The following is a 144,179-nucleotide window of genomic DNA, read 5'->3' on the forward strand; positions in this document are numbered from 1 at the left end:
TAAAATCATTGTTACAAAAATGAAGGTGACACAGATTGCAAAAAAAAAAGAAAAGAAAAAGGCAAAATACATAACTGACAAAGAACCTGTATCTAGAATATACAATGTTGCTCAGTCACTAATTCGTGCCTGACTTTTTGAGACCCCATAGACTACAGCTCACCAGGCCTCCCTGTCCTTCACTATCTCCTGGAGTCCACACAATAAAATGAATCTATACATTCATATATAATGAATATATGATGAAGTCTTACAATTTGATAAGAAGACAACCCAAGTTTTTAAATGAACAAAAGATCTAAACAGATAGTTCATCAAAGAAGATGTAAAGATAGGAAATAAGCACATGAAAAGATGCTCAACATTGCTCATTATTAGAGAAATGCATATCAAAACTACAATGAGATATCACCTCACACCGGTCAGAATAGCCATCATCAAAAAGTTTGCAAACAAAAAGTGCTGGAGAAGGTACAGAGAAAAGGAAAAGCTCTTGCACTGTTGGTGGGAATGTAAATTGATACAGCCACTGTGGAGGACGGTATGGAGATTCCTTAAAAAGCTAGGAATAAAACCACCATATGACCTAGCAACCCCACTCCTACGCATATACTCAGATCAATTCAGTTCAGTCAGTTCAGTAGCTCAGTCGTGTCCAACTCTTTGCAACCCAATGGACTGCAGCACACCAGGCCTCCCTGTCCATCACCAACTCCCAGAGCCTACTCAAACTCATGCCCATTGAGTCGTGATGCCATCCAACCATCTCATCCTCTGTCATCCCCTTCTCCTCCTGCCTTCAATCTTTCCCAGCATCAAGGTCTTTTCAAATGAGTCAGTTCTTTGCATCAAGTGGCCAAAGTATTGGAGTCTGAGCTTCAGCATCCGTCCTTCCAATGAATATTCAGGACTGATTTCCTTTAGGATGGACTGATTGGATGTCCTTCCTGTCCAAGGGACTCTCAAGAGTCTTCTCCAACACCACAGTTCAAAAGCATCAATTGTTTGGTGCTCAGCTTTCCTTAACCCGCTCCAGTGTTCTTGCCTGGAGAATCCCAGGGATGGAGGAGCCTGGTGGGTTGCCGTCTATGGGGTTGCACAGAGTTGGACATGACTGAAGTGACTTAGCAGCAGCAGCATCTTTCTTTATAGTCTGATCCTCACATCCATATATGACTACTGGAAAAGCCATAGCTTTGACTAGACAGACCTTTGTTAACAAAGTAATATCTTTGCTTTTTAACAAGCTGTCTAGGTTGGTCATAACTTTTCTTCCAAGGAGCAAGCATCTTTTAATTTCATGGCTGCAGCCACCATCTGCAGTGATTTTGGAGCCACCCAAAATAAAGTCTATCACTGTTTCCACTGTTTGCCCATCTATTTGCCATGAAGTGATGGGACCAGATGCCATGATCTTAGTTTTCTGAATGTTGAGTTTTAAGCCAACTTTTTCACTCTCCTCTTTCACTTTCATCAAGAGGCTCTTTAGTTCTTCGTCACTTTCTGCCATAAGGGTAGTGTCATCTGCATATCTGAGGTTATTGATATTTCTCCTGGCAATCTTGATTTTAGCTTGTGCTTCATCCAGTCCAGCATTTCTCATGATGTACTCTGCACATAAGTTAAATAAGCAGGGTAACAATATACAGCCTTGATGCACTCCTTTCTCGATTCGGAACCAGTCCACTGTTCGATGTTTTGTTCTAACTGTTGCTTCTTGACCTGAATACAGATTTCTTAGGAGGCAGGTCAGCTGGTCTGGTATTCCCATCTCTTGAAGAATTTTCCACAATTTGTTGTGATCCACACAGTCAAAGGCTTTGGCATAGTCAATAAAGGCGAAGTAGATGTTTTTCTGAAACTCTCTCGCTTTTTTGATGATCCAATGGATGTTGGCAATTTGATCTCTGGTTCTTCTGCCTTTTCTTAAACCGGCTTGAACATCTGGAAATTCACGGTTCCATACTGTTGAATCCTGGCTTGGAGAATTTTGAGCATTACTTTACTAGCATGTGAGATGAGTGCAATTGTGTGGTAGTTTGAGCATTCTTTGGCATTGCCTTTTTTTGGGATTGGAATAAAGACTGACATTTTCCAGTGCTGTGGCAACTGCTGAGTTTTCCAAATTTGCTGGCATATTGAGTGCAGCCCTTTCACAGCATTATCTTTTAGGATTTGAAATAGCTCAAGTGGAATTCCATCACCTCCACTAGCTTTGTTTGTAGTGATGCTTCCTAAGGCCCATTTGACTTCACATTCCAGGATATCTGGCTCTAGGTGAGTGATCACAACATCGTGATTATCTGGGTCATGAAGATCTTTTTTTTATAGTTCTTTTGTGTATTCTTGCCACCTCTTCTTAATATCTTCTGCTTCTGTTAGGTCCATACCATTTCTGTCCCTTATTGTGCCCATCCTAGGATGAAAAATTGCCTTGGTATCTCAAATTTTCTTGAAGAGACCTCAAGTCTTTCCCATTCTATTGTTTTTCTCTATTTATTTGCACTGATCACTGAGGAAGGCTTTCTTATCTCTCCTTGTTATTCTTTGGAGCTCTGCATTCAAATGGAAAAAAAAAAGAACATGGTGAAGACCATACTTTAGTAAATACCCACGAAAAACTAAAATAAAAGAACCTACAATAAAGGAGAAAAAATAAAAGAAACTCAACACCATTAAACATTAGGGACATGCCAACTAAACTACAATGGGATAATAGTAGATAACCACTGAATTGAATAAAATTGAGAAGGCTGTCCATATTCATATCTTTCCGCATATACCCTAAGGAAACCAAAATTGAAAAAGATACATGTATCCCATTGTTCATTGTAGCACTATTTACAATAGCTAGAACATGGAAGCAACCTAGATGTGGATCGACATGAATGGATAAAGAAGTTGTCATACATATACACAGTTCAGTTCAGTTCAGTTCAGTCTCAGTTGTGTCTGACTCTTTGTGACCCCATGAATTGCAGCACGCCAGGCCTCCATGTCCATCACCAACTTCTGGAGTTCACTCAGACTCATGTCCATCGAATCGGTGATGCCATCCAGCCATCTCATCCTCTGTCGTCCCCTTCTCCTCTTGCCCCCAATCCCTCCCAGCATCAGAGTCTTTTCCAATGAGTCAACTCTTCACATGAGGTGGCCAAAGTACTGGAGTTTCAGCTTTAGCATCATTCCTTCCAAAGAAATCCCAGGGCTGATCTCCTTTAGCATGGACTGGTTGGATCTCCTTGCAGTCCAAGGGACTCTCAGGAGTCTTCTCCAACACCACAGTTCAAAAGCATCAATTCTTCGGCACTCAGCCTTCTTCACAGTCCAACTCTCACATCCATACATGACCACAGGAAAAAACATAGCCTTGACTAGACGGACCTTTGTTGGCAAAGGAATGTCTCTGCTTTTCAATATGCTATCTAGGTTGCTCATAACTTTCCTTCCAAGGAGTAAGCGTCTTTTAATTTCATGGCTGCAGTCACCATCTTCAGTGATTTTGGAGCCCAGAAAAATAAAGTCTGCCACTGGTTCCACTGTTTCCCCATCTATTTCCCATGAAGTGATGGGACCAGATGCCATGATCTTCATTTTCTGAATGTTGAGCTTTAAGCCAACTTTTTCTCTCTCCACTTTAACTTTCATCAAGAGGCTTTTGAGTTCCTCTTCACTTTCTGCCATAAGGGTGGTGTCATCTGCATATCTGAGGTTATTGATATTTCTCCTGGCAATCTTGATTCCAGCTTGTGCTTCTTTCAGCCCAGCGTTTCTCATGATGTACTCTGCATATAAGTTAAATAACACATACACAATGGAATATTAAAGAAAGTTAAAATGAAGTTGTTCAGTCATGTCCTACTCTTTGCGACCCCATGGACTGTACCCTACCATGCTCTTCCATCCATAGAATTTCCCAGGCAAGCATACTGGAGTGAGTTGCCATTTCCTTCTCCAGAGGATCTTGCTTACCCAGGGATTTAACCCTGGTCTCCCACATTGTAGGCAGCCGCTTTACTGTCTGAGCCACCAGGGAAGTCCTAATGGAATATTACTCAGTCATAAAAAGGAATGCATTTGAGTCAGTTCTAATGAGGTGGATGAACCTAGAACCTATGATACAGAGTGAAATGAGTCAGATAAATATCATATTCTAACGTATATATACAAAATCTAGAAAAATGGTACTGAATAATTTATTTACAGGACAGCAATGGCGGAGCAGACATAGAGAATAGACTTACAGACATGGGGAGAGGGGAGGAGTGGGTGAGATGTATGGAAAGAGTAAGATGGAAACTTACATTCTCATATGTAAAATAGATAGCCAAGGGGAATTTGCTGTTTGGCTCAGGAAATTCAAACAGGGGTTTTGTATCAATCTAGAGGAATGGGATGGGGCAGGAGATAGGAAGGAGGTTCAAATGGGAGCAGATATATGTATACCCATGGCTGATTCATGTTGAGGTTTGACAGAGAGCAACAAAATTCTATAAAGCAATTATCCTTCAATTAAAAAATAAATTTAAAAAATGGTAAAAGAAAAAAAAAAGAACATGGTGAAGACCATACTTTAGTAAATACCCGTGAAAAACTAAAATAAAAGAACCTACAATAAAGGAGAAAAAATAAAAGATGCTCAACACTATTAATCATTAGGGACAAGCCAACTAAACTACAATGGGATAATAGTAGATAACCACTGAATTGAATAAAATTGAGAAGGCTGTCCATATTCAAGTGCTGGTGGGGATGCAGAGCAAGTGAAATTCTTATGCACTGCTGGAAAACATGTAAAATGGTACAACTACTCTGAAAAAACAGTTTCCACAGTTTCTTAAAAAGTTGAATATATACCTGCAGTGTATTCAACCATTCCACTCCTAGGTACTACTGACCCAATAGATATAAAAAATGACTTGTACATGAATCTTCATAGCAGCTTTATTTGTAATAGCAAAGATCAGGAATCACCCCAAAGTTCATCAGCAGGGGAATGGATAAACAAGTTGTGTTATTAGTATACAAAGAAATACAACGAAAGGCATGAACAATTTATATACACAGCAGCATAAATTAATTTAAAATAACCATGCTCAGTGAAACAAACCAGGCACAAAACCACGTATTTCATATTTCCATTTTCATAAAATTTGTGAAAATATAAACTGTAGTGACATAAATCAGACCAGTGGTTGCCTAGGGACAGACAGTAGAAAACAAATAGGGAGGGAAGTCATTAGGAAATTCTTGACAGTAATGCAAATGTCCTTTATCTTGATGTGTAATGGTATCGTGGGTGTATAAATATGTAAAAACTCATCAAATTGTACTCTTTAAATAGTAGTTTATTGTACACCAATAATACTTTAATTTCAGTTAAAGCTGGAAAACAAAATAGGACAAATAAAAAAATATAAAGTTATCAGGCAATAGCATTTATAAAACTAAGGTTCTTTTTTTTCCTCAGGGCATTTGCTAGTTTGATTTACAAATATTTTTTCCCAGTCTGTGCTGTGTGTTTTTATTCTCCTAAGAGTGCCTTTCAGAACATAGAAGTTCTTAATTTCAGTTGGCTCCAATTCACTAATTTGTTTTCTTTTATGAAATATACTTTTGGTTTCATGCCTAAGAACCCTTTGCCTAAACCAAGGTTGCAAACTTTTTTTACCCAAAATTTTCTTCAAGAAGTTTTATAGTTTTAGGTTTTACACATGGGTCTATGATTCATTTTTAGTTTTTTTTATATTTGGTTTGAGATTGGATCAAAGTACATGTTTTTGTATATGTGATCAATTTCCTAGAACAATTTATTGAAAAGACCGTTGTCTTTTGAGTTTGCATCTTTGTAAAAAATCAACTGACAACATATATGTAGTTCTATTTCTGGAGTCTAATCTGAGGGACCTATCTGATACATAGAGACTAAACAGATAGTAGCAGTCTTGGAGCTTGCATCAGTTAGCCTCTGTAGGTTAGAAAGAGAAAAATTAGCTTCTAAGGTAATCAAATCGAGAGGTCAAGATCCCAAGAGGCTAAAAGCCCACTCAGAGATTTTTGCCATCTTAAAGAATTAAGAAAAAAACAAACAAACAGCAACAAAAAATGTTGAGTTCTCTTTCACCACCCAAGAGAGAAAGAGTGCTGGAAAACACTGAGGCTGTCACTGAGATCCTTGAAGGGCTTCATGCAGGTAAGAAAAAACCAGAAATAAGGCAACTTCAGTTTCAAACTCAAACCCAGAAAATTATATTAAAGCCCCTCTAGAGGAAGAAAACATCGTCCAGACTCTTCACAAGTTTTCATACATAAAATCTACTTTTAATAAAATTACCAGACAAGCCAAGAAAAATGAGCAAATAGCCAAAAGACAAAGAGTAAAGCTAGCCTATAGAAACAGATTCAAAGTAGATAGAAATTTCGGGATCATCAGGCATAAAATTTAAAATAATTATGGTTAAACACTCAGGAAACTAGATTACGAGTTGTAGAATTTCAGTTGAAAGTAGAATCCTAAAAATCTAATGGAAATGGTAGAATACAATAAATAAAACAATACTTCTGCCAAAAAATTTATACAAGCATTTGGGGAGTTTATTAATTGTATTTTATAAAAATAAGTGATTGAGAAAAGAGTGGTCTTTTATAATTTTCAGAAAAGAGTACCTTTCCAGAATTTTAAATTCCTCTCTCATTCCAAACTATCCCACACCTACTTCCAGCTGCTGCTGCTAAGTCACTTCAGTCGTGTCTGACTCTGTGTGACCCCATAGATGGCAGCCCACCAGGCTCCCCTGTCCCTGGGATTCTCCAGGCAAGAACACCAGAGTGGGTTGCCATTTCCTTCTCCAATGCGTGAAAGTGGAAAGTGAAAGTGAAGTTGCTTAGTTGTGTCCGACTCTTCGAGACCCCATGGACTGCAGCCCACCAGGCCCCTCCGTCCATGGGATTTTCCAGGCAAGAGTACTGCAGTGAGGTGCCATTGCCTTCTCTGACACCTACCTCCAGAGCAGCAGTTAAATCCTTCCCCTTTATTTGAGTGAAGGAGTTCCAAAGGGCCACAGACTCCGGGAGTCCCAGTTTCTCTCACAAGAGAAATCATGTTGAATTCCTTTTTCTTAGATTTGCTTCAAAGAGGAATCCCATGTGACATGAATCTTTCTTTACATTATTGACTGTCTCTGATAAACACAAGGTATAGACCGTACTAAACACTTAGAAATGGTTATTAAAGAATAAGTGATTCAATAAATTAAAAAGTCAAGAGTATTTTTCATTAATAGAATTGACTCAAATTTGTTTTTAAATTTTTAATGTTACTATTCTCACAAAATGAGGTTGGAAAATACCTTTCAACTATTACATAAAAGCCACCTCTTTTGTTTTCATTGTAAATGAAAAAATGTAATGATACTTCATAAATTTCAATGTGTAAACCAATGGGAAATCCTTGTATCTGCTTTGTAATTTTTATACTTTCAAAACTGAAGAATAATACACATACATAAACCTGTAAAAATCTTACATGCACAATTCAATAACAATCACAAAGTGAACTCACTACTGGGACCACCACCAACATGAAGAAACAGAATACGTCTAGCATTTTCAAAGATCCCATCATCCTCTCTCCCAGACACTATAACTCCCTCCTTCAAAAATACTCTATAACTCCCAGTTCCATATATTGGTTTTCCCTCTTTTTAGACTTACATAAATGGAATTGTACAACTACATATATCTTTGAAAGTTGTTCTCTATAATGGATTCGTATAAGTTTTTTTTTCTAAAATATTTTGTGAAAAGTCTTTTACTGATGTTGCATAGATAAATATAAATTGATATAGATTGAGCTATATATAGATTTCAGTCCAGTTCAATCACTAAGACATGTCTGACTCTTTGTGACCCTATGGACTGCAGCATGCCAGGGTCCCTGTCCATCACCAACTCTCGGAGCCCACTCAAACTCACATCCATCAAGTCGGTGATGCCATCCAACTATCTCATCCTCTGTCGTCCCCTTCTCCTGCCTTCAATCTTTCCCAGCATCAGGGTCTTTTCAAATGAGTCAGTTCTTTGTATCACGTGGCCAAAGTATTGGTGTTTCAGCTTCAGCATCAATCCTTCCAATGAATGTTCGGGACCGATTTCCTTTAAGAGGGACTGGTTGGATTTCCTGCTGTCCAAGGGACTCTTAAGACTATCCTCCAACACCACAGTTCAAAAGCATAAATTCTTACTCACTCTGTTTTCTTTATGGTCCAACTCACATCCATACATGACTACTGGAAAAACCATCGCTTTGACTATATGGATCTTGGTCAGTAAAGTAATGTCTCTGCTTTTTAATATGCTGTCTAGGTTGGTCATAGCTTTTATTCCAAAGAGCAAGTATCTTTTAATTTCATGTCTGTAGTCACTATCTGCAGTGATTTTGGAGCCCAAAGAAAATAAAAGTCTGTCAATGTTTCCATTGCTTCCCCATCTATTTGCCATGAAGTGATTGGGACCAGAGGCCATGATCTTCATTTTTTTAGTTTTAAGACAGCTTTTTCACTCTCCTCTTTCATCATCATCAAAAGGATCTTTATTTCCTCTTCACTTTCTGCCATAAGAGTGGTGCCATCTGCATATCTGAGGTTATTGCTGTTTCTCCTGAAAACCTGGATTCCAGCTTGTGTGTCATCAGTCTGGCATATCACATGATGTACTCTGCGTATGAGTTAAATAAGCAGGGTGACAATATACATCCTTGACGTACTCCTTTCCCAAATTGGAACCAGTCCATTTTGGTTCTAATTGTTGCTTCTTGACCTACATACAGATTTCTCAGGAGACAGGTAAGGTGGTCTGATATTCCCATTTTTTTAAGAATTTTTCAGTTTGTTGTGATCCATGTAGTCAAAGGCTTTAGTGTAGTCAATGAAGCAGAAGTGGATGTTTTTCTGGAATTCTCTTGCTTTTTCTGTTATCCAACAGATATTGGCAACTTGATCTCTGATTCCTCTGCCTTTTCTAAATCCAGCTTGAACATCTGGAAGTTCTTGGTTCATGTACTGTTGAGGCCTAGCTTGCAGAATTTTGAGCATTACTTTGCTAGAGTATGATATGAGTGCAATTGTGCTGTAGTTTGAACATTCTTTGGCAATGCCTTTCTTTGGGATTGGAATGAAAACTGACCTTTTCCTGTCCTGTGGCCACTGCTGAGTTTTCCAAATTTGCTGGCATATTGAGTGCAGCACTTACTTACAAATTCAGTTCAGTTCAGTTCAGTCGCTCAGTCGTGTCTGACTCTTTGCGACCCCATGAATCGCAGCACGCCAGGCCTCCATGTCCATCACCAACTCCTGGAGTGCACCCAGGCGCACGTCCATCGAGTCAGTGATGCCATCCAGCCATCTCATCCTCTGTCGTCCCCTTCTCCTCCTGCCCCCAATCCCTCCCAGCATCAGGGTCTTTTCCAATGAGTCAACTCTTCGCATGGGGTGGCCAAAGTACTGGAGTTTCAGCTTTAGCAGCATTCCTTCCAAAGAAATCCCAGGGCTGATCTCCAGAATGGACTGGTTGGATCTCCTTGCAGTCCAACGGACTCTCAAGAGTCTTCTCCAACACCACGGTTCAAAAGCATCAATTCTTCAGCGTTCAGCTTTCTTCACAGTCCAACTCTCACATCCATACATGACCACAGGAAAAACCATAGCCTTGACTAGACGGACCTTTGTTGGCAAAGTAATGTCTCTGCTTTTGAATAAGCTATCTAGGTTGGTCATAACTTTCCTTTCAAGGACAACTTTCTAGAGAGACAAAACCTACCAAAACTGACTCAAGAAAACTAAAAAATTCAAATAGAGTCATGACAAGTAAGAGAGACTGAATTAACAACAACAGCAACAAAAATCCCACATAAGAAAGCCCAGTCCCAGATGGCTTCATTGGTAAAGATATCAAACAGAGGAGTATTAAGTAAAAATTAATATTGTTCAGAAATGATCCCCTTCAAAAATCGAAAAGAACACTTCTCAACTCATTTTGTGAGGCCAATATTATCCTGATAATAGGTTTACCTTGCCTACACTCAATACTTCTGCCCAAACTACCATCTGTGAACTTACAGAATGCCTTATCCACTGTCATGGTTTTCCACACAAGATTGATTCTGATTAAGGATCTTAGTTCACAGCAAAAGCTACCTGTTCATGGAACTCACTAGTCTTACCACATTCCTCATCTGGTTTGATAGTGCAATGGAATCACCTGTTGAATACTCAGTTACAGCACCAATCAAGTAGTAATACCTAATAGGGCTGGGGTAAAGTTCTCCAATGGAGAAGGCAATGGCACGGCACTCCAGGACTCTTGCCTGGAAAATCCCATGGGTGGAGGAGCCTGGTGGGCTGCAGTCCATGGGGTCACATAGAGTCGGACACGACTGAAGTGACTTAGCAGCAGCAGCAAAGTTCTCCAAACAGCAGTAGTCTCAGTCATCTACCAGTATAAGATGGTATTTCTCCCATAAGCAAAATTCATGAGTCCAGAAATTAAAAGATGGAGAGAGAGAGAGAGATCTACTTACATACCTCTTTCATAAATTTCCTAGTCACCAATTTTCCTAATTATGTTCCTACCAAGTCCCTGCCCACCCAGCCAAACAGTTGGGCCACAATCCATAAATCAGTGTAAAATTCCACATCTGGCCATTTCTCCTTCCAGGTAATGAGTAATTGAGTGTGCTACTTGAAGTTCTGCCCACTGGGGAAGATTTCACTGTCTTTCAGGGTGTTACAGAAAGGGGCAAACTGTATGGCTGTCTGCTCTTGGGTGGTATCTGCTTAGTGCATGGAACCACCTGTAAACTAGGCCCAAGTCATCTCTTCCTCTGTCAACTGATCATAGGGAACTCCCCATGAGGCCATATATACTGGCCAGTAGAGAGAAGGTATTATAGGAGGAGTGGGGACCATGGGTATTTGAGTCACTTATTGATGTAACTTGCTTATGCCATCAAGGCCTGCTCAGGTTCGATCATATATATACCACTTCCGTTTAATGATGTAATACTGCTGCATACCCAACTATATGACTTGGTGGGTCAGATAACATCCAGTTCCTCATAGGTAATTTAGCTGACATGGTAACTCTGTGGTCCATGGCTAAGCATCCAGTCTGTACTAAGGCCAAGTAGTGGCCAGGAGCCACTTCTCAAAAGGAGAGCTTATCTGCAGAGGATGGTAGGGCTTTGTTAAAAAATGCTAAAGCCCCTACTTCAGTTCACCCATTGCTGTTGCTGTTGTGGTTCACTTGCTAAGTCATGTCCGACTCTTTTGACCCCATGGACTGCAACACACCAGGTCTCCCCGTCCCTCACCATCTCCCAGAATTCACCCAAGTTCACATCCATTACATCATTGATGCTATCCAACCAACTCATCTTTTGTCGCCCTCTTCTCCTTTTGCCTTCAGCCTTTCCCAGCATCAGGTCCTGCCAAAGTCTCCAAACTGCATCTCTGTCTGTCAATGGCATTTCAAGCACCATTGGGCCTCACAAATATGACCTAAGTGGCAGAGCAGCCTGGACTGATTACAAAGTCTTCTGTTCTGTATCTTAGACCTCCAGTCTCTAGAACTGTGAAGGAATACATTTATATTGTTCAAGATACTAAGTCTATGGTATTTTGTTATGGAAGCCTGAGTTAACAAAGATAAATTTTTGTACCAGGATTTAGGTGCTGCTATAACAGATACTTGAAATTGTGGAAGTGGTTTTGAAACTGGATAATAGGTAGAGAATAGAAAAATTTTGAGATGCATGGTAGAAATATGGATGTTCCAAGTGATTCCAGTGAGGACTCAGATGGAAATGAGGAATGTGTTATTAGAAACTGAAGAAAATGACAAATCACAGCAAGATCCTCTATGACTGACTTCCTGGAGTAAAGGAAATAAAGACAAAAATAAACAAATGGGACCTAATTAAGTTAAACTTAAAAGCTTTTGCACAGTAAAGGGAACTATAAACAAAGTGAAAAGACAACCTTCAGAATGGGAAAAAGTAATAGCAAATGAAACAACTGACAAAGGATTAATCTCCAAAATACACAAGCAGCTCCTGCAGTTCAATACCAGAAAAGCGGACAACCCAATCAATAAGTGGGCAGAAGACCTCAAAAGACATTTCTCAAAGAAGACATACAAATGGCTGATAAACACATGAAGATATGCTCAACATTGCTTCATTATTAGAGAAATGCAAATCAAAACTACAATGAGGTATCACCTTACACTGGTCAGAATGGCCATCATCAAAAAATCTGCAAGCAATAAATGCTGGAGAGGCTGTGGAGAAAAGGGAGCCTTCTTATAAACTGATACAGTCATTGTGGAGAACAGTATGGAAATTCCTTTAAAAACTAGGTATAAAACTACCATATGACCCAACAGTCCCACTATTGGGCATATACTCTGAAGAAACCACAATTGAAAAGACATATCATTCATTGAAGTACTATTTACAATGGCTAGGACATGGACGCAACCTAGATGCCCATTGTAAATGAACAGATAAAGAAGTTGTGGTACATATATACAATGCAGTATTACTCAGCCATAAAATGGAACATGCTATGAGTCAGTTCTAATGAGGTGGATGAACCTAGAGCCTATTATACAGAGTGAAGTAAGTCAGAAGGAGAAAAGCACATATTGTATATTAACACGTGGCTGCCCTGGTAAAGAATCTGCCTGCAATGCAGGAGATTTGGGTTTGATCCCTGGGTTGGGAAGATTCCTTAGAGGAGGGCATGGCTACCTACTCCAGTACTCTTGCTTGGAGAATCCCATGGGCAGAGGAGCCTGGCAGGCTACAGTCCATAGGGTCACACAGAGTCAGACACGACTGATGCGACTAAGCAGCAGCAGCATGGAATCTAGAAAGATGGTACTGAGGAACCTGTTTGCAGGGCAGCAATAGAGATGCAGACATAGAGAACAGATCAGTGGACACAGTGGGGGAAGGAGAGTGTGGGACAAATAGAGAGACCAGCATTGAAATATATACATTACTATATGTAGAATAGATAGCTAGTGGGAATTTACTATATGATCCAGGGAGCTCGAACCTGGTGCTCTGAGACAACCTAGAGGGGTGGGATGGGGTGGGAGGTGGGAGGGAAGTTTAAGAGGGAGGGGACATATGTATGCCTATGGCTGATTCATGTTGACAGAAATCAACATAATATTGTAAAGCAATTATCCTCCAATTAAAAATTTAAAAAAAAGAAACTGAAGGAAAGGTGGTTCTTGTTATAAAGTGGCAAAGATTTGGCTGAACAGTGTTCTAATGTCTTGTGGAAGGTAGCACTTGAGAGTGATAAAACTGAATATTTAGCTGAAGATTTGTTATTTAGTTGCTAAGCAGTGTCTGACTCTCTGCTACCCCATGGGCTACGCCCACCTGGCTCCTCTGTCTGTGGGATTTCCCAAGCAAGAATACTGGAGTGGGTTGCCATTTCCTTTTCTAGGGGATCTTTTCAACCCACAGATTTGAACCTGTGTACCCTGAGATGGCAGGCAAATTCTTTAACAGTGAGCCACCAGGGAAGCCCCTTAGCTGAGAATATTTATAAGCTAAATATTAAAGGAGTGGCTTGGTTCTTCCTGTTCATAGTAAAATGTGACAAGAAAGAGGTGAATTTCTCTTTCTTCCTCCACGTAAGGACACAGTGGGATGACGACCATTGCAAGCTAGGAAGAGAAACCTTACCAGAACTTGGCCATGCTTGCTTGCATCCTCATTTCATACTTCCAGAACTGTGAGAAAATACATTTGTATTGTTTAAGTCACCCAGTCTATGGTATTTCATTATGACAGCCTGAGCTAATGAGTACAATGACCAATTGAGATTTATCCCACAAGTGCAAGATTGACTTCATATTAAAAAATCAGTTAATGTATTATATCACATCAATAGAACAAAGGAGGAAAACCACATGAGGATCTCAATCAGTTCAGCTCAGTTCAGTCACTCAGTCATGTTCGACTCTTTGCGACCCCATGAACTGCAACATGCCAGGCCTCCCGATCCATCACCAACTCCCGGAGTTCACTCACACTCACGTCCATCGAGTCGGTGATGCCATGCAGCCATCTCATCCTCTGTCATCCCCTTCTCATCCTCTGTCATCCCCTTCTCCTCCTGCCCCCAATCCCTCCCAGTATCAGAGTCTTTTCCAATGAGTCAACTCTTCGCGTGAGGTGGCCCAAGTATTGGAGTTTCAGCTTTAGCATCGTTCCTTCCAAAGAACACCCAGGACTGATCTCCTTTAGAATGGACTGGTTGGATCTCCTTGCAGTCCAAGGGACTCTCAAGAGTCTCCTCCAACACCACAGTTCAAAAGCATCAATTCTTCGGCGCTCAGCTTTCTTCACAGTCCAACTCTCACATCCATACATGACTACTGGAAAAACCATAGCCTTGACTAGATGGACCTTTGTTGGCAAAATAATGTCTCTGCTTTTGAATAAGCTATCTAGGTTGGTCATAACTTTCCTTCCAAGGAGTAAGTGTCTTTTAATTTCATGGCTGCAATCACCATCTGCAGTGATTTTGGAGCCCAAAAAAAATAAAGTCTGACACTGTTTCCACTGTTTCCCCATCTATTTCCCATGAAGTGATGGGACCAGATGCCATGATCTTAGTTTTCTGAATGTTGAGCTTTAAAGCCAACTTCTTCACTCTCTTCTTTCACTTTCATCAAGAGGCTTTTTAGTTCTTCATTTTCTGCCATAAGGGTGGTATCATCTGCATATCTGAGGTTATTGATATTTCAATAGGTGAGGAAAAAGTACTTGACAAAATCAACACACTTTCATGATGAAAACATTTAACACCTAGGAATAGGAAGAAACTTCCTTCACCCGATAACATCTATGAACCTCCTATAGCTAGTTTTACACTTAATGTTGAAAGACTGTATGCTTTGCCAAGAGAAAGATGTTCACTCTCCCCACTTATATTCAGCATTGTACTGAAGGTCCTAGCCAGGACAATATTAGGCAAGGAAATGAGATAAAAGTTACCAATGTTGGGAGAGAGTAAAACTACTTTGGTTTGTGGATGACATAAGCATGTATATAGAAAACCTTAATGCAGAATTAAGAATTCATCAAAAAATTATTAGAACAAACAAATTTAGCAAGTTTGCAAGGCATAAGATCTATATTCAAAAATTGATTGTATCTCTGTGTAATAGCAATGAGTATAACAAATGTAATTAAGGAAACAATTGCTTTTATAATCATCAAATACTTAGGGATAAGTGTAAAAAAGAAGTATGAACATGTATTATGAAAAAGATAAAACATCATTGAAAGAAATTTTGAAAGACCTGGGTAAATGAAAAGGCATACCATATTCCTGGATTGGAAGGCTCAATATTATTCATATGTCCGTGTTCTCCAAACTGATCTATAGATTCAATTAAATCTCTATTAAAATCCTACCTGCCTTTTTGGAAAAGATTGACAAATTGATCCTAAAATTCACATGGAAGTGCAGGAGTCTAGATAGCCAAACAACCTTGAAAAAGAAAAATAAATCAAAAAAACCCGCACTTTCTTATTTTGAACTTGTTACAAAGTTACAATATTCAAGGCAGTGTGTTTCTTCTATAAGGTTAGATATATAGGTCAGTGGAATAGAACTGAGAGTCCAGCCCATACATATATGGTCAATTGATCTTCTTAGGATGCCAGAATCATTCAATGGGGAAAGATAGTCTTTTCTACAGATGTTGCTGTGACAATTGTATATTCATATGCAAAAGGATAAAGCTGGACTCCTGCCTCACATCATATACAATAATTAACTCAAAATCAATTAAGACTTAAATGTCAGTGTTAAAACAATAAAATTCTTAAATAAAACACAGAGTAAATATTCATGACATTGGATTTGGCAATGTTTTCTTAGTTATAACATCAAAACCATAGCAATCAAAGAAAATATAGATATACTGGACTTTATCAAAACTGACAAGTTTTGTGTGTCAGAGGATGCTACCAATAAAGTATTAAGACTGCCCATAAAGATTCAGAAAATATTTGTAAAACATATACCTGACCAGTATTTATTATCCAAAACATGCAAAGAATTGTCGTAATTCAAGAAAATAAGATAAACAGCTCAATTTAAAAATGGGAAAAGCATTTGAATAGATATTTCTCTAAAGAAAATATGTAAATGCTCAATAAGAACATAAAATGATACTCAGCATCATTAGTCATTAGAGAAATGCAAATCAAAACCACTATCAGATACCACTTCACACCCACTAGAGTAGCTATAATGAAAGAAGTGGAAAATAACAAGTGTTGGGAGGATGTGGAGAAATTGGAACCCTCAAATGTTACTGATGAAAATGTAAAATGGTAGAGCCATTTTAGAAAAGACTTCAGCGTTTCTTCAAGAAGTTAAATCATAGAGTTATCATATGACCCAACATTGCATTTCTAGCTATATACCCAAGAAAATTGAAAATATATATTCACATAAAATTTGTACATCAGTGTTCATAGCAGTGTTATTCATAATAACCAAAAAGTGGAAACAACCCAGACATCCAGCAACTGATGAATGTAGTAACAGAATGTGGTATGCCCATACCATGGAATATTATTATACAATAAAAAAGAATGAACTATTGATTCATGTCACAATATGGATGAATCTTGAAGACATGCTTAGTGAAAGAAGCCAGACACAAAATGCAATGTATTTTATGATTCTGTTTATATGAAATATCCAGAATAGGCATAACCATAGTGACAAAAAATTGCTTAGTGGTTGCTAAGGGCTGAGGGGAGGAGGGCATAAGGAGTGACTACTAATGGGGAGGAGATCCCTTTGTCGGGTGATGAAAATGTTGTACAATTAAATAATGCTGATGACTGCATAACCTTGTGAATGTACTTTTAAAACCCCACTCAGCTATACACTTACAAGTATGTTTTATTGTACATGAACTATATCTCTATTTTAAAAACATACTACTCTCTATATTGGTATAACCACATTATATGACTTAATTATCCGACGTAGGACACATGAGTGGACTCTGGTCTTGTGGTGCTTTTTCTTGGCGCTCTGTTATTAATTAATTGGGTGAAACTGTTCCTGTTGTATTCAAGCGATCTCCTCAGAGACAAAGCCTCCACTCCATCCAAGTTGTTACTACCCCACCACTCTTCTCTCCCATATCTCAGCAGGGCTCTAAGGCTTAGGAGTATGGTAACTCCCTTGTCCTTTCGTACCAGGGTCTTCGGAGCGTGCCCATTGTGGTGACTGAAAGGAGAGAGACTCCTCCCACAGGTGGTGATGAACTATCTCATTTTTGTGGGACAGCAAGGGGCCTCCCCTGAGCCTGGGATCAGCTGACTCCTGAAGGAAACTGAGTATGTGCTACATTCTCATTTTTACCACACATACCCCAGAATGATATCCATCTGACCTAAATCCATCTCAGACAGGCTAAATCTTTCCACCCATAGTGGATCAGGGCCACAGGAAAGCTCTGTTACTGATGGCGATGTTTAGTACCCTCATGTATGGTTGTGTGGAAAGAACAAAGGGTGTCCACATGGGTCCCAGATCACTGTGCAGATGCTTATCATTTTTTTTTTTTTTTTGCTTCTGAGACAACCTCTGAAATGAATAATCCTGCATATCCCGGCAATATTTTAAGCTTCTAATAAAAGACAAAACAATTTTCTCTATATTTGGGAAATCAGAATTGGAGTAATACCCTGAGTTCTTTAAAAGTATTTCTTTCCAGGCACTAACCTGAATTATAAAGCAGAATAAAAGATTCAGAGCATCATCAGAACTTACAGGTTTTACTTCCTGCTGAAACAAATCTATCTATTCCCTGTTTGTGATGTTTACTTACACTATCTTTTCTTCCATAGACCTTCATCTTCTCCAGATTCTTCCTATTCAAATTTTTTCTTCCTTCTCATCTCTAAACAAAAAAGAACCAAGAAGTCTTAAATGACTTACTTGCTCTTGTTGTTGACCTCTAGTCTCTTCCCTCTTTCAGCATTGTAGTTTGAAGAGTGAATCTGTGAAATTAACTTTAGTTTCAGTGACTAATCATACTTAACCCTCCTTTCAAAAATGATGTAAACATGAACACCTTATGAGTAATGCTTATAGGGAAAGAGTAAGTTGCCTAGATATTAAGTGATCATTTAGGCAAAATATTGTTACTCAACATGCCTTCATTTGCACTGAATTATTTATCTAGATGTCATTACACTGTCTTAGAAAGAACTTCATTACAAAGTTCCCCAACATTTATCAGCCAAAGCTTTTCAGAATATCTTGGCTCAACCGAGACTCCATGGGTCACTTTCATAGTAAGTAAGTAAACAATTGAGTCAGAAATAATTGGCCTTGAAGAATATGTTTTCTAATTCAAACTAATTAAAATATGTAAACTATGATTCAGTTGCCTTCAGGATTGTTTTTAATAAATGAGGTGTACTCCACCCAGCTATTTTTACTTTTAACTTCTCTTTTTTTGGGTCAAGATGCATGATTGTACAACCAGTGTTTAAGTTCCAGGTCTAAGTCATTGTTTGCCTCCTGTAGTAGTTCTCATTTCTCACCGTACATTAGAGAGTAGCTTCTTTCTTGTGTTACAAGAGGAAACATGGTTTTCACCTGTTGTTTTGTGTTTTATGAAAATTCCCCACTTTTCTCTACTTGCACCAGAGCAATTTCCTATAGTTTAGTGCATGCATGCTCAGTCATGTCTGACTCTTTGTGACCCCATGGATTGTAGCCCACCAGGCTCCTCTGTCTATGGGATTCTCCTGACAAGGATACTGGAGTGGGTTGCCATTCCGTCCTCCAAAGGGTCTTCCTGACCCAAGGATGGAACAGCGTCTCCTGCATTGGCAGGCGGATTCTTTATTGCACCACCAGGTTAGTTAAGTGTGGTCCAATCATAAGAAAATGAATAGATATTTCTATATATCTAGCACTGGCAGTTGGCTTAGTAGGCAACACTTTGTTGTTAAAATTAATATCTATTCAAACAGTTTTATTTCCCTAATTAAAGGCCAACACTTTTACATTTGAAATGACAATCCAATTTACAAGAAAATATTTTGCTTGGCAAAACTGCATCTGGACCACAACTCATCTCAATTTCTGAAGCTTTGCCTACTTCACGGTTTTCTCTTTTTGAGTTCTTTAAAGGTCTGGTTAACAATGCCTCCACCCCTTAAACTGTTTTGCATCAACTAACGAACAATGAATCATCCTTGTTAACAAGTATTAACGGTCGAGTTGAATTCTGGTTTTATCCCAGGGTCAGTTCTAAATGGAACTGCATGTATATAATGCCAAAATCATCAATTAAAGAGTTCAGGAAGCAGTTAATCCTTTGTTTATGTTGTCTGGATTTTTTTCTTTCTATAAAATTAAATGACTGAGTCATATAAATTGTTCATTTCAGCACTAGGAGAGTCTCATTAGTCCTAATCATTTAATTAAATATTTTTGGAAGATAATTAATGATGTTTAAGAAAGTAGTGTGCTATTCTTGCTGATTCAAGAATGGCTACTCTATTAAATTGAAATGCCAGTAAATGGTGACAAAAATACAGTGTGAAAGCTATGTTTTTCAGATGTTACCAAGTAAGAGTAATGGAATCTAGTCACAGTTTTCTACTCCCAGTTTTGCTTATCTAAGTTCACATCCCCCTCCTTCTAGCCGCAGCACCATCATTTTTTCATTTACTTTTGGGCTTTTGAATGTGATAGTAGGATGGCTTTTGCAAAATTCTTAGGTCAATTTTTTAGCTCTAAAAATAAATATAATACATAGAAGCAATGATTGAGGTGTCAGCATCTATAATGTTTCTTAAGGTCTGCAGATGTTGATGTTGTAACAGTATAATATGAATTATTATTGAGAACTCCCATATGCTCAGAATCAGATGTAAAGAGGTTTCAATCTTTTTTTTTTTTTTTTTTTGTGGACACAGAATATTTTTTTTTTTAATTCTCAAGAGAATACTACTCAGCCATTAAAAAAAAAAAAGAATAAAGTCTAGCCATTTGCAACAGCATGGATGGACTTGGAAGGTATGCTAAGTGAAATCAGTCAGATAGAGAAAGGCATATACTGTATGATATCACATTATGTGGAGCCTGAAAAATAAAACAAGCTAATAACTGTAACAAAAAAGAAACTCACAGACATAGAAAATATACTAGTGGTTACCAGTGGGGAGAGGAAAGGCAGGAGGAACAAGATAGGGGTAGAGGATTAAGAGGTACAAACTACCATGTATAAAGTAAATAAGCTACAAGGATACATTGTACAACACAGGAATTATAGCCGGTATATTATAATAACTATAAATGGAATATAGCCTTTAAAAATTGTGAGTCCCTGTGTGGTACACGTGAAACAAACATCATATATCAACTAGACCTCAATTTTTTAAAAAGACCAAAAAACAAAACCTATAATATATATTGAAAGACTTTTGAGATGTTATCTTTTTTGCTGGCATTTGTGATCTTTCTCATTTAAATTGTTGTGCTTAGTCACTAAGTCAACAAATGAATACAAATATATTGAAATTTAAATACAGTCCTCAAAAGAGCCCTCTAAACAAAATACAATTGTTCTTTTTTAAAAATAATTTAAAAAATTAATGTTTAAAAAATTCTCAAAAGAAAACTAGCTCCTTTAGTTATTTGTTTAAAAAATGTAAAGCGCAGAATGCCTGAATATATTTATCCAAAAGTAGTCAGGAAAGCTGAGTTTTTGCTCTGTTTTCTTTTGCAAAGGATTAGAAATGGAATTCAGACTCCAAAATAGAAATGTTTCAATATTCCAGAGAAGAACGATTGGTACATTGAAAGCGTGGATTTGAGAAATGGCAGGATATCAAGGTTGGAATGAAAACTGACCTTTTCCAGTCCCGCGGCCACTGCGGAGTTTTCCAAATTTGCTGGCATATTGAATGCAACGCTTTCACAGCATCATCTTTTACTGTTTGAAATAGCTCAACTGGAATTCCATCTCCACCACTAGTTTTGTTCATAGTGATGCTTCTAAGGTCCACTTGGCTTTGCATTCCAGGATGTCTAGCTCTAGGTGAGTGACCATACCATCATGATTATCTGGGTCATGAAGATCTTTTCTGTATAGTTCTTCTGTATATTCTTGCCACCTCTTCTGCTTCTGTTAGGTCCATACCATTTCTGTCCTTTAATGAGCCTGTCTTTGCATGAAATGTTCCCTTGGTATCTCTCATTTTCTTGAAGAGATCTCTAGTCTTTCCCATTCTATTGTTTTCCTCTATTTTTTGCACTGATCACTGAGAAAGGCTTTCTTATCTCTTCTTGCTATTCTTTGGAACTCTGCATTCAGATGCTTTTATCTTTCCTTTTCTCCTTTGCTTTTCACCTCTCTTCTTTTCACAGCTATTTGTAAGGCCTCCTCAGACAGCCATTTTGCTTTTTTGCATTTCTTTTTCTTGGGGATGGTCTTGATCTCTGTCTCCTCTACAATGTCATGAACCTCTGTCCATAGTTCAGCAGTGGTCACAGGACTGGAAGAGGTAAGTCTTCATTCCAATCCCAAAGAAAGGCAATGCCAGAGAATGCTCAAACTACCGCACAATTGCACTCATCTCACACGCTAGCAAAGTAATGCTCAAAATTCTGTAAGCCAGGCTTCAACAGTATGTGAACTGTGAACTTTCAGATGTTCAAGCTGGTTTTAGAAAAGCCAGAGGAACCAGAGATCAAATTGCCAACATCCATTGGATCATCAAAAAAGCAAGAAAGTTCCAGAAAAACATCTACTTCACCTTTATTGACTATGCCAAAACCTTTGACTGTGTGGAGCACAACAAACTCTGGAAAATTCTCAAAGGAATGGGAATACCAGACCACCTGACCTGTCTCTTGAGAAATCCGTATTCAGGTTAGGAAGCAACAGTTAGAACTGGACTTGGAACAACAGACTGGTTCCAACTAGGAAAGGAGTATGTCAAGGCTGTATATTGTCACCCTGCTTATTTAACTTATATGCAGGGTACATCATGAGAAATGCTGGGCCGGATGAAGCACAAGCTGGAATCAAGATTGTTGGGAGAAATCTCAATAACCTCAGATATGCAGATGCCACCACCCTTATGGCAGAAAGTGAAGAGGAACTAAAGAGCCTCTTGATGAAGGTGAAAGAGGAGAGTGAAAAAGTTGGCTTAAAGCTCAACATTCAGAAAACGAAGATCATGGCATCTGGTCCCATCACTTCATGACAGATGGGGAAACAGTGGAAACAGTGACAGACTTTATTTTGGGGGGATGCAAAATTGCTGCAAATAGTGACTTCAGCCATGAAATTAAAAGACGCTTACTCCTTAGAAGAAAAGTTATGACCAACCTAGATTGCATATTAAAAAGCAAAGACATTACTTTGCCAGCAAAGGTCCATCTAGTCAAGGCTATGGTTTTTCCAGTGGACATGTATGGATGTAAGAGTTGGACTATAAAGAAAGCTGAGCACCAAAGAATTGATGCTTTTGAACTGTAGTGTTGGCGAAGACTCTTGAGAATCCCTTGGATAGCAATGAGATCCAACCAGTCCAGCCTAAAGGAAATCAATCCTGAATATTCATTGGAATGACTGATGTTGAAGCTGAAACTCCAATACATTGGTCACCTGATGCAAAGAACTGACTTATTGGAAAAGACCCTGATGCTGGGAAAGTTTGAAGACGAGAGGAGAAGGGGACAACAGAGGATGAGATGGTTGGATGGCATCAGCGACTCAATGGACATGAGTTTGAGTAAACTCTGGGAGTTGGTGATGGACAGGGAGGCCTGGAGTGCTGCAGTCCATGGGGTCGCAAAGAGTCGGACACGACTGAACGACTGAACTGAGGATATCAAGTTTAATAATGGGAAAATAAAATTAGAATAATTATATTATGTAGTGTTTATATACAAGTTTTTAAAGTTTATAAAGTATTTTTATATATTAACTCAGTCAATTTTCACAGTATCTCTGTGGGAAAAGTGGGGGGAAATCTATGTTTTACATTTGAAAAAACTAATACGGGGCGAGCTAAGTAATTTGCCCAAGACTGTATTGCTGGTATTGTATTGATGCAGGACTTCAATGTGTGTCTTTATGATCTTTCTTGGGAGTGATAGTTCTGTGCTTTGGAAAGGATATCAGAGCTTTAGGATTTCTGCTTTGCCATTAGCTGATTTCAGCAGAATCAGAAGATAAGAAAGAAAGGCAACCATTTCCTTTAAGATGAATTACTATCTTTTATACCTTGACATGAACATTCAGAGGCACTGGGTCAATGAAGATACTTTTGTCCACACATCTGACTACTCCAGTCACCTGCGTCCTTTGCATTAATTTTAGTCGGGTGAAGACCACATCCCTGAGAGCAGAGAGATCTGATTGCAGAGCCTCATTAGATGATCCTAAGTCGCCTGAGGGTATCACTTCTGTCTTTTCTTATGTAGTGATTTCTCTTCATGTGGAGAGGATGGGCCTAGATAGCAAATGGAAGGGGTAAAGAAGCAGATGTTAGTGAAAACAAAAAGTAGTTTGAAAACTTATCCCAGGGGAGATATCCCTTTCCAGGCCATATGAAACTTTCAGAGACACCATGTACAGTTTGGGGAGAAAAAAGTAATACACCAAACGTTTTCATTGTACAAACTAGAGAAAATGAAGTTTTACCAAATCTTTTTAGCTGAGGGAGACCTTGATAAAACCATAAGAAATCATCCAGGCAGGAGGCTTTAATTAGAGAAGTTTCAGAAACCTTAATAAAAAGGAACCAGCCATTCCTAGAAGGAAAATGGTTTTATAGGGAGCAGGGCTTATCTCAACTCAAATGCTCATGAAAACTGATAGCTCAAGTGGCTTCTGTTTGACAAGGAGGCTGTCATTGTTGACAGGGATGACTGGCAGGGTGGAAAAAGGAGGGGGATAAAGCTTTGCAAAAAGGCTTCAGAGGAAATTTGACACCTTGCAAACCACAGGTGTGAAGGTAAGTGAAACTTGTAAGTAAAAGTTAGTGTTGTTTTTCAGGGTCTGACACACTGCATACTTGTAGTTCAGAATTTAGAAATTTGAGTGGACAATGTGAAAAACTTTGGGACATGGACTGCCCAGAATTGGGACATCAGAGGATTGTTTCTGACCCTGAAGAGATTCCTGATACCGTTCTCGTATTGTGCTCCACAGTACTCACCAGAGATCTGGGAAGATAGGCTAGCTTCCTTCTCTACCCACCCTGCCTGTTTCAAATTCCAGCCTGAGATAGGCTTTCTAACCCGGCTCTCTCTCAGGGGTCCTTTATCGAGTGCCTGAGCTTTCTGGGTTTGGAGATATTAAGATATTTTAATATAGAATCTTTGCCTTCAAGGATTACATATAATCAATGAAAAAAATGGGGCATAGTGAATTCAGCCTGAAGATGGATTATTCTCCACCAGAACTAATTGTAAGAAATAAAACACAAATGGCAAGTAACTGGTATAAATAGTTTTATAGGAGTTCAAAGGTGGGAGCTAAAAGTAGTTAGAGAAGCCTTCTGGGGAGAGGAGGAAGTTGAGTTACATCTTTGAGACTGAGTAGAATTCAGACAGCCTGGGTAAGGATGAGCTGAGATGAGGGCATGTGAAGAAATTAGGGGAAGTGTGAGAGAAATGCTTCCCAAGAGACAAAGAAACTACTGGAGCAAAGGGACAAGTGATTGAATTCAATAATCCTGAGAGGCACCATCAGAGAAAACAAAAGTGTATTTTAACAGTTATTTTTGTTTGACTTTTGGAGCTAAGCATTTGGGTTTGCTGAGGATATAAACAGTTCACTGTTTTTAAGGGGCATGGACTGACCTGACATGGATAATAGAATGGGCTCTGGGGCATTGGGCTTACAACTGAACTCGGTTTTGCCATTCTGTAGCAGTTATGATCTCTGAGTTCACCTCTTCGTGCCTCAGGCTCCTAATTTTTAATTGGGAATAGTCTTAGTATCTCATGTAGCTGGTAGTTGTGAGGTTCAAAGGAGATAAAATATTTAAATGCTTATCATAGTACTTGGCACAATAAATCTTAGCTATTATTTTATTATTACTGTAATTATAAATAATACTAACAACAGCAATGATGATATCTCAAAGCCAAGGAACACCATGAAATTATTAATGTGCTTATGAGCACAGCAGAGGTCATGTGTAAAGAGTGGACCTTCAGAAACTGCTAATGTTTTTTCCTGACCTCCAGGATAGATGGAGAAAAGAAAACAAGAGCTTTAGTTTTCTCTGACCCATTCCCCAAGTCCTGAAGTCCAGGCATGCTCCCGGGGATCCTGGCTTCTGCATGGATCCACGTCGCTTGTTCTGGTGCTAATTTCTCAGGGGTATGGCTCCCAACTCAGGTCAAGATAGAGCAGAATGCTTTCCTGAGTTTTCATCAGACTATGGTACAGGCAGGCTCAATAACCTGTGCCCTCTATTTATAATTCACATGAAGTTGTTTATTTCTTGCTTCTCATTTTAGCCGGATAAGCAAGTCAAGGCAGGCCACTTTCTAGTAGATTGTGAGAAGATAGATCTCAGCATTAGCTTGACTTGTGGGTCTGATGTGGAGAGAAGAGAGTCAAAAGGAAATATTCTTGTGGCTTTCTGTATGACTGCAAGGCAGCAGGGCTGTTGTTTGCTAGAGCAGCCGATTAAGAAGAGTGACATTCTGGCCACTGAATGTTAGTAGGCCCAAGTGGAAGTGTGGTGACCAACGTTGAGTCATAGCTTGAGAGGAAACCAGTTTTACCCATGTTTTTTTGTTCTTTAGTGGAGACCCTTAGTAAGCTCTTCGAAGACAGTGGCTTTCTACAGAGGAGAGCGATAGTAACCGTTGGCCACAGCAAATGGCTCTTCTCACTCTTGTGTTGGAACAAGAACCAATTATGAGAAGCCTGGGTTTGGCTTGCTTTTGGTGTGGTTAATGTTGGTGGGAAGGTTAGTTACAGATCTCTTCATTTATTAATGCATTTGGTCTAAGACAGGCTCTCAGGACTTCCTATTGTTCTTGAATGCATTGGTCTAGTTTACTCTGTCCAGGCTAACAGAATTCAAGTCACCCTGAACCCCGAAGAGTGTCTCACCAAGTTCCCCTTTGTCTGGTTGGGGGGCGGGCCGGTGAGGCATCCTTGGATGGTTATTTGAATGTGAAGTCTAGCTGATCTTGCACCATCCTTGTGCAGCGACCTGAGACTTGGGATATTTTGTGATTGCTCTAGGCGCTTTACCAGACAACAGGAATGTAGATGGCCTCTGTTTCAATGCTAGAACCTGCTTTCTCTCAGGTTTATTCTTGAGGATGACTAGTAATATGAACGGAGAAGGCGATGGCACCCCACTCCAGTACTCTTGCCTGGAAAATCCCGTGGACGGAGGAGCCCAGTAGGCTGCAGTCCATGGGGTCGCTCAGAGTCAGACAGGACTGAGCGACTTCACTTTCACTTTTCACCTTCATGCATTGGAGAAGGAAATGGCAACCCACTCTAGTATTCTTGCCTGGAGAATCCCAGGGACAGAGGAGCCTGGTGGGCTGCCGTCTATGGGGTCGCACAGAGTTGGACACGACTGAAGCAACTTAGCAGCAGCAGCAGTAGCAGTAATCTGAACTCTTTAAACTTAAGGGAGAGCCCAGTGTCTATGCAAGAATAAATACACAGTTTGGACCAAGTCTACTACAGAGGAAATCGAGTTTTATCAGACCTGACATACACAATCTCTCACTCTCCTCCATCCTAAAGTAAATAAAACAGTGCTCATACTGTCCTGTTAGCAGTGGGCTGGCCTCATTTTTGTGTGTGTGATGTTGCTTATCTGCTTTGCAAATATTCTCAGGTTGAAATTTTCCATGCCCAGTTACCTTTCTCATGCAAATAAATCTCACCCAGTGTTCTATACCAATTAATTTACTGAATGAAGTGTCACTTAAAGTATCTATTGTGACTTTCCTGTTAGGAACTTGCTTCAAAAGCAAGTTCGGGGTATAGACTGAGACCTAAGTAATTCTTTCCCAGTTCTGGGGAACTCCCCGCCCTGGGAGGCTTGCAGGATAGAAACTGATACCTGCCCTTCACAAAGGGGCCTCCTCCAGTGTGGCAGTGCCAGCACACGGGTAAGTTGTTATTTCTAGGAATACTTGCACATCTCTCCTGTTGCCAGATGGCAAACTAACTTCTCCAGGAGAAACACTGGAAAACAATACCACTCTGTACTGCTTCTGTGTTTTCTATTGTGAGAAGGCTGCTACATAAGCCGGCCTCCAGGGATTTTCGAGCTGCTCTCTGTATACCAAGTGGCAGCTGATTGATCATTCTTTACATGAATCAAATATTCATTTTCAGCAGCTAAAGTCCCTAACACCAGCAAAACCCAACTGGTATTCTGCTTTCCCATTAGGAGACAGTTGCAGACCACTCTGCACCTCGGAAGAAAAATCTATGTAAACGGTTGGGTTGCACAGTTTAAAAAATAAAACTTAAAAAAAGTAAGACAAACAGGTGGGCTTTCTCATTCTTTTATCTAAGTCAAGTCAGCAAAGACAAGAAGGCCAATAGCGAAGCCTAGAGATTTTGAAAGGGAAACCACATACTTTGTAGATTCTGTCCCACATTCAGGAAGGATGGCAGGAAGTACCTCCCCAAGCAGGTACTTCATATTCTAGAGTATAATGAGGGCTGCTTTACTGCTGCTGCTATGCATGAATAAGACCTCCATGGTAAATCATTTCTCAAGTAGGCTTTGTTTCTCCATTTTAAATAAAAATAGTTTTAAAAATCCTTCCTCAGAGTGATAAACAACTCTCTGAAGTGTGTCATCTAGATTATCTGGTAATCTCTGCAAAAGACCTTCTCCACTTGATTGAGCTCTGATTCTGATGAAATAATGCATCAAAGTTAGAAGGAAAAAGTCTTGACTCAAGTTTACACTCAAGTGTAATGGGGGGTGGTGGAGAATGGAGAAGTACAATGTCAAGTGTAAGACCCACCATCAGAATTCCACTTAGAATTCCACTTCTGGTCAATACTTTCTTTTTTTTTTTTTTAAGGTATGAAGCTATTGTCTCATGGAGAAGGCAATGGCACCCCACTCCAGTACTCTCGCCTGGAAAATCCCATGGACGGAGGAGCCTGGTAGGCTGCAGTCCATGGGGTCGCGAAGAGTCGGACACGATTGAGCGACTTCACTTTGACTTTTCACTTTCATGCATTGGAGAAGGAAATGGCAAGCCACTCCAGTGTTCTTGCCTGGAGAATCCCAGGGACAGAGAAGCCAGGTGGGCTGCCATCTATGGCGTCACACAGAGTCAGACACGACTGAAGTGACTTAGCAGCAGCAGCAGCAGCAGCAATTATCTCTAAGCACCAAACTCATCCTTCTACTTGTATACTTTGCTTTGGGATGCTAGATCTCCTCAAAACACATTTATTTCTCTGTTGCTAGCTCTTGATTAGGTTCTACCTACCCTGGAGGAGAAAATGGTAACCCACTCCAGTATTCTTGCCTGGAGAAATCTCATGGACAGAAGAGCCTGGCAGGCTACAGTCCCTGGGGTTGCAAAGAGTCAGACACCAATGTGCACCCACATAGGGAATGATAGAGGGAAGCTGCAGGCCTGGAGGAGGAGACAGTTTCTTTTTCTTCCTGTTACCTCTGAGGCCAGTTTTGCTGGTTGTTCCTTTCTGTATCTCCCATCAACACTTCTTCAGCTAGTTGGTTCCAGTCACAAAACTTCATACCAGTTGGCGATGTTTCCCAAACTTGCAGAACCAGTCTCACAGTAGCCCCTCAGAGACATTGTCTCAGCTGGCAGCATCACTTTCTTAGATGCCTAAGTCAACCCCAGAGGCCCTTGCACTACCCTTAGATATACCATCATCTGCCAGCTGCCACCTCCCTGTGGAAGGTACCTCCACAGGGCCCACCCTCCAAGGCCTGAGGTCTAGCACCCTTAAAGCTGTGCTCCTGCCTCAGATGTCTGAGTGAAGGATCCATTGAGGCTTTCCTCTAAGCATTTGGTTTAAAATTTTTTCCATCTCTTCCTTTTCTTCTCCAATTCTACAGCTGATAACTGTATCCTATTTCCATGACAACTTGGTGTTTCCTTTGTGTGACTTAACTCAGTACCTAGTAAATAATTCCTTGTATTCTTATATTAAATTCTCTCTGTTGGTATAGTTTGTCTCTTGGCTAGTCCTAGACTGTAATAAATTCGGGGTTCTTTTCTCTACCTCACATTTCTTTCACTTGAACATTAACTAGATCTTACAAGGCCTACCTGGAGCTGACCTAAGAATGGTGCTCTTTGAGGGGAATGTCTTGTTATTCTTACTACCTGGGCCTAAAAGACAGTGTTTAGTATGAGTTCTTATCCTGTGCTCCAGAAATATGTGAGAGGTCTGCTTACTAGTTGAGTTAGCCTTTGATAAGATGGAATGAGGAAAGACTTTTCATTTTTTAATTGATAGGGACTTACAGATGTTCCATTTTCTCATTCTAGGTCTCTATGGAAAATTAAAGGATCAGAAGAGTTCTTTTCACTCCATACATCAAATGCTATAGAAATAAGAGATCCAAAAGATTTATAGTATTAGGCAAGGGAAAAAGATCGATGGGTTTAAGTGACATAATTGAAGTTTTCATTGTTAGAAACCTCTAACAATGTTAGAGGTTGTTAGAAACCAGCTTTTATAAGCTGGTACACCTAAAGGCTTGGGAAATATCCATACCTGTTAGCCATCTGCATCACCACTGACTGTGTGTATATCTTGAAGGATTTAGTGAATCATAGACATATGATCACTGCGTGGAAAAAAACGTGTTGTGCCCAGCACACTCTTTTCCATAAAGAAAGCATCACTGGGAAATACAACATGTGGAAACAGGCCACAAAAATGCAGCAAATTAGTCTTTATTATCCACTCATCCATGCAGGAAAATTTTAAAAGGTAATAAAATCCTAGGTTCTTAAAATCGGCACTTTAGCCTCACTGTTTTTAAAGTAAAATACACAGTGCTAGATAACCACTGTGCATCTAAGCATTTAGTCTAGTTTTTAATTACCTTTCAATTTAAGAGGCATTTCGAATCATGCCGTCACCTGTTCCTTAGTTTTCCACTGCAGGTTACCATCCCAAACTACCTCATTAAAATAAATGAAAACAAATAGGATTATCCAAGTAAATTGTCACTAATGCTATTATAAAATAAGAATGGTTTGGCACCGTTCAATAAAGCTACAATTCTGAGCTGTAAACGTAACACATGGAAATTCGGATGACATCTCAACTCATTAGTTAGTCTGTTCCATATTTGTGCTTGCACTTGGAATAAATGATAATGTCATTCTGTACCTGCACAGTATCATAGGGTCATTGTTTTCCCTAATGAACAATGATCCAATTCTATAATTCCATGATCCTTGTCAAGTATCCTGTTTATTGTAATTTCTGAGCACAGTGGATAATCTTGTAACTGAAATATATGTATGCCCACACCAAAAAATCAAACCTATATACCTTTCAAAATAGTTTTAACAAGCTTCTTTCTAAATATTCCAGTGTTTACTGCAAGGGAGTGGAGTTGTGATTTAAAAAAAAGTCTAGTGCAATATGTGCAAACTTTTCTAGAATTTTTAACCATAGGCATTTGTTTTAAGCTCAGTGTGTCTCTTACAGATATAGTCTAACTGAAAGAGATTGAAAGAGAGAGAGAGATGTGGACCAAAAGTGGAGTCGAACTATCAGAAGCAGAGATGATGAACTACCAGGAACAAAACACAGGAACTTCTCAGCCTGACTTAGGGGCAGTCCAAATTCAACCCCCATGAGGTGATCCTGTGTGAAGTCATCTTCAGAATACAGTTTAAAAATCTGGTATATAATCCAGCATGCTGCAGCCACTGTGTACCATGGCCTGGTGAACAACTGCATCTCCCCCACCCCAAGTTTCCATCCGGCCATTCTTCAGCCAGATGTACAGGAAACTGAGAATCAAAGCAACTAATGTGGTCATATGTAAATAGCACATCTGACACTAGGGGAGCATAGGCTTTTTAAGCACAGGACTCACCACCAGGGTGACAGAGACTCTCAGGAGTGAGCAGAAACATGATGATTTCTGAGAACTCGGAACATATGCTGAAGCCACAGTACTGAAAAGTTTGTTGTCAGTGTAGAAAACTTACATTTTGTAAGTTTTTCCTTAAGCAGTTTCTTTCCTTTAAATGACCAAGATGGTGTTTCTGCTTTTCTAGCACTGGGAGATTTAGCATTTTCCTTTTCACTGATTGTGCCTCCAATAGCTGTGTCTTAAAGGATACTTCCATTATTATCACTTGGAACATTAAGTAGAATGAAGCCAATAACAAAATGAAGAAACTCAGATGGAAGTAGGAGAGCACTGGGTAATTAATATTCTTTTAGCTGATTCTTTAGAGCTGTGTGATATTAGGCAAATTATCATTTTGAGGCTTAATATTTCCATCTTAAAAATGAGTATAGGACACCTATCACAGAGTTCCTGGGATGATTGACATGAGACAATCTTTAGAATGCATGAAACCCAGTGTAGGCATATTCTGGGTGCTCAGAAAATGTTAATTCCCCACTTGCTCCGTTCCCTTCTTCATTATGTGTCCAGGCATCTTACCAGCTTTGAAATGTCTTGGTCTGAAAATGATAGAATCACGTAACACATTTAGAAAATTTAATGTGTTACTATATTTTTAACCAGGACAACTGAAGTCATGATGAAATTGTTTGGTTCTGGAAAATGCTAGCTTTCTAGTCTTTTGGGGAAGGCTACAAAGATATCAGCAATACATGAACTGTGAACTTCCGGATGTTCAAGCTGATTTTAGAAAAGGCAGAGGAACCAGAGATCAAATTGCCAACATCCACTGGATCATTGAAAAAGCAAGAGAGTTCCAGAAAAACATCTATTTCTGCTTTATTGACTATGCCAAAGCCTTTGACTGTGTGGATCACAATAAACTGTGGAAAATTCTTCAAGAGATGGGAATACCAGACCACCTGAGCTGCCTCTTGAGAAACCTGTATGCAGGTCAGGAAGCAACAGTTAGAACTGGACATGGAACAAGAGACTGGTTCCAAATAGGAAAAGGAGTAAGTCAAGGTTGTGTATTGTCACCCTGCTTATTTAACTTATATGCAGAGTACATCATGAGAAACGCTGGACTGGAAGAAGCACAAGCTGGAATCAAGATTGCCAGGAGAAATATCAATAACCTCAGATATTCAAATGACACCACCCTTATGGCAGAAAGTGAAGAAGAACTAAAGAGCCTCTTGATGAAAATGAAAGAGGAGAGTGAAAAAGTTGGCTTGAAGCTCAACATTCAGAAAACGAAGATCATGGCATCTGGTCCCATCACTTCATGGGAAATAGATGGGGAAACAGTGGCTGACTTTACTTTTCTGGGCTCCAAAATCACTGCAGATGGTGATTGCAGCCATGAAATTAAAAGACACTTACTCCTTGGAAGGAACATTATGACCAACCTAGACAGCATATTAAAAAGCAGAGACATTACTTTGCCAACAAAGGTCCGTCTTGACAAGGCTATGGTTTTCCCGTGGTCATGTATGGATGTGAGGGTTGGACTATAAAGAAAGCTGAGCACCAAAGAATCGATGCTTTTGAACTGTGGTGTTGGAGTAGACTCTTGAGAGTCCCTTGGACTGCAAGGAGATCCAACTAGTCCATCCTAAAGGAGATCAGTCCTGGGTGTTCATTGGAAGGACTGATGTTGAAGCTGAAACTCCAATACCTTGGCCACCTGATGTGAAGAGCTAACTCATTGGAAAAGACCCTGATTCTGGGAAAGATTGAGGGCAGGAGGAGAAGGGGACAACAGAGGATGAGATGGCTGGATAGCATCACCGACTCAATGGACATGGATTTGGGTGAACTCCGGGAGTTGGTGATGGGCAGGGAGGCCTGGTGTGCTGCGGTTCATGGGGTTGCAAAGAGTCGGACACAACTGAGCAACTGAACTGAACTGAACTGAACAAAGATAGCAAGAGTTCATCTTCCTACCTAGGAAATGCACTCCAGTTGCTGCTACCTGTGTATCAGAATCCAAAACTGAAAGAACTTAAAAGATAGCAGAGTATGGAGGGAAAGAAAAGAATGATGTGATTCTGGAACAAATACTTTCACATTCTCTGGGCCAAAACAGAAAGTACAGACTCATCCAAAGCTAGGTCTAGACCATTGGGGGCAACTTTGGAAATTATAAGTGCTCCCAAGGGTGTTAGAATTCATATGAAGTCCCTGGAATATATATGAGCATGAATTTGATGACTGTATACCCTGAGTTTCCCAGGAAGGTCCAGAATTATATGTTCTCTCATGATAATTAATAATAAGGCCTCTTTTGTTTTCCAGGGTGGCACAGTTTGAATGATACTTTACATGCTTTTTCTTTGTCATAGGATACTCAGAAGGCTCTCAGTATTCAAGTGTAGGTCACCAATCAAAAGAATCTATATTGGTCACATTTTTCTGCCATTGTTTTTGGTGCTCCTGATATCACTTCTAATGAACACATGTTTATTATCTTTGAATATCACCTGAGTGTACAGTAAAGAATTATTCGGGGTAGTTATATCCATCAATGGTTTTAGTTTTCTGATTATCCACTTCTTTTGGAGACATTGTTTACATAACATTCATTTTCTCAAACTGTAATTTTTTTTCATTTACTTCTGAGTTCTCCACTTAACTGGTTTATCTTTTTGTTCCTGAGCACTTACACACATTTAATTACCATAGCCTTATAATATGTCTCAATATCTGATGGGACTTGTTTCCCCCTCATCCAAATTGATTCTTGTTTGTTAAAAATGGCTTAACCATACTTGCAAAATTATGTCAAGTGGTGGACTTTTATTTACACTTTACAAAATAGAAATATCAAAAGCCTGTAAAACTTCCTTCTACCAGTCTAACCTGTTCCATCTGAGGATCTCAGGTTTACCAGTACACCTGGACTTGATTTTTCATATGTTTATACATGTTATGGATGGGTGGTGAGATGTGCTTGTCTTTGGTGACAAGTGTTATGAAATAAAATTTCCTCCTAATTCAGAGCAGACTATTAACATGATGGTACAATCAAGACATTCATGGAAACTTAATGACAAAAACATTCCAAGAACTGCAGAAGGGCACTTCCCTCATCATTTCATGTCACACCCATTAAAATGAAAATTCCTTTTGGCACAGCTTGGGAGAATCAAGGTAGAAGGATTAGTTGGGTTGTGCCAGCCTATAAAGAGCCTTTACTCTAAATTAGTACAAACTGAGCTATTAAATACATATGAAAATTAATGGCATTTACAGCCATTGTTATGGCCATGATGTTAATACCAAAACTTTTACATCAATAAGGAAGAGTGTTTATGTTTAACAAGTTCACATTGGTTGCTTTCCAACATCTTTGAAATGTTTTGAAAATTGGGAGAACCTTAAAATTGCTAAAATATCAAGGATAAGCTGAAAATGGGACTGCTGGGGCACTGAGTTGTACCCAGAATCAGACCTTCTCCTAAGCCCATAGGAGTTTTCATGTCAAACTTCCCAAGTCGAATTTATTGGGTATGATGGTGCTCTTAAGAAGAGATCTACATATCTGTGGATTTCCCTATGAAATCTGCAGATCTCAATATAAATAAATGGGCTTGGATGGACTACAGATGTACGCTAAGAGTCTGCAGATGCAGGTTGAATGTGCATATGATATTAATCAAAACACATGTGTAACTAAGTCCTTCTTCTGTCACCATGGGTATAATACTGGCTAGGACATAGATTTTTGTAGGAAGGAGATAGGTGTTTCCATTTGGGTTATCCACCCAACTTATAACACACTCATTATTTAAACTGGTTGCTCCAGATCTCCATGTTTCCAGCAAAGCAGGAATCTTACCACTCTACTCACTGATTGTGAACCTCTATCTCCTGCAAAGAAATCTTGAAAGTGGAGTAAGTTAAGAAACTTCTCCTGTACTCCTTGACTTCATCTCCAGAAGGAAGAATAAGATACTGTATGGCAGCCTTGATTGTCTATTCAGCAAGTCAATTAATACACAAAGCCTTCATTTTTATATCTTTCCTTCCCACCATGTGGCCATATGTCTTATCCTAAGGACTTTCCAGGATAGGCCTGTGCACAAAAGCACAGAACTCTCAGTGGTTTCTCCTCCAGTATCTCCTTTGCTAAGTGAGGGCTGGAAGCCCCAGGCTAGCTTTCATGGTCTCTCTTTTAATATGTGCTATTTATGGTGCACATCTAAAAATTTAACCCCAAAATACAGAGCACTGACTATGTGCCAATCTCTACTCTATATTCTTGGGACACATCATTGAACAACACAAAAAGCTTTCCCATGGTGGGCCTGTCCTTCTAGCTGCTTCCCCAGGATCCCTGCCTATCCATGGCAAACAGGTTGAGGAAGCTGAAGTCTGAGTTAGCATTCTGTCAAAGGCAGGTTTGTATCCCTTAGTGCAAAATTTGATTGAAGAAAAATTGGAATTCAGGCATATTGATATATTAACTAAAATTATATTCATTTTGAGGAAAATGACATGAGTCTGTTTCAGCTTTTATTTATCATTTTATTTTCATATCTATTTATGCTATTTCCCTTTGGTGATTTGGACAATAGTCATCAATGTGAGGAACATGTTTTCTGTACTTTAGTACAATAGTTAGTGATAGCTGCTGCAAAACTTGGATTTAATCCCTTTTATGAATTGTAACAGGATAGAAATCATATCACAGTCTCAACTGATATAAAGGGAAACTGAAACTGTTAGTTGCTCAGCTGTGTCTGACTCTTTGCAACCCCATGGACTGTAGCCCTCCAGGCTCCTCTGTCCAAGGAATTCTCTAGGCAAGAATACTGGCATGGGTAGCCATTCACTTTTCCAGGGAATCTTCCCAATCCAGGGATCAAACCTGGGTCTCTTGCATTGCAGGTGGATTCTTTACTGTCTGAACCACTAGGGATTTAAGGGAGATAATATTTAATCCTCTCAAGCTCTTAACTTTAACGTTAATGTGGTGATGTATTTGTGGAGAGGATGGTTGTTAGCCTGAAAAATACCTTTATTTCACCTTTCCTCTCAAAGAACAGTTTCATTAGCTACTCAATTCTAGGTTGACAGTTATTTTTTTTCTTTCTCAATCAACATTTCACATTAATTTCTTAATAGAGATCCAATTTCCATTTGATATACATATTTTCCCAATTCCTAAAAAAGATCTTTATATAGTTGGTTTATTTGGATTAGGTTCTACACAAGTTTCACAGGTTGCATTTCATCATTAACTCTCATAAACCCCTTTTAAACTTTACCACTATTCTTTTTCTTACTGCCAATTTTTTTCTTCTGTTAAAGAAAACAGACCTTTCATCATGTAGAATACCCACATGATTCTGAATTTGGTAGATTGCTTCCTGGTAATGTCTTGCAGCTTGTTTCTCTTATTCCTGTATTTCCTATAAACTGGCAATTAGATCTTGAGGCTTGAATTATTCAAAGTTTGTGTGTGTGTGTGTGTGTGTGTGTGTGTGTGTGTGTGTGTGTGTCAGGGGTTGGGGGTAAAAGGCAAGGACGGGTGACAGAATATTTCTTGGGTAGATGCTGTTTAGTTGTGAAAAGAAGAGAAGCGAAAGCAAAGGAGAAAAGGAAAGATATAAGCATCTGAATGCAGAGTTCCAAAGAATAGCAAGAAGAGATAAGAAAACCTTCTTCAGCGATCAGTGCAAAGAAATAGAGGAAAACAACAGAATGGGAAAGACTAGAGATCTCTTCAAGATTATTAGAGATACCAAGGGAACATTTCATGCAAAGATGGGTTCGATAAAGGACAGAAATGGTATGGACCTAACAGAAGTAGAAGATATTAAGAAGAGGTGGCAAGAATACAGAGAAGAACTGTACAAAAAAGATCTTCACAACCCAGATAACCAAGATGGTGTGATCACTGACCTAGAGCCAGACATCCTGGAATGTGAAGTCAAGTGGGCCTTAGAAAGCATCACTATGAACAAAGCTAGTGGAGGTGATGGGATTCCAGTTGAGCTATTTCAAATCCTGAAAGATGACCCTGTGAAAGTGCTGCACTCAATATGCCAGCAAATTTGGAAAACTCAGCAGTGGCCACAGGACTGGAAAAGGTCAGTTTTCATTCTAATCTCAAAGAAAGGCAATGCCAAAGAATGCTCAAACTACTGCACAATTGCACTCATCTCACATGCTAGTAAAGGAATGCTCAAAATTCTCCAAGCCAGGCTTCAGCAATATGTGAACCATGAACTTCCAGATGTTCAAGCTGGTTTTAGAAAAGGCAGAGGAACAAGAGATCAAATTGCCAACATCTGCTGGATCATGGAAAAAGCAAGAGAGTTCCAGAAAAACATCTACTTCTGCTTTATTGACTATGCCAAAGCCTTTGACTGTGTGGATCACAATAAACTGTGGAAAATTCTTCAAGAGATGGGAATACCAGACCACCTGACCTGCCTCTTGAGAAACCTGTATGTAGGTCAGGAAGCAACAGTTAGAACTGGACATGGAACAACAGACTGGTTCCAAATAGGAAAAGGAGTAAGTCAAGGCTGTATATTGTCACCCTGCTTATTTAACTTATATGCAGAGTACATCATGAGAAACGCTGGACTGGAAGAAACACAAGCTGGGATCAAGATTGCCGGGAGAAATATCAATAACCTCAGAGATGCAGATGACACCACCCTTATGGCAGAAAGTGAAGAGGAACTCAAAAGCCTCTTGATGAACTCAAAAGCCTCTTGATGAAAGTGAAAGTGGAGAGTGAAAAAGTTGGCTTAAAGCTCAACATTCAGAAAACGAAGATCATGGCATCCGGTCCCATCACTTCATGGGAAATAGATGGGGAAACAGTGGAAACAGTGTCAGACTTTATTTTGGGGGGCTCCAAAATCACTGAAGATAGTGACTGCAGCCATGAAATTAAAAGACGCTTACTCCTTGGAAGGAAATTTATGACCAACCTAGATAGCACATTGAAAAGCAGAGACGTTACTTTGCCAACAAAGGTTTGTCTTGTCAAGGCTATGGTTTTTCCTGTGGTCATGTATGGATGTGAGATTTGGACTGTGAAGAAGGCTGAGCGCCAAAGAATTGATGCTTTTGAACTGTGGTGTTGGAGAAGACTCTTGAGAGTCCCTTGGACTGCAAGGAGATCCAACCAGTCCATTCTGAAGGAGATCAGCCCTGGGATTTCTTTGGAAGGAATGATGCTAAAGCTGAAACTCCAGTACTTTGGCCACCTCATGCAAAGAGTTGACTCATTGGAAAAGACTCTGATGCTGGGAGGGATTGGGGGCAGGAGGAGAAGGGGCTGACAGAAGATGAGATGGCTGGATGGCATCACTGACTTGATGGACGTGCGTCTGAGTGAACTCCGGGAGTTGGTGATGGACAGGGAGGCCTGGCATGCTGCGATTCATGGGGTCACAAAGAGTTGGACACGACTGAGCGACTGAACTGAACTGAACTTGTTGTATGATCTATCCTCGTACCTTATTAATTTTATACATATTGGTTTATACTGTTTGATCCCTTTAACTACTTTCATTGAGCTTCTCTTTAAAGTTATGCTTATGGTTTTAACATTTTAAAAATGTAAGAGACTGAAAGATGTGCATGTCATGTGCACATTGCTTGTGATTTTTTTTTATTTTGGTAAAGTGTTGCCAAGGATACTATCTACAGGACACTCCATATATGGCTACACTCAAAAAATGGTCTTTGGGGTTGAGATCCAGGATAAATAAAAAGACTTTTCTTACGAAACTGGCAGACTTTCTCCTTCCTAGTAAGTAGAGTATATTAGCCTAAGCAGCTATGACAAAGATACCCCAAACCACTGGCTTTTAAACGGATTGGATGCTTGTTATTATTCTGTGTGAAAGTCCAGACATAGGTGATCTAGAGCTGGTGGGAATCTCTGCCATTACTGACACACAGCTTATATGTTTGGGTTCAAAGTGATTGTCCCAAGGAACAAAGTGCAAGGGAACCAGAAGTGGTTTACAGTATTTCCGCTCACTAATTTCTCTCACTGGTCAGAAATTAGTCTCATGGCCATGCCTGTTTTTGAGGGAGAATAAGAAAAGCTTGACTATCAAAGAGGAAAGAGGCATACATATGATGGACAAACTCAGTATCTGGCAAAATTGGCTCCTCTGGCTATCCAAATATCCATGCACACCTTTCCTTTCCCAAACATAACATTCTCCCTCAGGTTTCAAGTTCAGAATCTCTGCATAATGTACCATCCTCTCTATCAAGTCTAGCTCTTACTCTGTAATCTGGTGACCTAGAAACTACAAGAAAAGTTATCTTTAGCCCCACCTTCCCCCCCAAATACCACAATAAACAAAGCTTTATGACCATTTTATTGTGGATAACCACAATAACAACTCCCATTCAGAAAAGTGAAAAATGATGAACACACAGCAGCTACTCATCCATCGCAGTTGTCACACCCCACCAGATGGAAATCGCAGATTCTGTGCCCTGGCAGTGCAGGGCCCCTCGGCTAGACTGGGATGCTGGGAGCAACTCTTCTGGTCCTATATGAGGTTTTCTTGCCTTTATCCTTCACAGCCACTGATAAGGTGGGCATAGACTGGTGTCTGCTGGTGAAGGTTTAGGAGATGGAGAATTACTTTAAGCTTCAGATGGCCACCATCTTTTTCAGGTCAGGCTTGTTCAATACAATTCCCTCAAAACTTAACAGACTTATGGTCTACTTGCCTCTTGTCAGTTCCAGATACCAATAACTACTGCCAAAGATCTTGTCTATCCATAACTCTTAAGACAAAAGATTCTATTCTTTCATTTTCTGGTCTCCATACTCAATATACCTCTCTCTCATATTGCTGGAGACTCCCTAGGACCATCTGAAACAATAGCTTTGAGTGAGATGCCAACATCCTTAGTCTTTACCATGGGAGTGGCCCCATTGTCTAGTAGGGAACACTCAGTATCAGGCTCTGAGGAAGGCTTGGCATTAAAGTCTCATCTCTCAGTGTATTTGATGTATTATTTTTCAAACCTTTGAATCACCAGATTTTCATTCAATTTAGACTGCAGCCTGCAGGCAATAGAGAACTTCCCAGAAAAGAAATCTCTTGTTCTATTTCCAGTTTTTTAAGGAATCTCCACACTGTTCTCCATAGTGGCTGTACTAGTTTGCATTCCCACCAACAGTGAGCGTGGAGATTCCTTAAAAAACTGGGAATAGAACTGCCTTATGATCCAGCAATCCCACTGCTGGGCATACACACTGAGGAAACCAGAATTGAAAGAGACACGTGTACCCCAATGTTCATCACAGCACTGTTTATAATAGCCAGGACATGGAAGCAACCTAGATGTCCATCAGCAGATGAATGGATAAGAAAGCTGTGGTACATATACACAATGGAGTATTACTCAGCCCTTAAAAAGAATGCATTTGAATCAGTTCTAATGAGGTGGATGAAACTGGAGCCTATTATACAGAGTGAAGTAAGCCAGAAAAAAAAAACACCAATACAGTATACTAAGGCATATATATGGAATTTAGAAAGATGGTAACAATAACCCTGTATACGAGACAGCAAAAGAGACACTGATGTATAGAACAGTCTTTTGGACTCTGTGGGAGAGGGAGAGGGTGGGATGATTTGGGAGAATGGCACTGAAACATGTATAATATCATGTATGAAACGAGATGCCAGTCCAGGTTCGATGCACGATACTGGATGCTTGGGGCTGGTGCACTGGGACGACCCAGAGGGATGGTACGGGGAGGGAGGTGGGAGGAGGGTTCAGGATGGGGAACACATGTATACCTGTGGTGGATTCATTTTGATATATGGCAAAACCAATACAATATTGTAAAGTTAAAAAAAAAAAAAAGAAATACCTTGTAAGAAGACTAGCAACACCTGAATTAACCTCTCTTTAAGCTTTTACTAAGATTGCCAATTATTAATCATCTACTACTGGTGGTAGTTTACCAAATGTTCACCACGGTATGACAAAAGTCAAGAGCTGACAGATTTCAAGGGATTGGATCTGGTAGACAGAGTGCCTGAAGAACTGTGGATGGAGGTCTGTAACATTGTACAGGAAGCAGTGACCAAATGATTCCCAAGAAAAAGAAATGTGAGACAGCAATGTGGTTCTCTGAGGACATGTTACAAATAGCTGAGAAAAGAAGAGAAGCAAAAGGCAAGGGAGAAAGGGAAAGAAAAGAAAGTGAAGTAGCTCAGTCGTGTCCAACTCTTTGCAACCCCAAGGACTGTAGCCTACCACACTCCTCTGTCCATGGAATTTTCCAGGCAAGAATATTGGAGGGGGTTGCCATTTCCTTCTCCAGGGGATCTTCCTGACCCAGGGATCGAACCCGGGTCTTCCACATTGTATGCAGATGCTTTACCGTCTGAGTCACCAGGGAAGCCCTGAGAAAGGGAAAGATACACCCAACTGAATGCAGCATTCCAGAGAAGAGCAGGGGGAGATAAGGCCTTAAGTGAACAATGAGAAGAACAAGATGAAAACAATAGAATGGGAAAGACTAGAGATCTCTTCAAGAAAACTGAAGATATCAAGGGCATATTTCATGCAAGGATGGGCATGATAAAGGACAGAAATGGTAAGGACCTAACAGAAGTATAAGAGATTAAGAAGAGGTGGCAAGAAAACACAGAAGAAGTATACAAAAAATGTGTTAATGACCTGGATAGCCCCGATGGTGTGGCCATTCACCTAGAGCCAGACATCCTGGAGTGTGAAGTCAAGTGGGCTTTAGGAAGTGTTACTATGAACAAAACTAGTGGAGGAGATGGAATTCCAGCTGAGATATTTCAAATCCTAAAAGATAATGCTGTTCAAGTGCTGCACTAAATATGTCAGCAAATTTGGAAAACTCAGCAGTGGCCACAGGACTGGAAAAGGTCAGTTTTCATTCCAATCCTGAAGAAGAGAAATGCCAAAGAATGTTTAAAGTACCATGCAATTGCACTCATTTAACATGCTAGCAAGGTTATGCTCAAAATCCTTCAAGCTAGGTTTCAGCAGTACATGAACCAAGAACTTCCTTTTCTAAATCCAACTTCCAGTACAAGTTGGATTTAGAAAAGGCAGAGGAACCAGAGATCAAATTGCCAACATTCATTGAATCATAGAGAAAGCAAGGGAATTCTAGAAAAAATATCTATTTCTGCTTCATTGACTAGGCTAAAGCCTTTGATCATGTGGGTGTCAACAAACCGCAAAAAATTCTTAAAGATAGGAATACCAGACTACCTTACCTGTCTCCTGAGAAACCTGTATGCAGGTCAAGAAGCAATGTTAGAACCAAACATGGAACAATGGACTGGTTCAAAATTGGTAAAGGAGTACATGGAGGCTGTATATTATCACCCTGCTTATATAACTTATTTGCAGAGTGCATCATGCAAAGTGCCTGGAGGGATGAATCACAAGCTTGAATCAAGATTGCCAGGGGAAATATCAACAATCTCAGATATGCAGATGATACCACTCTAGTAGTAGAAAGTGAAGAGAAACTAAAGAGCCTCTTGATGAGGGTGAAAGAAGAGAGTGAAAAAGCTGGCTTAAAACTCAACATCCAAAAAACTAAAACTGTGGCATCTGGTCCCATCACTTCATGGCAAATAGACGGGGAAAAAAGTAGAAACAGTGACAGACTTTTTCTTGGGCTCCAAAATCACTGGAGATGGTGATTGCAGTCATGAAATTGAAAGACACTTGTTTCTTGGGAGGAAAGCTGTAACAAACCCACACAGAGTATTAAAAAGAAGAGAAATTTTGCCAACAAAGGTCTGTATAGTCAAAGCCATATTTTTTCCAGTAGTCATGTATGGATGTCAGAGTTGGACCATAAAGAAGGCTGAGCACCAAAGAATTGATCCTTTTGAATTGTGGTGCTGAAGAAGACTGTTGAAAGTCTCTCGGACTGCAAGGAGATAAAACCAATCAATCTAAAGGAAATTCACCCTGAATATTCATTGGAAAGACTGATGCTGAAGCTGAAGCTCCAATACTTTGGCCACCTGATGCAAAGAGCCAACTTATTGGAAAACACCCTGGTGCTGGGAAAGAAAGAAGGCAGGAGGAGGGGACGACAGAGGATGAGATGGTTGGATGGCATCACCGACCCAATGGACATGAGTTTGAGCAAACTCTGGGAGATAGTGAAGGACAGGGAAGCCTGGCATGCTGCATTCCATGGTGTCACAAAGAGTCAGACACAACTTAGTGACTGAACAAAAACAGATTTCAAATTCTTTGTCCTCAGTATCTGTCGCTTGACCATTAAGGCATTAGCATCTGTTTTAGGGTTTCTATGTTTACTGCAGGACTCTAGATCTAGATACCAATTTGTATATTCGTAGGGTACAATCTAATCTGGTGAAACAAAAAATTCAAAGTTGCATTATTTTCTCCAAAGAGATAGCCCAAAGGTCAGCAGTCCAGGGCTAGTACAGACATTCTGCCATCCTAAATGCACAGTCCCTCTGGGTTCCAAACAATTGCCTTAGCTCCTGCTACCACATCTGCATCCCATCATGTCTATTATGCTAAACAGTATGACTTGTGAGTTGTACCTATCAATTCTACTTATATCCCATTGGTTAGAAGTTAATCTCATGGCTGGGTTAACTATAAGGAAAATGTGAAGCATCATTTTTAGAAAGGAATAGACACTGGTGAGCAGTTACAATTCTCACTACAGAATTGAGTTGTCTTATTTTTCTTTTTGCCCAGGTAATCAATAAGCTCAAAGTCAAATCTATAGCATGTGTGTATATATTTGTGTGTGTGTGTGTGTGTGTGTGTGTGTGTGTGTAGAGGGCTCATATCTCAGCTAAAGATTCATGCCATACTGAACTGTGAATAATCTTGGGAGGAGTAATTATTTAAAATATTACCAGACATCACAGCTACAGTGAGACCTAGCTCAATGGATGGGCTTCACTGTAATAGCTGCTAAGAAGGGGTAGGTATGAGGGAATGTGACAGAAGACCAGTGAGCCTTCATTCTAGGCAGGGTGACATGCTTCAGAACAGGTGTAAAATGGACACCATAGGAGGCCATACAGGACCTGGATGACTTGTTGGGGCCTCCTAGGGCAATGGAGGTGGGGGGAGGTGGTGGAAAGTCTGATCACTGTTAACTTTTATTGAGTACCTACCCATGCCAAGCAACATGTAAGGGCTTTATATGCCTGTGTTACCTCACTTAAAACAAGGGGGCCCTGGAAGTCAAACAGAACAAGACAGTCTCAGGTGCCAGGAAACTGGATACAGCTGCTAACAATGTCTTGCACTAGTTTAGCAAGAGTGTTCACAGAGCCGGTCTCACTTGACCCTCCTGGAGCCCTGCTGTGTAGGTTGGACGAAGGTAAAGGAACAAGGCCTCGAGAAGCCAGGGAACACGGAAGTGACAGAGCTGGGACTCCAGCCCATGCCTCCCCGCAACCTCATCTCACTCCACCCATAATTTTACATGCCTCCGAATTCTACATCATTTCACCAAGATTTAGTCTCATATCTAAAAACAAAGTGTAAGAATGTCTTCAAAGTGGGGACATAGGAAGACTTTTAGATGAATAATGGAATAAAAGGTTTCAGTGTGAAAACATTGCAAAAACTTGACTCTTAAAAGCTAAGAAAGAACTTTCTCATTGAGGCTGAGGTTTCAGGGCTCCTTCCTGTTGAGGCCAGTCCTTCCCTTGTACATATTCTTGTCTCCTTGGAGACATTGTATATGATCCTTCCTTCCCAAAAGGCTTTTTACCTTCAGCCTTTCAGCCTTCCTAAATCTTGCCTGTTCTACAGGAAGGGAGCATGGCCCGCCAACTTTTACCTCATCCTCTCCTCTCTAGAGTCCTCAAGATGCCCAACAATAGGCATGGTTCACTCCTCACATCTAGTCACACTTCCCTCCAAAAATGGGTCTTTGCTTCTGATACCTTTTCTGGTAAAGTCATTGGTGATCTCCTGACAGCAAATTCAATGGACTTGTCTCCATCCCTTCCTTCCTGGTCTTCCTGGGGCATTTGATACAAATGGCCTCTACCTCCCTTCTCCTTTTCTGCCCCTGACACCACTACATCTTTGAATATTCTTCTAAGAATTCTTATGGATCAATTCTGTCTGTCCATAGCTCATGTATTAGAGTCTTTGAGTGTGTTCCTATTTCATTCCTATTCTTTCTCACTCTTAGCCTCTCTACCTAGATATTTATCTCCATCTTCATCTCATCTTATATCTATATTTCAGTTCCCCAAACTCCTGAAGAAAAAACTCATTTCTTATTGAACAATCCACATTTTCCCCACAAATGTCCATCAACAGCTGAAATTGATTACTTTTGAAATTGAACTTATATTTTCCCCCTGCTCAATCCTGGACATCTTCCGATTGCTCATGCTGACTGGTGACACCATTAGCCACCTCATCTCCAAAGGAGAAATCTGTTATCATGCAGGACACATTCCTTTCCACACCCCTCACCCAATCATTCTGCAAGTCTCCTTGACTTTGCCTTCTAGCCTTCTCTTGCATCAATCCTCTCCTTGTCATCTTCTCCACCACAGCTGAAGTCCAGACCATCCTTGGCTTCTTCCTAGAGAGTGGTAGTAGGTTCCAGATTGGTTCTACTGCCTCCAGACTCATTTCTTTCCCATCCAGGTAGCCTACCAAGTTGATCTTGCTAAACTACAGGTCAAATTCTTCTTAAAACCCTTAATAACTCCCCATAGACTACAAAATGAAATCTGCTGTGCCCTATTTTTCTACCTTCCCAGCCTTATTCTCAGCTATTCTTCCATCTATTGGCCCTTCCAATTCCCCTTCCCCTGTTCCTTTGTCTGGTATGTTCTTTTCTCCAAACTCTGTCTATAATATTGTATTATCTCTACCATATATTCACCAAATTTTCCTAAGCATCCTTAGTGGACATCTCCTCCAAGTATAATGGGGACTATAGAGAAAGGAACGCCTATGTTCATAGGGAACTCTATATAGAAGAGTTTAATGCTTTTACTAAGCCTTGAAAGATGAAGAAAATCCCCTCTCATGGAGCCTCCCTTGGCCTACAAAGAGCCTCCTACCTCTTCCCTGTATTACACTGCTGCCCTGGTATGTTGATTTCTTTCTCCTGATGGACTGTGAGCTTTAGTGTAGGGACCACATCACAATCCTGGGAGTAGCCCCAGTGCTAAGCACAGTGCCGATGCTTTGTAGACCTTAGTAAACTTATTAAATTAGATTGAATCAGAATAGCTCAAAGCCAAGGAGCTCATTAGTGGCAAGTGTTTGGTGAAAGAGAAACGGCACCCCATCCTCAGGAAAACTGGGCCTGGAATCTTGACCTCATTAGCACCCTGTTCTAACCCAACCTGCCAACTGACTCTGACTTTCCAAATGTTAACACAAGGCATCAGCACGTGTGAGCTAAGGATACACACACCGAGTATCAACATGGCATATGGATATGTAGTATATGGAAACTAACTCCTTTCACTCACCAAGTTTATAGCCCTTTTAAACTGCCTGAGTTAGTTTTGAATCAAACCCAGATTTTCTAGTGTTTCAGTTCATTTTCTTTTGGCAAACACATCTTCCTGTTGTTAAGAAGAAAGACTTTACAAAGATTATTTAAAGGTTGAACTGGTTTCTTGAACATCAGCTAACTCTTACAGTATAGATTTTAATGGTATGAGTGTAAATGAATTAGAAACACATGGATTCATACCTTCCTAGAATCTTTAGGCTGTTTAAAAATTTAAAGGAGATATTTGAGAGAAAATATGCTATGGCTTTTCCAGTGGTCATGTGTGGATGTGAGAGTTGGACTGTGAAGAATTGATGCTTTTGAACTGTGGTGTTGGAGAAGACTCTTGAGAGTCCCTTGGACTGCAAGGAGATCCAACCAGTCCATTCTAAAGGAGATCAGCCCTGGGATTTCTTCGGAAAGAATGCTGCTAAAGCTGAAACTCCAGTACTTTGGCCACCTCATGCAAAGAGTTGACTCATTGGAAAAGACTCTGATGCTGGGAGGGATTGGGGGCAAGAGGAGAAGGGGACAACAGAGGATGAGATGGCTGGATGGCATCACTGACTTGATGGACATGAGTCTGAGTGAACTCTGGGAGTTAGTGATGGACAGGGAGGCCTGGCGTGCTGTGATTCATGGGGTCGCAAAGAGTCGGACACGACTGAGTGACTGAACTGAACTGAACTGAACTGATGACTGAGGTGCCATCAGATTCCAAACATAGAATATTGAAAGATATTCTATGAGTTCAAAGTGTGGCTGTGCAAGCCTGTAGGAATACATTTCATTAATAGGTATATAAGTGAACTAGTTAGTAACTAGAGTTATTATAAGTGGAGAGAAACCATAAGATCCTGTTTAAGCAAAATGGCTGCCACCAGAAGACGAGAATAAGCTCCAACTCAGAGTTTCTAAGTCTGATCCAACTAATAACAAAGAGAAGCTTTCTTTTAAGTTCAATAGAACGGCCTTGTAGAGGTGGGTGTCCTAATGTTGTTTCCTTAGGAGTGCTAGATATGGGGAGACTTGGACACTGGAGCGAAAGGAAAGTCATGCAGGGGTCCGACCTGTCTCTTTAATAGAAACTCTTTCATTGTGAAACCGCTGCCTCATTTGGCACAGGTTGAGTGCAGGCTGGGAAGAGCAGGGTAATTGCAGGTCATGATGATCTAGTAGGATTAGTTAGTTTATATAAACATGTTCCAAGTCCAGCTATGTTTCAGTTAAGCTGCACACGGAGAACTACCAAAGCAGGCCAGCCCTGGTTCAGTGTCACAAACTGTTTATTTGTACAAGAGATCCCTAGAAGTCTACTAATCCAGGAGACAGCCATCTTAGGGAATTAATGGAGCCTTCTCTGTAGTGGTTATTTTAAAACCAGATTAAACCAGGCCCTTGAGAAAGCAGCGTAGAAAGTAATCCCACATGGAGTCCCGTTGTGAAGCAGGGAAGTGGATCTTTTGAAAGAACTTTCCTATCACAGAGGTCTACTGATTTCCTTCATTCTAGAGTAATATGAACTGGTGTAGAGGGCTATGGGTTACACATTTAGGTATGAATAATGTTTACAAACGGTGTTCCTTCTGTGGTTAATGGGTCTTCTCCTCTTACCTGTTGAGAAATAGCCATTGCTGTAGCTTTTCTGTGGTTCAAGGGGGCATTCAAGAAGCTTTTTTTTTCCTTTGCATTTTTTTTCTTTAGGCCTTCAATGGAAACCACAAATGAAAAGTACACCAGGTATTGTTATTTAACACTTACTGAGTACTTCCTGTGGCTGGGGACTGAGTTAGGGACTAGATACAGAGATGATAATCATAATAACAGGAAAAACAATATAGTGCCTGCGAAGTTATAGTCTGGGTCTGGAGGAGGGAAGAGACAGATATGTGAACATACCATACACGTATAATGAGATAAGTGGTGAAACAAAGTCAAGGACAACCTGTTAGGTGAGTCTAAGCTCCACAGGGAAGGATCCAACACTAGGGAGGTCAAAAAAGTCTGCTAGGGGAGATGATGTGGAGGGAGGTCTTAAAGGGTGGGTTGGATTTTAGTATTCAGGTTGGTGCAAAAAGTAATTGTGGTTTTACATGGTTGAACTTTGCCGCTTGATCTTGGAATACATTCTTAAATAAATGTGGTTATGTTATACATCATTTTAATGTACGTTTCTCACTTTTATTCTTTTTAATAACATTACTTGCTGTTTATTTTATATTTATTTTAGACTGTAGAACTGATGTTAGACAAAACACAAATTCACATGCTTTTCTTATTCAAGTTCAAAATGAGTTGTAAAGCAGCAGAGACAACTCACAATATCAACAATGCAGTTGGCCCAGGAACTGTTAACAAATGTATAGTGTAATGGTGGTTCAAGAAGTTTTGCAAAGGAAATGAGAGTCTTGAAGGTGAGGAGTACATTTGCCAGCCATTTGAGAGGATCATCAAAGCTGATCCTCTTACAACTACACAAGAAGCACCAAAGAACTCAACATCCACCATTCTATTGTCATTCAGCATTTGAAGCAAATTGGAAAGGTGAGAAAGCTCGATAAGTGGATGCCACATGCTGCTGCTGCTGCTGCTAAGTCGCTTCAGTCGTGTCTGACTCTGTGCGACCCATAGACGGCAGCCCACCAGGCTCCGCTGTCCCTGGGATTCTCCAGGCACGAACACTGGAGTGGGTTGCCATTTCCTTCTCTGGATGCCACATGAGCTGACCACAAATTAAAAAAAAAATCATTATTTTGAAGTGTCATCCTCTCTTGTTCTACACAACAACAATGAACCATTTCTAGATTGGATTGTGATGTGTGAAGAAAAGTGGATTTTATATGACAACCATCAATGACCAGCTCAGTGGTTGGACTGAGAAGGAGCTCCAAAGCACTTAGTCAAACTTGCATCAAATTAAAGGTCATGGTCATTGTTTGGTGGTCTGCTGCCAGTCTGATCCACTATAGCTTCTGAATCCTGGTGAAACCATTACATCTGAGAAATATCCTCAGCAAATTGATGAGATGCACCAGAAACTGCAATTCTGCAGCTGGCATTGGTCAACAGAAAGGGCCCAATTCTTCTCCACGACAGTGCCTGATTGCACGTCACCCAACCAACACTTCAAAAGTTGAATGAATGAGGCTATGAAATTTTGCCTCATCTGCCATGTTACCTGATGTCTCTCTTCAAGAATCTCGACAACTTTTTGCCAGGAAAATGCTTTCCACAACCAGCAGGAGGCAGAAAATGGTTTCTAAGAGTTTGTCAAATTTTAAAGCATGGATTTTTATGTTATAGGAATAAACTTATTTCTTATTTGCAAAAATCTGTTGATTATAATGGTTCCTATTTTGATTAATAAAGATGTGTTTGAGCCTAGTTATAATGATTTAAGGGCTTCCCATGTGGCGTAGTGGTAAAGAGTCCACCTGCCAATGTAGGAGATGCAGGTTTGATCCCTGGACCAGGAAAATCCCTGGAAGAGGAAATGGCAACCCACTCCAGTATTCTTGCCTGGAAAATCCCATGAACAGAGGAGCCTCCTGGGCACAGTCCATGGTGTTGCAAAGAATTGGACACAACTGGGAAACTAAGCACATAATTTAAAATTCACAGTTCAAAACCAAAATTGTTTGCACCAACCTAATAGTGGTACTAATGGTAAGGACCCACCCGCCAATACAGGAGACGTGAGAGACACGGGTTCTATCCCTGGGTCAGGAAGATCCCATGGAGAAGGGCATGGCAACCCACTCCAGTATTCTTGCCTGGAGAATCCCATGGACAGAGAACCCTGGTGGGCTACAGACCACAGTGTCGCAAAGAGTCAGACATGACTGAAGTGATGTAACACACACAGCACGATAGTTGTCAAGGTCAATGTATCAGTGGAAAAATAGATAGGTAGGGAGATGAATGGGAAAGGGAACTTGTCCACATGGGTTCAATAGGATTGAATTTGGTGAGAACCCTTTGTGCCTCCTATTGAGAGAGTGATTTGGTTTCTCCCTTATTTCTCTAATAACCCTTCTTCTCATTGGTTGCTTTGACTTTTCTCTTGGATCTAATAGCCTGGCAATTTTTATTCAATTTAATTCAGCATTTATTGCTATCATACATTTTTTAGCTCTGTAATAGGCTTGTGGGAGATAGAAGAGGAGGAAACCTTGTCCCAGCCCTCCCAAAGCATGTTCTCCAAAGCATGTGTTCACATCCTCATTGCACTACTTCAGAAACAGGTTGATGATGATCTTCTAGTCCTTAAAAGACATCCAAATTGACAGTTGATAGATCAGCCTTGCTCAATTAAGAGTTTAGCAAAAATGTAACAAAATATGCTAGGCATGGAAGTTGAAGTTTCCAATGTAAACTGTAACTGAAGCTGAAGATGGTGAAATATAAATCCTTCCTTATGACAAACACGGTCTCCAGGAGTGGAACCACAAGCTGATTCATTTATCTCTTGTATGTTTTAGGACAAGCACAATTTTTCCATAATATAAAACGGTCTGTTATAGGACTATATGCCTCAGGGAGTTATAAATGTAGATTTTCCTGGCGTTAACATTTCCTGAGTTGTAAGGGTAAGGATTCCTAAAACAGAACTTTAAAAACCTGCAGTGTTGCATGAAGTTTCTCCATACATTAAAAAAAACAACAACTGATTAATTACTTTTATTTTATTGGTTGATCAAGGAAGAGAAATGTTAACCTAGTTATTAGCTTGGCTCAATAGATTCTCATGTATGAGAAAAATAAAGTGACATTGAATGGGACCAACCCCAAAAAAGACTTGTGCTGGCACTCACTTTTCTCCTTAATCTTGAAAAATAAAAACCAGATTTAGGAAGGTACTTATATTTAGTATACCTGGAAAAACTTATAGAAAAGAAAAAGTTAGTCCATGGCAATTAAAATCAAGGGAAATTACATTGGGTCTGTAGGTACTGGGATGGAAGTGAAACTAAGGACCTCTTGTCACCACTAGGGATACCAAATTCAGAGCTTTTCCATCTTCAACATGCAATAAACCCAGAAGATATTCACTGTAGCACTTACCATTCAAAATGTTCAAATTAACTTCCAGAATTCTCAGAATCATGGGAAAGAGACTATTACTCAATGAACTTTCAGCTAAACACTTTATTGAATCCTAACTTTTTCCCCCGTTCTATTCTCAGGAAGCAAATTGAGTCAAAAAGAAAATACTAAACTATTTATAAAGTCACATGACTAAACCGTACTTCCTTAAGGGCTCAGTGGGTAAAGAATCCGCCTGCAATGCAGGAGAACAGGAGATGTGGATTTGATCCCTGGGTCAGGAAGATCCCCTGGAAAAGGAATTGGCAACCCACTCCAGCATTCTTGCCTCAAAAATCCCATGGAGGGAGGAGTCTAGTGGCCTACAGTCCAAAGGGCCACAAAGAGTCGAACATGACTGAGCGTGTAAACGCAGCAGCACAGCACGTGAGGAAACTTTGATACTGACTGAAAACAAAATGCCTCATCTCTTGGCTTTGTTCATTTGGGCTGTATGTGTGTGTGTGGTGGTGGTGGTGGTGGTGTTTATTGTATTCTGGTCATTTGGGCATTTAACAAGTGATTAATACTCTTCTGTATCATCAGTTTATGCTGAACCCAGGAGCTTCAATTCAGGCCAAACATGCTTGTGATTATTCAGGGGTTTCTGCGGGATTCATTAACCCAAACATCTGTGTAATCTACAAAACATTTTCTCCTTTGTTTTCTTATTTGTTCCTTAAAACTGACCTATGAAGAGACTGGAAAGGTTTAATTATTCACATTTCACAGATGGGGACCAACAAGTCTAATTTAGATCCAGTTATATTAATTTAAACCTTAATAAGTAGCAGAACTAAGGCTTACAGCTATTTCCCCTCTTCAGGTTCAGAATTATTCCCACCACACAAGAGGTGGTGTCAGTCAAAGAAATAATCAGCTGGGTGAATCCCCACTCTGCTGATGGCCACTGCCTGACAAGGTTACTTTGCCAGAGTTATTAGTGCTTCAGGTGCCCCTTCAAATTAATAGTCTTTAAATACTTAATTTTATTTAGTGAGAGCATCAGGTCAGTTCAGTTTAAGACACTTAGTCGTGTCTGACACTTTGCAACCCCATGGATTGCAGTATGCCAGGCCTCCCTGTCCATCACCAACTCCCGGAGTTTACTCAAACTCATGTCTATTGAATCATTGATGCCATCCAACCATCTATTCTCTGTCATCCCCTTCTCCTCCCACCTTCAATCTTTCCCAGCATCAGGGTCTTTTCAAATAAGTCAGTTCTTTGCATCAGGTGGCCAAAGTATTGGAGCTTCAGCTTCAGCATCAGGCCTTCCAGTGAATATTCAGGACTGATTTCCTTTAGGATGGACTGGTTGGATCTCCTTGCAGTCCAAGGGACTCTCAAGAGTCTTCTCCAACACCACAGTTCAAAAGCATCAATACTTTGGCACTCAGCTTTTTTTATAGTCTAACTCTTACATCCATATATGACTACTGGAAAAACAATAGCTTTGACTAGATGGACCTTTGTCGGCAAGGTAACGTCTCTGCTTTTTAATAAGCTGTCTAGGTTGTCATAGCTTTTCTTCCAAGGGGCATTTTTTTGGCATTGCCTTTCTTTGGGCTTGGAATGAAAACTGACCTTTTCCAGTCCTGTGGCCACTGCTGCATTTTCCAAGTTTGCTGGCATATTGAGTGCAACACTTTCACAGCATCATCTTTTACAATTTGAAATAGCTCAACTGGAATTCCATCACCTCTACTAGCTTTTTTCGTAGTGATGCTTGCTAAGGCCCACTTGACTTTGCATTCCAGGATGTCTGGCTCTAGGTGAGCGATCACACCATCATGATTATCTGGGTCATGAAGATCTTTTTTGTATAGTTCTGTGTATTCTTGCCACCTCTTCTTTATATCTTCTGCTTCTGTTATGTCCATACCATTTCTGTCCTTTATTGTGCCCATCTTTGCATGAAAAATTCCCTTGGTATCTCTAATTTTCTTGAAGAGATCTCTAGTCTTTCCCATTCTATTGTTTTCCTCTATTTCTTTGCATTGATCACTGAGGAAGGCTTTCTTATGTCTCCTGGCTATTCTTTGGAACTCTGCATTCAAATGGGTATATCTTTCCTTTTCTCCTTTGCCTTTCACTTCTCTTCTTTTCCTAGCAGTTTGTAAGGCCTCCTCAGACAACCATTTTTCCTTTTTGCTCCTTATTGCCAAATTCAGACTTGAATAAAATAGGGAAAACCACTAGACCATTCAGATATGACCTAAATCAAATCCCTTATGCTATACAGTGGAAGTGACAAATAGATTCAAGGGATTAGATATGATAGACAGAGTGAGAGCATGCTGCTGCTGCTGCTAAGTCGCTTCAGTCGTGTCCGACTCTGTGCAACCCCATGGACAGCAGCCCACCAGGCTCCCCTGTCCCTGGGATTCTCCAGGCAAGAACACTGGAGTGGGTTGCCATTTCCCTCTCCAATGCATGAAAGTGAAAAGTGAAAGTGAAGTCACTCAGTCGTGTCTGACTCTTAGCGACCCCATGGACTGCAGCCTACCAGGCTCCTCCGTCCATGGGATTTTCCAGGCAAAAGTACTGGAGTTGGGTGCCATTGCCTTCTCTGGAGTGAGAGCATAGAGACATTGATTTTCTAATAACAAAGATTCAATCCTTTTTTTGAAAAAACATTATATGTGTTCCCCGTCCTATGGCTCCAGCTCCTGCAAGCCAAATCCTCAATGACCTGTGTGTGCGTCCACATGTGTACACGCATGAACTGTGGCCCCATGAACTGTAGCCCACCTGGCTCCTATGTCCCTGGAGTTCTTCAGGTAAGAATAGTGGAATGGGTAGCCATTTCCTTCTCCAGGGGATATTCCTGACCCAGCGATCGAACTCCAGTTGTATCTCCTCCATTGTCAGGCAGATTGTTTATCACTGAGCCGCCTGGGAAGCCCAACGACACAGAGATTTCACCAAAGACACTGGAGGACATGAGACGTGCCACACTGTGTTCTCGGCACGGTCCCTGAGAAAGTCCTTTTGGATATGTCTTATCCTGGGTCTCTTTTATCTCTCCCTTTCTCTTTCTGGACTCAAACTTCCTAGCTCTGACACCCTATTCTCAGGTCTTATACTTCCTGAGATCTCACTCCACTTAGCAGAGTAACTTTTGTTTCAGCTTCTACTGAACTTGCAACTTTCTTCCACAGGATAATATAAATCTTCAATATGTCAAACACCATTTTGTTGCAAAAAAACATTTCATTAAAATCAACTAACTGAAGAACCAGGGATCAGTAACAGGTTAGGAGTGAGGTAGTAAAGAAATTGTTAAAATATAAATGTAAAATTTTCCTGTTATTAACTGAATTCAAATGAGGGATTGATACATGTGCTAAGGCAGAATTTGGAGCAATTTACATGTCAAGTTATGTAAGGAAACATGGAATAAAATTATTTCTGAACTAACTGACACCATAATCCTGATTAATTTCAAAATGTTTACATTCCTTTTTGTTGTTTTAATTTTTATTTTATATTAGAGTATAGTTGATTTACAATGTTGTGTTAGTTTCAGGAGGACAGCAAAGTGATTCAGTTATACATATACATACATCTATTCTTTTTCAGATTCTTTTTTCCATCTAGGTTATTACAGAATATTGAGTAGAATTCCCTGTGCTATACAGCAGGTCTTTGTTGCTTCTCTGTTTTCTACATAGTAGTGTGCATATGTTATTCCCAAACTCCTAATTTATACCACCTCCCTTTTCCCCTTTAGTGACCATTAAGGGTGTTTTCAAAGTCTGTGAATTTTTTCTGTTTTATAAATAATTTCATTTGTATCATCTTTTTAGATTCCACATATAAGTGATATCAGGCTTCCCTGGTAGCTCAGCTGGTAAAGAATCTGCCTGCAATGCAGGAGACTCCGGTTCAGTTCCTGGATTGAGACGATTCCCTGGAAAAAGGGATATGCTACCCACTCTAGTTTTCTTGGACTTCCCTGGTAGTTCAGACAGTAAAGGATCCAACTGCAATGTGGGAGAGTTGGGTTTGATCCCTGGATTGAGAAGATCCCCTGGAGGAGGGCATGGCAGTTCACTCCAATATTCTTGCCTGGAGAATCCCATGGACAGAGGAGCCTGGCAGGCTACAGTCCATGGGGACACAAAGAGTCTGACACAACTGAGCGACTAAGCACAGCACATAAGTGATTGCATATGATATTTTGTCTTTCTCTGACTTACTTCACTTAGTACGATAATCGTTAGGTCCACCCACAAAGCTGCAAATGGCATTATTTAATTCTTTTTTATGGCTGAGTAATATTAATGTATACCACATCTTCCTATCCATTTATCTGTCACTGGACATTTAGGTTGCTTCCATGGCCTAGCTATTGTAAATAGTGCTGTGATGAACAATGGGGTGCATATATCTTTTCAAATTATGATTTTCTCTGAATATATGCCCTGGAGGGGAATTGCTAGATCGTAAAAATATGGTATCACATTTTTAGTTTTTTAAGGAAGCTTTGTACTATTCTCCATAGTGGCTGTACCAATTACATTCTCACCAATAGTGTGGGAGGTTTTCCTTTTCTCTACACCATCTCCAGCATTTATTGCTTGTAAACTTTTTGATGATGGCCATTCTGACTGGTGTGAGGTGATACCTCACTGTAGTTTTGGCTTGCATTTCTATAATAATTAGCAACATTGAGCATCTTTTCATGTGCGTTTTGGCCATCTGTATATCTTCTTTGGAGAATTGTTTATTTAAATCTTCTGCCTATTGTTTTTATTGGGTTGTTTTTTCTTGATATTGAGCTGCATGAGCTGTTTGTATATTTTGGAGATTAATTTCTCATCAGTCACATCATTTGCAAATATTTTCTCCCATTCTGTTATATTCATTTTATCATTTCTTTTTTCAACTCACACTTGAAGTGAAGTTGCTCAGTCGTGTCTGACTCTGCAACCCCATGGACTGTAGCCTACCAGGCTCCTCTGTCCATGGGATTTTCCAGGCAAGAGTACTGGAGTGGGTTGCCATTACCTTCTCCAGGGGATCGTCCCAACCCAGGGATCGAATCTAGGTCTCCCACATTGCAGGCAGACGCTTTACCATCTGAGCCACCAGGGAAGTTGAGATTACTTAGTAATTCTAAAATAGCCTCAAAATATGTAAAGCAAAATTGATGAGACTACAGGGAGAAATTTACAAGTGTAATATATTCACTAGGAGATTTCAGTACATTTTTCTTAGTTACTTGGTGGTCAAGCATCAAAAAACTCAGTAAAGACAGAGAACATTTGAACAACATAATTAATATGCATGATCTAATAGGCACATATACAGATCCTCTACCCAATAATTAAAGGCTATACATCCTTAAGTACATGTGAAACATTTTTCAAAACAAAACAAGACCTAAAATAAAATGGTTAAACAGGAAGAGTTGATAATGTCATAGATAAGCATTAGCTTGATTCTACTTTTAAATCTTTTCTTGATTTGGGGCATTACTTCAGCATCAGTTCAGTCAGTTCAGTCGCTCAGTTGCATCTGACTCTTTGCAACCCCATGAACTGCAGCACACCAGGCCTGCCTGTCCATCACCAACTCCCGGAGTTCCAAACCCATGTCCATTGAGTTGGTGATGCCATCCAACCATCTCATCCTCTGTCATCCCCTTCTCCTCCTGCCCTCCATCTTTCCCAGCATCAGGGTCTTCTCAAATGAGTCAGCTCTTCACATCAGGTGGCCAAAGTATTGGAGTTTCAACTTCAACATCAGTCCCACCAATGAACACCCAGGACTGATCTCCTTTAGGGTGGACTGGTTGGATCTCCTTGCAGTCCAAGGGACTCTCAAGAGTCTTCTCCAACACCACAGTTCAAAATCATTAATTCTTTGGCACTCAGTTTTCTTTATAGTTCAACTCTCACATCCATACATGACTGCTGGAAAAACCATAGTCTTGACTAGATGGACCTTTGTTGACAAAGTAATGTCTCTGCTTTTCTATATGCTGTCTAGGTTGGTCATAACTTTCCTTCCAAGGAGTAAGCGTCTTTTAATTTAATGGCTGCAATCACCACCTGCAGTGATTTTGGAGCCCAGAAAAATAAAGTAACCATAGTACATGTATTCTCTGTATCTAAAGCCTTGATCATTTCTGTGAAACTCATTCATTTTTCCCATTTGCAAACCTTGCAATGAATTGAGAGGGAACTGCTTGTGTCTTTGACAACATAACTGAATTATTTGAGCAATCTGATTCAGCTGTTCATCCAGTTTATTTTTTTCAGATTTGTTGAGGTATAGTTGACAAACTGCACCTCATAGTAATTTGATATAATATTTATATTGTGAGGATTCCTCTCATCTAGTTAATTAACACATTCATCACCTATTTATCTTTCTTTTTTTAGTGATAACACTTAAATTCTCCTCTCTTAGCAAATTTTGATTATACAATACAGTCTTATCTACATAGCCAACATGTTTATAGCTGAAAGTTTGTGTATTTTTGCCTAACTTTACTTATTTCCCCCAGTCCCCAGCCCCTGGCAACCACTTGTCTACTGTTTCTATGAGTTTGGTTTTTTTTAAGATTCCACATGTAAATAACAGCATGCAGTATTGATCTTTATCTGATTTATTTCACTTAGCATCAAGGTCCAGCCATGTTGTTGAAAATGGCAGGATTTCCTTCTTTCTCATAGCTGAATATATTCCTCTGTGTGTGTGTGTATTCCATCTTCTTTATCCATTCATCCCTTGATGGGCAGTTAGGCTATTTCCATACTTTTGTTCTTGCTGTTGTTCTCTAACTGCTAAGTCATGTCCAACTCATTACGACTCCATGGATTGTAGCACACCAGGTTCCTCTGTCCATGGGATTTCCCAGGCAAGAATACTGGAATTGGTTGCCATTTTCTTCTCCAGTTGATCTTCCTTACCAGAGATCAAACTCACATCTCCTGCACTGCAGGCAGAATCTTTACGACTGAGCCACCAGGGAAGTCCCATTTCTGTACCTTAGTTATTACAAATAGTGATGCAGTTAACATGGGGTGGGGGGCAGATATCTCTTTGATATCCTGTTTTCATTTTCATCAAATATATACCCAGAAGTGGAATTGCTGGATCATGTGGTCATTTTATTTTTACTATTTTCCATAGTTGCTATACTAATTAACAATTCTATAAGTTCCTTTTAAGTGGTTATTTTGGCACCTGCTTAATTGTCCCTTTCATTGAGTTCTTCTAAACATTAGTTTCCTCATCTGGAAAATGGGGATAGTACTTACATTCACACTGGTTTGGTGAAAGTTAAATTAGATAGCTTAATAGGACACATCTAATCCCAATGCCTATTCATAGCATGGAATTGGCAAATCTGAATCACACCCTCCACCTTACCCCCACCAACTTATGCATGTAAAACTTCTGCGGTCACTCAAGACCCAACTCTCATCAAATATTGCAAACTTTCCAGGGGACATGACATTGTCTTTCTTTCTCATTTTCTTGTTTTAGGGCTTTATATTTTAAGAATAGTTTCAGGTTCACAGGAAAATTGAATAGAAGTTACAGAGATTTCCCATGTACCCCTACCCTCACACATGCGTAGCCTCTTCTATGATCAAAATCCCCACCAGAGTGGTACAACTGATGAACCTACACAGCACAGTCACTCACCCAAAGGCCATAGTTTACACTGCAGTTCACTCTTGGTGTTGTATATCCTATGAATTTGTACAGGTGTTAATGACATGTGTAATGAAATGTACAATGCTATCCATCATTATGGTATCATATATTGGTAATTTCACTGCCCTAAAAATACTCTGTCCTCTGCCTATTCATCTCTCCTCCCCTTCCTTCAATCCATGATAACTGACTGATCCTTTTACTGTTTTCATAGTTTTGCCTTTTTCAGAATGTCATATAGCTTCTTCCATCTAGTAATATGCATTGAAGTTTCCTTCATATTTTTTCATGGCTTTGTAGCTCATTTCAATTTCTTTTTAGCACTGAATAATTGGAAGGAAAGTTATAGCCAACCTCGATAGCATATTAAAAAGCAGAGACATTACTTTGCCAACAAAGGTCCGTCTAGTCAAGGCTATGGTTTTTCCTGTGGTCATGTCTGGATGTGAGAGTTGGACTGTGAAGAAAGCTGAGCGATGAAGAATTGATGCTTTTGAACTGTGGTGATGGAGAAGACTCTTGAGAGTCCCTTGGACTGCAAGGAGATACAACCAGTCCATTCTAAAGGAAATCAGTCCTGGGATTTCTTTGGAAGGAAAGATGCTAAAGCTGAAACTCCAGTACTTTGGCCACCGCATGCAAAGAGTTGACTCATTGGAAAAGACTCTGATGCTGGGAGGGATTGGCGGCAGGAGGAAGAGGGGACGATAGAGGATGAGATGGCTGGGTGGCATCACAGACTTGATGGACGTGAGTTTGAGTGAACTCCGGGAGTTAGTGATGGACAGGGAAGCCTGGCATGCTGCAATTCATGGGGTTGCAAAGAGTCGGACATAACTGAGCAACTGAACTGAACTGAATGTTCCACTGTATGGATGCCCCACAGTTTGTTTATCCATTCACCTGCTGAACATTATCTTGGTTGTTCCAAGTTTTCACAGTTATGAATATCCATGTGCAAATTTTTGTATGGACATAAATTTTCAAATTATTTAGGTAAATACCAAGAAGCACAATTGCTGGATCATATGGTAAGGATAGGTTTAGCTTTGTAATAAACTGCCCAAGTGTCTTCCAAAGTGGTTTTGCATTCCCACCAGCAGTGACTGAAAGTTTCTCTTGCTCCACATGCTCTCCAAATTTGATATTGTGAGTGTTCCAGATTTTATCCATTCTGGTAGGTGTGTAGTGGCATCTCATTGTTCTTTTAAGACCTTGTCTTTTTATCCTTTATCCTTAGCATAATGTGGCAAATGCTGGGTATAGAAAATTCATTCAGAGGATATTTCTTAGTTGATTTTCCAGATTAAATAAATTCTCTCTCCTCCCATATGTATATACATGCATACACATATAAGCATATGTGTAAACATATTTTAGCCTGAATATTTTTTTACTCTTGCTAGCAACACACATTTATGTGACAATAAAAGTATTATCTTTAGAAAAGAGATAAGAAGTCTTGGTTACTCAATATGATGAGCTATTGATTCTTACACCTGAGAAAAAGTTAAAGCACCTACATTCCTTGAAATAATCATCTCTATGGCAAGCAGGACCTTTGTTTTCAAGGTTCCACCTGAAAGTCAAATGTTCCTCCTCCTCACATTTATGATTTTATTTGCCTATGATAGATAAAGGAGTCATTTGAAGTGACATAGACCTAAAATGCTGGTTACAAGAAATTTTGTTGCTAGTTTGTATTAATTATTCCTGTCCAAATGGAGGGTAAGACTCACAATTGAGTTTGCTGTCTGACTCATGTCTTATTTGACTTCATTCTTAATCCATCTGTGGAGTGTTTTGTAGATTAGTATTGTGTTTTGGAAATACAAAGAATGCTGGAAAAATTCAAGTGAGGCTTTAAAAAATTCACCATTAATTTGGTAAATAACATCTTCCTAGACAGAATGTTTTAACTTGGCCCTTTGAATATAAACATTTTTAGGAAGTATATTAGCTCGTTTGGTAATTCAGTTAGAATTTGTATCTTCTATTATTTTCTTTTACTCAAATACTACAGAGTTATTTCCCTTGAGTCTAAATTATTGCACACCTTTCTGTTGTGAACTGATCCTCAGTCGTGCACTGAACACCTCCTATGAGCCCTGCACTAAGTTCCAAGGACACATCTAAGAGATCTATAGGATAGGATGCCATTGTGATTATGGAAGGGGCTGAGGGTAATGCCTGAATGAAGAAATAAAGTAGTTAGAAACTAGTTATCATTGGCGTAAATGTGATTGTGAGAATAACCAAGCCCACTGTTAGTTTCCCTTGTCATGTCTTAGACGCCCACCATGAGGCTGTGCACACAGGAGCCACCTACAAGTCAAGCAGACTGGTGAAAGTGAATGTTTCACCAGTGAAACTGGTAAAAGTGAAAGTTGTGTCTGACTCTTTGCAACCCCATGGACTGTAGCCTGCCAGACTCCTCTGTCCATGGAATTCTCCAGGTTAGAATACTGGAGTAGGTGGCTGTTCCCTTCTGCAGGGGATATTCCCAACTCAGGGATTGAACCCAGGTCTCCTGCATTGCAGGCAGATTCTTTATTGTCTGAGCCACCAGCAAAGCAGACTGGTGACACCCTCCAATAACAGGCATGACACAGGCCTCCGAAAGTACAGCTCAGCCTTATGCCCAAATGTTTTCATGTTGATGAATGACTACACCATCAAACCATAAAAAGATGTAGAGGAAACTTCAATGCATATTTTGTTAAAATTTCATCTACCTGATTTAATATTATTCCACAAAGAGTTTTCAGGCTTTCAGTGAATCACAACCCTACATTTCTCCTTCTCTATGTGAGTCCTTCATGGGATATTCAGGAAACCAGTGACAATCCAAGAAAAACTGACATTTAGAACTTTGGAATACAGTAGGTTTGGTTGAAGATGGATGGGTAGTAACTATGGAGGTCTTAAAACCAAGTACGTTTATTTTTTTCGGGTCATTCCTATCCTCTTTTTTCATTGATAAGAAGGAGTTGCTATCATTGGTTTCAAAAGCAATTCTCAGGCTTAATCTCCTCTTTATATTTCCTTTCCCCCAATCCAGAAATAATACAAGAAACCCTAATAGTTCAGTTCAATTCCTGAAGTGTAGAATTCCACATTTTGTTCCTTCTGGTGACAATATCTCATGTTTAATGATTAAGAAGAAATAATGGGACTTACATTATTTGTAAGTCCCTAGACTTGGCAATCTAGGAAACATATTGGTTGAAAAAACATGCCCTGAGTTTCCCAACTATTCTTAAGATTGGGTCAAAGTACAGGAAGAAAATAAACTCTTGTTAAAATTCTTGATCTGTTTGCAAAATCTTCATTGGGAGGCAGCATATTCAGGGTAAACCCTCTGCCTTTGCTTCTATTCTGATTGGCACACCATGAGATATTGACAAAGTTGCCTAACTTTCAGCTTTCCTATCTGCACAAGGTATTTGACCATGATATTCTTGTCAACCAGCATTTATTAAGCATCTCTTTTTGTGTGTCACTGTACTAGGTACCAAATCAGACATACGGTAAAGATCTATGAGATAACAAAAGTAAAAGTGTTTTAAGGTCTTTAAAGGAATGAATCTGTGCCAAGTCAGAGATTATGAATTAAAAGATTCATAGCATGAAGAAAGGTCTTCACAGTTCTCAAAATTTTTAATGTATTTAGTTGACATGGAAATCAGGATTAATCCCAGTAGGGAAGAGTTAGCATTTCACAGAAAGAATTTCTGTTTCAGGGCCTGGAATATTAGTAAAGATCACAGGATCTCAAAGGGTTCATTGTATCGAGCAAGTCTGGATAGATAGTTACAAATTTATCATTAAAAACTGGCCCAAAATTTGGGCAAAATCATTGCATGTGGAGAATATCTGGTTATGCTCCAGTTGTCTTAGCTGATTAATTCTCTACCTTCCTTCACCCTGCGTTATGTCCTGGGAAGCTGACCCCTAGGGAGTGTCTCACCCAGTCTCCCTTGCTACTGCTTTCTGGCTGATTTAGATCAATGGGAAGCACCAGTAGATCAGAGTTTGGAAAGAGACTGTGTTGGGGTATTTCTTCTTGGCTTCTTGGCTCCCTGTCTTTGGTGGGTCTTTGACAGGGACTGTAGCTTCTAGTAGGTAACTGAGTTCAAGTAGTACTATTTCCCTTTTTGCCCTTCAGACCTAAGGGTGGTACGATCTTCTCTGGGTGCCTCCACATCTCTTGTTTATTTGTTTAGCTTGCCCATACCTCTGTAAGTAGTCACTTATTAAACTATCATCACTAAAAACTTCTGAGGTGATTTCTGTTTCTTACCAGGATCCTGACTAATGTGTACAGCTACAAAAGAAATTTTATAAAGCCCATAAAGACCCTTATATAGACTGTAAAATATTTTTCACATGAAAAGCAAAATATCCCTCAGCTTTGGAATCAACCTCTCCACAAGCTGTCCCTGAAATGTTTGAATTTCATTTCTTTGACTCTGGAAATACTCACACAGGGACATTAAAATCTTCTGATGAAACCATTTTTTAAGCTGAGAATTCATTGCAAGAATATCTCAGAAGGGGTGAGAAACCCCAGAGAATGTTTTGCACGTTGTCTTTTTCCTTGACGTGGTTGATGACGTGCATTTGAAGTCAGAAGAAAGGGAAACATTCAGTAATTCTGGGTTTTCTTAGGCAATAATGGGTTTTGCAGGTCTGGAGAGAGGATTTTATCTAAGAAGTTAGAGTGTGCATGGATAGATGCTCTGAGCAACATGCAGAGAAAACAATGCATGCAATGAGGTATCCACAATCTACAGTCTGGAGGACGCTTATTTGATCCAGAGTTGACCTTTTGTGACTCACTTTACCTCCCCTCTGTGCTATTAACAAACATATGACCAAGTGGGGAGCGGTAAATGAGTGCATTTCCTGCAAATAAGATTTTAATGAGACTCTCTAGGTGGTCACATACCAACACACGATGATAAAATGTTGATTGTTGATCCCCTCCCTCCCAGGTCAATGTGCTGAAAACAAACCAAATTTAATTTTAGTTTACAAAATCATAATGAAACAGAAAATTAGGTCAAAATAAGTAAGTCTGTCTCTGGTGGCAGTAACAGGGACTTTTGCATAAAACCAAATGACCTCACCGTAGAAGCCATTCTTGCCTGACCTGGTGTTGTGGCAAACACAGCATTTTCTAATCAGCATGCTTCACTGGGTGTGATTTGGCTAACTAACTCTTCTTGGGCTTAAAAATGGGGCACTGAGCTAGGTTAGAGAAAGGGAAAGTTACGTTCCAACTCTCTCTCCAAGGGTATTGGAAGGTTTACATGGAAAAAAGATTTGTTTCCTCCCCACGATATGTTGCTGTTTTGTTTTTTGGTTTCTTTTTGTTTCTTTTTTTAGTTTTATTTTTTGGCCGGGCCACACAGCATGTGGGATGTTAGTTTCCTAACTAGGGACCAGACTCTGTCCCATGCATTGGAAGCACAGAGTTTTAACTGCTGGACTGCCAAGGAAGTCCTTGTTCTTTATTTTTGACTATTGAGGGACAAGCGGGACACAAAGGGCACGGACATGATAAGGAGCTGATGCAGGGACAAGAAGTAGGAAAACAAGTATTTTTCCCCATTGTATCATCTATCATTCTTCAGGCAAACAATCCAAATTCTTATCGCCTTAACTACTATGGACAGCTTTAAAATTCCAAGTGATCCCACTGATTTGGAATTTATCCTGCTGCTTGCAATATCTCTTATTGCTCCCAAGGTTGAAGAAAATGGAAAAGGATGAAAAGAAATATGAAAAAGACAGGATTGAACAATAATATTAGCTAATCTACTTAAAATTTTTATTTATTTTATTTTTTGACTGTGCTGGGTCTTTGTGGGCTACAAGGGCTTTTCTCTAGTTGTGGCAAGTGGCGGCTACTCCCTAGTTGGGTGTGTAGGCTTCTCATTGTGTGGCTTCTCTTGTTGCAGAGCATGGGTTCTAGAGCATTCGGGCTTCAGTAGTTGTAGTTCCCAGCTTCTAGAGCACAGGCTCGGTAGTTGTGGCACACGGGCTTACTTGCTCTGTGGCATGTGGTATCTTCCCAGAGCAGGGATTGAACTCGCATCTCCTGCATTGGCAGGTGGATTCTTTACCACTGAGACGCCAGGGAAGCCCCTAATCTATTTTTTTGATGTTAAATTATTGATTTATTTATTCAACAAATGTGTATTAGACACTATTTTGAGCCTGTAGTAAGGCTGTGGATCCAAGCATGAAATAATGTTAAATCTGTATTTTCAAATGCCTACTTCTGAGTGAGGGAAGCAAAGAGTAGACTAAAAGACAAAATGGTACATAATATAATATCTGATATCATAAATGCCAACATATGAGAGGCTCTGTACCAAGAATTTACTTACCCCAAGAACTCATCTACTCCTCACAACAACTCATGGGGTAGATTCATTGTCTCTATTTTATTCTGAGAAGACAGTTTCAGAGTAGAAGGGACCTTGTCTCATGTAGTCCTAGGTGGGACTGAGCCCAAATCTGCCTGGTCTCATGATCAGCAGACAATTGGATAGATTTGTTTGGCCTCCTCCTGGGTCTATCTACATCTGTTTATCCTGAAAGATGCTTTCCCAAGCTGGTCCTCTCTGAGGTCTCAGAGCACTTCCTGCTTATAAAATTCTCTTGGCAATTAATCATGGACAGCCTCATAAGAGCTACCATCTCCAGTATTTAGATCTGTTATTAAAATATTTTATTTGCATTCAGCTTAATTAAAAGCTTGATCATGGTTAAATTGTCCTTAACCTTGCTGCAAACTCCCTGAGGGTCAGAAACAGTTAAATGATTTTTACTCTTTATGGCCCTCGAAAACCACATCATGCCTCACACACATGAATGCATGCATGCTGAGTCATCTCAGTTGTGTGTGACTCTTTGCAACCCTACAGACTGGTAGCCCACCAGCCTCCTCTGTCCATGGGATTCTCCAGGCAAAAATACTGGAGTGACTTCATGCCCTTCTCCAGGGGATCTTCCCAGCCCAGGGATCGAACCTGTGTCTCTTATCTCTCCTGTATTGGCAGGCGGGTTCTTTACCAGTAGTGCCACCTGGGAATGCCTCATACTCATGGACATTTAGTAAGGAGTTTATTTAATTGAGTCTCTAGAAAACGTGGTCCTAGGAATTCACTAAAGTTAATGCATTGTTATCTCAGTTCATAGAGGAGATTCTTGTTCTCGATTCCTCGGTGCATCTAGGTGGAACATTTGTTCTTTTAAATGTGTAGTCTGCCTTATAATACCTCCTTGGAAGGCAAAATAAACTGGTCCAAAATATTCAGTATAACTAGTACAGTAAGGGTAATCTGGACCCTTACATATCCACACTTATGGAAAAGAATAGAATTGTTAAATTTACCAGTTAAGCTGAGAATTAAAAAATAAAACATGCAAAACAAAACAGGACCTAGGAATATGATTTGCCTTGACAAAATCTTGCTATGGTGGAAACACCCCGGCAAACATTAGACTCAGATAGTGCCTAACTGCAAAGATTGCTAACCAACATCCGGAGCAGCAGGTCATCCTGAGTCTATTTGCATCAGGTCAAGGCTGCTCTTTTAAAAGAGGGTTCACCCTGCAGCCTCACTCACGTAAAATAACATTCCATTTCAACATAAGTTTCTTAAGCAAGAATGCAGTCGGGCAGCAAGTAAATATCTATAAAAAAAAAAAAAAAAAAGGATAGCCTTTATGGATGTGTAAATACTCTGTCCAGCTCTTCCTTACTCAAAATTCACTGGGGCCTAGGAGATTTGAGCAGAGTGATTCTGAAAGGAAATGTTTTCAAAGTACAAACATGTCTTATTCAATAAATGTGATCTTTCTGAATTGTTATATATGCAGATATCTCATAATTGAGACTTTATTACTTTCTCCCTTGTATTTCCATTGTATTAGATAAATGCAAATGTATAATTATATACAATTTATACAGAAAGACATAAAGGAGTTTAATTGGAGTAATAACTTTAGAACATGGGGTAGCTCTCAACTCACTTCCCGCACTTCTTGACATTTTACGAGGTCATTTACAATGACCTCCTCTCTTATTTTGATCACTTGAGAACTGGCAGTTGGAAGAGGTTGTTCTTGGGAGTAGTTTCAACCTCCTTAACATTGAGATGGTAGCTTGGCTCTAGAAAAGAGCCATGTCTACCATGCTTTTGCTATTTGAACTCATATAAACTGGCATCTTTGGGCTGGGCATGTTGCCATGATGAGAAACCAAGCACAGAACTTCTCCGTGTACATCCAGTGTGGGAGGAGTGATCCGGATATGGCTAATGTCTGCATGACACCTCTGAAGACTAAGTAAATTTGACAGTGTTGAAGACTTATGTGCAAAACCAAGACACTTGTTCAAACTAGTAGAATTAAGATGGTAGAAGATTAATAAAAATAAAAAAATAAGAGAGCCAGTGATTAGATGCTCATGATAAAAGTTCAGAGTCAGGAAATTCTTTCACTCATTCATTCAACAAACATTTTTTTATATATGCCAGGCACTTTGCTAGTTTCTTTGAATAGAATGATGAACAACAATCCCTTCTAAGAGTGTTCACATCAGGCTTCCCTTGTGGCTCACTGGTAAAGAATCTGCCTGCCAATTCAGGAAACATGTGTTTGATCCCTAATCTGGGAAGATAATCACATCCCACAGAGCAACTAAGCCTGTGCGCCACAACTGTTAAGCCTGTGCCCCAGAGACTGGGAGCCACAATTACTGAGCCCACATGCCACAACTTCTTAAGTCCATCTTCCCTAGAGCCTGTGCTCCACAAGAGAAGCCATGTCAATGAGAAACCCGCACACTGCACCTAGAGAGTAGTTTCCATTCACCACAGCTAGAGAAAAGCCCATGCAGCAACAAAGACCCAGTACAGTCAAAAATTTAAAAAAAATAAAATTATACTTAAAAAAAAAGTATTCATGGCAGAGAAGTAGAGGCAGATAAGCAACAATTTTTAGGACAGCATATTAGTTTCCTAGGGCTATAAGAGAAATACCATAAATTGGATGGCTTAAACAACAGAAATTTATATTTCACAGTTCTGGAGACTGGAAACCCAAGATCAAGGTGTCTGCAGGTTTGGTTTCTCCTGAGGCCCCTCTCTCTGGCTTGTGGTTGGTGCCTTCTTGCTGTGTCTTCATGCGGCCCTTCTGTGTGCATGCATCCCCGATGTCTCTCCTCTTCTTATAAGGACACCAGTGATGCTGGAAGGGCCTCACCTTAATGGCTTCATTTTAAATTTGTCACCTCTTTAAAGATCTTATCCTTAAATATGGTTACATTGTGAGATACTGGAGGTAGGAACTTCATCATATAAATGTGGAGGGTAACACCAACTTATCCCATAGCAGTCTATTAAAAACTATGGTGGAGCCTGCCCAGGATGCTGGGGAAGCCCCAGGGAGGGTGACAGTCAAAGAAGCCTTATAGAGCATGTGAGGAATAACCAGGCCTTATAAGATATAGAGCAAATAGCCTGAATGCAAACAGTGGACTCTTTGAAACTGAATGTGAATTAAGAACTCATGAATAAATGGTGATGTAATGTACTTTGAGAGCCACATCTTATATTCAGTCTAAAAATTTGGCAATGGTGTATGTTCTTACAAAACAAAAACACAATATAGGGATGTGTATACATAGTAAAGGTATCTAAAGACATTTAATGGGTGTTGGAATGGGATAGAAGCAGAGCATGGCCAACGCGAGGATAGATTGTTCACTGAACAGTGAAGAGACAGAGGCCAGGAGAGGCCCTACCCATCAACCGTTTGACAAATGTCCACTCTTGGGCACCCTGTGAGGGCTTCTTGGGCTAGCAGCAATTCTATATTACAGGCTCTTCTTTTAGGTTCCTGCCACCAGGGACCCCTCTCTGAGGCTCAAACCAATGGGCTCCACACTCTCTTCTTCTGTCTGATCTTTATTGTTTAGCAAATAGACATTTTTTTCCTTAAAGAGGCATTTAGAAGCCAAAAGTTTCTGGATATGCACAGTCTGTGGAACCATGTTGAACTGTCACTGAATTAACAAAGTGGCAGATTGTGGTAGAAAATCAGGGAAATGGGAACTTTCCTGGCTCATGTTTGTGTACTGTCTCTGTGATGCATCACGAAATGTCATCCTCCATTTTCCCAGCTTGGAAACAGTAATAATGACCAGAATTTAAAGCTAAAATAGGATAATTTGTAGGGTTATAGAATATAAGAAAATTGTGGATTGAATCAAACAGTTTATATTCCTCTGAGGAAGATTCAGGTGGATAAAACAATTCATTTGAGTTTGGTTTTGAGGATTAAAAGGGGAAATTCTTTTTTCAGAGACGTTGAAAAATGTCAGCAGTGTGTAATTCAAAGATGTCCACCATATGGATTCTAATGGATCAGCTTTCAGAGAGCAGTGACATCAGAGAGAATTTCTCAACTTCTGAAGCCCTGTGAGCCCAGGAAGCAGGGGAAGATTAAAATGCCCTGAAATTAATTTTCCTGCTTTTATGATTTTTGCCAGTGTTTTCTTTTTAGTATTGATACCCAGTAGTTTCTCAAAGGACCCTTGAAAAAAAGCATCAAATAAGCAAATGACATTGTTCATTTACTTGAATAGCTAGAATACAAATTTCAATTATTGCAGAATTGTGTCAAGTTCAAATAACCAGGATCAAATTTACATATATTCAAGTCAATGAGGGTCTTTATCCAAAAGTATTATAACCTTGAAATGCTTGTTGAAATAAGCTATAAGAGGAAACAGTAGTAAAAACTAGAATTAAAAATATGTGCATATTTTACTTTTTGCCAATTTTGCCTCTGAATTTCTCTGAACTTTTTGATAATTCTGATTTAGTTATCCATTTGTAGCTATTATTATTATATTCATTAGCTTTTTCCACATTCAGTATAATACCACAAAAGTGCAAAGTTCAATTAACTTTTATTTATATGTGAGTTTCAATAACAGTCCCAACAGGAAATTATACATTATCTAGAGAAGGCAATGGCACCCCACTCCAGTACTCTTGCCTGGAAAATCCCATGGATGGAGGAGCCTGGCAGGCTGCAGTCCATGGGGTCGCTAAGAGTCGGACACGATTGAGCGACTTCACTTTCACTTTTCACTTTCATGCATTGGAGAAGGAAATGGCAACCCACTCCAGTGTTCTTGCCTGGAGAATCCCAGGGACGGGGGAGCCTGGTGATCTGCCATCTACGGGGTCGCACAGAGTCAGACACGACTGAAGTGACTTAGCAGCAGCAGTCCATTTAAGTTAGTTGACAAGAGGAAAGCTCAGGCATGAAAAGGGAAGAAGCATTTCCCAATGAAACAAAGTGATAGAGTAGCAGAGATGAGCCTCAATTATGACTCCTGGGCCCTACATTCTAGTACCTTCTCCCTCCCTGCTCTTTTCCCAGAAGATTAGTCCCTCTAGATGTCTGGAACCTTCTCCTGGGCCCTGAGCAACTGAACAGAGGCTGACTTAAGGATGAATGGAAAAGAATCATGAGCAGCATTGAGGTGTGGAAGTCACCACAAACCAAAGCCAAATTCAGATGATTATTGTTTCAATTTTAAGTTGTTTCTTAATTAATTGCATTTCCTTTCTAGTCATTAAAACAGATAATGAACAGTAAAACCAATCTTCCATCTAGATTTTTATACTAGGCTATGGGACAAGGACTATCTTCATTGCTTTCCATCATGTTTACAGATATCATGGACCTTTGCTTGGTCAAAGTGCTATGAGAAAAAGGTTTTCATGGCCAGGGGAAGGCAAGTTTCTTCACTTAAAAAATCATTATCATCTCCAATTACATGCATAAATAATATTGGATATTGTGAGGATACAAAGTTGTATGGTATGGTCTCTGCCCTCATAAAGCTTATAGTAGTAAAAATTTAAAGATTAAAAAAATACATAACTTTTCCACTTATGAAAACATTCCTAGACTGCCAGTTAGTGATAGTTGTGTGTTCTTCTTTTTGTATTTACTGGAAGGAGAAATCTTAATAGTTTAGTGGGAAAAGGCATCATTGGGGTTTTCCGCTGGCATTCTAGAAGGAAGCACGTACTATTTCAGACAATAACGTTCTTCCAGCAAAAAGGAACTAGTCCAGAGCCTAAAAGTGGCTCAAGGCAAAAGTTCCTGAGAGAAAGTAATCTTGGCGAGCCTTTCATGAAATCCTAAGGGACCAGCCTTCCTCGTTGTTTCATAATGCTAGTAAACAAGAGAAAAACAACAAAAGCTTTTTGCTTCCCGCTCTTTTCTGGACTTCCGTTGTGGAGAGCCTATGACTGACAGCTGAAGGCAGCATTAACTCCAAGGCTCTACCCAGGGTTCTCTCTCTCTTTTTTTAGATTTTATTCAAGTATAGTCAATTTACAATGTTGTGTTAGTTTCTTCTGTAGAGCAAAGTGGTTCAGTTATATTCTTTTTTTCATATTCTTTTCCACTATGGTTTGTCAAAGGATATTGAATATAGTTCCATCTGCTGTACAGTAGAATCCACAAATGCCTGCCCACATTAGTTGCTGGGGAATTCAACCTACCCCCAATCTTAGCCCCCACATTCCTCCATGGCATACCCTCCAGCCCCTCTCTTCACTTTCCTCTGGGACACTGGAGGCTTTGGTGTCTCTCAACCAGATCATGCCAATGGTAACCCATCTCCTTCAGGGTTTAGCAACCACCAGTCTCAACTTGGCTGAACAGAAACTTGATTTTCAGTCAGCTCAGCATATTATAAAGGAATAGGAGCAATGAGTGAGAGACCTCTAGAGGTCTATGAGATTCCCTGTTCTATTTATTAACAGAAATAAACTCAGGAAAATAAAGACAAAATTGAGGACATTCAAGAGTAGAGTGGCTTTAAAGAGGGCTTCAGTATGTCAATTTATTTGTTAAGCTTTGTGGCAACTCTGTGCAGAGTTGAGTTATTTGTAACCCTGGAGTTTTAGCTTAGTAATGGATAACTGTAGTTACTTTTAAATGAAAGAATTTGTTGGAATGCTTTGGTTACCTCCTCATGATGATTTAGCATCTTTGTCTCTTTTAGAAAGAAAAGTTCAGATGTGTGCCTCTAACAAAGCCTTTCTTTCACACACATAAAATATAAATAGAACCACTTCACTACAAGCTGAGATCCAGTCTTACAGGGTTTTCTGAGTTTGAAGAAACTGCTTTTGCTCTGTACATAGCTCATGATGAGTGAAGAGGGGAATTTCCTGGAAGCTACATTGTCAAGAACTGACCCAATGCTGGCCTTCCCCACTCAGAGCATCCCCATCGCCCTGCCAGTAGGGCAACAGGAAGCACTGTCCACTCAAAACTCTCCCGCCTGGAGAAACCATCCTGAGGGTTATAGTTGGTGGAGTCAGAGGCAGACTTGTGCGTGTCTTTCCTTTCCTTTGCAGGGTTGATCCCTCATGTTTAAAGTAAGAGACTCTCAAAGTCAGGAAACAAGTCAGACGTCTGAACTCTGTGGTGACGCGGAGGCCCCTGTGAACCGGAAACAGACATCAACAGTATTCCCTTCAAACTCAGTTGGTTCCAAAAGCCTATCTCTGCTGCAAAGGGGGACTGGGCGGTTGACCCAAAGTCTAGCTTGGGCGGAGTCAACCTACAGTTCACCAAGGTCGCTTTTATTTTTTGTTTTTACTGTTTAAAGAGAGACTTGGGTATGTAATGTTGGCACTTTTACAACCGGCTGGTAAAGGGAGAGGAAAGAGGAAAAAGTAAGACTGTTTTTAATTCATCAAACTGCTGCTGATTTCAGAATAATAAACACAAGTCTGTTTCCTTGATTATTTTATAAATAGCAAATATTTGGGTAAAGGAATTTGATAAGTGCACAGACTATAGGAATTGTTTACCAAATGATGCGTCAGTTAAAAAAAACAAACAACAATCCCCCAAAAAAACCCTTGAGTATGTCTGTGAGATTCTTCAGTCTGGTTCCCAAGGTCCTTAGTCATCCTTTCCCTCATCTTTTGAACTTGATCAAAGCAACACGGGGGCCTCTGAGGGGAAAGATTGGTTTCATTATGCAAAAGGCAATAAGGTAGTGCCCTTCCCAGCAGTTAATAGACAGGAATGTTGTAAAATACCGTGTGGTTTTCAAATACCAAGGCGGAAGTCTTCGGGTTTATAACCTTCCTAGTCATCTTGCCTGGCCTCCTGGCTTTCTCGTGCATTGCAACTGATTCCATGCTAATCCAGACTGGTTAGGCCAGAGACCTGCTGCCCCAAGTAGGCCAGACCTCTGCCTGGTGCTAACTAGAATGGCCCCTGGGACCACCAGTCCTGGGCTTTTCCTCCAGACCCCAGCCAAAGTTCTGGAATTTCCACTGTGCTGAATTACTGTAAGAGCTTCCCAACTTAAGTCACTGACCCAAACATGCAGCAAATTGCATTTAAATGAGCAACCCAGGCCTTGAGGAAAAGAGGAGGGAAAATATAAACTGTGGTCACTGCATTCTTCTGATATTTAAAAATTAAAATGGAAATATTTTGTCCATTTGGATTTCTGGGAACTTTAGGATGGGAAAATTCTTCTGAAGTTCTTGTAAGTGGGGTATCCACTTTTTAAAATGAATAATTACCGAGGAAAAAGTAAAGAAATGATGTTTCATTTGTTTGTTGGTTGGTTCCACAAATATTTTTTTGAGCATCTATCGTAGTCAAGGCTGAGACAGATGTTGAACAGGAAGATGAACAGGAAGTTTCTGTTCAGTGGGCTTATCAAGAATGGAAAATACCCACCATTGGATCATGGTTCTTTCAAGGTGAAGATCCTTCTCACTGAGGAAAGGAGAGGAACACACAAAGGAGTCATCCACCTCCAAGCAGTATTATGAGACTCCCATTTTGAAGGTTAGTTCTTCACCCTTGAACCTCTAAAAGTTAGAGGTCATCAAAACCCACCCTTCAATCACGTGTGGGGTTTTTTTTTTTTCTGGTGCTTTCAAAGTCCTTGCATCTCCAGGGACCAGCGTAGCATTGTTTGTGGGAGGGGAGATTTTCCCTTCTTCTGACACATAACATTCCTTGTGAGGAAAGACGACTCCAGTCGAGAGGTAGGGATCCCATAGGCCTTCCAGACAGGATTAGATGGTTTTGGTGTGGTCAGTTTTCTCGGAATGTCTCCTTAATCAAGCTTGTGAAGTTTGTCCCCAATCCTAAATCAAAAAAAATCTGCTGTTAACCACATTTGTCTCAAGGTCTTTGAGTTACTTGATATATCCTTAATCCAAATCACAGGTTGTTCTAGGAGACTCAAGGACTCAGCTTAAATGTGGCACTGGAAGGCAAAAGACTATCTGTCCTGTTAATCACCAGCCCAAGAGAATCAGGAGTTGCAGATGGGATATAAACAGAATGGAAGAGGCTCTCAGGCAATAGTTTTGTTTGCATAATGGAGTCTTTTAACATGATAGGGTCATGTTAAACACAAACTTAATTCATTGGCCCAAGAAAATAGATTGGATTTAGAAAATATTTTTCTTTTGAGTAGCTCAAAAAAAACACACTATAGCATCTAGGAGTGCTTATATTGGAGATTCTTTATGTGAGCCTGACATCATGCTAACTATTTAAGTGGAAGTTAGGACAGATTTCAATCTTTGTAAAACCATGTGATACTTTACTATACCTTTCATTTGAGCATTTGTTCTCCCAGGACTTCTGCAAGGGTGTAGATAATTTATGGCTTCCTTTATGAGTAGAGAAACTGAAATGACTAACCATTAACAGGTTGTATTTTCTCAAAGTTACCCTGTAGGGTAATGAATAGATTTAAGAAAACAATCCAAGACTGCAAATTCTTAGTTTCTTGGCCTTTCCCCTTAGACGTTTATACTTTAGATGATCCTAAATGCAACGCATCAAGAATATAAGAAGTCCTATGTTAAGGATTCCAATGGACTATTACCTCATTACCATCATAGGACACTTTAAAGGGGAATGTGACAGTTACCAGGGGCTTCCCAGGTGGCTCTATTGGTAAAGAACCTTACTCCCAATGCAGGAGATGTAAGAGACGAGGCTTCAGTCCCTGGGTCAGGATGATCCCCTGGAGGAGGGCATGGCAACTGTCTAGTATTATTGCAAGGAGAATCCATTGACAGGGAAGCCTGGCGGGCTACAGTACATAGGGTCGCAAAGAGTCAGACACAACTGAAATGACTTAGCACACACGTGACAGTTACTGTGTATGCACGCGTGCCAATTCTCCAGGCAAGAATACTGGAGTGAGTTGCCACACCACCATCCAGAGGATTTTCCCAACCAAAGGATCAAACTCGTATCTCTTATGTCTCCTGCATCAGCAGGCGAGTTCTTTACCACTTGTGCCACCTGGGAAGCCCCTACTGTGTATTTCGTTCATTCTAATTTAGTACTGCTCTTAAGGTGCAGCAAGAGGGACTCTTACCCTGATCTCTTGGCTTTAGAGGACACCACATGTCACAAACACTCATTTATAAACCAACACATGGGTGCTTAGTGCTGGCATAACCCAGCCTTACCCCCAAACATCTGCCCTGATGATGAACCCTGCTCAGGTCCCAGGGAAACACGGTTACACTCCTCTTGCTCTGTGTCCTCGGGTCAAAAGGACTGTGACCAAATGCCGTGAAGGCTTGTAGGCTGTGCCACCACTCATGTCAGAAATGGGCCTTGGCTTGGGAAGTAGAGAGTATTTGGTAGCAGGAGCTCTTGCTACCTGTGTGCATGCTAAGTTGCTTCAGTCATGTCCAACTCTTTGTAACCTTGTGGACTGTAGCCTGCGAGGCACCTCTGTCCATGGGATTCTCCAGGCAAGAATACTGGAGTGGGTTGCCATGCCCTTCTCCAGGAGATCTTCCCAATCCAGGGATCAAACCCACATCTCTTATGTCTCCTGCATTGGCAGGAGGGTTCTTTACCACTAGTGCCACCTGGAAAGCCCAGGTTCTGGAGATATTCAGTACTAATACTCACCACAGTTGCAGATGGTGGCTGAGGAATATGTTGCAATACTGGAAGCTTTGTATTATTCTGAAACTCATGTGTCAGTAGGGCTAAATGTACCATCAGTGAATCATGATACTGGTTAACATAAATATTAAAGCGTATATTATCCAGATCTCAATTAATATAGTATACTCTATGTGGACCTGTTTGAAAGCTATTATTATCTTATTGGGAGGTCTTGGACAGGTCATAACTTTTCAGGGTATCTATTTCCCCTTTTGGAAAATAAAGGTGTAGGATTAGATGCCCACTAAAGTCTCCTTCAGCTCTAAAAATTTATTTTTAACTTCTACTTATTTATAAATACATATGCTCCTTATAAAACCTAATATAACTTTATATAGAACCTACTATAAACTTCATATAACCTGCTAAAACCCTTACACCTTATATAAAAATGTGAACCCTTCTTGTCTTCATTTTGCCTCTCCATCCCCATTCATTCATCAGGCATTTACAGGGTACTGGATATATGACAGACTCGATGCTCTACATGGAATAAGAACAACACAACAATGACTAAGTCACAGTTTGTGTGCCCAAGCATCTCACAGGCCAGAAAACACATGATTAGATGAACAGACTATAATAAGGTCAGTGCAACGAGAGCTGGACCTGCAGAGCTCTGGGCCCTTTATCTGCCTTGAGGGATGACGAGCTAGAGAAGGATCTCTGGAGAAGGTAGTGTGTGAGTTGAATCTTAAAGGACAAGCAGTACTCAACCAGCCAAGAGATGGGGAAAACATTTTGGGTGGAGAGGGCAGCACAGCAGAGGCACAGGAGTGAAAGGAGCATGGAACACCAGGACGGCAAATGTGTTAGCTGAGGACCCAGTGTGAGGCATAGATAGACAGGGCTGAGTCTGAAGCAGCAGGCAGGCACCGATTCTCTTGGATGGACTTCAGGTGATGGAAAACTCCAAAAGATGATACATAAGAGGATGACATAATAGATTTACATGGTAGTTGGATCATGACCTGACAATAGTCTGGAAGGATAAAGTAGTGGAGATCAGCTTAGAATCAGAGGAATAAGTTGGAAACTAGAGATGTAATCCCTGTGAGAGATCCTGAAGGCCCAGGGTGGGACAATGATAGGACTGATGGAGAAGAGGGGTGGGATTGGGCTCCTATTTTGAAGAATGACATGGATCCATTTAGGTAACAACCAAATTCAGAGTATCCATTCCTGTATTGGTCCATTTGATTCTCCCCATATGAACCACGAGATGAAAATGTTACGGGCTCCGTGTTTACAGATTTGCATCTTTGAGATCATATTTGCCACTGATTTTACAGGATGATGTGCATGTTGAAAGAGGGACACTGATGCCCCGCATTCCAAGAGGCTCGTTCACTGATGCTCATCAGCTTTGGAAGCTGTGAGCAAACCATCTCCAGTCTCACTCAGTCATCCCTTATGCATCTAAAAGTACTTTGTGGAGAGGAAGTATGCACCACTCAACAGGACTCGTGCCATCCACCCTACAGGTTTTCAGTTTTCAATAGAGAGAGTCTCTTCACAGCCAAGGACAGTAAGCCATCACTTCAGTTCAGGCATCTGCAAACTCTGTGAAAATGAGGCAGAAGCAGAGGGTTAGTTTTTCCTTAAAGGCAAAGGCCTTCCAAATTTAGGGGGCAAGGCACAGCAAGTTGGGTGAGATTGCCCTAAATTCTCCAGAACTGAAGACAGTTGATAAGATGTGGCCAGCCAGCATGAAGGGGCTCCTCCAGGGAACTAGCAATTGCCCTAGGAAGCTCCAGGAAGGAGTGAGGCTGCTGTCCCAGTTAGATCTCTGAGATCCAAATGGCATTTCCAGGGGTCTGTGATTTATACAGATTTATATAAGATGGAAAGCACTTTATGACATCTGTTCCTGCAATTACATTTCATAAGAATTACTAGGGATTAGAATGTCACTAGCCTCAGACACTTTGGCACATAGTTTTCTGTAAACAGTTTATACAGAAATAAAGGAGAGAGAAGGATCAGTTGCCAGTTTGTGTTAGCTTTTTCACGGAGGCTCACTACGGCCAGTTCCTTCTGATTTATGTACCAACTGCCTGTAGCCAGCTGCACAACAGCTATCTGACTTCTTAGCACTTTTAAAGTGTTTTTAAAATCAGCCCTAATAAAAGGCTTCCTTTCTGTTATCCATGTCCTTCAGGATGACGAAAATTCCCCACAGAAATTGTACACATTTTTCAAAATCCGTAAATCCTCATGTGACATTTTAATGTCCCAAAGTCAGTGCATAATTAATGTCTCTTGTTATAAGTTAAGGCCTTTCTGGAATGTGTTGACTTTTGAAGTCTCATCAGTGATCGATTTTCTCTCTTATTCAAGAACAGCTTATTATTGGTTTCAATTCCTATTAACCCCAAAATTATGATTAAAATTCTGAAATATTTGGCTTTTTTATAGCCTGAGATGATGCTCAGATTTAGTGATGTGAATCCCCTTTTCCCCCCAACACTGTGGAATTAAAAACCAAATACCACGTTTGAGGAAGAAGGTATATTATAGGGTGAATGTGTTAGAGAAACTGTGATGGGCATAAGAGTTAAATGAACAAACATTATTTAATATTGTTTCTTGACCATATCAGCCTATATATACATGCAAGAATGTTTTCTTTCATTTATTAAAATATTCCGCTAAGAATCTTACTAAAATTCATTATCTTACTAATTTCACTAATTACTAAGAATCCACTTCTGCTATCAAAGTTGGATTTTCTCCCCCCAGAAAGACTTTGTATATTTCATGGATTGCTAGAAGCAAGAGAGAATATCAGCACAGCCAAGTTCTGTGGGCCTCTTTGGCCTCCTTATTTACTCTCCAGACAGCATGTGCTCCCCTGCCCACCTTAGAACATCAAATGGTTCCCACATCCAGGAACAGGTCAAGTCTCTCTGCAGGCTGACACCAAAAGAGGAAAGCCCTCTTCCATGGAGATTCAGACTTTGAATCCGTAGAAGAAAACTTCCTCCGGGTCTGTTGAACATCTAGGACTGAGACAGATTTTGTTCCAGAGGTTTTCTGACTGGAATGGAATATACTCAGAGCTTCTGAGATGGATGCCAAGCAAAGTCCAAATAGCTGTGAGCCAGACAGATGTGGTTGCCACTCTCCTGGAGCCCACTTTTGTGTTTCCAGCTTTGGTCCAACTGAGACACTCTTGTACTAAATTTTAGAATGGAGATACAGAACTATCCAGTGCAATTCCATCTGTGTGAAAAATCTCTATATAAAGGTGAATAAGTACATGTATGCATACACTTGTATATGCTTTAAAACATTCCAAGGACCAGAGTTAAAATACTGTAGGATGAGAAGAGAAGGAAAACATTTTTATTTTCAGTATATTTCTCTCTGTATTCTTTGCTTTAATTCTGTGTATAACTTACAATTTTAAAGAAATCTAGTCTTAAAAACCAAACAAAGAATTAAGGTTTATCTTTATAAGTAAATGTGGAAAAGTATATTGTTGAAAAGCAGTGTATATATTTATCAAAAGAGATTCCATTCTTGTAAAAAAAAAATACAGAGAAATAGATGATAGATAGATAGATAGACAGATAGATAGATAGATAGATAGATAATAGTGTATCAGTGGGGGAAAAATTGAAGATACAAAGCAAATTGCTATAAAAAATTACCTCTGGGGATGTACTGGAAGAGAAGCCCTCTCGTTTTCTATGTTATACATTTCTCTAATATTTGAGTATTTTGCCAGTGAGAATGAATTGATAATCAGAAAAAAATTTTAACAAGAAAAACATTGTGATATGCTTTATGCCAAACAATTCAGCAAATTCTTCCTCATTTAAGTGATAAAAATAACTTAGAGAATTTTTTTCCTTTCTGGTTAAGGTCCATAAGCACAAATATTCACCCAGTATTAGTTTTCCCAAATCCCTCTGGTTCTTTTTGGCGCTTCAAAGTCCTAAATCAGAGAGGATTCCCTAGAACTCTTCTTGTTCAGTCTGGAGCTTGTTCCTCTGTGGGATCCAGATGTGGTCCAACAGGGGACATTTAGATCCTGTGTGGGTTGCTTGACCTTGCTCAGGGTCACTTTCCCACAGCCAGGCCACTGGGAAAGGGTATTTAGTTAGTCTAAGAGCCAACGCCTTTTTCTCCTTAACCCTTTAGCTTGACCTTGTACCCCAAAACCTTTGCCATCTTGTGGGCCTCAGTGAGAGGTAGCAAGCAGATTCAGTTTTTGTTTTACTTTCGGAGCACTCATTTGAAGGTTTTCATTTTGAATTGGCATGAATCTGGGTCTCAGACCCACACACAGCCAGTGACAAGCTGTTGCATGGTAGAGAAGGCCTAGGCAGGCTGGTCTGTACTTTCACTTCCCACCCGGATTCCTGAGCACAAACCAATGGGAGATTGCGTCAGATTCGCCAAGGCAGACCAATTAGACAATCCTGAAATCCCCTGGATGACACAGCATGCATGAAAGCCTGTTTGTACCATCTCACATGGCTAAATTTAGCTGTAGTCTGGCTATTTTATGAAAAAAAAAAAAAAAAAAACTCTTGAAAAGAGGCAAAGAGATCAATCTAAGGATACAAAAAACCTGCCTGGGCTGGTTAGTCTTCACTTATTTTGTAATGCAGACAGAGAAGGAGTTGATTCCAAGCTCAGCCAGTTGCAACAAGAGTCCTTGTTTCCATGAAGTTACTCTGGAGAAGAAAGTGCCTTCTAGGTACTAGGGTGCTGATGTCTGCCAAGCCCACACAAGAAGTAAGCTGGGAACGGTAATTGGTGTTCTGAAAAATAAGTCAGTTATCCAATACCGAGTTACTGACAATGTCCCGTGAGTGTCTGTAAGAGGGCAAATAACAGGCATATGAATAAAATCAAATATCTCCCAAAGGTACATGAATCAATAGCCAAAGCATTAAAAATACCAATGATATCATTCATGTTATGAACAAAGTCTTTGGAACACGTGCATCAGATAGACATTTTAATTCATATGAAAAAATTAGACTTTTAGGGCATGTTGTGGTCTATAAACTATGGAGTTTTCAATATTCTTAGTAGTTGATATCAACAGAAGTAACATTATCCATTCATGACAAATACCACTAAATATCCATTAAATACCACTTGGTATTTTGGAGGATGTTATAGAATCTCTTTTTCATATAAAGAGGCAACAAACTATCTGGATATATTAACCATGCTTTTCTTTTAGAAGGAGTAATCTTCTCCAGGGTGTTTCCAAAGATTTTAATTTACAGAATAGTTTTTCCACTCTTTCTGAACATGAGTCTGGAGAGCTACAATCAAAGATGTACTTAAAACTTTTCACATGTTGGCACCTCAAAGGGCTCCACCTGCTGATTAGTTGATAGATAAAGTCTCAAAAGGGTGGAGAGAAGCATAGATAAGTATTAGGATACATGTGGCAGAATGTCACAGAATGAAGTCCAAAAAGCTTTGGAATACATGGAAATCCAAATTTCCCCGAGAGAAGATTGGTGAACAGAAATGTATACAAGGGGGAAAAAAAGCCCAGCAACAGAAAAATACCCCAGTGCTGTGCTGCTGCTGCTGCTGTGGCTGTGTCACTTCAGTCATGTCCGACTCTGTGCGACCCCATAGATGGCAGCCCACCAGGATCCGCCGTCCCTGGGATTCTCCAGGCAAGAACACTGGAGTGGGTTGCCATTTCCTTCTCCAATGCATGAAAGTGAAAAGTGAAAGGGAAGTCGCTCAGTCGTGTCCGACTCTAGCGACCCCATGGACTGCAGCCTGCCAGGCTCCTCCATCCATGGGATTTTCCAGGCAAGAGTACTGGAGTGGGGTGCCACTGCCTTCTCCACAAGAAGGTGCTGGCCCCAACTGAATACATGTGCACTGAAAGAGAGGATCTTACATTCTAGAACCCATAAAGTCATCTCTAATTTAATTGCAAACAAAGCACTGAAGTGAATTACTTAAACAAGAAGAAAATGGTTACATAAATAAGAAGAAAATGAAGCCTAAAGAGAAGAAAAAGAAATGAGTTAAATAGGAAGTAAAAAACAGTCATATAGAGAATTATCATGATAAACTGGATATAATTGTATACTATGTGTGTACACTGTTTTATGTTAATAATAATAGTATTTGATGTTGGTAACACATAGCACTTTTGTCAACATCTCGTTCTTTAATACACAACTCTAGTAAAGATCAATTTATCATAAAGTACAGATTTTCAGAAATATACCTTTTGTGTCATTCTGATTTGTCTTCTATACCCCAAAGTTTTAACAATCAATGCTTTAGGTTCCATTTGCAATTCAATTGCTTCAGCCATGTCTCTCAAATAAGAAATAGATGGAAACAATTTGAAAATGAATTTGCCAGTTTAAAAAATGCCATAATTCAAAATATGAGGTGAGTCAAAGGGAGGTATTGCTCAGAAAGAAAACAGACATACACACACCCTGAAAAGAAAACTATATCATTAGGCAAGTTCGTTCACTTTCCAACAACAAATGACTCATTCATCGGTTTGTATGCCACATGTGTTACACGCTTTGAATACAAAATGGTATTTACCTTTCAACAAGAAAAGCCCCTAAGGTCTCACATTACCTCAGTTTTCTCTTAAGTTTCCCAGTGTGCTAGACCAGTCTGTTACCCTTCAGAGTAGGTGATCTGCAGAACTTGCATAGACAAGGAATAACAACCATTGATTTTTCTACCTTTTACAAATATCAGCTACTCCTCTTGCCCAAGGCACTTTCTCCTTTCCTTTCACTGGGAGCTAATAAATGGATCGATGGATAAATAGATTGATAGATAAACAATTTTAATGAAATAAAACTGTTGGAGCTTGTAGAGCTGAGTATGAACCAAGTGTTGCCTGAAATTTTAGAAGAAAGATTCTAGAAATATGAGGCAAAGGAAAAGACCAGCAGCATTATCTTTGGGGTCTGCTGGTTGTGTCTTATTAGGGGAGAGATTTATTGATAACTTAAGCATTTTTCTGTCAGAGCTTTTTCCGCAGGAGTGGGGGAAGGGCTTTGTGTCTCCAAATGGTCTGTGTGACCTCACACTCCCCAGCTTCTGGGCCAAAAAATCCTGGATTTTATGTTAAAAATGAATAAGTAAATTTTTAAACTTTTAAAATACAGACAAATAAATCAGTAAAAGAAGCTTCATGTTTATACAGAAATATATATTCATGAAATGAATATCTTGTGAATCAGTGAAACAAATATCCTAATGATTTTTACTAAGGAAATGCTTGCCATAAGCATTCCATTTCAGAACCAAGGAGTCATTTGTTTGTTTGTTTTGTAGAGTGTCTGCCAAATATTTACTGTTTGAGATTAGGAAATGTTAAAGTCTATTCAAAAGTACATAAAGAACATGGTACAGGAGGATTAAAAACTCAAATGAAAACTATCTACATGAGAAAACAAATCTGGCTTTTTAGTTTAAGTTCTGCTGCGATTTAGTATTTGACCTCGGCAAATGTCTTAGCTTCATCTGGGTCTCAGTTTCCTTATTTAAAAGTGGAGATGATAGGACCTTTTGAAGTAACCCAGTCGCATTTTGTGAGGGACGGATGTGTGAAACTACTTTCAAAGAACAAAGCACTGTTTGAATGTTAGCTTCATGAAAAAATATAGTACCTTCTTCTGATTTCCTTCCCTCACAACTGCCGTTAATAAAATTATGGTTAGAGTGAAACTAGCATTACAAGAACATTCCTGATCCACTTCAACTGTGTTTTAAGTAAGGGGTGGTTAATGTCCACAACTCATATTCTACCTAATTTGAACTCTTTTTAATTGAAAGTCGCCTTAACTACATTCCACTGTGTTCCCTCTGACTTATGACAAACTCATACTCATGTTTGGTTAAACAGTTGTTCAGTGAGCATCTCAATCACTGATGTAGTAGAGTATCCTAGTTCTCAGTTGAGTACAGCAGTCAGTTAAAACATCCTGGGAAAATAGTCAATTTAGCCTGTGATTCATGTTGGAATCATGCATTGCTTTCTAGTAAGAGATTCCTTGGAGTTGTGTGTACAGTTTAAAAGCAGACAACTTTTACAAGAACATTTTGCTGATCAAAAATTCCCTTCTTAACTTTCAGAAATTGAATTTGCACAAGAGTGCTTGAATAGCATAGACATTACTGAAGAGTGGCCAAATCCAGGGCAGTCATCTCACATAATTTTTCAACTCTTCAAAGCTGAGATTGGAGATTCCACTACTCTCAAATGTGGTTTTTTGTTCTATTATGATTTATTTTCCTGCCTGCAATTTATCACATTTTACATCCTGGGACTAGAATCACTGACCTCCCCTAAGAGAACATTTTTAATGTTCCTGAGATGCTTGATGTGTCATAAGCAAGCAACAGACTTGAAAACATAGGCACTACAGAGATTCCCAGACCTTCCCTTAAGCTGTTACGAAAGTTTAGGCAAATCATGTGCTGTACTCATGCCTCAGTGTTCTCATCTGCAAAACAGGGAAACAATACTGATCTGTATCACAGGCTGATCTCTAACCTAAGGGGGAAAGTTTGCCAATAGAAAGTACTACTAGATAATTCACTGAAATATTTGATTTAGTGGGGTCAGTTCTAGCATTCTGGCACTTTTACATAGGAGAAGAGTAGTTTTAAAAAAAAATTTTCTTGGAGTATTGTTAGTTTCTACTGTACAGCAAAGTGAATCAACCGTTCATATACGTTCATATACATATATCCCCTCTTCTTTTGGATTTCCTTCCCATTGAGGTCACCGCAGAGCATTGAATAGGGTTCCCTGTGCTATACAGCAGGTTCTCATCAGTTATCTACTTTATACACAGTATCAATAGTGTATATGGATCAACCCCAATCTCCCAATTCATGCCATCCCCACTTTCCTTGGTATCCATGCCAAGGAAAGTTTATTCTCTACATCTGTGTCTATTTCTACTTTGTAAAGATCATCTATACCATTTTTTTCAGATTCTACATGTCTGTGTTAGTATACAATATTTGTTTTTCTCAGAAAAGTAATCTAAAATGGGAAAACATGTCATTTAAACCCTCATAGAGAAGAAAAGCAAGCCTTTTGGTTGTGTTGAGGTGACCAATAACTCTGTCAGGATCAGAAATCAGTCTGCCCATAGGAAATGGCTAACTTTAGAGAGCTGTCCTCTGGCTTTTGTCCTGCACATCACTAACGCCGGCTCCCTAGCACACAGATACTTTTGGTGCCGTTCAGTACCTAAGCAAAACTAATGCATGTGGAGGTTGGGGGTTTTGCCTTAGTAGATGGTGGAACACGTAGGAAATAGAGCCAGGACCGTATTCTGTTTTCCAGTGTCACAAACTTATACGGGTATTTCCTATCAGGTCTCCAAAAGGCAGCTTCTGTAAACCTTGGGGGGAAAAAAGTGTGAATATTTCCTTAGTCATACATTATATGGACCAGCTCCATCATGTCACAAAATTATCACCCAAGCTGGTTTGTGATATACGAAATTTGTGATATACGACAAGGGATCACTGTATTTTACATAAAATTTCAATACACTAGTAAATGATCACTGTACAAAAGAGAGGCAAAGTATGTGTAAGAGGAGCCCTAATAGGAGGGATAAGGCATGGATTCCTCCTTGCCTCTCTTCCTTCATAAGGCTGTGTTAAGGAGCCTTTCCTCTATGTGCCAGCATCCCCTACCCCTTCCCCCACCATCTGTACTTACTGCTTTGCTTGATAGTTTTATTTCCTTTCCTAAACTGGCAGACTCACCATAAAGCCAGCACACAGTGGAGAGGCAAAGCTAGGTCTCCTTTTGCTTCTTTTGCTCTCCTCTTTTATTCATTTGGTAATTTATGCTTTTATCCAAGAGATATTTTTGAGCATCTCCTATGTGCCAGTCACATGAATGATCAGATTTAATCTTTACAACTTCACCATCACTTCCACTTCCACTCTGAAGATAAAGAAATTAGAAGTTAGGTCACTTGCCCAGTTCAGAGAGGGGAAAAAAAAACAAAGGAGGAAACCAGGATTTAAAATTAGATCTTTCTGGCATCAAAGTCAATGCTTTTTTTTTTCTTCTCCATCATGCTATTTCCCAGGCTTACGTAGTTAGACCAGAACAACAACAAAAAAAAAAACAATGGAAATAATGTTTAAAGAAAGTATGTATGGGCTCTTTATCTGAAAGGCGTGGGATGGTAATCCGGAGATACTGTAGAAAGAAGGCTTGGAACTTAGGTGACCAATAAACACTAAATGACGTATGACATGGCACATTGTAAAGTATCTTCCAAACCTTTAGATAACCAGTTTAGCAGGTCAGTTCTGTAAAATGAATAAATACAAAACAAGGCCTTCAAGGATGCAGAGCCTGGGGAGGGGGCACCTGTCAGGTCTAGAAACCAGGACACATTTTTGGGGAAAAGATTTCTGAGTTTAAAAAAAAAAAAAAAAAAAGTGCCCTAAGGCTGATCTCTATAACTGGGAAAGGAGAAGTCAAGACTTACAGGAACAGGTACCAATTAACATTTGGCAGGAAAGCAAAAAAAGCCTCAGGAAAATGCCAAGGATTTCATCAGAATAAACTCGTACAAGAATGTTAAGTTCCAGAGCACCAGATGGCATGTTCCAAGGTACTCAGTATTATAAACAGAGATATCTGATATGGGCATTTCCTCAGAAACAAAGTCATCACAGATTTTTATTTTAGGGTGATAAGTAGAACCAAAGGAAGCTCCACATGGTGCCCATGCTTTGTGAAGACAAGGAGGGGTAGGTCAGCCGAGGAGACCCACTCCTTTCCTTAGCCTGGACCTGTTTTCTTTGCTCTCCTAGAGGCTTACTGGTTAATAGCCAAGCTCAAAAGCATAAATTTTGGTAACTCTTTTAGGAAACACATTTTTCATGTTTCTTTCCAGAAACCATCCCTTTATGAGACTGGAAACTGCCTTCATTTTGTCTGTCAGAGAACAGAGGGTTAAGATTTTCTCTTGGCTAATGGATGGCATCTGTAGAAAGCTTTGGAAGCCTTTCGAGTCTTTTGGAAGAAAACATTAGAGAAATTTACTTTCATTCTTGTTAGTAAATAGGCAACATTTTTCAAGATACTAAAAGCAAGGCATTTGTTTCTCTCCTTTACATACACAAGTCTCTGAATCTTTGTCCCTCCCCCCGCCCATTTCCTTTGCCTCTGCCTTTCCACCCAGCCCTCAGCCTGCGCAAGCCAGGAACATCTTCCTATATCTTCTTTGTTCCTTTCCTTACTTCCACCTCTCGTATTCTTCCATATGGCTCCATATGCTTCAAATAAAAGCCCATTGTCCATCTGACAAGTCACTTAGCTCTGTCTTTCATACTCCTCCTATGAGTCACATCCCCTGGAAGTCCATCTTCCTTTCGGAGTGTCTTTCTTTCTGAAACACTTCAGATCCTGAAATGATGAAGGGAATCACAACAATACCCTATTTTCCCAACTTCTTTGTCACGTAAACACTCTCAGAAAACTTCCTCCCCGAGATTTTCCATCCTTTTCCTTTCATGATGTCTTTGGAGGGACTGGTATACATCTGAAAGAAAGGGATGCTTTGTGATGTTGCGTTGTGCATTTCCTAGCATGCTTGTTGGATTCTTTTCATGTCACTGAGGATGTTATTGTGGCACCCATGATAGAAAAAAGTGAGAATATAGTTTATGAGCAAAAGCACATTTATTTTTTAAAAGGCATTGAAAAGTTCAAGGGGAGACCATCAAATTTCAGAAAACACATGCAGTGAGAAAGATCTAGACCAACTGTCTTCCACAAAGCAGAGACAGAGCCTGCTCTAGCAATGGGGATTGGAATGGGGGAGGTAGAAATGAGGCCAATCTAGGTTTGAAGCCCAGCTTCACCATTTACTAACAAGTTGACCTCTCAAACCCTCAGACTCCTGTTCTGTTAAGTGGAAATGACAATCTAACTCATGGCCTTGCTGTGAGGTTTAAGTGAGAGAGTACATGTGAGTGATTCTGCATACTGACTGCTATAATATACATGTTCCATAAGTGAGAACTGTGATTAGTAGATGCCAAGAGGGACATCTAGAGAGTATATGGATGTTTAGGGAGACAGGCAGCAGCACACCATCCAGTATAAAGTAGCAGTCATTAAAAACAGATAAAGATGTTTCTCCATTCTCTGGGAGGATAACCACCCAGCTGAGAGGAATTGGGGAACAGCAGGTTACTGGGGGTGACATGGGCTCTGAACCCAAGTCAGGGATCCGCAAGTGGGGACCTGGTCTTACAAAGTGGAAGCTCGTACACCAGAACCCAGAGTTGGGATCTTGGCAGGACAAACCTTGAGGATGCTTCCATGCTGAGCTCTCTGTCGAGCTCCTTAGGCCCCTCCTGCCTTAGACCAGGATTGACTTTAAGACCAGGGAGCCCAGGGGTCCACTAAACAGCACCTTTTCTTAAGAAGTCTGATGAAACGCTCCACTTCTTTTCCTCACGTGGTAAATACTCAAACATAGAATTATCGTAAAATGAATCACTGAAAAGGGGCAGTTTGAATTTTTTCCAAGACAGCTGTGTTCAGAAAGCCTCTGTCCTCAGAAGAAAGTTCTCAGGTTTCAATATTGCTTTCTACCCAAGTTCCAGAATCTTCTTTCCTTTATCTTTTTTGCCTGAGCTATCATTCTGCAAGTCCTCCCATGGGATCTGTGTGCTGGTATTAGCCCTGGCCCAAAAGAGTTTTAGGCCGCTGCCTTACATTATGTTTAGATTTAATTCATTAACATTATTCAAACAAATGTAATTTGTTCCCTCAAGTATAATTATGTTTATTAATGTGACAGAGAAACATAACATTTTAAAATTACATATATTTAGTATACCAAGCTTTTAAGAGCTTAGATTTGGTTAAAAATGAACACTAAGTCTTAGTTATTTATTAATCTTTTTATGTTGATATGTGTATAGGTAAATCAAAACAACATTTTTTGAACTATTACACCCTGGAATATACATTGACTTGTATGTTTTGAGTTAATACGCTAATATGAAGTGTTGTAAAGAAGATTTCTTTTGTCATATAGATGCTGTATTTGATGAGCATGTTTTGAAACCTACACAGATTCTTTCCCTGAATGTTCTGAATCCTACAGCAGGCACTCAATCTGTTGGCCCTTGTTACTGTTGTTTTCTTATCCCCAAAGACTATTTCCTACCAGGCCCTTCCTACACACACTGGTCACTCAATGAATACTGTGGACAGACTGACAAAACCTGAACTGTATGTCCACAATGGTTTACTTTTTATTCTGTGTGTCCTTACTGGCAATATTTGGGGGAATTGTCAAGATGACTTTTCCCTCTTAAGGAAAAATAGCTGTTACTTGTAAACCCTGAAAAATGCAAAAAAAAAAAAAAGGCAGATGGTAGGTTAGGACAGGGAAGGAGTGAGGGATGATGTTGGGCAAAGAGGATTCGGTGTCTCTCCATAAGGATGAGTATTGACTGGAGTGGAGGAGTGGTCCCGGCACTCCACAGCTGTCCCCTGAACCATAAAGTAGAACGTTTGTTTGCAGGAAGTGGCTAGTGGAATTTCCCAATTGCAGACAGATAATCTATTAGGTGGGGCAAGTGGGGAGTTACTAATTGCCTCTGGGTTATGACAGAGAGTGTCCATAATCAGGCCATTATTCTGGGGGAAGGCCATCATGGAGGATTCATGTTCCTGAATAAGGCTGAAGAAGTCCAAAAAGAAACTTTAATCCTTAAAAACCCACAGCCTGTAGGGCTGGAATAAATAGAGAAAGAAATGATTCAAAGAGTACAATTCAAAAACAGGTCAACAGCATCCGTAATAATGGAAAGAACAGAAGGTTCCCTCTAGCATGTCTTACCACCATCTATTTTTTATGTCTCTTCATGCTTGGTAGTGAAGGAGAGCAAATCTTAAACTCTTGTGTTAAAAAACAAAATTCAATTGAGTAAATTCAGAGATCTAATTGGCTTTATTAAATGATTCATGAATGGGACAGCAACCCATCTAGCAAAGAGAAAGGTGCTCAGAGGACCTCAACAAAATGGAAGATTTTTAAGACAGAGGATGAAACATGGGAATGAAAAAAATATATATTATTTCAGGCAAAGCTACCTTTCTTTGTTGGAAGGGGAAGGGTCTATTACGTATTTTACCTCACCAGTGTTGATTAGGAAATTCCAAATTGATTGGTTTAAAATTCCACTCCTGGGAGAGGCTGAAAGTGCTGTTAGGTTACTTACTAGTACTTTGGTTTGCTGCCCTGGGACTTAGCACAAGTGACTCCATTTTGAACCTGTTGTTTCTATTTTTACCCCTTGGTACACTCTATTTGTTGAGTGGGAAGTGAAATAGGCTCTAAGTTCTTTTTTATTAATAATTCCACATACTTAAAGAAGGGACTGCATTTGGAGAACTTGCTGATGGTGCTCCAGGGCCCCCAATATCTATGGTACCAGCAGTTGGAGCTCTCCATGGCTTCTGTGTGTAGTACCAACACCAGGAACCCCACTGTACCTCGAGAAAACCTGTGGGAGGCCCTGTCATTGGAAGAAAGTCCTCCCACTGGGGATAGGCTTGGAGGGGTGTTTAAAATACCAAAATGCTGAAGCAGACATGATCAAATGATGAACTTTCTGAAAGAGAGAAGAAAATAAAATATAAAGGAAAATTTATTCTTCTCCAAATAAAGCCACAATAAAACCTGTTTTGGAGGCATCAGGTTTTCATGCCACTGTCCTTTTCCTCAATCTGTTTTATTTGTACAAGTCAAGGGGGAAGACATCCATCCATAGAAGAAGTTTCACAGAGTAAAAAGATGTGTTATAAACTCCCCACAGTCACCTAAACCTGCTTTTGGAATCTAAATGACATGGAATGCAGAGATCTTTGAATACTGATCTCTAGTTCCTAAGTATATCAGCTTCTCCAAAATTTCCTCCCAGGTTAATCTTCTTAGTGGACCCTATTCTGTCTGTGGCACTGAATTTTCACCTGATCCTTTCTCTTTCCTCCTGTGGAAATGAGAGGAATTTCCATCAAAGGAGGAATAATTTTACTCAAGAGCAAAGACCTAAAATAAGACTTTCTGGGGAACCCATTTGCAGATAGGAAGCCTCCTAGAATTCTGACCTTGCTCTCTTTGGCTGTAAAGCTTCCCTCTTGGCATCTTCTAGGAGGGCTTCCTGACTGTTCTTTTGACCCCAGTGACATCAGGCCAGCATGTGTCTGAGAGAAATCTTGTACTTTCCATACCAAGGGACCCAACCTAATTTACTATTTTATGTTTTGCTCCTGAGTTTGCCTCATCTCTTCTTTCTTCTCTTCCATTGTCTCCAGTCCCTTAACCTGTATTCTTGATACCCCAGATTTCACATCTCTACCCTAAACACACTCTTTCCATTCCATGCCATCAATATAACTCTGTGTATAAATGTAACTCAGTAGCCAGTGATAATGAAGCACTTCAGCCTTCTCCCCTCATTTTCCCCATGAGACAACTGAAGTGAAGAACACTGTGGGCTTTGCTTTACAAGAACCAGGAATCCCAAACTACCTCCTTAAAAAATGTTAATACTAGATTGAACCAAAGAATAAGAAAAAGGATCACTCTGTCTAGCTGAGATAAGTTATTCCCCTCAACACGCCCACTGAGGAGATTAAATATATCTGCTTTTTAAAAATCTTAAGCCATCTGACTACATGGCACACTCGTATTTTACAAGGGATGTGAGAAACCCTGTGTCCTCAAGGTTTATATCCTCAGTGTCTTCCAAGCTAAACCAAAGAATCAAGTTTACACGATTTGTATCTGCTAGTCTCATTTGTTCAATCAAGTTCATCTGTGTGCTGCTATATATACTGAGTGAGGGGCTTTATTGCATCTCCCCTCTATTTAGTGATACATTCTATCTCCTATGAACATAACACTTTTGCTTCAGTTATGACCCTTAATTTCAAACTTTCTATTTCCTGAATAGGATGGAAAAAATAACTGGGCAAATCTTGGCCAGTCTTATAAAAATCCACAGATGCTTCTTTGAATAAAACAGTTCATAATAGTTTAAAAGAGGCTTTTCGCTCTTAACTTTTATCTAACAGATGAGGTGGGTGGTGGGGGAGGGAGGAAGTGGATCAATGGCTACAATCAAGTTTTGATCCCAGCTCTAACCCAAGCTCCACCCACAAACACCATCTAAAGCAGGACCATTTGTCAGCACTTCAATCGTGAGCACTGTAATTAAGATTCCACAGTTCACTTCTGGTATCAAACATTGGTTTCAATGGAAATAATTCATAGGGAATCTCCTCTGGGAAGAATGAGGAGGATCCGTTTGGACTCTAGACGCTGAATGCTGGTCTGAGTGCAGTTCCGTGCTGCGGAGTGGAAAGCTTGCAGCAGCCCCCACTGAGAGGGATGGTACACATGTCACCCAGAACCCAGTGCAGCGAAGAACTTAGGCAAGTTAAGAAAGAAAGTGAAGAGGAATGTTTTCCCTTCTGACAATTCTCCAACAACTGTGTCTAACCTGAAAATGTGGCTCCAATCCTTTTCAGAACTATTATTTTCTTTACAGCAAAGTTCTAAAACCTTGGTTTCTTTTGATTTCTGCCCCCCTGGCAGGAAAATGACACATTTGGGGCCAAGGCATTAAAGCATGGTCTCTTGGGAGAAGGGGGAGGACTATTGCTTTCCAGCCCACAAACAGTTGCAGGTGCAAAAAATGTGCACACGAAAAGGGAGGTCTGCTCGAGGCCCCTTTTAAACTTCAGCCTTTTAAGTTCAATAAATCTCTTTGCTCTTCTCTTTGTGGGCCGGGTGCTCAAATGCACATCCCGGTCCTCAATGTGGCCTCCAGAAGGAATCTTCATGTTTGTTGTGAAGTTTTCCGTAATTACATAATCGGTGAAGTCTGTGAGTTTATGTTGAGGTGGCTGAAAAATGCAAGGCTGGGGATTACGGTAACATAATTAGATGGCTTCCTGTAAGAGCCAAGTGATTTTTCCCTGAGCTAGACTCTGATTGGCTGCCTCAGAGGCCTTCCTCTTGATCAGTGAATCACAGTTCAATGGACACTTCTGCTGGCCAACACCCTAAGGTGTTTCACGGTGCTTGCTGGTATTGTGGATGAACTCTGTGTACACACTGCTTCGATTTGATTAAGAAGGCAGGAGCCATGAAACCAGAAGGCTGTGGTTTCTTGCATGCCTTTGTGTCTGTGTGTAACAGAGCCAGTGCTTAGCTTGTCTGGGCCGTGGTACCTTGACTCATTCGGCGGTGTCTAGAAGGCTGGATTCCTTGCCTCTTGGGGTTTTAGGGGCAGGAAGAAAGAGAATTTTGAAAAGGAAGATCACAGCTGAGTTTTAGGTGTGTAATAGAATTTGGTACCTGATATACATCATTTTTTGTGAATTTTTTCCAAGTCAGCTGGACGTTGACGATTACATGTTAAAAACCAAACAGAACCAGAAATAGACTTTTATTTATCCACAGTGTTAGTCTTTTATAATCCCCTTTCCAAAACCTAGCAATCCTCTGAAATGATTATTCATGTGCTCTCTAAACCCTACCCTCTCTCTCTCTGGTGTTCAGTTCTTCTGTATATATGCCATTTTAGTGTTGTTCTGGCAGATGCAGAGACTCTAGGAATTGTTTAAAAGCACAAGCCAAGATGTGATAGAGGCTATATTTTCTAAAGGAAACTTTTACATTGCTACCTTGTTATTTAGCTGGTATCCATGGAAACGTCAACTATCAGTGGTCTCAAACCAAGGGATTAACTATGAAATAAGAAAAGATGACGATGATGGAAATCTCTCCCTTTATTTTGTTCTTTAATAAAGAACTAGACGATCAGATTCCATAACTGATGCCAGAATTTAACAGTTGATTTTTTTAAAAGACGAATGGAAAGACAGGTAAGTCTCAGGTGGAAAGTGTATACATTTAATTTCCAGGGGCGTCAGAACTGGTTCATTTGCCAATAACTATATTCATCAGGCACAAAATTCTTCTCTGGGTGGATGATGGATCAGAGTTTAGATCCTCAAGTGAAACTTTTCCTGAGGTCCCTCTTCAACCTGTTGCTCTGAGAGATTCTCTGGCTCTGCTCTCCTGACCTTTCATTTCCGCTTATATCCTAGTACTCATTCTTTCTGCCCAGTTTGCTCTCAGAGTTATTCTAACTTCATAAATTTATACAGGGAAGCATAATCTCTCTTCTGCTATGTTCCCCAAGAGAAGAAATAGTATAAATCTATTTCTTAAATATTTGAAACAATCTCTCTGGAAGCAAACTCAGCCCTGTGGCTTTTTGAGAACTAACTCATAACACATCCTACTTTTTGAATAGATGTGCTTCTTGATTTTGTCTTTGCCAAATTTGAACTCCAAAGAAATAAAATCATTATGATGTCTAACATAAATACTTGCTCCTCTGCCTTATAAAATGAAAGATGAAAATGAGATTGATTTGGAATTCTTCAAATTTTAGTGATTACAAAATGATTGCAGTAGTCCTTATATTAATCAAACATATGATAAAAGAAACAAAAACTTGACAAATCAAACACAAAATCTAGCAATCCTGGGTTATGTTTAAGTAAAATGTGTTCGCGTAAATAAGATCCAAGTTTAAAAGAGATATACTTGTGGTCATGCACTGACTTGTATAATAATTGTCAATAGAATAATGAGAGAAAGAATACTTTTTTCTAGAAGTTTAAATGTCCTCATCAACTGGTGATATTTATAATATACTTTATGAGTTAAATTAACAATTTGTCAGTGTCCTCACTGTCCATGATATACCCTTACTCTCAGGATAATCAGTGACCAAATTCCTATAAAACTGATTATGTATAAAGACTCAATAGGAGAGAAAAACCACCTTTCTAATATTGTTGTATAATATTATATAATATAAATATATATATATATAATTATGTAATTTTATTATAAAAATTAACCAAGATAATTTAATCTTATTTTATCTGCCTGTTACACAGTAATGTATGGCTATGTGACAAGTTACCCCCAAACTTCGAAACTTAAAACAAGAAACATTTTTTTATCACATAGCTTCTTTGTTCCCCAAAGCTTAGCATGGCTTTACTGAATATCTCTGGCTCAAGGCCTCTCTTAGGGCTACAGTCAAGGTGTTGCCTGGAGCCCCAACTGGGAGAGAATCTCCTCTGAGCTCGCTCATCGGCCGAATTCAGCTTTTTGTGGACTGTTGGACTGGCTGGCTCTTGGCCAGAGACATCACTTCCTTGCTATGTGGGCCTCTCTAATGGGTAGCATACAACATAGCAGCTGGCTTCCCTATGCATAAGCCAGTGAGAGAGTGAGAGAGGCAAGTAAAATGGAAGCCATGTGCTTTTGTATCCTAATCCTGGAAATAATATTGCATCTATTTTGTCATAATTTATTACTTAGGGTTTCCCTTGTAGCTTAGTTTGTAAAGAATCTGCCTGAAATTAAGGAGACCTGGGTTTGATTCCTGGGTCAGAAAGATCCCCTGGAGAAGGAAATGGCAACCCACTCTAGTATTCTTGCCTGGAAAATTCTGTGGAGTAGTGGGCTACAGTCCATGGGGTTGCAGAGTTGGCCATGACTGAGAACAAGGGGGAACTATTAGAAGCAACTCACTACTTACCGTCTGTGCTCAATGGGAAAAAAAAAAGTACATAATAACATGAGTATCAGGCAACATGGATCATTAGGGGCCATCTTAAAGGTCAACTACCATACTTATCCACAGGGATTCCTTCTTCTTCCTTATAATTACCTAAAGGTCCTAGCAATAAACAGAAATTGAGTCTTCTACATACAGATGGCTAATAAACACATGAAAAGTTGCTCAACATCACTCATTATCAGAAAAATACAAATCAAAACCACAATGAGGTTCCATCTCATGCCAGTCAAAATGGCTGCCATCAAAAAGTCTACAAACAATAAATGCTGGAGAGGGTGTGGAGAAAAGGGAACCCTCTTACACTGTTGGTGGGAATGCAAACTACTACAGTCACTATGGAGAACAGTGTGGAGATTCCTTAAAAAACTGGAAACAGAACTGCCATATGACCCAACAATCCCACTCCTGGGCATACACAGTGGGGAAACCAGAATTGAAAGAGATACATGTACCCCAATGTTCATCGCAGCACTGTTTATAATAGCCAGGACATGGAAGCAACCTAGATATCCATCAGCAGATGAATGGATAAGGAAGCTGTGGTACATATACACAATGGAATATTACTCAGCTATTAAAAAAAGAATGCATTTGAATCAGTTCTAATGAGGTGGATGAAACTGGAGCCTATTATACAGAGTGAAATAAGTCAGAAGGAGAAATACCAATACAGTGTATTAACGCATATATGTGGAATTTAGAAAGATGGTAACGACGACCCTATATGCAATACAGCAAAAGAGACACATATGTAAAGAACAGATCTTTGGACTATGGGAGAAGGTGAGGGTGGGATGATTTGAGAGAATAGCATAGAAACATGTATGTTACCATATGGGACATAGATCACCAGTCCAAGTTCGATGCATGAAGCAGGGCACACAAAGCCAGTGCTCCGGGATAACCCAGAGGTGGGAGGGAGGTTCAGGGTGAGGGGACACATGTGCACCCAGGGCTGATTCATGTTGACATATGGCAAAAACCACCACAATATTTTAAAGTAATTAGCTTCCAATTAAAATAATTTAATTAATTTTTAAAAATTCAAAAAATGAAAAAAGAAAATAAATGGAGTCTTCTAGAAGAAATAATACAAAATCTCAGTAAAGGGCAGTACTTTAGCTTTTTGCTGGTTCAGGAGTCTGAATTGTTAGTAGACAATCCTGTCCAATGGTTATGGTATTTCTAAAATCATTGCCCTTAACAATAATTACCTGATATGGGATTAATCTTACAGACACTGGCAAAGATAAGTCATCTATGTCCAAATTAAATGCAAAGGGCATTTGATATTAGTTATCATTGTACTCACTGTCTGTCTTCATATTAATTACCTATCACTATAAAAACACATTGCCCCAAATTTAATGACTTATATAAAACATTTATTTCCTTTTTGCACAGAGTTCTGTGGACTAAGAATGTGGGAGTGGTTTGGCTAGGTTTGGCTAGTGGTTTGGCTAAGAATTTGGAAGTGGTTCTGACTGGTGTCTCTCAGGAGGTTACAATCAAGATGTCAGACAAGGCTGTAGTTATCTAAAAGCTTGACTAGAGGATCCAGATTGATTATGGGACACATGAAATATGTTTCAAATTTGAGTAATGATCCTTGTCTTAGTGTTTTTCCTTGTTGTAGGTGAAATATATATATGATCTCCAGAGTATTATAGTCTATTACACAGGACCTACCTTTTCAAAAGGTTCAAAATATGTTCATCTCCCCAAAAAGGACCAGAATCCCTGTTAGTCATAGAGGTCAAAAAAATTCCCATGATACTGTGATATTTGATCACCAACTGCCAAACCATAGTGAAAATTTGTTGGACCTATATGCTTTTGAACTGTGGTGTTGGAGAAGACTCTTGAGAGTCCCTTGGACTGCAAGGAGATACAACCAGTCCATCCTAAAGGAGATCAGCCCTGGGTGTTCTTTGGAAGGAATGATGCTAAAGCTGAAACTCCAGTACTTTGGCCACCTCATGCGAAGAGTTGACTCATTGGAAAAGACTCTGATGCTGGGAGGGATTGGGGGCAGGAGGAGAAGGGGACGACAGAGGATGAGATGGCTGGATGGCATCACTGAGTCGATGGACGTGAGTCTGAGTGAATTCCGGGAGTTGGTGATGGACAGGGAGGCCTGGCGTGCTGCGATTCATGGGGTCGCGAAGAGTCGGACACGACTGAGCGACTGAACTGAACTGAACTGATGCCCATCTCCTGCTCTCTGTCAGGTCCCCTTTTCACTGCCTCCAGCTTAAAAAAAAAAAAAAAAAAAAAGTGATAGAGAATATGGAGAGGAGAGAGAGACAGTTCTAGGGGTCCAGAACGGGTCTGGACTCAGGTCCTATCTGTAAGGCACAATTCCAAGGAAATAGACAACTTTCAAAGAGGAATAGATACAAGGTACATTTAGTGCAATGGTAAACATTTTAAGTCCCCCATCAATGTGTGATGCCTTCTTGGGCTTTGGGACAAGGTGGGTGAGGATACTAGAAAGATGGAAACATAGGGCTTGGAATCAGAAATTAAGGTGCTGTAATCCATAGAGAATATGCTCTTCTTACACATCTGAGTATGTGGGAATTTACAGGCATGCCTCCTGTGTATTATGGTACAAATTCTTTGTAAATGCAAAGAATTTATTGCCTTTTTTTTTTCCCCCAAATTTAAAGATTTACGGCAACCCAGCAAGGACCAATTCTATTGGTGCCATTTTTCCAAGAGTATTTGGTCACTTCCTATCTCTGTATCACATTTCAATAATTCTCACAATATTTCAAACATTTTCATCATTAGTAATACTTGGTCTAGCAATCTGTGATCACGATCTTTGATATTACTACCATGACTTGCTGAAGGCTCAAATGATGGTTAGCATTTTTTAGTGATGGGTGTTTTTCAATTAAAACATGTGCATTATTTAGACATAATGCTATTGCACACTTAATAGACTAAAGTGTGCTATAAAGATAACTTTTATATGCACTGAGAAACCAAAAATTCATGTGACTTGTTTTATTGCAATATTTACTTTATTGTAGTGTTCTGGAACCAAATCTACAATATCTCTGGGGTTTGTCTGTGTATCTTATGTGTTTGTTTAGTTGACTGTTAGTTACATAAATTTGGCAAAATAATTGCCTATCACATCCTAGAAGGGGAAAAGAGTTCATGTCTCATTATATTACAGGTGAGTGTATTATATAGTTTTGGATCCTAGCTCTGTCACTAAATTAACTGTGTAACTTTGAGAACGTTATTTCACTTTTCTTAAGTCTAAGGTGCATCATATATTTGTAAAAGAATATCCACCTTGTTGGGGTGATGTGACAATAAACTGAGATAGTATCTAAATAGTGTTTAGCAAAGGAACTGCAATGATGTCTATCATATATTAAAGTACAGACATTTTTTAGGACTGAAGAAACTTAATGTTCATGTAGACCAGTTATAATATTCAAATTTTGTGAACAATAAAAAATATCCTTTTCCTTCTGTATATTTATTACTCTTTCAAAAATAATATTTTGGGGAAATTCAGCAATATTTATTATAGAAATGGAAAACAGTAATTCCCCAATTTAAAAATTCTCAATAAAAAATATAGAATAGGAATAAAGTTATGCACCAGAGACTTTTGAACATTAAAAAAGTGTAGGTAAGATGAAAACACAAATAAGTTATTTGACACTGCATATTTTAATTAAGGATTGAACTAAGCTGTATATACTCATATACCCATGCCAGAAAAAGGAGTCTTTTTTTTTTCTAGGTGAATTTACAACCAATATGTCAATGAAATCTAACTTTTTGCTGATAGATGGAAAGCCATATATAATGATGAGGAATGCGCTAAAATCAAGAGCAGTAAATGGCAATTTACTGTATGTGTCCACTGGGAAGAGTGATTATTTCTCACAAGCAGAGGTTAAGCCAGGAACTATTATCATCCATATTTAAGTGGTTTTGCTCTTTTCTTCCACAGCCACCAACTTGATTACATAATGATTTGGCTCACAAGAGACTTGAGCTTGATGGCTCCAAGTTCATTCTCAGTCAAGTTTGTAAATGTCCCTGGTGTTCAGCACAGAAGCGTAGAGATAAGGAAAGGCTCCACTAAGTCCACACCAGAGAGGGATGTGGGGGAGGCATCAGCCTCAAGGAGAGGCAGCAAGTCGCCAGATAGAGGAAGAGTCAGAATGCCTGAATGATAACTACAAGCCAGCCTTCCCCAACATATTGCATCAGTTCAGTTCAGTTCAGTTCAGTCGCTCAGTAGTGTCCGACATTTTGCAACCCCATGAATCGCAGCATGCCAGGCCTCCGTGTCCATCACCAACTCCTGGAGTTCACTCAGACTCACGTCCATCGAGTCAGTGATGCCACCCAGCCATCTCATCCTCTGTCATCCCCTTCTCCTCCTGTCCCCAATCCCTCCCAGCATCAGAGTCTTTTCCAATAAGTCAACTCTTCGCATGAGGTGGCCAAAGTACTGGAGTTTCAGCTTTAGCATCATTCCTTCCAAAGAAATTGCATAGCTGCAGGCAAATTCTAGGCTGTTGAGGAGGAAGAAGGTGCTATAGAAGCCACCCCTTAAGGAAGAATGCTTTGAACTCTCTGACTGCTTAAGGAAAATCCAGGGCTTGCTGGAAGATCCCAGCGGTTTTACATGATTATCAAGGGAAACAGTTCTCTGGTGGGGGCGGAGTTTAGATCGGTTCCAGCATTTCAATGAATACCAGCAGATTAGTCTCCCAGTGGGTGTGATCTCAATAGGTGTTTTAACTGATACTGCTGCTGCTGCTGCTAAGTCACTTCAGTCGCGTCCGACTCTATGTGACCCCATAGACGGCAAATTGATACTGCTAGTGTGCAAGATATAGACAGCTTTTTACCAGGAGCAGAAAGTCTCATCGTAACCTAATATTAAAGAACTCAGGAAAGGTATGCGATAATGTGATTTAAGAGAAATATGTGTATTTGATCTTCGCCCATGGTTCTTGGCTGTCAGCTCCCCAAACCCCTGAAATTTCCTGAATGATAAGAGCAATGGGAGCATCTTTTATTGTAACATTTGGTTTTGACATCAGTTCCTGAAAATGCTCCAGAGATACAGAGGTGAAATGGGTGTCTTGTTATTTCAACAAGCCCCTTTCCACTACATTTGGGTTTGTGTTACTTTTGGAAATGCCCTAAGGATGGAGACTGGGTGCCAGAAGAACCAACCACAAATGGAGGGTTGGAACTTTCAGAACCACCCTCTGATTTCCGGGTAGGGGAGAGGGGGAATGGAGGTTGAATCAATTACCAATGGCCTATGAGTTAATCAGTCATGCCTAAGTAATGAAGCCTCCATAAAACCCCAAAGAGGTGAAAGTTCAGAGGAAGTCTGGGCTGGTGAACATGTGGAGTACAAGGAGAGTGGCATGGCATGCCTGGACAGGGCATGGAAGCTCTGCACCCTCTTCCCACGTGCATCTCTTCCATCTGGCTGGTCCTGAGTCACATCCTTTTACAGTAAACCAGGGATCCAGTAAGTAAAATGTTTTCCCGAGTTCTATGAGCCACTCTTGCAAATTAATTGAGCCCAAAGAACGGGTTGTGGGAACCTCTGATTGATAGCCAGTGGGTCAAGAAGCACAGATGACACCCTGATTTTGCTATTGGCATTTGAAGTAGGAGAAGACAGTGGACAGTCTTGTGGGATTGAGCTCCTAACCTATGGAATCTGATGCCATCTCTGAGTAGTGTCAGGATTGAGTTGAATCGTAAACACCCAGCTGGTATCAGAGAATTGCTTCAAGGTGTGTGGGAACCCCTCCCCCAACACACAGAAACATTGAATAAGAACCTCTTTAGGGTGGTTGTCTGAATGTCTTCTTAATTTTTATTTTTTAATTTACCACTGTAAGTCACAGTTACTGAACTTCTGTATTCAGAAGAATGCATTCACAATGTTTAATGTCAGGTATTTGTTCAGCATTGTAACCTAATTTCCTCTAGTTTCTGAATCAATCCCTGGTATACTGGCTATGAGCATTTTCTTTTCTGAGAAACTGCTCTGTGTCAGTCACTAAAGTAGTTCTTATTTTTAATGCATTGGCTCATGAAATCACTGTGAAAGAGCCATGTGGTGGGCATGTGCCCCATTTTCAGATGAAGAAACTGAAACTCAGAATTTGTCCAAATTCCATAGCCTAGTAAATTAAAGAGAAGAAATTTGTAGCAGATCTTTCTAATTCTCATAAATCCAACTCATATCTCCACAATTGCTGCCTGTCATAGAACAAAAGAAACAAAAGCCTTTGTGTTGAAGAAAATCTATGTTCTCATTTAGAAAAACATTTTGGAGTCACTTCTCATTTTGCCTACTTTTACTTACATCTTGATTAATAAGTAAAAATAGAAAATCTCTCCCCTATCATTAACACACTATGGTTTAACAACACAATGATTTAGGTGCTTCATTTATAACCCATGCCAGTGCCCATGACATGCTATAAATATTTAAAAACTGAATTCTTAAGTTAACCTTAGAACTAATTTCTTAGAAAATAGTTACTCATGGAGAGTTAGTCTCTCACCAGCTTTTCCTATTCATTTCAATTTAGTAGATAAGACCCTAAAATACACTTGGGAAAGAATACAGCTTTCCTTTGTTAGTTGGCATTCTGATACACTGAGAACAGGAGAGGAGATATTTGAAGCACCTGAGGCACTGCAAAATAAATTTTTTAAAATGTACCATTCATCTGTTGATGGATGCTGAGGTTGCTTCCATGTCATAGTTATTTTTCAATAATAACTTTGGAGTTATTATAGTCATAACCTATTAGATCAGATCAGTTGCTCAGTCGTGTCCGACTCTTTGCGACCCCATGAATCGCAGCACGCCAGGCCTCCCTGTCCATCACCAACTCCCGGAGTTCACTCAGACTCACGTCCATCAACTCAGTGATGCCATCCAGCCATCTCATCCTCTGTCGTCCCCTTCTCCTCTTGCCCCCAATCCCTCCCAGCATCAGAGTCTTTTCCAATAAGTCAACTCTTTGCATGAGGTGGCCAAAGTACTGGAGTTTCAGCTTTAGCATCATTCCTTCCAAAGAAATCCCAGGGCTGATCTAGAAATATTATGTTGTACATCTAAAGCTAATATAATATTGTAAGTCAACTATACTTCAATTAAAAAACATACCATATTTATTTAGAACATTTCTAAAAGTTTGATTCATGTGTGAGTACAAATTATTTTTCTATCTAAAATTGCTTGACACACATTATTAAGTGTATGGGATCACAGAGAGTCGGACACAACTGAAGCAACTTAGCAGCAGCAGCAGCATAGCTGATATTCAGCATCTCTAACCTGGTACTAAATAAAATTTTGAAGACAGTTTTGGGTGAAGTAGAAAAGAATAAGTTTATTGCTTTGTGGGGCAAAGAGAGTCACAGAACACTAATGCCCTCAAAACTGTGTGTCCCAAACTGGAAAGCTGTGAGGAGTTTTAGTATAATGGTTCAGAAAGGGAGGCCATGATTGACTCATGGATGATCTTCTGATTGACTGCTGGTGAGGTAACTGGGAGTCAGAATCATCAACTTTCTGGTTCCAACAGGTCTGGGGTCTACATGCTTACAGGCATCAGACAGTTCATTTCTACCACCTGATGGGGATTTCAGTACCTGGATCTGCAAAGCAACTCAAAGATACTGTTAAGTAGTTCTTGAGAAGGAATCAAGGCCCTCCCCAAGCCTACACTATTGGTTTCTTGGTTTTGTAACTGTTCCCCCCTCTACACATGGACATCAAGAGATGGTCAATACTGAAATCAGATTGATTTTATTCTTTGCAGCCAAAGATGGAGAAGTTCTATACAGTCAGCAAAAGCAAGACCAGGAGCTGACTGTGGCTCAGACTATGAACTCCTTATTGGCAAATTCAGACTTAAATTGAAGAAAGTAGCGAAAACCACTAGACCATTCAGAAATGACCTAAATCAAATCCCTTATGATTGTACAGTGGAAGTAACAAATAGATTCAAGGGACTACATCTGATAGACAGAGTGCCTGATGAACTATGGACGGAGATTCGTGACATTGTACAGGAGGCAGAGATCAAGACCATCCCCAAAGAAAAGAAATGCAAAAAGGCAAAATGGTTGTCTGAGGAAGGCTTACAAATAGCTGTGAATAGAAGAGAAGTAAAAGGCAAAGGAGAAAAGGAAAGATATACCCATTTGGATGCAGAGTTCCAAGGAATAGCAAGGAGAGATAAGAAAGCCTTCCTCAGTGATCAATGCAAAGAAATAGAGGAAAACAATAGAATGGGAAAGACTAGAGATCACTTCAAGAAAATTAGAGCTACCAAGGGAACATTTTAAGCAACGATGGGCACAATAAAAGATAGAAATGGTATGGACCTAACAGAAGCAGTTCAGTTCCATTCATCGCTCAGTCGTGTCTGACTCTTTGCGACCCCATGAACTGCAGAATGCCAGGCCTCCCTGTCCATCACCAACTCCCAGAGTCTATCCAAACCGATGTCCATCGAGTCGGTGATGCTATCCAGCCTTCTCATCCTCTGTTGTCCCCTTCTCCTCCTGCCCTCAATCTTCCCTAGCATCAGGGTCTTTTCCAAGGAAACAGAAGCAGAAGATATTAAGAAAAGGTGGCAAGAATACACAGAAGAGCTATACAGAAAAGATCTTTACAACTCAGATAATCATGATTGTTTAACCACTCACCTAGAGTCAGACACCCTGGAATGTGAAATCAAGGGGGCCTTAGGAAGCATCACTATGAACAAAGCTAGTGGAGGTGATGGAATTCCAGTTGAGCTATTTCAAATCCTAAAAGATGATGCTGTAAAAGTGCTGCATTCAAAGTGCCATGCAAATTTGGAAAACTCAACACTGGCCACAGGACTGGAAAAGGTCAGTTTGCATTTCAATCCCAAAGAAAGGCAATGCCAAAGAATGTTCAAACTACCACACAATTGCACTCATCTCACACACTAGCAAAGTAATGCTCAAAATTCTCCAAGCTAGGCTTCAACAGTACATGAACCTAGAACTTCTAGATGTTAAAGCTGGATTTAGGAAAGGCAGAGGAACCAGAGATCAAGTTGCCAACATCTGTTGGATCATAGAAAAAGCAAAAGAGTTCCAGAATATCATCTGCTGCTACTGCTAAGTCTCTTCAGTCGTGTCTGACTCTGTGCGACCCCATAGACGGCAGCCCAACAGGCTCCCCCATCCCTGGGATTCTCCAGGCAAGAACACTGGAGTGGGTTGCCATTTCCTTCTCCAATGCATGAAAGTGAAAAGTGAAAGTGAAGTCGTTCAGTCCTGTCCAACTCTTAGTGACCCCATGGACTATAGCCTACCAGGCTCCTCCATCCATGGGATTTTCCAGGCAAGAGTACTGGAGTGGGGTGCCATTGCATTCTCCGAGAATATCATCTACTTCTGCTTTATTTGCTATGCAAAAGCCTTTATCTGTGTGGACCACAACAAACTCTGGAAAATTGTAAAAGAGATGTGAATACCAGATCACCTGGCCTGTCTCTTGAGAAATCTATATGCAGGTCAGGAAGCAACAGTTAGAATTTGACATGGAACAACAGACTGGTTTCAAATAGGGAAAGGAGTACATCAAGGCTGTATATTGTCACCCTGCTTATTTAACTTATATGCAGAGTACATCATGAGAAATGCTGGGCTGGAAGAAGCACAAGCTGGAATCAAGATTGCCAGGAGAAATATCAATAACCTCAGAGATGCAGATGACACCACCCTTATGGCAAAAAGCAAAAAAGACTAAAGAGCCTGTTGATGAAAGTGAAAGACGAGAGTGAAAAGGTTGGCTTAAAGCTCAAATTCAGAAAACTAAGATCATGGCATCCGGTCCCATCACTTCATGGCAAGTAGATGGGAAAACAGTGGAAAGAGTGAGAGACTTTATTTTTGGGGGCTCCAAAATCACTGCAGATGGTGACTGTGGCCATGAAATTAAAGGACGCTTGCTCCTTGGGAAAAAAGTTATGACCAACCTAGACAGCTTGTTAAAAACAGCAACATTACTTTGTCAACAAAGGTCCATCTAGTCAAAGCTATAGTTTTTCCAGTTAGTCATGTGTGGATGTGAGAGTTGGACTATAAAGAAAGCTGAGCACTGAAGAATTGATGCTTTTGAACTGTGGTGTTGGAGAAGACTCTTGAGAGTCCCTTGGACAGCAAGGACATCCAACCAGTCCATCCTAAAGGAAATCAGTCCTGAATATTCACTGGAAGGACTGATGATGAAGCTAAAACTCCAATACTTTGGCCACCTGATGCAAAGAACTGACTCATTTGAAAAGACCCTGATGCTGGGAAAGATTGAAGGTGGGAGAAGAAGGGGACAACAGAGGATTAGATGGTTGGATGGCATCACTGACTCAACAGACATGAGTTTGAGCAGGATCTGGGAGTTGGTGATGGACAGGGAGGCCTGGCGTGCTGCAGTCCATGGGGTCACGAAGAGTCGGATAGGACTGAGTGAATGAACTGAACTGAACTGAACTGTTCTCCCCCAGTCTCCACATCCCCTCCCTTCCTTGATTAATAATTGTTGGAACCTGCTCGTTACAACTCAGGGAAGGTCATGTAGACTGAACGAAACCTGTTTCCTGCTAACAGGAAAAAGGGGGACATAGACTTTTGTGCCCAGAAGCTTCACAGTGTCCCGCTTGGTTTCAATCTCAGTTTATACATTTGTTTTCTATTATGAAAGAAATCTATTTTTTATTATTTAAAAGTTACTTATTGCTGATATATATGTATACAGTTATGTATATGTGTGTATATAATGTATATATATCATCATCTTCTATATGAATATTACTGAATAATATACTCTTGATAAATATTAAGGTAATTCTTGTTAAAGTGGTTTCTATACATATATGAATATAGTTTGCAAGTCATGAAAATTATCTTGAAGAAGCAGTCCCTGACATCAGAAGCTGGCCTGATCATGTTAGGCAGGCCTTGGGTTTTTGCACTAAATATACATAATTTCACAGAACACCAACATCAGACAAGGCCACACTGTGACCACTGTGTATCCAGGCAAAAATAAGACCACTCTGCAATCATGTCTGAGCAGAGACAAATCATGAACAATAGCCAAGCCACAAAAATATCAGATACATCCCTGTTTTGACCAATATGTGTATTGTTGCACTGTTACTAGCTATAGCTTTAGTCTTGATCTAGTCTCCCATACCTTTGGAAAAGATTTATTAAGGTTTTAATAATTTATTAAGACACTCACAGAGTTATCCCTGCTTCCTGACTGCATCCTCTCCAGAGATAAGCCTTGCTTCCTTAAACCCTCCAAAATCACTTAACACAAGCCAAATTATAAATCCTTCCCAATACTTTGTTACAAAGATACTAAACAAAGCTCTGTTGGCTTAATTCTCCAGCAACCAGCAAGCCTTCTCTCCCTGCAAGAAGTAATAAGCCCACATTGTTTAAAAGTGAATTCCTGGTGGTCTTTGTCTGGAGGACATTGACAGTGTGAAATACAATATTTTTTGTCATATCAATAAACAAGGATATCACAGCCGTCCATGAGTCTGACCCTCCAAATATGAATTTCTGAGCCCACAGGGCACCCAGGAAGAACAATGTTGGCTATCCAGCAGCCACAGTGGGATGTGGAGGAGGGTGAGAAGTTCAGGCAGCAGCCATCCACCACTCCTTATGGTGACCAAGGGACTGCTGCTGCTAAGTCATTTCAGTCGTGTCCGACTCTGTGTGACCCCATAGACGGCAGCCCACCAGGCTCCCCCATCCCTGGGATTCTCCAGGCAAGAACACTGGAGTGGGTTGCCATTTCCTTCCCCAGTGCATGAAAGTGAAAAGTGAAAGTGAAGTCACTCAGTCGTGTCTGACCCTCAGCAACCCCATGGACTGCAGCCTACCAGGCTCCTCCGTCCATGGGATTTTCCAGGCAGGAGTACTGGAGTGGGGTGCCATTGCCTTCTCTGGACCAAGGGACTAAGAGTGTAAAAACCCAAACTGTAGGATGTTGGCCCCAGAGAGCTGAGATACATATGAAAGAAATGATTTCAGTAAGCCCAAACTCTTGTATTTTTCCAAGCATAGAAAATGGCTAAATTTCTTTACTTGAGATATCTGTTTTTCCTTAATTAACAATAATATTTTCATTTTTAGACTACCTATCCCTTGTTGTGAGTTTCTGTATAATCTAACTCCTCCCCACCACCTGCTCAGAATGGTTCTTTCAGGGTCCCCTGAGATGCTGTCTCCTGGGCTTGAAGTCCTAAAAATTCCCCCCAAATAACTCGTAACTCTCAACTTCTAGGTTGTGACTATTTTTTAAGTTGATGATAGTCTCCCATGTCAAGATTTTTTTAGCATTTCTTTTTAATGTCTTCTTACATTGACCAAATTGTAAAAGAACATAGAATAATAATGATGACAACAAAGGGACTAATGTGTTTTACTGTGGAATTAACACTTGGATTTCTTTTAACGTGGATTCCTTTATCAAGTAAGAATAGTTCTGTACTTTGAAAAGAAAGTTTATTTTGAAATTGACACAAAACTTTAATAATATTTGTCTATTACTCAGTTCAGTTCCATCGCTCAGTCGTGTCCAACTCTTTGCAACCCCATGAATCACAGCATGCCAGGCCTCCCTATCAATCACCAACTCCCGGAGTCTACCCAAACCCATGTCCATTGAGTCGGTGGACTCAACCCTCTCGTCCTCTGTCGTCCCTTTCTCCTCCTGCCCTCAATTTTTCCCAGCATCAGGGTCTTCTCAAATGAGTCAGCTCTTCACATCAGGTGGCCAAAGTATTGGAGTTTTAGCTTCAACATCAGTCCTTCCAATGAACACCCAGGACTGATCTCCCTTAGGATGAACTGGTTGGATCTCCTTGCTGTCCAAGGGACTGTCAAGAGTCTTCTCCAACACCACAGTTCAAAAGCACCAATTCTTCAGCTCTCAGCTTTCTTTATAGTCCAACTCTCACCTCCATACATGACTACTAGAAAAACCATAGCCTTGACTAGATGGACCTTTGTTGACAACATAATGTCTCTGCTTTTTAATATACTGTCTGCTGCTGCTAAGTCACTTCAGTCATGTCCAACTCTGTGTGACCACATAGACGGCAGCCCACAAGGCTCCCCCGTCCCTGTGATTCTCCAGGCAAGAACACTGGAGTGGGTTGCCATTTCCATCTCCAATGCATGAAAGTGAAAAGTGTAAGTGAAGTTGATCAGTCCTGTCGGACTCTTAGCGACCTCATGGACTGCAGCCTACCAGAGTCCTCCGTCCATGGGATTTTCCAGGCAGGAGTACTGGAGTGGGGTGCCATTGCCTTCTCCAAATATACTGTCTAGGTTGGTCATAACTTTCCTTCCAAGGAGTAAGTGTCTTTTAATTTCATGGCTTCAATCACCATCTGCAGTGATTTTGGAGCCCCAAAAAATAAAGTCTGCTACTGTTTACACTGTTTCCCCATCTATTGGCCATGAAGTGATGGGACCAATGCCATGATCTTAGTTTTCTGAATGTTGAGCTTTAAGCCAACTTTTTCATTCTCCTCTTTCACTTTCATTAAGAGGCTCTTTAGTTCTTCACTTTCTGCCCTAAGGGTGGTATCATCTGCATCTCTGAGGTTATTGATATTTCTCCCAGCAATCTTGATTCCAGCTTGTGTTTCCTCCAGCCTGGTGTTTCTCATGATGTACTCTGCATATAAGTTATTCCTAGCTTTTCATTTCTGAATTTTGTAATGGAACATTATTTTGTTAGGTTTTCCTCCCACAAATTTCTAGGATAAATCCTTTATAGTTGTGGAAGATTATTTTAATGAATTCCAACTTTAATAAATTATTTAATTTACTTTATCCATGTGACAAATATTCTTTAAGTACTTATGATACCAAGTTCTATCTTAAGTCATGGAGATATTTTTTAAAAAATCACAGGAAGGGAAGTGGCTGTGGCTATGAGTGTAACACAAGAGATACTTTTAATAGAAATTTTCTGCACCTTGACTATGGTGGTGATCATGAATCTGCATGTGATAAAATTGCATGGAATGACACACATACACGTGATGAACACATGTAAAACTGAGGAACTCTGAGTCAGGTTAACAGATTCTATTGATGTCTGTTTTCTGGTTGTGATATTGTACTATGGTTATTCAAGATGTTGTCATTGGGGAAAAGTACATGAGAAATATACAGAATTCCTCTACATTATTTCTTGCAACAGAATGTGACTTTATTATTTTAAATTGAAAAGGTTTAAAAATTATGTAATCTCTGATATGTAGAATACCATCTAATAATATTAATAGAAATAGATTATAAAGAAATAAACACACAAAAAAAATCTATATAATAACTACTATGATGTAGTTAGAGAAAAGTATTGGCACCCATAGGTACATATGATATTGGAATCTAACCTGTACTCAAGGGTCAAGAAAGATCCCCCTGAAGATATAACACTCAAAGCCTGTTATGAAGCTGCAATACTTTGGCCATCTGATGCAAAGTACCAACTTATTGGAAAAGACCCTGATGCTTAGAAAAGATTGAAGACAAAAGGATAAGAGGGCAGCAGAGGATGAGATGGTTAGATAGCATCACTGACTCAATGGACATGAATTTGAGCAAACCCTGAGAGAGAGTGGAGGACAGAGGAGCCTGGTGTGCTGCAGTCCATGGAGTTGCAAGGAATCAGACACGACTTAGTGACTGAACAACAATAAAAGAATGAGTACAAATGAAGATTTTCACCTTTGAGGGAATGGGGTCTTAGCAGAGAATAGTGATTATAAGGAAGATTGACAGAAGGTAATGCTGAAGATTAGTTTGGGACAGGTCATTTATACTTGTGGATTATAGTAATTTTATTATGTTAATCATGCAAAGCCATAAAAATGCTTTAAGCAAGGCAGTAATAATTTCAAATTTACATTTTTACCTATTATTTTGACTTTTAGGTAGAGCAGAGCTTAGTTGGAAAGGATCTTCATAAATAAGCAGAAAAAAGAAGGTTGTGGAAATCCAGGTTAGTGATAGGGTTTTTGGAATTGAGGGAGGAGAGGGCTCTGTGAAGCTGGTGATATGTAAATGGATTCAAGAGATCAAGAGATAACTGGACAGATTTAGTAATGATTTGAATGTGAGATGTTGACATCATAGATTATACCCAGATTTTGACATATATGATTGGGTGATGGAGAAGCAATGTTCCCAGGTAGGTTGAGTGAGAGGAAATGAAGATCAGAAGTGGGGTAGGGGATAGTTTGGTTCAATTTTACATCTAAAATAAGATGCCACCAAGACTTCCAAGTGGAGGTTTCAGGAAGGCAAGTAGATCTTTCCATCTGGAACACAGAAAAAGAAGTACATACCAGGGATAAAAGCTTTTTAAGTTTTTGGCATATAGATAGTATTTAAAGTTAAGATTGACAGTTATGAGCATTGAGAGAGTGAAAAGAGAAAGGAAAAAGTGGCCCAGAGGAAATTCTTGATGAATTTGAACATTTAAAAATCCAGGAGGCTTACTTTATCAAGTGCAGTAGAAAAGCTTTGGTATATATATGGGCTTCCCAGGTGGCACAGTGGTAAAGAATCCGCCTGCCAATGCAGGTGACACGAGAGACACAGGTTCAGCCCCTGGGTCAGGAAGATCCCCTGGAGCCGGAAATGTCAACCAACTCCAGTATTCTTGCTGGGAAAATTCCACGGACAGAGGAGCCTGGCGGGCTGTAGTCTATGGAGTGCAAAGAGTCAGAAGTGACTGATCAACTAACACAGTCGTATTACTGCTAAAAGTCTAGAAAGCTAATTAGTGATCTTTTAAAAAATAATTGAATGAAGCTTGAAATTTCTAATTCAATTCTGAGAATATAAAGAAATACTATGTTACTTAAAAAAAAGGAAATTCACACGTGATACAGTATTAGTAACTAAAGTACAGATTTTGTTCAAATTTCACAAAACTTTGTGCTAGTGTCCATTATTTGCCTTCATATCTTATTCAAGATTCTACATTGTATTTAGTTATACTAAGCAGCTTCAGCTGATGCAACAAATTCTGATAAATTCTCTTTTCATTTTTATTCTGGTACAAATAATTTCAAATTTTCCTTTTAGAAAGGAAAATTATGTCTTCTTAGATATACCCAGGAGAAGGCAATGGCACCCCACTCCAGTACTCTTGCCTGGAAAATCCCATGGATGGAGGAGCCTGGTAGGCTGCAGCCCATGGGGTCACTGAGGGTCGGACACGACTGAGCGACTTCACTTTCACTTTTCACTTTCATGCCTTGGAGAAGGAAATGGCAACCCACTCCAGTGTTCTTGCCTGGAGAATCCCAGGGACCGGGGAGCCTGGTGGGCTGCCATCTCTGGGGTCGCACAGAGTCGGACACGACTGAAGCAACTTAGCAGCAGCAGCAGCAGATACACCCATCACTTAAAAGTGGACTTAGCTTCCAAATACATGGGATTTTAAAAGTATCTTTATTAATTTCTCATGTTGATATTAATTTCTCATTTAGGTGCTTTCTTCTCTGCAGTCACCCTCTGTGTATTTTCAGTCTTCTAATTTTATTGAGGCTTTCAATGGCTAAGTCAAAGATCTCTCTTGGTAAATGCACTTGAAAATATGTGAGTTATTTTCAAATATATTTTGATATTTATTTCTAAAATAATTCCACAATGATAAGAGAATAGACTCTGCATGATTTCCATATCTTTAGACCATGAAAATTTTGCACCTAGTTTTATGTCTCTGGATATGTTCCAGTGTCTCCTGGTTTATAATCTATGGGAACTTGAATAAAATTTGTATCCTGCTCTTGTGTGAAAATTGTATATATCTTAGTTATGTTGAATTGGTTCATAGTGCTTTTCAGATCTATTATATCCTACTTTTCTGTCTATTCATTCTGTTAATTTTTGAGATTTTGATATTGAAACTCCAACTGTCTTAATTATTCACTTAAAAGAATTGTAACATATAGTAGAACTATGTAACTTTGTTCTGCATTTTCCAAGTCTCTTATAAATGTGTTACCATACTTTCATAATTTAAAAACAAAAATTTAAAGGAAAAAAAAAAAAGGTCAGGAGGCTTAGAAGATACAATCAGAGAGATGGTGAAAATCCAAGAGTAATGTCGGGGAAGAGAGTATTTCCAGAAAGAAATGGTAAAACCTGTTTTAAATGCTCTGCTGAGAAATCAAGTCCAATGAGGCATGGAAACTGGCCATTGGATTAAGCAAGATGAGGATCATTTGTAACTGGAGTGGAGGAGGGGTGAAGGAACACCAAGGGAAGACCCTTGCAAATTTCCCTAGAGGAAATAAAGTGGCTGAAACCTCATGACAATGATTTTTTCCTACACAAGTATAGATACTGGGAAGGACTTGAGGAAGAAGAAGGTCTAAGTTGTTGCAAGAGAATGACAGTGAGTAGACTACAAAAACATTTCAAGTTCTGGGGTAAATTTTTTTTAAGTGGAAATTATCCAAATTTTCCATTGGATAACAAGACTCAATATTGCAAAGACGTTAAACCTCTTCATTATTTTTGATCTAAACTTGAAAGTGAAAGTGAAAGTCACTCAGTTGTGTCCAACTCTTTGTGACTCCATGGACTATGGGAATTCTCCAGGCCAGGATACTGGGGTGGGTTGCCTTTCCCTTCTCCAGGGAATCTTCCCAACCCAGGGATCAAACCCAGGTCTCCCACATTGCAGGCGGATTCTTTACCAGCTGAGCCACAAGGTGGGCAGTGGGCAGTGGAGGGGTAGGGGTCGGGGGGGGGTGGGGCGGATCTAAACTTAATTATTACTAAAATTACAATTATACTACACATTTGCAGAGGGCTTACTGTGTGTCCAGCACTGGCTTAAATGTTCATCAAACTCTAATCAAAATTACAAGTTCAGGGAAACTTGCAAAATGACTAAAGTTTATCTGGAAAATAAACACACAAGAATAGCAAAGAAAATTCTGGGAAAGAAGGTAAAGAGTGCAGATTAACCAACTGTAATTGTGGTTTGTAACAATAGAGAGCTCCATGGAAAGAATTGAGAAATAAACACAAGTTTATACAGAGTGACTTTGATAAAGCTGGGATTTCCAATCGATGGAAAAATAGATTTACAATAAGAAGTTTGGGACACCTAGATAGCGATTTAGAAAAAGATAAGGCTAGATTTCTATATAATTCCTTAACCACAAATTACATGGATCAAAGGTGTGAATGGAAAAAAAATTAAGCTATAAAAGAACTAAACATAACCTTTAAAAATATAGGATAGTATCCATCATTGACTTGGCAAAAACACATACTCACGCACACGCACAAGCAATGCCAGAAGTCAAATGTTAACTGGAGGAAACATTGTCAATTTCTAAGACAAGAGATTGAGCTTTCATAGATCAATTAAAAATATGACAAGCCCATTATAATAAGAAGGACAAGAGGCAGACAGTTCAGGGTAAAAGAAATACACACAGTTAATAAACCATGTGAAAAGATGCCAAAGTTTTGCCACAAATTTAAAACAGAAAAATTTAAACAACAAACTGATAGGACTTTTTACTTATCACATGAATTCAGTTAACATAATTTTTGAGCACTTCCTAGATGCCAGGTGGTTTCAGTATTTTTAAGTGTATTTCACATACTTTTTGTGAGCATATTTTCCATAATCTACCAATTTTTCATAATACGATCAGTAGTTTGAATGGAAACATGCCTCTGAAGAGCTTGATAATACTTGAAAGGTGATTTTCTTACATAAGTCAGACTTTTAGCAATCTTGTTTATATGCTTAATTTGATTAACACACTCTTTTTCGCAGAATGCAGTCTTCAAAAGCAATCTATTTTTTTAAATTTTATTTTATTTTTAAATTTTATTTTATTTTTAAACTTTGCAATATTGTATTAGTTTTGCCAAATATCGAAATGAATCCGCCACAGGTATACCTGTGTTCCCCATCCTGAACCCTCCTCCCTCCTCCTTCCCCATACCCTCCTCTGGGTCATCCCAGTGCACCAGCCCCAAGCATCCAGTATCGTGCATCGAACCTGGACTGGCGACTCGTTTCATACATGATATTATACATGTTTCAATGCCATTATACAGAGTGAAGTAAGCCAGAAAGAAAAACACCAATACAGTATATTAACGCATATATATGGAATTTAGAAAGATGGTAACAATAACCCTGTGTATGAGACAGCAAAAGAGACACTGATGTATAGATCAGTCTTATGGACTCTGTGGGAGAGGGAGAGAGTGGGGAGATTTGGGGGCAATCTACTTTTTTTAAAGCTCACAAAATTGTTTCCCTCCCATATAATTAAATTTTATAGGATTGACAGTATTTCTGAGCATTCAAACTTAACGTTGGAATTCTGAAAGCAAACCAAACTTAAATCTTAACCACTGACTCATCTACCACAGAAGGTAAGAGGAGCAGTTGATGTAGCTAGTATTCTTTCATCTCTTCATTTTTTTCATTCAACAAACATTTCTTTTATCTCTACTCTGTGCAGCCACAGAAATAGGTGCACGGGATACCATAATGGATGAGAGAGAATTCTTACCCTCAGATTTTACCATCTAACTGGGGTTACATAAAGGTAAACCTGCAATGATAACACTTTGTTGTAAGAACTTGCATTTAAGTACCTGAAATCTCCCCTCACTTCCATTCCTTCAATCCAGGAACAGTGTTGTGTTACTGAGGGTGATAAGTTACTTTTGTGACTATACTAGATACTCATTTGGGGATGCTTGAGGCACCATATTGAAAGTATCTTTTTAAATAATGTGTGACAACTAAATGTAGTTAAATCACAAACTTCCTCTAAATTAATAAAACTAAGCTTTTTGGCAACATGGAAGAGCTATTCCAGATCTAAATGAATCATTAGATATGAGTAAATCATAGACATAACAAATGCTTGGGGTTGCCATTTCCTCTCCAATGCATGAAAGTGAAAAGTGAAAGTGAAGTCACTCAGTCATGTCCGACTCTTAGTGACCCCATGGACTGCAGCCTACCAGGCTCCTTCATCCATGGGATTTTCCAGGCAAAAGTACTGGAGTGGGGTGCCATTGCCTTCTCTGATAATTAAGATAAAATGTATGTTTAAAAGATGTATTGTAAATCTCAGAATAACCCCCAAGTGTGTCCATTTGTCTTTGTCAAATATTATTGGAAAGAACCAAAAGAAAGAATCAACTGTAATTCCAAATAGTCTATGCTTTAAAAAATCCCACTAAGCTAATATATACTTTCTTGGGGAATGAGGGCAGGAACCTCATAGTATAAACTAGAGAATTAAATTAGTTTCACAAGATATTTTACAGAATTCCTGAATTATATTAGATTGAATCGTTTGAAATGGCCAATATTTAATTTTTTTACCTACAAAATTGACAATTTTATGTGGTTCACCCTAATAGTATGACATTATTTCAATTCCTAAGAAGAAACCTTTGAATAATGCACAATTTATAGAGCACTCCCTGCAAGCGACTTCCTGTTCTAAGCCTTATCATCAGTCCAAGGTCTTACCTGGGGCCCATAGACTCCTCCCAAACAGTCCAGACTAGAATTGATGAGGATCTTTGAACTCAGATGTAAAAAATTGACATATTTGTTTTCCATAACCTTTAACTGGAGCTTAGCATTTCTTTCAACTGTAGATGCAACCAGCAAATTTTGATGATGTTAGCAACATCTTTGTTTTTATCACAAGTAGAAACCACAGATATTTTCATATTACATTACAATTGTTACAGTTGTCTCAAAATAACACATATACTTATCACAAACTTGAAATTTCCTGTTGATATTAAACCTACTTTTAGATATTATTTAATGTATGTATTCAGTTCAGTTCAGTCCAGTCACTCAGTCGTGTCCGACTCTTTGCGACCCCATGAATCGCAGCACACCAGGCCTCCCTGTCACCAACTCCCAGAGTTCACTCAGACGCACACCCATCAAGTCAGTGATGCCATCCAGCCATCTCATCCTCTGTCATCCCCTTCTCCTCCTGCCCCCAATTCCTCCCAGCATCAGAGTCTTTTCCAATGAGTCAACTCTTCGAATGAGGTGGCCAAAGTACTGGAGTTTCAGCTTCAGCATCATTCCCTCCAAAGAAATACCAGGGCTGATCTCCTTCAGAATGGACTGGTTGGATTTCCTTGCAGTCCAAGGGACTCTCAAGAGTCTTCTCCAATACCACAGTTCAAAAGCACCAATTCTTCGGTGCTCAGCTTTCTTCATAGTCCAACTCTCACATCCATACATGACCACAGGAAAAACCATAGCCTTGACTAGACGGACCCTTGTTGGCAAAGTAATGTCTCTGCTTTTCAATATGCTATCTAGGTTGGTCATAACTTTTCTTCCAAGGAGTAAGCATCTTTTAATTTCTGCAATCACCATCTGCAGTGATTTTGGAGCCCCCAAAAATAAAGTCTGACACTGTTTCCACTGTTTCCCCATCTACTTCCCATGAAGTGATGGGACCAGATGCCACGATCTTCGTTTTCTGAATGTTGAGCTTTAAGCCAACCTTTTCACTCTCCTCTTTCACTTTCATCAAGAGGCTTTTTAGTTCCTCTTCACTTTCTGCCATAGGGTGGTGTCATCTGCATCTCTGAGGTTATTGATATTTCTCCCTGCAATCTTGATTCCAGCTTGTGTTTCTTCCAGTCCAGCGTTTCTCATGATGTACTCTGCACATAAGTTAAATAAGCAGGGTGACAATATACAGCCTTGACGTACTCCTTTTCCTATTTGGAACCAATCTGTTGTTCCACGTCCAGTTCTGACTGTTGCTTCCTGACCTGCCTATAGGTTTCTCAAGAGGCAGGTCCAGGTGGTCTGGTATTCCCATCTCTTAAAGAATTTTCCACAGTTTATTGTGATCCACACAGTCAAAGGCTTTGGTGTAGTCAATAAAGCAGAAATAGATGTTTTTCTGGAACTCTCTTGCTTTTTCGATGATCCAGCAGATGTTGGCAATTTGATTTCTGGTTCCTCTGCCTTTTCTAAAACCAGCTTGAACATCTGGAAGTTCACGGTTCACGTATTGCTGAAGCCTGGCTTTGAGAATTTTGAGCATTAATTTACTAGTGTGTGAGATGAGTGCAATTGTGCGTTAGTTTGAGCATTCTTTGGCATTGCCTTTCTTTGGGATTGGAATGAAAAACTGACCTTTTCCAGTCCTGTGGCCACTGCTGAGTTTTCCAAATTTGCTGGCATATTGACAGCATCATCTTTCAGGATTTGAAATAGCTCAACTGGAATTCTGTCACCTCCACTAGCTTTGTTCGTAGTAATGCTTTCTAAGGCCCACTTGACTTCACATTCCAGTATGCCTGGCTCTAGGTGAGTGATCACACCATCATGATTATCTTGGTTGTGAAGATCTTTTTTGTTGTATGTATTACTAATCATATATTTATTTTTTAAAATATTGAAAAACTCTAAGATTGGTTTGCTTTATAGTATTGTATATTTTATTTTATGTATTTAAAATATATTATTCTGAAAACAGTTTTGAAGGGCTTTCCCAGGTTGTCAAAGGGGTCCATGACACAAAAAGTTAAAAAAAAAAAAAGTTTTTTTTAAAGCATTTTATTGTTGTAGCCACTCAAACCAGTAGTAGGAGATATTGCCACCCCCAGTGTACAGAGAGGAAAGGTTGGGTTACTTGCTGAAGGTACACAGTTAACAAGACAGCCAGTTTTCACAGTGACTCTGGCTCCAAGGCCTAGGGTCTTAACTAGGACCTACAACTCCTCTGGAAATTTCCAGGTGACCAATGGAGGTCATAACAGTTGAGATGTTGATGATGATCATCAAATAATGCTCGTGTGAACCTGAAAATATTTCTTGAGTGCTGCAGCAAAGACTATACAACAACCCACCTGAAAAGTGTTGTCCAAGGCAATCATAGCTTTACAACATGGACTAGAAATTGTTAACTAAATAATGAGCATGGGCTCTGAGCTCATGGGCTCATGGGCTCTGAGCCCATGAGCTCTGGGCTCCATGCCGAGACGGGGTGAAGACCTGAGAGACTCAGAGAAGGATATGTCAGAGAAAGGGGCACACCTGGCACATAGAAGGGTGACAGGGTTTTAGTGAAACTTATTTTTCACTCAGCTGGTGACCACTGTCTTCTTTTCCTACTTCTGTGTTTATTTCTCTTTCTCTCTTCTGTCTCCTTTCAGATTCTCTTTTAGATTTCTATCCTACTTCTCTCAGCTTGAAATAGAGGGAAATAGGCCAGGTTATAGCAGATGAAATTCAGAATGGTACATTTATACATTTATTTGGGATTCTGTCTTTTTGTTTACTTTTGAGGTGTAATTGATGTATAACATGTTTATTTCAAGTATACTGCATGATGATTTGATATTTACATTTATTGTGAAATGATTCCCAAGTGCCTTTCAGTTTTACCAGGATAAATAGATATTGACAAATATCACCATCCCAAATTCCACTCTGTATTTATGTAATAATAAATGTAAATATGAAGACATTTTCACTTAGAAAACAGTGAGGATCCTCAGCGAACATCAGCACTATAGGGACCTCCCTGGGGGGAAAGGCACACTGGATTAGCATGTTGGTGAGCACTTTTCTGTAGCTGTTCCTTCTCCTGATTCACTGCTGTCAGGTTCCCAACAGGGTGCTGGTCTGTAGACCACAGTTCCGCCTTCAGATGACCTACATTTAAATTCCCTCCTTAGCATCTCAAGAGATAGCCTTGGACAAATTAATAATAGTTAACCTCTTTGTGCCTTAGTTTTTTCATTTGTAAGTGAAGCTGATAATATTTTTTAGCAACAATGTTATGGGGATTAACAGAAATGTTTGCAAAGTAGTTGCCACATAGCCTAATACATGTAAGCCATGTTAATCACAACTGATAGAAATACCACGAATTTCTCAGTGCATTTGCTTTTCCTCTACAGTCGCCATGACACAAATGAATTCCACTTCAGTGAGGAAAGAGAGGGTTCAGAGACTGAGGAAGCTGATATTTCTCCTGTCAATTATAGGTTTGCAGTGATTCAAGAGATTATGAAGCAAATATCCCCAGCTATTTGGTTAGACAGAAACAAAGGGCCTAGAAAGGCTGATGCTCTCGGCAATAGAAGCATGTTTCCAGAAAGAGTCATCTAAGGTGGTATGAAACCAATGACTTGGTTTCGAAGACATTATAAATTTTCACAGTCATTGCTAACATAAATAATTAGTCTGTTTTGAAGCTATGGAAATTTGAGCTTTACTTTCATGCTGTACTTGAAGCTTTTGCTCCAACATCAGAGAATAGTTGAAACCATATAATAACTATGAACATGTAATAATTGAAGCCCCTTTTGAGGACACAAGATGGAGAGACTGGAAAACCAGGTCATTGAAATGAGCATTTACTATGTATCAAGTGCTATGTGGTTTTCATACATTAACTCACTGGTCATCAGGATTAACTGCATGTGTGAAAAGTGCCTCCCCTGCCTCCAGATCTCAAAGTTGTTTATACAGTTGACCCTTGAACAACATGGGTTTGAACCTCCCAAGTCCACTTATATGTGGATTTTTAAAAATATAGTACTATGCTATCCTTGTATGTTGAATCTGCTGGTGCAGAACTACAGATACAGGGAACTGAGTACATGTCCAGACAAGCCTGACATGCTGCAGTCCATGAAGTTGCAAATAGTCAGACTTGACTTAGTAACTGAACAACAAGTTACACCTGATATTCAACTGCAGGGATGGTTGACACCATTAATCCCCTCCAACTCCCATGTTGTTCAAGGGTCAACGGTATTCATTGTTATTGAATTTCACAAAACCACACAAGGTTAAAATCATTATTAGTTTTAACTTTATTAATAATGCCATAATCTTTGCTAAAACTGCCAATAACTGCCATAACACAGTGCTATGATAAAAATTAAGCAAAGATTAGAGAGTGACTAATTTAACTAAAAAGAACATGCTGATTCTTAGATTTCTTTGGATAAGAATACATGGTTTCAGTAGACTCAGAACTTGAATTTGTCAAAGTCCACAGGAGGGAAGGTGTTATCTTTTTGTGCCAAACTCTAGGCTCACCAGACAAGGCATATTGCAGAAAAAGAAAGTCAAGAGGTTATCTCCCACAAACATTAAAAGACTCTCAATAGGCAGGGAATGGTGCTTTGGATGAAATTCTTCAAGATCTTATCATTGGGCTAATGGTTTTAAAAGTGAACTTTTTCCTTCTATTTGACATTCATGAATCATTCTATAAATGATTGCCCAGATTGTAGTTAGCTGGGTATTAACTATTTCATAGCTCTGTGTCTATGTTTCCCCAAGAGTAAGGTCTTCTCAGAAAATAATTTTCTACATTATATACTCCATACTGACTCTCAAAATTCAGCTGAGCTTTGAAAAGTGCTTTGGCTCATTTTCAATAAAGCTAATCCCCAAAAAGTCAAGCATGGGTGAAAATGCATGACCTACATTGTTCATTTTCATTGCTGATACATCGTGTTTTCAGTCCTAGATGTTATACCAAAAGATACTTTGCTTCTAAGAAAGAAGGTTCTACAAAGACATTTATTTTTCACTCAGTCAGTAGCCTGTTGTTCTCTGGCAAAGTCAGAGGGGGTTTGCCTACTGGAGTGGTAGGGATGAAACATCAGTGAGAGTGCTCATGGGCAGCTCCCATGGTGATCATCATGCTGACAAACATCCCTCAAAGTAAGCTTGACAGGTGAATGAAGTTGCCACAAAATGGTTCAGTTGTGATGTTGAAAATTCTGGGCAGCTTTCTTTTGGAAGAGAAGTGTGAGCAGATATAGTAAATCACCACTTTAATTAAAAAGTAACCAAGTATGCAAAATAAAGTCTTCCCAGCATAGATACCCAAAGAAAGGCCAACTTACTTACCTCTCTAGGGTGAGCTTGCCTCAGTAAAATTTAGGACTGAACAGCACATCTCTATGAGGCCCCAGGAATCTCTATGATTCCAGGGCTAATCTAATCCCACAGCAATTTGGCGACCTCACAGGTAGGTAAAATGGGAAAGGGAAATTGTTAAAGTTTTGAGAAGTTTGAATTCAATTCCATCTCTAGATCTTTTAGAGGACTGTTCACTCTTTGCCCTCCAACTGAGATTTGAAATAGCCTAAGAACCATTTTCTAAATAAAGAGCTGGGGAGAAAGGTCATGTTAACAAATGAGTATCTTGCAGCTAACTTGACATTCATAAAAACTGATCTTATATAATTTCACTTATGTAATATGGCTAAGCATCAAAGAATTGGTGTTTTCAATTGTGGTGCTTGAGAAGATTCTTGAGAGTCCCTTGAACTGTAAGGAAATCAAGCCTCGGAAACCAGTCCTAAAGGAAATCCATCCTGAATATTCATTGAAAGGACTGATGCTGAAACTCCAATATTTGGCCACCTGCTGTGAGAAACTCATTCATTGGAAAAGACCCTGATGCTGGGAAAGATTGAAGGCAAAACGAGAAGAGGGCAGCGAAGATGAGATGGTTAGATAGCATCACCAACTCAATGGGCATGAATTTGAGCAAGCTCCAGGAGCTAGTAAAGGACAGGGAAGCCTGACGTGCTGCAGTCCACGGGGTTGCAAAGAATCAAACATGATTTAGTGACAGAACAGCAAATATTTACCAATACCTTTTATCTAATGGACTTTGTGTGCATAGAAATAGTTTGTCAAATCATGGTTTAAAAAAAAAAATACCCAATTTGGTCTAATAAAAGGCAAAAATAACAGGATTTCTCTGATGTGTATCATCACCCTATCATCATTCCACTTTTAACATTTTTTGACATTGTGCAGATCAGAGAACATAAACAACAAATTATTCCTCAAGGGAACTCTGAAGCAAGAAGAGACCATAGTCTATAATTCAGTCATGTGATGATCAACATAAAACAACTCTTCAACCATTATTTCAAAGTCGAAATCCTAAAGAGTCACATTCATCCTTGGCCCAAGCATACCATTCACATTAGAATGGATGGGATATCTTCAGGCAAATGGTAGTTTGTAGCTCCAGTTCTGCTAGAAAAACCTGATTTGCATTGACATCTTAGGACTTGGTTTCCCATAAGCGAACTTATCTATCATACACCTTGACAAGTTTTCTGTTGCTACCACTCTGACTCTGTAAGGCTTTGTCTAAAACTCTGCAATGATAAGGGCTTTCATTTACATAAACTTTTTTTTAAACCTTAATTATCAGGTAAATCCAGAAGGAGCATTGTTAGAAAATGGTTGAACAGAAACTGGGAGTGTTTGTGGAGTACCCATTTCAGGAAAATAACTATCTGTGCTCACATAAATCAGGAAGCTGCAACTCTAATTCACCTTGTGGCCTGGGGGGTAGGGGGGTTCAATTATATTAGTGCTTCCCTAAATTCTCCATTCAAGAGCATCCACCAATTGACTAAAATTGATGCTATGGAGAAAAGAGGAGTAAATGGTACAGGGGAGAGGTTGTTTTGAAAAGATTATCCTGACTCCTAATGATAAAGTGAAGGGAAAAAAGAGAGAGAGCCACAGATCCCAGCAAGTATGGTAACTTGTCTGCTGTAAGAATGTCTAAGTTAGGAAGTACAGTTTGCAATGTGAGTTTAAGTCTGTTTGTCGGAGATAGAAGAAATGTCAAGGAAGAGAAGGGGGCAGAATTCCTAGGCACGGAAGCACCAATGGCAGCTCCCAGGGAGGAGGGGTCAGAGTGAAGCCAAGGCTGCCAGTTTGTAGAGAGTGATAATAGCAACTATTATTAGTGATAATAGCAGTTACTGTCAAACTCTCTAGAGGTCATATGAACTTCTACAACATTGTTTGAGCACCCAATATAAGATGAAGGGTGAATTAGAAGCTATTTGTTTCCCTCTTATTGATGAAAATCCTGGGAAAGGAAAATTCAGTAACTGGCTCATAGCATAGCTGGTGCATAACAGAACTGTGTCTCAAACCCATCTCTTGGGTCCTATGCTTTTCCCAGGGGACCGCACTTGTGGCAGTGACCTATTTTGTGATCTGTTCTGAGATAGAGCATTGATGTGTAAATCAAGTGGAATTGTGAATCTAAGACTAGTTAAGGAGAGAAAGTAGACATTAGACAAGATTTCCAGTCTTGTAATGGCATGAATGTGATACTCTTATTCTAGCTGCCTTAGAGGTGAACTAGTGGAGGACAAGCTACTCACAGCCCTAATACCATGTATCTGCCTGGCCCATTTCCAAATGAGAACGCAGGAGGATTCAACATGGAGCTAGAAGGAATCAAAATATGTAGGCTGGGTGTGTATGTAGAAGAGAGAGACAGAGAGAAACACTAAGCAGAAATGGTAGGGGAGAGTATATTTGCATATTTTCTGCTTCCTAGTTTCTTCAGTGTGCTCCAAGAGCAGACAGACAGACTCAGGAATGGATCGCTCTTATATATTCACATTATACCTCATGACTAAGAAAACTGTTCTCTGAAGATGTCTGAGTTTTACTAAATGTTTGTCTCCTCTTCTTCCACAACTTTTCTCATACTCTACACAGAGACGGAAAGCACAGCAGTGAATCCTGACTGACCACATGCTGACTGCCTCTGTATTTCAGTGCACTCATCTTTTCTGTGTTTGGGGAAATGTCCAGATAGATTAGCTGAGGTTGCGCCCAGCAGCAGGCCGTTGAGAAAGGGTAATGATTGTGGCCCTCAGCTCGCGTCAGCTGACTTGTAAAATGTCCTGACAGCACACTATTGCATGTTGTAAAACTCTTGGACATGAGCTTAGGGAAAGCTTTTTCAGCCACAATAACACTCTGTGTGCCCGAAAGTTCTTTCCAGCCAAGTCAGTGGCATCAGTGGTAGAACGGATTTGCTTCTCAGGAAAATATGAAGTCAGTGCCAGTAAAATCTAGTGTACACTGAAGAACCACATTTTAAAAAATAATGTTCATACCAATAACACTGCTCACGGTTAGCAAAATTACCTCTTCTAGGACTCCCCAGAAGTGATTTTTCCAGCAACAGGGAGAGGCTTGGATATTTAGAGGAATCCTTTATGCTGGTATTTAGAGGAATGCTCTGCATGTGCTACCTGCACCTCCTTCCTTTTCATTTCTGCTTTAAACTGGCTCTCTCGTGTTTTTCACCTGCTCCCCTCCACTCCACTGAAAAGGCATCTCAGAGATGAGCAGGACTCTTCCCTTACTAAGTACAGCATCATTTTCTCAGTCCATGTTATACACTTTGTTTTTTCCTCTGCGTTGCAGACTCTATTCTTAAACTCTTCTCTAATCTTCTCAATGTGCTTTTCTGACCTCTCTTCATTCTCCAAGCTCATAATTTGATGATTCTTCACCTTCAATGCACAAACCTTAAGAATCTGATGGAGTTACAGACCCCTTTCCCAAACGAGTGCACATATTCCAACACACACAAAAAATTGACTGCAGTGAGATACAACCCACACCTAAAGGAGGATAAATAACAGCACAAAGTGCTGACAAGAATGAAGAGCAGTAGAATTCTCAGTCACTGCCGTGTGTGCAAAGTCGCTTTAGTCATGTCCAACTCTTTGCGACCCTATGGACTGAAGCCTGCCAGGCTCCTGTGTCCATGGGATATTCCAGGCAAGAATACTGGAGTGGGTTGCCATGCCCTCCTCCTCCTTCAGGGGACCTTCCCAACCCAGGGATTGAACCCATGTCTCTTATGTTTCCTGCACTGGCATGCGTGTTCTTTACCACTAGAGCCACCTGGGAAGCCCAGTCACTGCCAAGAAGAATGCAAAACAGAATAACTACTCAGGAAAACAGTTTGGCAGTTTCTCATAAAATTAAATTTAGACCTGCCATACCACCCAGCAATCCCCACTCTTAAGATTTACCCCTAAAAATGAGAGCTGTGTTTCCACAAAACTCTGTATGCAAATGTTTATAGGACCTTTATTTATAATCAGCAAAAACTGGAAGCAACCCGATTGTATGTCAAGTGGTGAATGGTTAAACAAACTGTGGTGTCTCCACACAGGGAATACTGCTCACCACAAAGAGGGATGGACTACTGTTACTCGCAACAACTTGGATAAATCTCAAGTTCAGTTCAGTTGCTCAGTCGTGTCCATCTCTTTGCAACCCCATGGACTGCAGCACACCAGGCTTCCCTGTCCATCACCAACTCCCACAGCTTGCTCAAATTCATGTCCATCGAGTCGGTGATGCCATCCAACCATCTCATCCTCTGTTGTCCCCTTCTCCTCCTGCCTTCAATTAAATACAGGAAGCCAAACTCAAAAATTGCATGTTGCTGATTCCATTCATAAGACATTCTGAAAAAACAAAAATATTGGATTAGAAAAATAACTAGTTGTTACCCAGGGGCTAGTGTGAGGAGATAATTAATTACTAAAAGCATACAGGAATTTTTGGACAGAAATAGGAATGCTCTAGGTCTTGATTCTGGTCATGGTTATACAACTGTATGTAGCCATCAAACTCATAGAACTGTACATGTTCAAGGGTGAATTTTATTGCATAAATTTATACTCTAAAAACCTGACTAAAATTTTTTTTGGGGGGCTCTGAATTTCAGGAGCATTCAGGGACGCCAAGGTAAATTGACTACAATGAAATCCTCCCCTTCTTTCCTTCCTTTCCTCTCACTCTGTACTTTCTTCCTGGGTTCTCACTCTCTCTGGTGGCTTCAAACACATTCTCCACACTGATGACTGCAAATGTTATATCTACTGAGCTCCAATTCAAAGTATTTACTGGTAATTCAAAACGAGCATGTCCTGAACTTACACTCTGGAAGAGTTTCTTTCCAGAACTGTACCTTCCCCTATGTTTCCTACGTGCTTCGTCTAATCACACTGTTCTCAGGACACGTTAATTGAACTTCTCCCTCACTCAAGTCTATGCTCATATCTCATCAGTCACTAAGACCTGTTGATTCCACTTGTTAATTATCTCTCAGACAACTTTATCTCTTTCATTATATCTCTCAAGCTACTTTCCAAACCTATGCTGTTGCAATCTCTTCATTAAATCTATGTAATAGCTCCCTTTACAATTAAATCCTTATCTCTTCAACCCAGTAACAGCACAAAGTTTAGGTGACATGTTTCCTTTGCTCAAAACCCTGCAACATTTCTTGCATCCTACAGGATAAAGTATGATTTTCTTAGCTCAGTGTTCAAGGCTCTGAGTGATTGAATTCAAACACCTTTTTAAGTCACATCTCCTACCACATCTTACCCACACACAGCCTCTAGAAAATTTATCAGTATATTATCAGGGCCCTGTAGATACCACAGTATTTACATTCTCCTGGCTTGCGTGAGCTCTCTTCCTAGAATATCCTTCCTCTAAAATTGTTTGGCTAGTGACAAAACTGCCATTCTTTGAGATATGGGCCGAATATCACAGTCTCTGATGACTCTTCCTCAATCATTCCTTTCTGAATTATTTTCTTCCTTAGCATGCCTATAGCATATATGTGTGTTAGTTACCAGATTGAAATTATTTATGTAGCTGCTGAACCCTCCTAGAAAGTCAGTCACTTCAGGACAGGAACTATGTCTTACTCATTTTTGTGTACCCCATAGCTAACTAGTAAGGGTGCCTCCCAAAAAAGATACTCAATACATATTTGCTGAACTAAGTTTCTCTAAAAAAATTCCACACAATTAAAAAAAAGTTAAAATCCATGTATGCTTTAAATAAGGCATGTACACTGTGTCTACTATGTGCTCCATTCCAAGTTGTGATTCAAAGAATATAGAAAAGTCCTTGTCCCCAAATACCTCCCTGTTAGCCTTAAATTCTACTATATGTAATCAAACCAACAGTATCTAACACAACAGCAGAAAGGCCTCTAGTATACATGCTACCTGAGACTGACGTTCTTTAATAGAAATGTAAGGTTATTAGACAATTTGGATTTAAATCACTTTTAGGCTTTTGTAAAATAGTCACTTTGTTAAAATAAATTTGTCTGAGATTCAGTTGTAAAGGTTTTGCTGTTCACGTAGGGAAGAGAGATTAGAATCCTCCTGCCAATGCAAGAGACATAAGAGATCCAGGTTTGATCCTTGGATCAGGAAGATCCCTTGGAGGAGAACACAGAAACCCATTCCAATGTCCTTGCCTGGAGAATCCCATGGACAGAGCTAGCCTGGGAAGCTACAGTCCATAGAGTTGCACAGAGTCAGACATGGCTGAGGCAACTCAGTACGTACGAGTCATCTAAATGTTAAAGAGAAAAATATAAGAATAAAATAAAAACCTCATCGGTATTTCAAGCCTATGGTCAGTCAATAGGAATCCACTGACAATTTTCTATAAAACTAGTATTGTCCAAGACAGTCTAGAGGGCACAGTCTTTGAGACATGTTCTTTATTCCCAAGGAATTTAGATCTCAGAGACAAGATAAAGGGGTAAAACTAGCGTGTAAAATGATCATAAATTATCATCTGGGTGATGCAAGATGATGCAGAGCAGCTAGAGAAGAGGTGGACTTCCATGCTAAGGTCCACACACCTAGTTTGAGAAAGGAAGTTCAGTGATAGAGTCAGGGTGTTAGTTTCCTAGGGCTCTAAAATAAATTACCACAAGCTGGATGGCTTACAACAACAATATTTTTTTATCTCTCAGTTCTGGAAGCTAGAAGTCTAAAATCCAGGTGTCTGTTGGGCTGTTCTCTAATGAGAGGCCCTACAGTTGTTTCTCTTCTGTGTCTTCCAGCTTCTAGGGGCCCCAGGCCCTCCTTGGCTTTGGTTGCATCATCCCAAGCCATGGTCCCATTGTCTCCTCCTCTTCTCTGTATATCCATCTTATAAGGATTCATTGATTGTATTTAGGGACTTAGGATCCACCTAGATAATCCAGGAGGAGCTCCTCCTCTTAAGACCCTAAACTTAACCACATCTTATGTCATAAAAGTTATTGTTTACTCTTTTGCCAAATAAGGTAATATTCACTCTTTTGCCATATAAAGTAATATTCACAGGTTCCACAGATTAGGCCATGGACATACTACTGGGAAGGGTGGTAAACCCAACTCCTGACAGCTGCATAATTTTCAGATCTCAGAGGAAAATGAAAATGATAGACCCCCAAATTCAAAAACCAGGAAAACTGTGCCCGTATAGGTACTACAAAGCTTTTCATTTTCTTTGGTGGTCTCTCTCCCTCACTGACTTATCATGTTTTTTTTTAATTTACTATTTAATGTCATTCTAAGATAAGAAATTTTAAATTATTTGCATGAATTTTATTATTCATCTTTATTCTATGCAATGACAGTTTAAAATTAAAATATTATAATATTTAACTCATCCGCAGAATCACCAAAATTATACAATTTGTATTTCATAATTAATACATGTTTATGTATTTCATTCTTACCAGAACATCAGATATACTACACAAAACTAAATAAACTGTTTTTATTACATTTCTTGACACACGCACACACTGTCTACCAACACTCATTCTCTCTGACCTACTGATGATCAAGGACAGACTGAAAGGAAAAGGCACTCTGGATTGCTCTATCTTTCCCTTTCCTTCTATGTCATCATTTTCAGCATAAGTGGTTGGCTAATACAGGGAAGTGATATGAGTAAGAAAGGATATGATAAGGCTACTCGGTAATTTGTAATTCTTAGAATGTCATCATATTTCTTTGCAATTGAAGCAAATTCAGGTTTAAATTGCAAGCATGACCTCCCCAGGCTGTCATTGTCCCCATTTACTCAGTCATAGACAAAGCATACTTAACCACATCCTCACTTGGAGTCTCACTGAATTCCCATCCAACGTTGATTCACCAGCATTCTGTGCTCACGGGGCATCGTGAGTGCTATATATGAATGAGGGCAAGGAGCAGCGGACACATAGGTTGCACCTCTTTCTGCTCAAGTTTCATGCTCCGTTGTCCTGTTGGCCATCACTTCCAAAACACAAGTTCAAAGATAAAATAAGTATTAAGAGTTTCAGATGACAACATGAGAACCTGAAAGCAAGAGCCCCCTGAGAATGGTGCTCTTGGCACTTACGCAGACTATTGCAAGATGACCTTCCAATGACAGACTCTGTGGTACAGCTTTTCAAAGTGTGGTCATAGCCCATTTGTGAAAATCAATTTAGATGTGGGTCATAACCAGCTTTATACACACACACAACTTAAAATAGAAGTCATTTATATATATTGTGTTAATTTGTAAAACTTTAACTTAAATGTGGGTATATATGTATGTATGTATTTCTATGTGTCTTTAAAACCACTGTTAGGAGAGGCAGCTTTGTGGGCTCTGGAGTTAGAACATAGGGATTTTAACCCCATTTCCAACTATTTCTCCCAAAGACCATAAAGGATATCAATTAAATTTTTTGAGCCCACATTTCTTTATTTGCATGAGGTTCAAATAGGATAAATGAAAGTGCTAGTGTTAGTTGCTCAGTCGTGTCTGACTCTGCAACTCCATGGACTATACCCCACCAGGCTCCTCTGTTCAAGGAATTCTCTAGGCAAGAATACTGGAGTTGGTAGCCATTGCCTTCTCCAGGGCATCTTCCCAACCCAGGGACTGAACCCAAGTTTCCAGAATTGCAGGCAGATACTTTACCAGCTGAGCCACCAGGGCTAGATAAACATTAGTTATAAATGAAATTAAGCATAGACTAATCCTTTAAAATTTCATATGACTGACTGAATAAAATTGACACTTGAATATTCTAACCTTACCATCAAAGATGGAATAAACTTTTAAAACTTTTAATAAAGCATTATTTCTTAGTTTCTTTAAGAGCCCTTTAAGAGATATAGTTTTTCACTTAAAGTAAATGCAATTGTTTACCTGGGATAGCTAGTTAACATACAAGCTTTCCAAAGGTATATTATAGCTTAATATTTATCTATGATAATATGCACCACTCATATCCACATAATGCATCAGTTCAGTTCATGTAAGTCGCTAAGTCATGTCCAACTCTTTGCGACCCCATGAATCGCAGCACGCCAGGCCTCCCTGTCCATCACCAACTCCCGGAGTCTATCCAAACCGATGTCCATCGAGTCGGTGATGCTATCCAGCCTTCTCATCCTCTGTTGTCCCCTTCTCCTCCTGCCCTCAATCCTTCCCAGCATTAGGGTCTTTTCCAATGAGTCAACTCTTCACATGAGGTGGCCAAAGTATTGGAGTTTCAGCTTCAACATCAGTCCTTCCAATGATAACCCAGGACTGATCTCCTTTAGGATGGACTGGTTGGATCTTCTTGCAGTCCAAGGGACTCTCAAGAGTCTTCTCCAACACCACAATTCAGAAGCATCAATTCTTCGGTGCTCAACTTTCTTCACCGTCCAACTCTTACATCCATATATGACTACTGGAAAAACCATAGCCTTGACTACACGGACCTTTGTGGCAAAGTAAAGTCTCTGCTTTTAAATATGCTATCTAGGTTGGTCATAACTTTCCTTCTAAGGAAAGTTAATTTTAATTTAATTTTCTTTTAATTTCCTTCTAAGGAAAGTTAATTTTAATTTACTTTTCTTTTAATTTCATGGTTGCAATCACCATCTGCAGTGATTTTGGAGCCCCCAAAAATAAAGTCTGACACTGTTTCCACTGTTTCCCTATCTATTTCCCATGAAGTGATGGGACCAGATGCCATGACCTTCGTTTTCTGAATGTTGAGCTTTAAGCCAACCTTTTCACTCTCCTCTTTCACTTTTATCAAAAGGCTTTTTAGTTCCTCTTCACTTTCTGCCATAAGGGTGGTGTCATCTGCATCTCTGAGGTTATTGATATTTCTCCCTGCAATCTTGATTCCATCTTGTGCTTCTTCCAGCCCAATGTTTCTCATGATGTACTCTGCATATAAGTTAAATAAGCAGGGTGACAATATACAGTCTTGACGTACTCCTTTTCCTATTTGGAACCAGTCTGTTGTTCCATGTCCAGTTCTAACTGTTGCTTCCTGACCTGAATATAGGTTTCTCAAGAGGCAGGTCCAGGTGGTCTGGTATTCCCATCTCTTTCAGAATTTTCCACAGTTTATTGTGATCCACACAGTCAAAGGCTTTGGTGTAGTCAATAAAGCAGAAATAGATGTTTTTCTGGAACTCTCTTGCTTTTTCCATGATCCAGCAGATGTTGGCAATTTGATCTCTTGTTTCTGCCTTTTGTAAAACCAGCTTGAACATCTGGAAGTTCACAGTTCATGTTTTGCTGAAGCCTGGCTTGCAGAATTTTGAGCATTACTTTACTAGCGTGTGAGATGAGTGCAATTGTGTGGTAGTTCAAGCATTCTTTGGCATTGCCTTTCTTTGGAGTTGGAATGAAAACTGAGCTTTTCCAGTCCTGTGGCCACTGCTGAGTTTTCCAAATTTGCTGGCATATTGAGTGTAGCACTTTCACAGCATCAACTTTCAGGATTTGAAATAGCTCAACTGGAATTCCATCACCTCCACTAGTTCTGTTTGTAGTGATGCTTTCTAAGGCCCACTTCACATTCCAGGATGTCTGACTCTAGGTGAGTGATCACACCATCACGATTATCTGGGTTGTAAAAGTCTTTTTTGTACAGTTCTTCTGTGTATTCTTGCCACCTCTTCTTAATATCTTCTGCTTCTGTTAGGTCCGTACCGTTTCTGTCCTTTATCGAGCCCATCTTTGCATGAAATGTTCCCTTGGTATCTCTAATTTTCTTGAAGAGATCTCTAGTCTTTCCCATTCTGTTGTTTTCCTCTATTTCCTTGCACTGATCACTGAGGAAGGCTTTCTTATCTCTCCTTGCTATTCTTTGAAACTCTGCATTCAGATGTTTATATCTTTCCTTTTCTCCATCGGTTTTCACTTCTGTTTTTTTCACAGCTATTTGTAACCCTAACCCTAACCGTAATTTGTAAGGCCTCCTCAGACAGCCATTTTGCTTTTTTGCGTTTCTTTTCCATGGGGATAGTCTTGATCCCTGTGTCCTGTACAATTTCAGGAACCTCTGTCCATAGTTCATCAGGCACTCTATCAGATCTAGTCCCTTAAATCTGTTTCTCACTTCCTCTGTATAATCATAAGGGATTTGATTTAGGTCATACCTGAATGGTCTAGTGGTTTTCCTTATTTTCTTCAATTTAAGTCTGAATTTGGCAATAAGGAGTTCATGAGCTGAGCCACAGTCAGCTCCTGGTCTTGTTTTTACTGACTGTATAGAGCTTCTCCATCTTTGGCTGCAAAGAATATAATCAATCTGATTTCGGTGTTGACCATCTGGTGATGTCCATGTGTAGAGTCTTCTCTTGTGATGTTGGAAGAGGGTGTTTGCTATGACCAGTGCGTTCTCTTGGCAAAACTCTAATAGCCTTTGCCCTGCTTCATTCCGTATTCCAAGGCCAAATTTGCCTGTTACTCCAAGTGTTTCCTGACTACCTACTTTTGCATTCCAGTCCCCTATAATGAAAAGGACATCTTTTTTGGGTGTTAGTTCTAAAAGGTCTTGTAGGTCTTCATAGAACCATTCAACTTCAGCTTCTTCAGCATTACTGGTTGGGGCATAGACTTGGATTACTGTGATATTGAATAGTTTGCCTTGGAAACAAACAGAGATCATTCTGTCGTTTTTGAGATTGCATCCAAGTACTGCATTTCGAACTCTTTTGTGGACCATGATGGCTACTCCATTTCTTCTAAGGGATTCCTGCCCACAGTAGTAGATTTAATGGTCATCTGAGTTAAATTCACCCATTCCAGTCCATCTTAGTTCGCTGATTCCTAGAATATCAACGTTCACTCTTGCCATCTCCTGTTTGACTACTTCCAATTTGCCTTAATTCATGGACCTGACATTCCAGGTTCCTATGCAATATTTTACTTTGTATTCAGTTCAGTCCATCAGTCATGTCCAACTCTTTGTGACCCCCTGGACTGTAGTTTGCCAGGCTTCCCTGCCAATCACCAAGTCCCAGAGCTTGCTCAAACTCAAGTCCATTGAGTCAGTGATGCTATCAAACCATCTCATCCTCTGTCGGCCCCTTCTCCTCCTGCCTTCAATATTTCCCAGCATCAGGGTCTTTTCTAAGGAGTCAGTTCTTCAGATCAGGTCAGCAACAATCTTTCCAATGAATATTCAGGATTGATTTCCTTTAGGATTGTCTGGTTTGATTTCCTTGCAGTCCACAGGACTCTCAAGATTCTTTTCCAACACTACAGCTCAAAAGCATCAATTTTCGGTGCTCACTTTTTTCATAGTCCAACTCTCACACCCATACATGACTACTGGAAAAACCATAGTCTTGACTAGATGGAACTTTGTCAGCAATGTAATGTCTTTGCTTTTTAATATGCTGTCTAGGTTGGTCATAACTTTTCTTTCAAGGAGCAAGCGTCTTTTAATTTCATGGCTGCAGTCACCATCTGCAATGATTTTGGAGCCCAAGAAAATACAGTCTGTCACTGTTTCCATTGTTTCCCCCTCTATTTGCCATGAAGTGATGGGACCAGATGCCATGATCTTCATTTTTTGAATGTGGGGTTTAAGCCAGCTTTTTCACTCTTCTTTCACTTTCATCAAGAGGCTTTTTAGTTCTTCTTCGCTTTCTGCCATAAGGGTGGTGTCATCTGCATATCTGATGTTACTGATATTTCTCCCAGCAATCTTGATTTCAGTATGTGCTTCATCCAGTCCGGCATTTTGTGAGATGTACTCTGTATGTAACTTAAATAAGCACGGTGACAGTATACAGCCTTGTTGGACTCCTTTCCCAATTTGGAACCAGTTCATTGTTCCATGTCTGGTTTAAACTGTTGCTTCCTGACCTGCATACAGATTTTCTCAGGAGGCAGGTCAGGTGGTCTGGTATTCCCATCTCTTAAAGAATTTTCCACAGTTTATTGTGATCCACACAGTCAAAGGCTTTGGCATAGTCAATAAAGGCAACGTAGATATTTTTCTGGAATTCTCTTACTTTTTCTGTGATCCAGTGGATGTTGGCAATTTGATTTTTGGTTCTTCTGCCTTTTCTAAATCCAACTTGAACATATGGAAGTTGTCGGTTCACATACTGTTGAAGCCTAGTTTGGAGAATTTTAAGCATTACTTTGCTAGTGTGTGAGATGAGTGCAGTTGTGCAGTAGTTTGAACATTCTTTGCCATTGTCTTTCTTTGGGATTGAAATGCAAACTGACCTTTTCCAGTCCTGTGGCCACTGCTGAGTTTTCCAAATTTGGTGGCATATTGAACAGCATCTTGAACAGCATCATCTTTTAGGATTTGAAATAGCTTAGCTGGAATTCATCACTTCCACTAGCTTTTTTCGTAGTGATGCTTCCTAAGGCCCACTTGACTTCACACTCCAGGATGTCTGGCTCTAGGTGAGTGATCACACCATCATGGTTATCTGGGTCATGAAGATCTTTTTTATACCATTCTTCTGTGTATTCTTGCCACCTCTTCTTAATATATTCAGCTTCTGTTAGGTTCATATTGTTTCTGTCCTTTATTGTGCTCATCTTTGCATGAAATATTCCCTTGGTATCTCTGATTTTCTTGAAGAGCTCTCTAGTCTTTCCCATTCCATTGTTTTCCTCTAATTCTTTGCATTGATCACTGAGGAAGGCTTTCTTATCTCTCCTTGCTGTTCTTTGGAACTCTGCATTCAGATGGGTATACCTTTCCTTTTCTCCTTTGTCTTTAGTTTCTCTTCTTTTCACAGCTATTTTTAAGGCCTCGTCAGACAACTATTTTGCCCTTTTGCATTTCTTTTTCTTGGGGATGACCTTGATCACCACCTCCTGTACAGTGTTATGATCTCCATCCATATTTTTTCAGGCACTCTGTCTCTCTCAGGCACTCTTTCTATCAGATCTAATCCCTTGAATCTATTTGTCATTTCCACTGTATAATCGTAAGGGATTTGATTTAGGTCTTACCTGAATCGTAAGTGGTTTTCCCTACTTTCTTAAATTTAGGTTTGAATTTGCCAATAAGGAGTTCATGATCTGAGCCATTTTGTATTGGGTATAGCCAATTAATAGTGTTGTGATAGTTTCAGGTGAACAGCAAAGGGACTCAGTCGTACATATATAGGCATCTATTCACTCCCACTCTCCCCTTCCATCCAAGCAGCCGTATAACATTTAGCAGAGTTCCCTGTGCTATACAGTAAGTCCTTGTTGGTTATCCATTTGATATATAGCAGTGTATACATGTCCATCCCAAACTCCCTAACTATGCCTTCCCCCATTCTTCCACCCCCAACCCATAGCAAGTATAACTTCATTCTTTGAGTCTGTGAGTCTCTTGCTGTTTTGTAAATGAGTTCATTTGTATCATTTCTTTTTAGATCCCACATATAACGGATGTCATATAATATTTCTCCTCTTTGGTCTTACTTATTACACTCAATATGACAATCTCTTGTTGTTGTTGTTCAGTCACTAAGTCATGTTCGACTTGGTGACACCATGAATTGCAACACGTCAGGCTTCCCTGTCCTTCACTGTCTTCCAGAGTTTGGTCAAACTCACATCCACTGAGTCAGTGATGCCATCCAATCATCACATCCTCTGTTGCCCCCTTCTCCTCCAGCCCTCAATCTTTCCCAGCATCAGGATTGTATCCAATGAGTCAGCCTGCATTAGGTAGTCAAAGTATTAGTGCTTCAGCATCAACCCGTCCAATGATATCCCTTCAGATTGACCGGTTTGTCTCCCTGCAGTCTAAGGGACTCTCAAGAGTCTTCTCCAGCACCGCAGTTCAAAAGCATCAGTTCTCTGATGCTCAGCTTTCTTTATGGTCTAACTCTCACATCTGTACATGACTACTGGAAAAATCACAACTTTGACTATATGGACCTTTGTTGGCAAGGTGTTGTCTCTGCTTTTTAATATGCTATCTAGGATTGTCATAGCATTTCTTCCAAATAGCATGTGTCTGAATTTCATGGCTGCAGTCACCATCTGCAATGATTTTGGAGCCCAAGAAGATAAAATCTGCCACTATTTCCATTGTTTGCCCCTCTATTTGCCATGAAATGATGGGACTGAATGCCATGATCTTAGGTTTTTGAATGTTGAGTTTTAAGCCAGCTTTTCTACTCTCCTCTTTCACCTTTATCAAGAGGCTCTTTAGTTCTTCTTCCCTTTCTGCCATTAGAGTGGTATCATCAGCATATCTGAAGTTGTTGATATTTCTCCTGGCAATCTTGATTCCAGCATGTGCTTCATCCAGCCCAGCATTTCCCATGATTTACTCTGTATGTAAATTAAATACCAGGATCACAGCAGACAGCCTTGATGTACTCCTTTCCCAATTTGGAACCAGTCCATTGTTTCACATCTAATTCTCACTGTTGCTGCTTGTCCTGCATACAGGTTTCTCAGAAGACAGGTAAGGTGGTCTGGTATTCCCATCTCTTAACAACTTCCCAGAGTTTGTTGTGATCCACATAGTCAAAGGCTTTCATATAGTCAATGAAGCAGATGTAGCTGTCATCTGAGCCAGAGTCAGCTCCAGGTCTTGTTTTTGCTGATTGTATAGAGCTTTTCAATCTTTGACTGCAAAAAAATATAATCATCTCAATTCAGTATTGACCATCTGGTGATGTCCTTCTGTAGAGTCATCTCTTGCATTTTTGGAGGAGGGTGTTTGCTATGACCAGTGTATTTTCTTAGCAAAACTCTGTTAACTTTCACCCTGCTTAATTTTGTACTCCAAAGCCAAACTTGCCCATTATACTAGGTATCTTTTGACTTCCTTTTTTTGCATTCTAATCCCATATGATGAAAAGGACAAGAAGGTCAGGTCATGGTGGATAGTTTTGACGAAATGTGGTTCACTGGAGAAGGGAATTGCAAAACACTCCAGTATTCTGCCTCGAGAACCCCATGAACAGTAAGAAAAGGCAGAAAGGTATGATACTGGAAGATGAGGTCAGTAGTTGTCCAGTATTTTATTGGGGAAGAGTAGAGAAATAACTCCAGAAAGAAAGAAGAGGCTGGGTCAAAGTAGAAACAACACGTGGTATTGGATGTGTCTGGTGGTGAAAGTAAAGTCCAGTGCTATAAATAACAATACTATATAGGTACCTGGAATGTTAGGTCCATGAAACAAGGTAAATTGGTCGTGGTCAAGCAGGAGATGGCAAGAGTGAACATTGACATTTTAGGAATCAGTGAACTAAAATGGATGAGAATGGGTGAATTTAATTCAGATGACCATTATATCTACTACCATGGGCAAGAATCTCTTAGAAGAAACAGAGTAGACCTCATGGTCAACAAGAATCCAAAATGCAGTACTTGCTTGCAGTCTCAAAAATGACAGAATGATCTCAGTTCGTTTCTAAGGCAAACCATTCAACATCACAATAATTCAAGTCTCTGCCCAACCAGTAATGCCAAAGAAGCTGAAGTTGAATAGTCCTGTTAAGACCTACAACACCATCTAGAACTAACACCAAAAATAAAGATGTCCTTTTCATCATAAGGGATTGGAATGCAAAAGTAGGAAGTCAAAAGATATCTGTAGTAACCATCAAGTTTGACCTTGGAGCACAAAATGAAGCAAGGTGAAGACTAATAGAGTTTTGCCAAGGAATGCACTGATCATAGCAAACACCCTCTTCCAACAACATGTGACAATCTCTAGGTCCATCCAAGTTGCTGCAAATGGCATTATTTCATTCCTTTCAATGGCTGAATAATACTCTGTTGTATATATGTACCACATCTTCATTATCCATTCCTCGGTTGATGCACATTCCCTAGTGGCTCAGTGGTAAAGAATCTGCCTGCAATGCAGAAGCTGCAGGAGACACAGGTTCAATCCCTGAATCGGGAAGATCCTCTGGAGAAAGGAATGGCTACCCACTCCAGTATTCTTGCCTGGAGAAAACAGAGGAGCCTGGCGGGCTACAGTCCATAGTGTTGCAAAGAGTCAGACACAACTAAATCAACTTAGCAGCAGCAGCAAATGACTAGAAAAGTATTTTGTAATTTACAGAGTCAAAGACTAATTAAACATCGAGGTTTACATATTATTCAGTGTGAAGTTAATGGATCTTGCTATTTTCATTAAATTGCTGCAGGATCCTTTCCTAAGTGCTCTGTTTGAAAAAACAGAATGAACAATTTAAGAATGAAAAAAAAAAAAAATACTAAACCCTTTGAAATCTTCCCACAGCCTAGAATTGAAATAGTGAAATTGTTGTTACAAGGATTTATAGAACATTCTTTGGAAAACTTTAATCATTGTGGCTATGATCCTCCCCATGATTTTTAACACTGAAAATGGTATAACTAGGCCATGCCATTTTGAGAAGTCACCTCCGTTTGGAAGAGGAAGACCGCTGATTGTGGTTTTATCTTATTAACATTATGTAACATGTTTGGTTCTGGTTCATCAAAAGAACAAGTTTATTCAAGAGTTACATATTTTGGGTTCTTCACACTCTTTTTAAAATGATTGCTTTTTAAAAGATGTTTTTAATATAATAAAATGTGTAGGTTTGATGCCAATAATAGTGTCATAAATCTAAAGTATTTGTCAAACTTGAGTACTTCTGCACTTAAAAAACTATAGAGGTTTTCCTTTTTATATTTGCTTCGTTTTGGATTATTTTCACAAAAGATCCAAGATCTAATTAATAGCTACCTCATTTATAGGACAAAGATGACAAAGACATGATTTCACTGGTCACCAGAGGGTTTGTGATTTTAGCTACAGACCTTATGACAAAAGGAAACCCTGATACCTGGGTGGGATGAGGACTGAAATAAAGTGAATTGTTCCATTACTCTCCCCCAAATGTATGGGCTCAGGAAACATTTCAAACATCCCCACACCAGGTTGCAGATTTTATGAACAAAGAGAAAGTAGGATTCTTAAAAACACAAAGTAATGCAGACATTTCTTTGGCTGCCAAAACAATACTTCAGACGAAAGGTTAAATGCAGTGAGAAAGCAAGCAGCAGAGTTCCCAGGGAACCAGATGCTGCGATTAAAATGCATCTTGTGTGGATTTTGCTCCAGACATCAATGTAGTCACTGAACCTTTGGGGAGGTGAGAGAAAAATAGAAATTAATACTTTCCAGATTCAACGCTCCAGGGCACATGCTGGCCCACTGGCGATTAGTCAGTCTTTATTTTCTCTTCCTGTTCAGTGTCTGTGCTAAATTGTGTTTGTAAGATTTGTTTAAAGCAGCTGTTGTTCTTTCCCATTATTCTTTCGAGATCAGCTCCTTCTCAGTGGTGGTAAATTGAGCATTCCTTCTGAATTTGGGCTGAATTGGGGGATAACAATTTGAAGAGCATTGGGTTGAATTTGGAGTCAACACTATAGAAAACAAACACCATGTCTAATGATTGCTAGTAAGTACACAGAGCAAGAATCTGCACACAAGAGCCCTTGAACAATTAGTTTGTAATAAAAAATAAGCAGCAATATAATCATAAGAGTTCTTAGGAATTCAACATGCCATATGGCTCTGGTAGATCAGTCTGGTAATGACAATTGCTTCTCAGTTAATAGTAATTTTATTATTTTAGCTAACAGCACTCTCATCAGAAAACATTTTAGAGTACTTATTTTTGCCATCAGATCAGATCAGTTGCTCAGTCGTATCTGACTCTTTGCGACCCCATGAATCGCAGCACGCCAGGCCTCCCTGTCCATCACCAACTCCCGGAGTTCACTCAGACTCACGTCCATTGAGTCAGTGATGCCATCCAGCCATCTCATCCTCTGTCGTCCCCTTCTCCTCTTGCCTCCAATCCCTCCCAGCATCAGAGTCTTTTCCAATGAGTCAACTCTTTGCATGAGGTGGCCAAAGTACTGGAGTTTCAGCTTTAGCATCATTCCCTCTAAAGAAATCCCAGGGCTGATCTCCTTCAGAATGGACTGGTTGGATCTCCTTGCAGTCCAAGGGACTCTCAAGAGTCTTCTCCAACACCACAGTTCAAAAGCATCAATTCTTCGGTGCTCAGCCTTCTTCACAGTCCAACTCTCACATCCATACATGATCACAGGAAAAACCATAGCCTTGACTAGACAAACCTTTGTTGGCAAAGTAATGTTTCTGCTTTTGGATATGCTGTCTAGGTTGGTCATAACTTTCCTTCCAAGGAGTAAGCGTCTTTTAATTTCATGGCTGCAGTCACCATCTGTAGTGATTTTGGAGCCCAGAAAAATAAAGTTTGGCACTGTTTCCACTGTTTCCCCATCTATTTCCCATAGTCAAGAGTAAACAACTGACCACAAATCTTTGTATTGGTGTTTTAAAAGGGAGAGATCTGTATTGTCTTATTATTGTCTAAATGGTAGGAGAGAAAATCAAAATCCACAGACCCAAAAAACTCAACGCTGTGCTCTATTGGGCTAGCATCATGTTCTGAAACGAATTTAAGTGTCTTTAGGCAGAGCATGTATTCCCCAATTTGCCAAAGGTCTACCACTTCATGTTACTTTTTAATTTCACATGTTCTATTACTTTCTTGGCCAGTAAATATATTTGAGGGCTTTTAAAATTTTTATTGGAGAATAGTTGATTTACACTGTTGTGTTAGTTTCTGCTGTACATACAGCAAAGTGATTCAGGTATACCTAAACATATATCCAGGTGTCTTAAGTGGTAAAGAATCAGCCTGTCAATGCAGGAGCTGCTGGAGATGTGGGTTTGATCCCTGGGTTGGAAAGATCCCCTGGAGGAGGACATGACAACCCACTCCAGTATTCTTGTTGGGATAATCCCATGGAAAGAGAAGCCTGGTGGGCTATATAGTCCATGGGGTCACAAAGAGTCAGACACAACTGAAACTCCTGAGCACATATGTATACCATTCTTTTTCAGCTTCTTCTCTCATGCAGGTCATTGCAGAGTATTAAGTAGAGTTCCCTGTGCTATACAGAGGTCCATATTAGTTATCTATTTTATACATATTACTAGTTGCGTGTATATGTCAATCTCAATCTCCCAATTTATCCCCCCACCTTTCTACCCTGGTAACCATAAGTTTGTTTTTTATATCCGTGACTCTTTGTTTTGTGAGTAAGTTCATTTATACCCTTTTTTTAGATACCACGTATAAGGGATATCAAATATTTGTCTTTGTCTTATTTCACTCAGTATGACGATCTGTAGGTACATCCATGTTGTGACAAATGACATTATTTCATTCTTTTTTTTTACAGTTGAGTAATGTTCCATTGTATATATGTACTACATCTTCTTTATCCATTCTTCTTTTGATGGACATTTAGGTTGCTTTGCATTTGAGTTTATTACCCCTACCCAGAGCATCATGAGACTTACTAACATGAAAGTGATTAGTATACACTTGTGAGGATACTTATGGGTTCATTGATTAAAGGCTACTGTAGTAACATAGACAGGACATCTATGCAATGAGACTGATGAATGAAAGGTTTTTAGAACAGGAGAATAATCACAGACACTATACAAGGGAAACAGGACACCTTCCTAAAAATGAAATAGAAAATTATTCTAGAAGCCTAGGAGCTGGGTCTGAGGTAAAATAAAAATAAAAATTACACACCAGAGATGTATAGGAATATCTTTTGAAAATCTTTCTTATTGGGCATGTACCCAATAGAATGCCATATCCATACTCTGATTTAGGATAAAAAAATGATAGGTGAGTTCAGTTGGTATACTTCTGATTATCACTGACCATTCAAATACAGTTGCTCTGTGCTGAGAAGTGTCTATAAATTTTTAATTTGTAATATCAGGTCACTTGCATCTTAATCGAAAATTATAAACAAGAATAGAAGAGAGGTATCAATGTAATAATGAAAAGAGTAATTTAACACTTTATTAGCACCTCCAAAGAGGTTCAGTTTCCACATAGGAAGAGTAAGTCTTTAGACTAGTTCCTGTTACAAATAGGGGAGGGGGGCTCAGCAGTATTAGGGATTTTTCAGAAAGCCCTAAAACCATTTTTATTTTCTTTCAAGTTTTATTTTTGAAACATCAAGTTTTCCAAAACATTTTACCCTTAACTTAAGCCTTTGTTTTTCAAAGGAAATTTAATTTAAAAAACATGTTTTTTCTAACTAAGTTCAAGCTTGTATTGTACAAGTAAGACATATTTTTGTTTAAAATTAATTCTTGTTTGCTTCTAGTACTACAAGGGAAACCAAATTCAAAAGGCTGAGCTAGTGCATTTTCAGAGTTGAGTACAACATAAGCTAAAACATTTCAAATTCTCTTCTCACTTCAGATTTTAAATCATTTTATTTCTTTTTAGGGTTATTATTTATATGATTTCAAGGATATAAGTTTAAAAACATACCAATAACTAAGAACCTAGAAAAGATATAATGGAAATGTTGTTAAAGATCACCTTAGGAAGGTGTAAATTGGCAAAATCTGTTGGCAGAATTTCTACTGAAGGTTTAATTTGGCAAAATCTGTTGACAAATCTCTGCTAGTGTCTAGGGTGTCTCGGTGGAGAAGGAGTAGAAGTAGCACTAAGCCCCCAGTGTTAGAGACCTCTGCTGAGATGTGAACACAGGGCCAAGCAAACCTCATATATCTGGGAGAGGGAATATACATCCTAACATCTCTGTTTGTTTCCCATTATTTTCCCACATACTCTGGTTGTGCTGAAAACAAGTCATGGATCATGGTAGAATTGCTCTGAGAAAATTTTCTTAAA

This window comes from Bos indicus, chromosome 9 (assembly GCF_029378745.1).
Source record: "Bos indicus isolate NIAB-ARS_2022 breed Sahiwal x Tharparkar chromosome 9, NIAB-ARS_B.indTharparkar_mat_pri_1.0, whole genome shotgun sequence".
Lineage (NCBI taxonomy): Eukaryota > Metazoa > Chordata > Mammalia > Artiodactyla > Bovidae > Bos > Bos indicus.